The sequence below is a fragment of the Balaenoptera acutorostrata genome, chromosome 10 (assembly GCF_949987535.1).
Source record: "Balaenoptera acutorostrata chromosome 10, mBalAcu1.1, whole genome shotgun sequence".
NCBI classification, from domain to species: domain Eukaryota; kingdom Metazoa; phylum Chordata; class Mammalia; order Artiodactyla; family Balaenopteridae; genus Balaenoptera; species Balaenoptera acutorostrata.
Window position 1 is genome coordinate 78,529,186 of NC_080073.1, and position 144,179 is coordinate 78,673,364.

The following is a 144,179-nucleotide window of genomic DNA, read 5'->3' on the forward strand; positions in this document are numbered from 1 at the left end:
ACCATCCGAATAAAGTACAAATAACATTATTAAAAAGGTCCTTTCAGTTTGCAAAGTAGTGATTCATTTGGATGGGCTCATCATGTTTTTATTTTTATTTATTTATTTATTTAATGATAATAGTGCCTATTTTTTATATTAATTAATTAATTTATTTTTGGCTGCATTGGGTCTTTGTTGCTGTGCATGGGCTTTTTCTAGTTGTGGTGAGCGGGGGCTACTCTTCGTTGCAGGGCGCGGGCTTCTCATTGCGGTGGCTTCTCTTGTTGCAGAGCATGGGCTCTAGGTGCATGGGCTTCAGTAGTTGTGGCAGACGGGCTCAATAGTTGTGGCTCACGGGCTCTAGAGCACGGGCTCAGTAGTTGTGGTGCACGGGCTTAGTTGCTCCGCGGCATGTGAGATCTTCCTGGACCAGGGCTTGAACCCGTGTCCCCTGCACTGGCAGGCGGATTCTTAACCACTGCCACCAGGGAAGTCCCTCATCATGTTTTTAACTAAATTTTTTCTTAATGTGCAATAATGAAAAGTGCTTAGAGAGACCTATGTTTGAGCACATGACCCAAATTGCTAACAGAGTAGCAGGATTTTGTTAGAAGCTCATGGGTCCAGTTTGAGCAGGGACATTTTCTAGCTTCACTAACCTCATAGTATGGGCATTGTGTTTGAGAGTATTATTTCCTTCAATTATTTTCTAAAGATTGATTTTTAAAAATTCAGGTTATACATTGATGTAATTTGTGCTTAAGTATACAACAAACTAGCCAAGGCAAAACAAAATAACAATAAGAATGCTGGCTAGAAAATCTAGCTCTGTGGAACTGAAAATAAAGAAAAGAATTAGTTGCCTCTAAGATTTGAGCTAAATCAGTGTTTTAAAAAATAACACAATCAAGTTAATATTTAATTTTCTTTAGAATAATCTTCCTGGTTAGAATAGTTTTCACCAGAAGGAAAGAAGGTAGATGGTTTTTTCAATATAGATATCTTCTGATAAATTCCTAAGAAAACATTAGGAAGACATGATGGCAATTTAGAATGAATTAGATTGGTGGAAATTATGTCATTCTCACAGAAATTGTAATATTCTCTTTCATACCAGATCAATATTCAGCAGAAAAAAAAAGAAAGTGAGTGATTAGAATGGTACTAGTTCAGGACTTCCCTGGCGGTCCAGTGGTTAGGACTCAGCACTCTCACTGCCAAGGGCCTGGGTTCGATCCCTGGTCAGGGAACTAAGATCCCACAAGCCGCATGGTGTGGCCAAAAAAAAATAAAAGAAAAAAATAATGGTATTAGTTCATTTGTCTTAGAATACAAAGAAGGGTGAGGATAGATGGATAAATAAAACCTAATTCATTATAAGATAAAGGAAATAAAGACTAAAAGAAAAGGTAATTTGTTCTTAGCTGAAAGGAATTTGAGGTTAAATCTAAATATATGATGAGATTATCATCTCACCATATTTTTTTATCATCCAACTAATAGTTACTACTGAGGAAAGCAGTGTTTTGAGCTGAGCAATGTGCTAGTTACATAAAAATGTATAAAACATAGTGCCACACTTTGAAGGCCTCATTGAGGGGGTAAGACTTATAAGATGAAATGAGCTCCATGGAGTATTTAATAGCTAACATTTGCTCAGTACTCACAAATTTAGAACATAGTTTCACATACCATTTTGTAAGTTTAAAAAATACATTTCTAGATTTCATTCTTCCACTGGGATTTCCTTTGTCTTCACCTCTGGAAGACAGCATTAACTCCGGGATTGTGATTACTTCCTAGCTTTAGTTCAGTTTTCTCAACCTTTCTTATTATCCTATTCCCTGATCTTTCCAATTTCTTTTATGATCCAGTATGTCAACGTCACCTCAATGGGGTATCGCCCTCTGAATTTGCAAAGTGATTTTGCTTATTTTAATTTTCAAACTTCTAAAATACATGGTTTATGGTGGAAATAATACAGATCCTGAGATTTCTAGGCTATAACTGATTGTACTGATAGACACTTTATCTTGTCAGATTATGTGACCTGACTTCGGGTTAAAATAATATGTTCACCTTATCTACTTGTGGCCTCACTTCTTTATCGCTCATTTAGTCACTGAAACCTTTAACTAACTTTTAACTTTTCTATTCTATATATTCTGAATATATGCAGCTATATATATTACACATTCTGTCACGTATATTCTGAAATTTTACTTTCAAAGGTAACCTTATTGTCAAATCCAGAGTTCTTTTTTCCCTCCTTCTGTTTGTTTTCCTTACCCTCTCTTCATTTCTATTCATTGGCCTTTCTTCTTAAAATATCTAGGATCCTAGAGACCAAGGTATTTAGTTCTCTTCCAATATCTTATATTTTTCTTTATCTCCTTCCATGAATCCTCTTTTGCCTCCCATCAGCCTCATTCCTTCAAAGTTTAAATCGTTTGCTTTCTTCTGGGTTGCAGGAGCCAGACAGATTTCAGGGATATTCCGTTTGCATTTCCACTTTCACTCCTTACTTCTAGGATTCCTCCAGGTTGAAATTATTGCCTTCCTCCACGCTTTAGTTCAATTTATACCTTCCCCCTGAAGCTTGCCTTGCCCATAGTAATTTTCCTTTAAATTCTCAGGAATTTGACTCTCTCTACCTCATACTGTTAATAAACTATCTGTTCATGTCTCACTTTCTGGTTAGAATTCAAAATCTTTGAGGGTAAGGGTGGGACTTCAGCTTTTTTGGTTTGTTTATTTGTTTGCTTGGAAGGGGACAATTAACATAATACTCAATAAATATTTGTTGACTGAAAAAAGTCACAATATGTTTCATGGTTTCAGTACAACACAGCCAATATGTACATCTTTTTGGGTGTGCATATTAAATTTTTTTCTTTTTTCCTTTTTGGTCTCTGATTGTAACTGACAAGTCTTGTTAAAAAGGTACCCTATGTAATCTTTTTACAAATAAAAGATTAAAGGATGGCAAATGCAGGCCTATAGGAGATAGTGGAAATGGATATTTACAAAGTTGCTACTATGTGCCAGACACTGTGCTTTGCACTATAAAGATTTCTTTCCACAGACTCGAGAAACTGAAATCCAGCGAGGTTAACTTATCCAAAGTCCCACAAGAAATAAATGGCTGTGCTGAGTTTCAGAAACCCGGGTTTGCCTGGATGATTGTGAGAATTAAATGACAAAATTGCTTTAAAAAGCACCAACAAATGTTGCTCTCACACGCATCTGTCCAGGAACTGGGTTTGCTTCAACAGTAGAGGAAAAGAGTTGGCTGAACTTTTTTTTTTTTTCTTCTTTTTGAGCTGTTTGGCATGTGGGTTATTAGTTCCCCCACCGGGGATGGAACCCATGGCCCCTGCAATGGAAGCACAGAGTCTTAACCACTGGACCGCCACGGAAGTCCCTGGCTGAATTAATTATATATATTTCTAACTCTAAGAAAGTGTCATATCTGATTACAATAATCCTATGCTCTTTTTCATATTCAGGCTAGAAAAAAATGCCAGGCAATCTCTCAAATCATGACTATCCCGACCTGCTCTCCCCTCCCCATCAGGTAACAATTTAAACTATACTTTCGAAAGAGGAAAGGGATTTAGAAAGTGCTCTTCGGCGGACAGAGACTAAAGGAACCCAATAATTTAATCCTGTAAAATAGAATTTACTCTGTGCCTAAGATTTTTTTCCGACTAAGAAATGCTTCTGATTCATGCGGAACTTTGCAAGGTAAACCGCGGGTTCTGGTTGCAGCTGGACCTCTAAAGTTCGAAAGCAAGCGGTTTTTCTCTCTACTTCTGTCCTCTTGCATCTCTCTCTCGCGGCGTCTTTTCTTTTAGGTCCCCCAAAGCCTGCTGCAGCAACACTGCAAAGTGGGGCAACCCAAGCTCAATTTGCCTATCAGCAAAAACTCTTTGTATCCATCTGAAGTGACAAACCACGCAACACGCCTGTCCCAGCCGCTTCGAACTTCAGGGCGGAGGACTGGTCGCAGCTGTGCTGCACGGCTCCCCCATCCGCTCCGCGCACCTGGACGCGGGCGGCGAGCGACCCCTGGCCATGACGTCACCGCACCTGGCAGCCGCCGGGGGGCAGGCGGTGAGCCGGAACGCGGCGGGGGCGGGGCAGGGAGGACCGTGGATTCTCGCGAGATTTTCCTGCTCCCGGCCCAGCTCCCGGCACCTTCCCGGCCTCTGTCCCGGTCTCCACCTCAGTCTTTGGCGTCACGTTAAAGGACTGCAGGCGCCGAGGGAGCGGCGGGGGGGCGGGCTCCGGGGCTGGGCTGGCGCTCCGGGTTGGAGCCGGCGGCCACGACGAACCAGCAGGTCCCACCCCGTGGCGGGAGCGACCGGGGGTGGGGAAGCCGCCGGCTGGGCGGGCGGGGGAGGGCGCTCCAGCCGGCGCGGACGGGACTGGCCGGGGAACGCCGCGGGCGGATGGAGGCGCCTTCTTGCCCCGCCTGAGCTCAGCCGGGCTAGAGCCGACCGGAGGGCCCGCCTCCTGCCGCCGGAGCGGCCGCGCGAGCAGCCGGAGGAGGAGCGGCGGGTGCCGGGCTGCTCCCCGCGGGAGCCCCCAGCATGGGTAAGGGACTCGAGGACGCTCCCGAATCGGGGAGGCGGTTCCCCTTCTCGATCTCGGCGGGGAGGGGGCGGGGGTCGGCCCCTGCGCGGCCACACGGCTCGCTCCCCGCCGCCCCTCCTCGCCCTGCCTTCCACCTTGCTCTTCTGGCAGAGAGGTGCTCCATCTCGTGCTTTCCTCTCTGCCTCTTTTCCTGGTCCCGGGAAAGGTGAGGGGATGAGGGGGGGGGGCGCCCGATCACCTCGCCCCGCGCCTAGCTCCGCTCAGCCCCGAACCTCCCTTCTTCCTTAGCCCCTTCTTTCCTCCCCGATCCTGGTGGGATGGGGGAGGGTGATCGAAAAACTTGACAAACTAGCACTTTCAACTTCTTTATCTTCTGCGAACCTTTGTATAGATTGGCCTTTTAAAGCATTTTGTAGTTTGTTCGTTAGAAAAGGCAATTTTTTTTTTTCCCTGCTAAAACTTCCAAGGGGTGCCTCAAGGGCAGGGAAGCTTGAGTATTTACCCCGTTTCTACCTGGGCAAGTGTGTTGGCACTTAAATATTAAATCTCTTCCTGAGAACTGGATTGGCGTTTGGTAGGATTTCTGCGTTGAATCCTTTGAGAAGCAGTTTCCTGTTTGGAGTTAGACTTCCTCGCTAAAAGGGGAGAAAAGTACAAGGCCTTATATGTTATTTACTATGTGCTTTAAAGTTTTTGTTTGGAGCTCTGGCTCCAAAGAAAGAATGTGTTGCAGCCTCGTTTGAAAGGGAGTTTTGTGGAGTGTAACAATTTTTTTGATAACAAAGTTCGGTGTGGGCTAGGCACTATCTCCCTGAATCCTTTAAAAATGAAAAGCAGTTTAAAAGAGAACTTTTTTTTTTTTTTTAAATCAAATGTGTGCCCGCGTAAGGCATATGCATGCTCTGTAAGAGTAATCCCAGTGTTGGTTTTGTAGAGCAATCAGAAGGACGCTATCACTTCTTGCAGTTGAGGAAAGAGTTGGTACTGCTTCATCTCAACAGACTATTAACTGAAATTAATAATTCATGAAACTAACAAATGATTTAGGAGCAGGACAAATACAGAGTACTGCTGATGTGGCACCTACTGCCCACACATTGTTTTGTGGGAAATGCCTTAAAGATAGCGTTTATAGACAGTCGCCTAGCTCTTCTGTGTTTTCTTAGACTTTCTACTTCTGTGCTCTCCTGTCTCCCTTTTGCTTTCAGGTTAACTTTTGTACACATAGTGCTCTTAAACTTAGAAACAGTGAAACCTTTGCTATTTGGAACTTTCCAATTAATTTCTTTCTAATTTATTAGTTGAGCTTACTGGGTAATTGAGGGTTTGTCCTCTAAGCTTCAAATTATAAAACGACTTTGAGTGAAAATCATACTAAAATTAAATATGGTATTCTTTTCTGCTTTAAGTAGGATGCAGAATATAATTAAATCTTTTGATGACCCAGGGTCATCATTTGTGACCATCAGTTAACCGTGGTGCCTTGAGGATCTGTTGGATTGTATATAGGACTGTAGATCAGATTTCTTTGCATTTTGAAGTTATTAAGTAAGCATTTTCCTGCTTCTCTATTGGATGTGCTTGTCACTGTGATCAGTGTCCCCCTTCACCTTCCCACTGGTCATTTTTCTACGCCATTTTTTCCTCCGGAAATCAAATTTGTAATTCTGCCTAAGGGTAAAAATGAGTTGACCCTTATTTAGTTGTGAGATCCTCTTTTGAGAAAAGTGAGTATCAATACATGGACATTGGAGTATTTATTTTGATGGTTCGGAGGCCTTTTCTCAGTGACTTTGCTGTGTTCTAGTTAGATGAGTTGCCGGATTATCTCGGTAAAGCGTGATGTTTGTACACTCTCAACTTGACTACCCAGAAATGTGTTTTAAAGGTTGATTACTTGGGTGCATTTGCAATTAATTTTTGTGAGGTATTTGTCAGATATTGTCATATGAATGTGTACTTTAAATTTATTGGTCATGTATTCATAATAAAATTATCAAAATCATTTAAAGGGAGTTTTTTCTTTAATATTAATCTAACATACTTGGTTTTGCTGTCAGAAGTCTTTATTTCTTATGATTTAAGACGATAGCTTAAAATATTTACATGGTATTTTATCTGGTTCATCACGAAATGAAAAATCTTTAATTTCTTCGTTTCGAAATAACTTGGATACCTATTAAGTGATGGTTCTTAACATTTAGGTGGTACATACAGCTAGAGAGTTAAGAGCGTGCTTGGGCTTTGAACTGGGACAGTTTAAGGTCAGATCCTGGCTCTTCTACCTACTAGCTGTTGTGACTGAGCTTCAGTTTCTTAATCTATAAATGGGATAAAACTATCAACCTTATAGGTTGTTAGGAGGATTGAATGAGTTAATACTTGTAAAGTGCTTAGAACAGTGCCAATGTTGGTTGCTATTATTTTCATTTTCAAATGAATTTCCCTAAATCTTGCACCAACTTGAAAAAAGAATTCTCAATGTTTGACCTTTGTTAGAAGCATGATATTGTCTTTGAGGGACCAGCGGGATGAGATGATTTTGTACCAGTGCAGAAACAGGAAGATAACTTTCAAAATTCGGTATACTGTGTGAGAAAGTTCATTATTGGTAGTGAGTTTAGTAGTTTAGGAAAAACTAAGTGGGATGAGTGTTAGTAGAGACTTATTTGAATTTTATCTTAAACTAAAGCACTGTTTTTAGTTTCTGCATTTATTAAATGTGGAAGAATGCTTATCATAAGGAAATTTGAGGCCTTCCGTGTGGAAGAATTGGGGAGAGCTTGAAAAAGATGGAAAGGCAATACTTATATTTCTTATTCCAAAAGTACAGATCTACATTTTGGAGTGGAATAAGACAGAAAGCAAATGGCACGAAGTGTTACTATATATAAATTTTTATTTCTGAAAAAGTAAGCAGATTTTAAGGATTGAATTTCTCTTAATTTTAGATAAGGTTATGAACTTTTTAGTTTAAATTATTTTTTACCACCTCACATATAATAAGTCAACATGTTTAAATTATGAGGCAGTTAATGGGCAGAAATATATACTTGGTTTAGATATAATATGTGTACTTCTGTAATACAGTGATTTATTTCTTTTCTTTGATTCACTCTTTGGATAAAATTGTGATTCATACAAATAAGTAGTGGCAACTGGAAATTGCCTCCTGGCAGCTTACCTTTCAATTTCAGGATTTACTTCAATTAAACTAATCCTGAGCATGAAAGAGGAATATTAGGAAATTTTTGTTTCAAAGTTGGATTGGACTTCCCTGGTGGTGCAGTGGTTAAGAATCCATCTGCCAATGCAGGGGACACGGGTTTGAGCCCTGGTCCAGGAAGATCCCACATGCCGCGGAGCAACTAAGCCCGTGCGCCACAAGTACTGAGCGTGCGCGCCACAACTACTGAGCCTGCGTGCCACGACGACCGAAGCCCGCGAGCCTAGAGTCCGTGTCTTCACAACAAGAGAAGACACCGCAATGAGAAGCCCCCGCTCACTGCAACTAGAGAAAGTCCATGCACAGCAACGAAGACCCAACGCAGCCAAAAAATAAATTAATTTAAAAAAGAAACAAAGTTGGATCACTAGCAAATCTAATACTCAGTTGTATTCCTTAATTAGTAAGCACTTGTGATCAGATTTTTCTAAGTGTTTCAAATTTTGAATAGTTATAATTCCATAAAATCACATTTAGGGTGAAAATTCACATTCTTAATATTTTATATTTTCCTATAGAAATTAGCCTGAAGTTTGCCATACATCTCTCTTAAATGAGGGGTTAGCAAAGTAAAATGATGTCTTATTCACTTAATAAGATGATCTAAATTTTAAGGCATTTAAGATAAGAAAGTTAAAAAAAGCATGAAGTGCTTTTCATTCCATATTGAATGAATATTCGGTTCATTCCATATTGCCAATTGAAAATACCTTCAAATTTTTATTTATAAGTCATCCAGTCTGTCATTTTTTTTTCCCTCCTCTCCTGTGTCATGGAATATTCTCCTCTATTAAGTGTATTTTAAGTATGATACCGTTTTCTAATGTATTTAAAAAGTGGTGTCATGTCAAGAGGTTGAAGATAGGCAAAGAAAGGTGTAATGATTCTTGATTTGTGTGAGAATAGGACAGCTGCAGAAGCAGTTCCTAGGTAAACTGGTGCAAGTTGTGAAAGATCTGAGAGTTTTCAGAGTTTGTGTTCAGAAAAGAAAGAGGGAATAAAACCTAATATGATGTGATTGAAATTTAGGTAAATTGGTAATCATCATGATGGATCTGTGACTTGGTAGAATTTGATATCCAACTACTAGGCAGGTTTACCTCAAGCAGGATTAGTTCTTTCTAGATGGAGAGGCCAGAACACTGGCCTGGGAAATCTGGATGGAGGTACTATAGTTAGCCTCTCAGCATGAGGGTTAAGAGTAGCAAAAGACAGTGTGCAGACAGGTGGAGTTGGCCAGGTTGGTGTGGGAGTGGGATGGTGGTGGGTAGCAGGTACTAGGTAGAGGTTCAGGCTGGCATCTTGGAAAAGGGAGGAAATGGGTTTTAGCAGTAGGCCTTGAAGACCTAGGAACCGGGAAGCAGAACCGGACAGGGTCCAGATTTCTTATGAGAGATACAAGGTAGCTATTTGTTCCCAGGAACAAAAGTGAGCTTGGTTATTGGAATTGTTTAGGATGTGGCAAGCAGTAATATTGACAAGACACTGAGATCCTAAGCTGTAGATCTTATATATTTTCTGCTTGGCACTGCATCGGTAGCTGGATCTGTATGTGTGTTACAAGTGGTCCTGGGTAACTGGAGTGAAAGGAGATTCTCTGCCTCAATGCTTGAGGATATTTCTTGCTTACAGTCTAGCGCTCCCTCTGTTTATTTGGTCTCAGGGATTTGATACATCTGCTCTTTGCAGCTATTTCTTTTTCACCTGTTCTTCTTTCACACCCAAGGCAAAGCAGATTACAAAGTTTCAGCATACCCTTCTGTTTCAGAAACATTCGCACCATCCTTAACAGTGTTATATAGTCATAACTGCCAATATAATAATAAATGGGCAAGTAAGGCATAAGAAACTTGAAAGTACTACTAATTGTTGATCCCTGAACAATTTCACTGAAGTGGTGTTAGGCTAGTTATTAGGCTGGTTATTAGAGAGAGCTTTCTTAGTTGTTTTTTTGTTTGTTCGTTTTTTGTAGAGTATACCTGCCCTTTTCAGTCCTCCCTCATACTCTCCCCACACCATACTACCCACAGCTTTTAGATTTATGTTAGATAGATGTTCAGACTAGTTGTTCCCTGCCTCCCTGCCTCCCTGCCTCCTTGCCTCCCTGCCTCCTTGCATCTTCGTTGCTGCTCGCTTTGTTTTGGTGCACAGGCTTCTCATTGCGGTGGCTTCTCTTGTTGCGGAGCACGGGCTCTAGAGTACACGGGCTTCAGTAGCTGTAGTGCATGGGTGCACGGGCTTAAGTTGCTCTGTGGCATGTGGGATCTTCCTGGACCAGGGCTCGAACCCCTGTCCCCTGCATTGGCAGGTGGATTCTTAACCACTGCGCCACCAGGGAAGTCCCTGTGCTGTACTTTCACTTTTCAGTTCTAACCTTGGTTTTAGCCCAAGTGAGTTACCAAGTGAGTTCGGTATTTTCTTTCTGGGCTCCTAAATGTTTCCTCCTTTGGACTAAATTTGACTTTACCTCTTTTTTGTTTTTTGGTTTTTGTTTGATAGTTTCTGAAGACCTCAGTTGCCTGGATGTTCTATCCTCATACTTACTCTTTTCTTTCAACTGAAAGTGTATTTATTGGTCGTTTGTACTTAAAGGAGCTTTTATTCTAATAAGAAACTCTGCTTTTTAAAAATTCATTATTCTAAATTGATATCTAGCCTAAAATGTTGACCTAGTGTCACATATGGCCATGTTATGGACTCTTTCTTTCCTAGAACCTCTTTATACCACATCATTCCTTTCAGTGCCTCCGGTAGACTTGCATTTTTTTTTTTTTTAGACTTGCATTTTTAATCTTTAAAATTTTGTATACTTTATTCAACTTTCCATCATGATCACATACTGTTTCTCCACTAATTTGCAAACCAGAGATGACTAACATGGGATCCTGAATTCCCATATCTATTTTAGTGCCACATAGCTCAGGTTCTTTTTTAATTTTATTTATTTTTGGCTGCGTTGGGTCTTCGTTCCTGCGCGTGGGCTTTCTCTAGTTACGGCGAGCAGGGGCTACTCTTTGTTGCTGTGCGCGGGCTTCTCATTGAGGTGGCTTCTCTTGTTACAGAGCACAGGCTCTAGGTGCATGGGCTTCAGTAGTTGTGGCGTGTAGGCTCAGTAGTTGTGGCGCATGGGCTTAGTTGCTCTGCGGCATGTGGGATCTTCCTGGACCAGGGCTCAAACCCGTGTCCCCTGCATTGGCAGGTGTATTATTAACCACTGCGCCATCAGGGAAGGTCCCTCAGGTTCTTTTTAATGATTCAGTGTCCAGGTAATTCTCAGAGGGTGACTGTGTGGCATCTAATCACTAGGAGTTTCTAGGAGAAAAATACTTTAAGTATGGTAACAATAACAGTTACCACCAACATTAAGAGAAAGGTTCTATCACAAGGTCACATTGTCAAGGAAAGGAGCTTCGGATGAGAGATTAATCAAGAAGTATTTGCCTTAATGTGAGGAATGTGATTAATGCCATGCTAGGTGCTAGGAGAATTAGGACAAATATTAGTTTTGGTGCCTCAGGTAGTTTACAACAGTGTTGGGGGTTGGGCATATTATTAGAATCATCTGGATTTTTAAAAATTTCACACAGGAGATTCTGATGTAAATGCTCCCATGTCTCCTTACCTACAGTTGTTGATGAGTGTCATCGGAGTGTTGGGCTGGCTAAGAGTGTTGTGATAGGAATAAGAATTAACATGATAGGAATAAAACTTAACATGTGAGTCATTAGAAATCCAAATAAAAAAGGGACCATAGTACATTAAGAAAATATATTCCAGTGTAAGAAATGTTAAAATGTAATAAGAGAAGTATAAGGAAGATCAGGATATAGATTCCTGCGTTGGAAGGCAAATAGGATTTGTTCATCTCTAAGTTTGACCAATGACATAGTGAGTACTTGGCAGTAGCCAAGATATTTTTTTCTCTACTCCTGGTACTGTCTTTAGAGTAAAGCACACCTTCATTTGAACTGGTATCTTCAAGATCCTTTTACCTGAAATATTAAAAGTGTCCTAACCTTCTTAGTGTCTATCAGTGCCCCAGTACTGAGGAGGCCAGAACTTTACCTAACATCTAGACTGACTTTATTAACTATAAGAGTACCATTCCTAGAGTATATGTATTTATCATGATTATCCTAATAATCAAGTACCAAATTGTTTGTTTTGGATTATAAGTATAGAAGTTCATATATTTGTAAAATTGAGACCATACAGTCTTGGCTAAAGTAGCGTGTAATGTTTTTAGGAAACATATTTAAAGTTGGTCTTTCAAATGTATATTCTTCTGCATGTTTTTTTATTCTAATTCTTTGTTACACTTTAATTAGTTAGAAATGTGTTTTACTATCAAAGTTTTTTATTAGACTTTAATTAAAACTCCTGCTCTGCTGCAGCAGAATGTACCCTGTTGAGTATTTTGCCTTGCTCTTTTGGGGTGTGTGTATGTGTGTGCATATGTACGTGTGTGTGCAAGCTATTTAAGATGAAGACTCTATTTTTACTAACTTACTAATTAGACCATTCTTATCAAACACATTTTATGAAGCAGTTAAAAAAATTACCTTAGTACAGCAGAAACTAACACAACTTTGTAAATCAACTATACTCCAATAAAAATTTTAAAAATTACCTTAAATGATGAAAATAAATCTGTTGAGAGTTCAGAATTTTCAGAATGAATGTCAAATGGAAACGTAAAGGCTATACTTTAAATTTCAAGATAACCTCTTTCCCACAAAAATTTCCTAAATTTCTTGTATTCTTTGTATTCTATACAACCCAACTGAACTTATGATTAAATCTCAGTTTAAAGCCTAAATAAAAATTCCTTTGTTATTCTTTTTTTCCTATGTAATAACCTTACTTGCCCTGAACTTATGGATGTCACAGACCCCATCACTTATTTTATTCTATTAAAAGAATTTAACACTCTTCGTAACTAGCAGAAAATTGGGAGCTTGCTGTGTGTCCACTAAGTCTGTGATTCAGTAATGTTTTAATTTGGAGTAATTCGGGTGGATGAGGTCTAACTTTCTTTTTACAAGTACAGTTGACCATTGGACAACACAGGTTTAAACTTCGCAGGTCCACTTATATGTGGATTTTTTTCAGTAGTAAATACCATAGCACTATAGGATCTGTGGTTGGTTGAATTTGTGAATGCAGAACCGCCCGTCCAAACGGCCGACTGTAAATTATATTTGAATTTTCAACTGTGAGGAGGGTTGGCGCCCCTAACCCCCACGTTGTTCAAGGGTCAACTGTGAACTCTTTAACCCTTTCTGTATGACTCATTGAGACTCTTAAGTCCCTTTAGTAGAGAATCAGTAATCTGGGATATTAAACATCTTGCCAGGTGGATCTGCAGATTGACTACTCTGTGTATGTTACATTGATGTTACATACTTCTAATAAATAAAGGGGAAATTACTTATTTTGCATATGAGACAGATCTTTATGATTCTCCAGTTTATCCTGTTAAATAAATTTAGGCATAAAGACTTAATTTGCTCCAGAAAGTTTGTTTAAAATAACTTGAACAATGTTGTTGAACTGTAAAATTATACGATATTAAATGGGTATCATGAAGCAAGTATACATATGGTCTTTGAGGCATACTAAATTGATAAATTACATATATAGTTAAAATTTTTCTATAGCCATGTTGAAAAATACAGCAAAGGTGAAATTAATTTTAATATTATGGGTATGTTGTTTTAAAGAAAATACATTATTTCAACATGTTCAGTATAAAAACTTATTAATTAGTATACATTTTTTTCTGTTTTTGGAATCTGGTGTGTATTTTACATATATAAAAAACATCTTAGTTTGGACTAGCCATAATTCACATGCTCTGTAGTCACCTGTGGCTGGTGGTTACCAGCTGGGAAATGCAATTTTAGAATGTAAATATTAAGGGTTTTTGTGAATCTGACGAGAGTATATATGAAAATATTTTTAAAGTATTATGCAGTTAAAATTGTTATGTAAGGAATTGAACTATTTTAGGGTTTTTTAATGGTAAATAAACCATTTTTGGCCTTATCTGATTAGTTTTGTATTAGATATTTAATTAGCGATAATTTACTGTAATTAAATGACAAGTATATTTTCTCATGGAAAAAAATGCTCAGTTTAATAGATTGCACGTAATAAGCTTGAAGTTTAGTTCTTCTTCTAAATAAACTGTGATTTTTTGGCAGTCGGCCTGTTGGTGTATTGGAGAATTTGAAACTTTTGAATGACATTTGGTTTGACATTTGAATGACTTGAGTGTATAATTTGGCCTTAGTAATAAGAGACCTGTTCTTTCAGTTTATAATGCTTAACTTCAGAGATAAGTAAGATTTAAGTGTGATATTTCACAAAGACATGAATGCTGTTGGTAAGAGCTCAAAAGAAAAACACAGACATAATTATTGGGGAATAAGTTTTCAGAAATGACATGGGAAAAATATTTCAGAAACCTGTCAGTTTTAAACATGTAAAATTTTGCATGGACCTGTGTGATGACATTGTTCTGGGTAAAGTGTCTATATCTTTTGTTGGATTTTCAGTGAGGTCTGTAATCAGAAAAAAGTTCTGAAGGACTGTTAAATAGCTATTATGTGATTTTTTTTTTACCCCCCTACGTTCTAACGTTTCTAGTTTTTTAATCATATTCCACACTAATTGTTTTTTCCATAATAATAATAATTATAATTCTATCTTGTCAGTAAATACTTTGGTTTAAATTTGACAATGTTTCTTGAGACGTTTGTATCTATCAGCACAGACAGAAGCACTCAATAAGAAGGTGGGCAAGATCCTTGCACTCCTGTTGCTTAATCGTTAGTGGGGAGATTGTAGTATATTATGACAGGTGTTAATATTTAGTGAATATTTATTAGGTACTTCTGTTTAAGGCACAGTTTTAGGCACTTTATAAGCATCGTCTCATTTAATTCTCACAACAAATCTATATACATTTTTGTGTACTGTTATTTTTCTCATTTTACAGATTAGGAAGCAAGCACAGAAGTAGAAAGTAATAAATACTGAATCCAGGTACTCTTAATCACGATAAAATGTAGAATGAATTCCTAACTGCTCCTCTGAGAGATGTCCTTTGGGTTATGGAAAATAGGTATTTCTGATCCTCCTTAACCTGCCCTGCTGTTTTTTTGGTTGTATCCAGGTCCTAGAACAAGTGCCTTTTAGTAGCAGCCACTCCAATATTTGCTGAATGATTTTTTTTTTTTTTTTTTGGCTGCGTTGGATCTTCATTGCTGTGCACAGGCTTTCTCTAGTTGCGGCGAGCGGGGGCTGCTCTTCATTGCGGTGCGTGGGCTTCTCATTGCAGTGGCTTCTCTTGTTGCGGAGCATGGGTGCCAGGCACGCGGGCTTTAGTAGTTACAGCACGTGGGCTCAGTAGTTGTGGCTCGCAGGCTTCAGAGTGCAGGCTCAGTAGTTGTGGCACACGGGCTTAGTTGCTCTGCGGCATGTGGGATCTTCCCAGACCAGGGCTCGAACCCGTGTCCCCTGCATTGGCAGACAGATTCTTAACCACTGCGCCACCAGGGAAGTCCTGAATGAATGTTGAGTATGATTATACTTGTGCCTAAATAAGAGGTTGTTTTTTGAATATTTATTTATTTATTTGGGTGCACCAGGTCTTAGTTGCAGCATGTAGGATCTAGTTCCCTGACCAGGGATCGAACCTGGGCCCCCTGCATTGGAAGTGCAGAGTCTTAACCACTGGACCACCAGGGAAGTCCCTAAATAAGAGTTTAAAATTTTAGACAGTGTAATATCTTTCATTTCAATGCTCCAAATAGCTGTTGAGTACATACTATATGTCAGGCATTGTGATGGGGTTTGGGAATACAAAGATGAGTAAAACATAATCCCCTGCTCTCAGTCCTGGCCAGATAGTGTTGTGGGATCATTTGCATTTAACACTTCTTTGACTCTAAGAATTTAAATTATTGTTTTTTGTATGCATGCATTCATTTTTGGTGAATGCTTAGAAACGTAAGATGCTTAGAGATTTTGGTGGATGCTCAGAGAAATTCAAATAATTACTTCAGATTTTTTCTTGATTCTGATTATTCTTATAGGTTCTTGCAGTTGTCTGTATAACTTCATTATGTTTTTAAAGTCTGCTTAGAAAGTGAGTAAAATTGTCTTTTATAGCAACTTCCCACTTTTTGGTAAGCTTAAAATTTCTTTTTAGCTGATATTTTGCGAATTATTATCATTTAGGAAATGCTTCCAATGCTAGACATTTTATTGAACATTTAATCCCACAAGAGCATTCTGGGTTAAAATATCATTGTTCCCATTCTTCAGATTCAGAAATTAAAGTTAAAGAGATTGTTACTCACCCAAGGTCAGACAGGATATGGAGAAGGCAGAATCAAACTTGCATTGATCAAAGCATTTCCTCTTAATTATTTTTTAAAACATTTTGGGAAGGAGAAAAATGTTGAGCTAGACAGAGCAAGTAACATAAATTGAAATGATTATGTCCTGGTGTGGTTTAAAAATGAACCTTAAATATTTATTACCTGAAAATTGTGAGTTGGTGTTACACATTGTTCATGTATTTGGGTAACTATTTTCTCTTAAAAGACAACAAATTTTAACTGTGTGTTACACATTGGTCTTTTACTCATTTATCTAGTAGGGTATCATAGGATTTTTTCTTTTTTTTTTTGGTGGGTTCTATAAAACTTCATGACAAATATTCATTGGTATTTAAAAAAAATCTGGCTTGAAATGTGATTAAAACTAATTTCTAGTGTCTTTTTAGAGTTAATAGTGGATTAAAAATCTGAGGAATATTTAATTGAGTTTTCCAACTTATTTGCTTTTTAGATAGATTTTGTATATTTGTTGTTTTTAGGATTTATTATTTTGGGAGGAGACATTAATCACATGTATATGGTAATTTCTTTGTTTTGGGCTAATTCTTAATCAGTTTTTTGTGAGATTAAAATCCTTTTTCATTTTTGAACTTTGCTTAAGGTATTTTTGTGGATATCTGTCACCTATTGATCTGATTTAGTAATGTTTAAAGGAATGTAATACTGTGTAAAAACTTCCTCATACCACATTTGCTTTTCTTCTCTTGAATATGTGGTAAGAGTATATGGTACTTTGCAAACTTTCACACTCTATTTGAAACACAGAAAGGAGGGGTGGGTTTTCTATGTGATATCTTAAGAATGACTGGATTTACTTATCTCTGCTGAAAAACATAAGAAATTTTATGCTTATCAGTTCTGTGTTTAACAAGCTTGAGGAAGTAAATGACAAATTATAATATTATACATATAGTTAAAAGAACTTTAGGGATGATACTGTGCTTGTAATTAGCGTTTTGACTAATAGCCCTGGGTAACTGTAGGGGACCTAAATAATGAAATATCATTGGTTAATGGCATTAAGCAATGCTCATCAGTTTTTCATTTCTCCATTTATGGTAAAGATAGTCCTGGAAATAAATTTCTGGTAAAAATTTTTGGTTTATGGTAAAAAAAAATTTAATCCTGAAAATAAAAACTAAAAATATTAAAAAAAAATTTTTTTAAATAAGAAATAAGAGGTGGAAGCATTAAAGTGTTTTTTATCATATAACTACTTCTTTGGCAATAAAGCTTATATTGGAGTATATTTTTGTTAATTTTTGTATAACTTTATATATTTTGACCTTTGCTATAATAAACAACATTTAATTCTCAGTGGTCTAATGTAACCAGTGCTATAATAGAAATAAGGTTAACTTGACACACCCAATTAGATGCCATTGTGCTATTTATCTGTATTGTATTGACCCAAACCAAAGTAAACATTCCCTAGTGACTGCTCATACAACTCAAACCTATTTGGAATTTGTGTAAATTGTTTACATTATTTTTTCATTAGGTGATATTTCATTATCCAAAAAATATGTGTTTATGAGGGCAGAACAGTCAAAACTTTTATAGTACTGCCATTAATATTTTTGTGCATAATCTTTTTAAAAAATTCTGAATTTTAAGATTTTTAAGCCTGGTTTTCAGACATTTTTATTTTTAAAAAGATCACTATTTGTAAATTAAGTGTTGAACCATAATTAAAAAAGAGTCACGTACCACAGTATTTGTTGCAGCACTATTTACAATAGCCAACACATGGAAGCAACCTAAGTGTCTATCAACAGATGAATGGATAAAGAAGATGTGGCACATATATACAATGGAATATTACTCAGCCATAAAAAGAAATGAAATTGAGTTATTTGTAGTGAGGTGGATGGACCTAGAGTCTGTCATACAGAGTGAAGTAAGTCAGAAAGAGAAAAACAAATACCTTATGCTAACACATATATATGGAATTTAAAAAAAAAGGTTCTGATGAACCTAGGGGCAGGACAGGAATAAAGATGCAGACATAGAGAATGGACTTGAGGACACGGGGAGGGGGAAGGGTAAGCTGGGACAAAGTGAGAGAATAGCATTGACATATATACACTACCAAATGTAAAATAGACAGCTAGTGGGAAGCAGCTGCATAGCACAGGGAGATCAGCTTGATGCTTTGTGACCACCTACAGGGGTGGGATAGGGAGGGTGGGAGGGAGACGCAAGAGGGAGGAGATGTGGGGATATATGTATATGTATAGCTGATTCACTTTGTTATAAAGCAGAAACTAACACACCATTGTGAAGCAATTATATTCCAATAAATATGTTAAAGAAAAAATTGTGTTTAAAAAAAATACTCCACCGGCACTACCCCCCATCCCTCCCTGCAGCCAAGTTGTTAAGTAAAAATGTTTTTTTGTTTTTTTTTGTTTTGTTTTAAAGTGAGGGTTAAGTTCTTAGAGTGGCTTAGAGTGGCTTAGTGTACTTTTTAAATACTTCACTTTCTTTTACTTGTTTTTCATTCTAGGTTTTCATATTTTTCTTTTCGGTTCTAACAGATACTCTTAATTCTTTGTCTTGTTTGCTACAAATATTTATTCCCAGTTTTCAACTTGTTTGCTTTAGTTTAGAAATTTCTTTTTTCTCCATAATTTTGATATTCACTTCCCTTTCCTTCCCTCCCTCCCGTCCACTTCCTTCCTTTTGTTTGAAAGTGTGTGTATGCTTGTGTGTGTGTGTGTGTGTGTGTGTACTGTGTTCTTTTTTATTCAATTAGAATTTGTGGGATATGGTATGAGATGAAAATCTGTATGTAGCATGTTCCCCTTTTACACAGCTTTTCAACACTGGCAGTTTTGTGTTGACATTTTGGGCCAGAAATTACTTGTTGCTGAGGGGCTGTCCTGTGTTTTCATCGGTGCTAAGGCAGCATCCCTAGCCTCTACCCAGTAGATGCCAGTAGAATTCCCTGAGTTGTAACAACCAAAAATGTCTCCAGACATTCCAAAGTGTCCCCTATGGGGCAGAATTATCTTGGTTGAGAACCATTACCCTAATATAAATTAGTTCTGAATTTACATGTTCTAAATCTAGATATCCTGAGAGAAACTGAATTGCTATTTTAGCCTCAAAGCTTATGTTTTCTAGGGCAGAGCTTGAGGTTAAGACCTCATGCTGTAGGCTTTTTACTGTGACGAGAGGGATCAGGTTCACACAGACACACACACAAAGGCTAATTTTTATTGAATGCTTATTTTAGAATCTGTGGATCATGTGGTTTTTCATATTACATCTATTTATATGATAAATTAGATTCTCCAAGATTAAATCTATCCCATGATAGACCTTGCTTAGTTGTGGTAGCTAATTATCTAACTATGCATTTGAATTGTTTGTTGACATTTTACTTAGCACCTTATCTATTTGAGAGTACATTTCTGGCTGCAATCTTTGGTCTTGATAACATTCAACTTGTTTCAAATACTGATTATTTTAAAATAGTGAAGGTTTGTGGGCTTGTTTTGTGTTCTGTAGTAGTTTTGAAAGAATTAACCTTTAAAACAAACTATTTTTGGTAACTTTTTTGAGGTCATTTTTTTTTTAGACCACTTTCTGATTTTATTCCTGGATTATTGATCTGTTGATTTTTAAAAAAATCTCTTGAGTAATTAGTTTTTCTTTAAAATAGAAATTTATCCATTTCATTGAGATTTCTAGGCTTGGAACTTTATAGTCTCTCCAAGAACCAGCCTAGTTTCATAAGTTCTCACATGCCTCTGGGCTGCTGAGTCTGACCCAACTCGGCAACATCTCTTTCTAGAATGTTGAATTGGCAGATCTCTTTGTGTATTCTGTAGTCTCTTGCGGTTCCAGTTGATTTTTCATTGCTCATCCTGATGAGGCTTCTTTGAAGTATTAAATCTTTTGAGACACTTTGGAAATGGATTGCTGGATGAGTTAACCATGCAAGTGCTAGTGCCGTTTGAGATGACTTAGTAGAACTGATCAGTTAGATATATGTAATTTCAGTCTTTGGTATTAGGATGGTTATTCATATATTGGCAAAAAATAGCCCCAAATATCTAGGATGAATTTATTTTGAAGTTTACTGACTTCAGAAGGATCTGGTTTATTTAGCTCTAATAAATGAGATGTTAGTGTTTTCTAATATAGTTTGATTATCTGAGAAAAATTAAGAATAGAATGCTACTCTAACATGTATATAAAATTAGCTCTTACAACAAACTGATTTTTAATGAATAAGTTAATTTTACTGGAAAAAACATGGACTGCGTTGAAAGTTGGACTTCCGAATAAAGGTTTTGTTAAAATAAAGTGGATAAAATATATGAAAGTTAACTCAGTATAATTCTGCAAGATGAGCAAAATGAAGAGTAATTTAATGTTATTTAAGGAGGAATTCATTGTACTGAACTGACATTTACTGCTGGAACATATTTTTTGCCAAAACCTTTATAACTCACTCTAATATTTTGAGGAACATTTTGTATAATTTATGTAGTATAGTGTATATTGTATATATGCATATTGTATGTGAAGATATTATAAAATACACTGAAGTACTTAACAATTCTTACATCTGAATATAGACATTATAATTAAATTGATGGCTAGGGGCAGATAGCACTTTTAAGTTGAGCAAATAGTCAGGAACTTGAAAAACAGTGCATTTGTAAGTCAGGATTTCTTGTTCCGTATGACTTGTTTTATGGAATCTGTGGTTTCTAAGATAATAAGGTGATCTTGGAAAATTGGTGTTAACTTTTTTGTATTGAGTTTGGTTTGGTAACAGAATTATAGAATTCTATCAGAGAGTAGGGCGGATGGGATTTATGACTTTTTAATGATTCCTTTATGGTTGAAACATATCCCCACATGGCTCTAACTGGCTCTACAACTAGGTGAAATGTTTTGGTATATATTGTGGGACAAAACATCAGATACCCTCCTGTATCACCTTGGAATGAAACCCTCACTGGGAAAGAGTGACATTACAATAAGGAACACAGTTTTGCATATTTGGGGTTCTGCCACAGTAACATTCTGTATATACAGTCCACTATGGGATACTAACGTTAGTGACATCTTTCTGATTATAAAACTGTTCATCTTAGGAAGTTTAGAAAATACAGGGAGGATAAAGAATGACAAAAATGGCCCATAAACTTCTACAGAGTGAATAGTTATTTTGATGTGTTTTAGGTCTTAAAAAATAAATGTATTTTACAGATTTGGTTCATGCTTCACATATACAGTTGACTCTTGAACAGTGCAGGGGTTAGGGGCGCCGACCCCTTGCAAAGTTGAAAATCTGCATATAACTTTTGACTCCCGCCAAACTTTACTAATAGCCTGCTGTTGACTGGGAGCTCTACAAATAACATAAACAGTTTATTTTCACATATTTTGTATGTTACATGTACTACATACTGCATTTTTATAATAAAGTAAGCTAGGGAAAAGAAAATGTTATTAAGAAAATCATAAAGAAGAGAAAATACATTTATTAGTACTGTACTGTATTTATTGATATAAATTTATGTCATCGGCTTACAAGATGAATTGTCTATCAGTAGCTACATCAATATTGTCTTATATGATACAAAACACCGTAGATGTTATATGTATTACTAACACTAGACATCAAAAATGAAAAGATAATGTGAAAAATGAATTTGCATTTATTTATAGGTATAATGATTCATACATTGATAACAAAGAAGCAGCAATATTAATGCTTTATGGTAGCCTAGTATAATTGATACGGTTGCTTCATGGTAGCCTAGCCTTTACACTAGTGAATAAATTGTTATAAAACTATGGCATACAATATTGCAGTCATATTCACAATACAGTATGTAAATATTGTTACATTAAAAAAAAAACACCTGTGATGATAGGCTAATATACAGTTTCTCCAATTATGAGAGAGATAGGTATACTGTATGGTAATGTAATTCTTTGAAAGCCAAGATATAAAACAGTAAGAAAACTAAGACATTAACTTTATATTAAATATCACCCATGCCTATGTAAGGACTGGCTATCTACTTCAATACAAGTCTTGCACACTATGTTCTACTTGATGAATACTTAGGTGATGGTGATGATGATGACACAGAAACGTCTCATACATTTCTTGCTGTACAGTTATGAGATTTTTCACGTGAAGACACACACAACAGGTAAGTTTATTAACTGTAAGGCATGATGATTATTTACTGTTCCTTAAGTGGAAGTGGATAATCATAAAGGTCTTTATCCTTCTTTTCACATTGGGTAGGCTGTGAGGAGGTGGAGGAAGAAGAGCAGTTGGTCTTGCTGTCTTGGGTGGCAGAGACGGAAGAGTTGGAAGGGGATGCAGGAGAGGCAGGAATGCTTGGTATAACATTACGGAAATATAATTTTTGTGTGACTTTTTTTGCTTTTTCATTTTTCTAAAAATGTTTCTGTAGGTACCAATCCTTCTTCCACAGTTTGCTTTAGTTTCAGTGCCTGTATCCTAGAAGGATCCATCTTGTAAAAGGAGTCAAAAGCATTCTTGAATAATCAGAACTCTTCTGCCAGATTATCAATAAACAAATTTGTCAGTTTGTTTTCTGGCACTGCTGTTTTTATGTCGTCTTTCTCATTGTTTCGTTTGGAAGCATTCATCTCCTTCAAGTCGTCTTCTGTTAATTCCTCTGGTGTGGTGTCTGTTAGCTCTTGAATTTCTCCAAGATCCATACCTTGAAACCCTTCACCCTCCACCTTTTTTTGCTATATCTATACTCTTCCATGATTTCCTTGACTGGATCTGTTGTAAATGCTGTGAAGTCATGTACAACAACTGGACACAGTTTTCTCCAGTGGGAATTTATTGTTTCGGGCTTGATGGCTTTCACGGCTTTTCTTTTTTTTTTTTTTAAATAACAACAATGGCATCTTCATTGGTGCCATTACAGACTTTCATGATCTCTCTATGGAGGTCCTCTTCGATAAATATTGACAGTCTTTTCTGTAGAGTACTATGTGCGATGAGCCTTAAAGGTCCTTTGACCCCCTGATCTAGAGGCTGAATTGGAGCCATTGTGTTCAGGGGCAAGTAGGTAACTCCGATGCCTTCGTTGTTGAACTCATGGGGTTCTGGGTGGCCAGGGGGCATTGTCCAATATCAAAAGAACTTTAAAAAGTAGTCCTTGCTTGGCACAGGGAGATCAGCTCAGTGCTTTGCCACCACCTGGAGGGGTGGGATAAGGAGGGTGGGAGGGAGACGCATGAGGCGGAGGGGATATGGGGATATACTTATGCATATAGCTGATTCACTTTGTTATACAGCAGAAACTAACACAACACTGTAAAGCAATTATACTCCAATAAAGATGTTAAAAAAAAAGTAGTCCTTTACTGGCAAGATTTCTTTCTTGCTTGCTTGCTTTCCTGCTTTCTCGCTTTCTCCCTCCCTCCCTTCCTCCCTCCCTCCCTTCCTTTCTTTCCTCTTTGTTGCTTCCCGCTGGCTTTCTCTATAGTTGCGGTGAGCAGGGGCTACTCTCATTGCGGTGCGCAGGCTTCTCATTGCGGTGGCTTCTCTTGTTGCAGAGCACTGGCTCTAGACACGCAGGCTTCAGTAGTTGTGGCTCGCGGGCTCTAGAGTGCAGGCTCAGTAGTTGTGGCGCACGGGCTTAGTTGCTCCGCGGCATGTGGGATCTTCCCGGACTAGGGCTCGAACCCATGTCCTCTGCATTGGCTGGTGGATTCTTAACCACTGCACCGCCAGGGAAGCCCCCAGTCCTTTTTCTGGATTGCATTCTTATCCAGGCCTTCTTGTTTTATAACCAAAAGATTGGCAGCTTGTGTTTAATCTTTTCCTCAAGGCTTGGGAGTTAGCAGCTTTATAGATGAGAGCAATCCTGACCATAAACCCGACTGCATTTGCACAAAACAGTTGTGTTAGCCTGTCCCTTCCTGCCTTAAATCTTGGTGGTCTCTTCTCTCTCTCTTTCTCTTTTTTTCACTAATAAATGTCCTTTGTGACTTTTTTTCCCCAGAATAGGGCACCTTTGTCTGCATTAAAAACCTTTTCAGACAGATATCCTTTCTCCTAAATTATTTTCTTAATGGCATTTGGGAACTCTTCTGCTTACTCTTGGTCAGCAGAAGCTGTTTCTCCTGTTATCTTGGCATTTTTAAAGCCAGACCTCTTTCTAAAATTAACAAACCATCCTTTGTTGGCATTAAATTCTCCAGCTTTCGATCCTTCGCCTTCCTCTTGCTTTAAGTTGTCATGTAATGACTTTGCTTTTTTTCTTGAATCATATTAGAGTCTATAGGTATGCCTTTCTTATAGCGATCCTGAATTAAAACTTGTATTTTCACTATGAAATAAAAAGTGCATGGTTTTCGCTATGCTGACACAGCTGCAGTGACAGCTTCACAAATTTCCTTTTTTTCTTTCTTTCTTTTTTTTAAAAATTTAACAGTAGTTCTTACCCTGGATTCAATTATCTTGAAATGGCAGTCAACTGCAGCTGCAAACCTCAATCGGTGGTATTGATACCTATCAAGCAATTCAGCCTTTTCTCTGTTTCTTGGGAGCATTTCCAGCATTAACCAGAGGCACTTCGTATGGGTAGTATTGCATTGTATGACTGTACCAGTTTTTTTTTTTTTTTTTTAAGTCCGTTTGTCCATTGAAGGGCATTGGGATTTTTCTAGTTTGTGGCAGTTGAGAACAGAGCTGCTGTAAACATTTGTGCATAGGTTTTTATGTCGGCGTAAGTTTTACTTCTCCAGAGTATGTGTAGCTAGGAGTCATATGGTAAGTGTATGTTTAACTTTATGTGAAACTGCCAAACTCTTTTCCTGAGTGTCTATACCTTTTTTTTTTTTTTTATTGTCACCAGCAATATACTAGAGTGTCAGTTGCTTCACATCTTCGTGGTATTTTATCCATTTTAATAGGTGTATAGTAGTAGCTCACCGTGTAGAATTGGCAGATTTCTTCTTTAAATGTTTGGTAGAATTTGCCAGGGAGAACATCTGGGCCTTGGGATTTCTTTTTTTGGAAGATTTTTTAACTACAGACTCAATTTAAAAAATAGTTATTCAGATTATATCAAACTACCAAAACTTTGAGGTTTTCTTCATGTGTATCTTTTTTTTTTTTTAATATTTATTTACTTGGTTGCACCAGGTCTTAGTTGCAGCACGTGGGCTCCTTAGTTGTGGCATGTGAACTCTTAGTTGCATCATGCACGTGAGATCTAGTTCCCTGACCAGGGATCAAACCCAGACCCGCTGCATTGGGAGCGTGGAGTCTTATCCACTGCGCCACCAGGGAAGTCCCCTTCATGTGTATCTCGTTTATAGTTTTCCCTTATTATTTTTTAAAATTAATGTGAAGTCTCTGGTGATATTCCTTTTTTTATTCTTCATATTGTTAATCTGGGTCTTTTTTTTTTTTCTTTCTTGATCAGTCTTCCTAGAGATTTATAAATTTTATTGATCTTTTCAAATAACCAATTTTGATTTCATTGTTTTTTCCCTATTTTTCTGTTTTCTCTGGTTTCAGTTGAACATTTTATATGATTCCATTTTATGTCCTCTCTTTTTATATTAAAAAAATCTTTTAGTAGTTGCCCTAGAGTTTGCTATATACATTTATTACTAATCTAAGTTCACCTTTAAATAACACTGTCCCACTTCATGTGTAAGGCAGGTACCATAGAGTATTCCCAACTCCCCCTTTGTCCTTTATGATATTGCTGTCATTCATTCACTTATCTATATGCTAAAAATCACCCAATACATTGTGACTATTATTATTTTAAACAGTGATCTTTTCGATCAATTAGGAGTAAGAAAAGTGAAAGATTTTGTTCTATCTTCATTTATTCCTTTGCCTTCACTCTTTATATAGGGTCGAGTTTTTGACCTGTATAAGTTTCCTTCTATTTGAAGAACTTCTGTTATCATTTCTTTCATGGCAGGTCCTTTGGCAATGAATTTTTGTTTTTTGTTTGTGTGAGAAAGTCTTTATCCTTTACTTTTGAAGGATAATTTCACTGAATATAGAACTTTAAGTTGGTAGTATTTTTCTTTCGATACTTTAAGTAGTTTACTCTATTTCCTTCTTGCTTGATTGTTTCTGAAGAGAAGCCTGCTGTAATGCTTATCCCTGTTCCTCTGTTGGTAAGGTGTTTTTTTCTTATGGCTTCATTCAAGATTTTTCTCTGTCTTTGGTTTGAATATGGTATGCATAGGTGTAGACTTTCCCACATTCTTTGTGTTTGAGCTTCCTGGATGTGTGGTTTGGTATATGTTACTAATTTTGGAAAATTCTCCACCATTATTACTTCATTTATGTCTTCTGTCTTGTTTCTTCCTTCTTCCTTATCTGATACTCCAATTATGCATATGTTATATCTTTTTAAAAAATGTCTATTTATTTATGTGGTTGCACTGGGTCTTAGTTGTGGCTCGCTGGCTCCTTAGTTGCAGCATGTGGACTCCTTAGTTGCGGCAGGCGGGCTCCTTAGTTGCGACTTGCGGGATCCTTAGTTGTGGCTTGCCAGCTCTTTAGTTGTGGCACGCAGTCTCCTTAGTTGTGGCATGTGAACTCTTAGTTGTGGCATGTGAACTCTTAGTTGCAGCATGCATGTGGGATCTAGTTCCCTGACCAGGGATTGAGCCTGGACCCCCTGCATTGAGAGCGTAGAGTCTTATCCACTGCACCACCAGGGGAGTCCCTATATCTTTTGAAATTGTTTCACAGTTCTTGGATGTTCTGTTTTGTTTTTTCAAAAATTATTATTTTTTGTATTTTAGTTCGAGAAGTTTCTGTTGACCTATCTTCAAGCTTCTTGAATCTGTCCTTGGTGGTGTCTAGTTGGTAGATGAGCCCACCAATGGCATCCTTTACTTCTGTTACAGTGTTTTTTGATTTCTAGCATTTCCTTTTGATTGTTTATCTTAAGAGTCTCTATCTGCTTACCTTATACATCTGTTCTTGCATGTTATCTGTTTTTTTCCATTATCACCCTTAACATATATTATAGTTATGTACAATTCCCTGTTTGATTTCAAAATGCATGTTATACTTGAGTCTGACTCTGATTCCTGCTTTGTCTTTGTGTTTTTCTTGCCTTCTAAAAGCATGACGTGTAATTTTTTGTTGAAAATTGGACATGATGTATTAGGTAAAAGGAGCTGAGATCAATTGGTCTTTAGTGTGAGGTTTTTTTTTTTAAATTAATTTATTTGGCTGCATTGGGTCTTAGTTGCAGCATGCGGGATCTCTGTGTGGCATGAGGGCTTCTCTGTAGTTGTGGCGCGCGGGCTCAGTAGTTGTGGTGTGCAGGCCCTCTAGTTGTGGCACACGGACTCTAGAGCCTGTGGGCTTTGTTGCCCTGCAACATGTGAGGTCTTAGTTCCCTGACCAGGGATAGAACCTGTGTCCCCTGCATTGGAAGGCAGATTCTTAACCACTGGACCACCAGGGAAGTCCCTAGTATGAGGTTTTATATTAATCTGGCTAGGAGTGTACTGTTTTTAATATTTGTTCTAGCTGTAGGTGCCAGAGGCATCAAATTCCTTTAGTGTCCTTGTTTTTGTCTCCCCTGATGTCTTCGGGTTTACCTAAGAACTCCTTCTCAGATAGAATCTGCATCATGTAACTCTTTCAGTGCTAATTAACTTATTATAATGGAGCCCCATGGGTATGGTTGTAAGGTGCTGGGAAGAGGAAGCATCCTATAATCTTACAATTAAATCTCAAACTACTGGTGGGTCTGTGTCCTGGGACTGTGATGTCTTTCTTATTTCCCCACCCCCCCCACCTCTCCATGTGAGACAGGAAGGTAACAGGGGACTGGAATCAGAGAAATGCCCTTGTACCCTTTCCACAGGTGGGGTCAGGACCTGGTGAAGTCTTTTTCCTGGAGAGTAGGTCTTTGTTTTGGTTACTAGTTATTTCACAGTGATTACTTTCCCTTTCCTCTCTGCCAGAACCACAAGGAGATCTTTATAGGCTCTTCACTGTGAGAACCTGGTGGGGTTCCTGGAAGTAAAACCCACAAAACGGTGGGGGCTCCCCTGAGACTGTGGTCCCCAGAAGTTTTCTACTCTCATGCTATTCCATACTTAGCCTCCAGCAATTCATCAAAGGTTTTCAGTTTTTGTAGTAGATTGACTTTTTGCCCCCAAAATGTTATGTCTAAGTCCGAAGTCCTGGTACGCATGAATGTGACGTTATTTGGAAATAGAGTCTTTGCAGATGTAGCTAAGGATCTTACGATGGTATCCTAGATTTAGGATTGGCCATAAATCCAGTGACTGGTGTACTTATGAAGAGTAAGGAGAAGGAGGTTTGAGACAGAGACACAGAAGGGGAGGGCCATGGAGGCAGAGGTTGGAATTATGCAAGCCAAGGAATGCCAGAGGTTGCTGGCAGCCCCTAGAAGCCAAGATAGAGGTGTGGAGCAATTCTATATCAGTCTTTAGAAAGATCCAACCCTGATGATACCTTGATTTTGTACTCTGGCCACCAAAGCTATAACTATGAGAGAATAAAATAGTTTTATTGTTTTAAGTCACCTAGTTTGTGATACTTTGTTATGACAGCCCTGGGAAACTAGTACAGTGTTCTTACCAGTTTATGACTCCAGTGGTTTCTACTTGAGATGATCTAGTAGATCTTAGCTGTGACTCTCTGGATATGCCTGTCTCTCCGTATCTTGAGGTGGTGGTTTGCCCTGTGGCCTCAATTCTCTGATGCGTCCAAGGAAAGTCAATGATTTTCCGTTTGTTTAACTTTCTTCTTCTAAGGGTGGGAGTGACAGTTTCCAAGCTTTTTCCATGTTGGAGCTGAAACTGCAAGTCAGGTTTGTTTGTTTGTTTGTTTGTTTGGGTCTAGCATTTTTATACTGTATTATTTTAGTGATTACCACATGCCTTTTTCACTTTTAAAAATCTAATATTAATTGCTACCTTTACTCTCCTTCTGTACCATGCAGAGATCTTAGAATACTTTAACTCCTGATTTATATAGCTGTTGTTATTTTAATCTTCCTAATATTTTAAATTTCCACATCCTCCCCCTCCCTCTTCCTCCTCCTCCTTTTTCATCTTCTTATTTATGTTTTTTTGTTGTTGGGGTATAACTGTCATATAACAGTATATTGATTTCAGGTGTACAACATAATGCTTTGATATTTATATGTTCTGAGAAATGATCACCACAGTAAGTCTAGTTAGCAACCGTCACCATACATAGTTACAAATTTTGTTTTCTTGTGATGAGAACTTTTAAAAGATTTACTCTCTCAGCAACTTTGCAGTATGCAATATAATTTTATTAACTATAGTTGCCATGCTGTACATTACATCCCCAGGACTTAGTTATTTTATAGCTGGAAGTTTTGATTTTCATTTCCCTGACGATTAGTGATATTAAGTATCTTTTCATGTACCAGTTGACTATCCGTATGGCTTCTCTGGAAAAATGTTTGTTCTGATTCTCTGTCCATTTTTAAATCAGACTGTTTTTTTTGTTTTTTTCTTTTGCTATTAAGTTGTATGAGTTCTTATTAACCCCTTATAAGATATATGATTTGCAAATATATCCTCCCATTCTGTAGGTCACCTTTTCACTTTGTTGATGGGTTCCTTTCTGTGCAGAAGTTTTAGTTTGATGTAGTTCCACTTGTTTATTTTTCCTTTTGTTGCCTTTCCTTTTGATGTCAAATCCAAAAAATCATCCCCAGACCAGTGACAAGGAGCTTACTTACTGCCTATGTTTTCTTCTAGGAGTTTTGTGGTTTCAAGTTTTAAGTTTAAGTCTTTAATCCATTTTGAGTTAATTTTTTCTTATTTTACTCAGTGTTTATATACCTATGTATTTACCACTCTTTTGCTTTTCTTTCCTCTGTGCATCTCTTTTTCGATATTGGATGTGTTCCCCTTTTCCTGCTGTGCTCAGAAAACACCTTCAGAGTTTCTTTCAGTGTGACAAACTCTGCTTTTTGCTTGTCTTTTTTTTTTGAATTTTTGAATTTTATTTTTTTAATTTATTTTTTATACAGCAGGTTCTTATTAGTTGTCTGTTTTATACATGTTAGTGTATACATGTCAGTCCCAATCTCTCAGTTCATCTTACCACCACCACCCCCCACCCCATCACTTTCCCCAGTTGGTGTCCATATGTTTGTTCTACATCTGTGTCTCTATTTCTGCCTTGCAAACTGGTTCATCTGTACCATTTTTCTAGATTCCACATATATGCGTTAATATACGATATTCGTTTTTCTCTTTCTGACTTACTTCACTCTGTATGACAGTCTCTAGATCCATCCACGTCTCTACAAATGACCCAATTTTGTTCCTTTTTATGGCTGAATAATATTCCATTGTATATATATACCACATCTTCTTTATCCAGTCGTCTGTCGATGGGCATTTAGGTTGCTTCCATGACCTGGCTATTGTAAATAGTGCTGCAATGAACATTGTGGTGCATGTGTCTTTTTGAATTATGGTTTTCTCTGGGTATATGCCCAGTAGTGGGATCGCTGGATCATATGGTAATTCTATTTTTAGTTTTTTAAGGAACTTCCATACTGTTCTCCATAGTGGCTGTATCAATTTACATTCCCACCAACAGTGCAAGAGGGTTCCCTGTTCTCCACACCCTCTCTAGCATTTGTTGTTTGTAGATTTTCTGATGATGCCCATGCTTATCTTTTTGCTTTTGTTTTGAAGGATATTTTCTCTGGTACAGACTTCATGATTTGCAGTTATTTTCTTTCTGCATTTTGAAAATACAAAACTGCTGCTTTCTGGCTCCTGCTGTTGCTGCTGAGAAGCCCATTTAAGTGTTGCTTCTTTGGTAACCTTTTAAAAATTTGTCTCTTCTAAGATATTTTTTTTTCCTCTTTGATATTTTGCAGTTTTACTATGTTGAGTTGCAGATTTCTTTTTATTTATTCCATTTGGAATTGCTTAGACTTCTTGACTCCATGGATTGATGTCTTTTATCAGTTTGGTGAGTTCATAGCTATTAACTTTTCAGATAGTTTTTATTTTCTCCTTTGGGACTCCAATTAAACATGGTAGACTGTTTTAGTATATCTTCTATGTCTGTTACATTCTCATCTATATTGTCTACATTTTTGTCCCTCTTGACAGGCATTTTGGTTAGTTTCTGTTGATATTTACCTGTCTGCCCTTTAGCTAGTTTTCTGAAGCTGTATGTAATATACTTTTAAACTCATCCATTGAGTTTCTATTTTTGGTTATTGTCTTGCTCAGTTCTAGAATACCTATGTGGTTCAAGTTTGTTTTCTCACTATCTGCAGTACTGAGCTTTGTGTCAGTTTTTCAATCTGTAATTTATATCTTTGAACATGGTAAATGTTATTGTTTTAAAGTCTGTGTCTGATAAGTTCAGTATATGGGGTTCATTGAAATGTTTCTGTTGTTTCTTGTTTCTCTAGGTACTTATTTATGATGTTTTTGCATTTTACATGCCTGGTTATGTTTCCTTGTCTCTGGATGTTGTAGACTAAAAATATTTCTTGACATAATTTTACGTCTAGGTTATCTTCTCCCAGAGAGGATTCTGGTTACTTCTCTTTTGTCTTGAACCACTTGAATGGTATGAGGTTTCCTGAGTCATCCACATAACATTAAACTGGGCTACGGTGCTTGGGTGCAGTTATTTAGGGTCATTTCCCAAAGTGTGCATGTAGATTCTCAGAGTTACCACCCTCGATAGTTCCTGAACTCCACTGTCAAATCCTAGAACGGCAAAGCTACTGAAAGTGCCGCTTAGCCTCTGTCATGTCTTTAGAACTGGCCAATACTTTCCAGGGCAAAAGTAGCCCCAGTATCATACTTACTTCTCTGGGTTCCAGTTCTCACTTCAGTTTCACCTGATAACATATATTTTTAGTAATTTAGTCTGTTTAAGAAGGTGATTATTATATTTCATCCAGCTTGTTTAGTTGTCTTCCTGTGAGGGTTGGTCCAGATTATCTAGTGTTCTTTTATTTTGAGTCTTTTTCGATGCCATATTTTAAAATCTTTATTACCCTGCAGATCACATAAATCCTAAAATGTGATAAGTGATTAATTTGGGTTGCTTTCTTCACACTATAAAAATAAACTATTAAGTAGCTAAAGTAATTTAAATTTTACTTTCTCTTTCATTGGTAGTCACATTTGAAATGAAAGATGAATAATCCACAAACAAAATGTGTAATCTTAAATGATCGGTTTCATAGAGAGTAGGTCAGGTAGAAAGAGCCATTAGTGATAGACAAGGGTCTGTATACCTTATACATCCTAGAGTGTTTTTCAGGATGTACACATTATCTTCTTTTTGTTTTTTTTTTCCTCCCAAATGTTTTTCGTCAACATTTATTTCTTCACTTTAAGCAAGCACTTAAAGTGAAGAAAATTAGTCAGTCAAACACAATTGTTTTAAATGGTGGAAGAGTTTTGTTTAGTTTGAAATATAAAAGTTTAATTGGCTTTGCAATGTACCAGTTTTCAATGAAAGAATGAGCTTTTTGATTTTGCACAATATGGAGGGTGCTGATTCTTGGAATGATGGCCTGCATGCTAGTTTGTATAGCAAACTCATGAATTAAATGAGTTTTTATTTAAACAGTTTTAACTTTTCTATAAATACAATTGTTACATACTGTCTAGTGAGCATCAGTGTTTTTAGTAACTTATTTTTACCCAATTATTATATGTTTATTGTAGAAAAATGCCAAGGTGTGGGTTATTGTTTGTAAGAATGCCCTCACTTCTGACAACTGCAGATTTGGGGGGTTCCCACGACTGCCCTCATGTTTGACAATTTGCTGGAAGGGCTTGCAGAACTCACTGAAAGCTGTTATACTCTTGGGCATGGTTTATTATAGTAAAAGGATACAGATTAAAATTGGCCAAGGGGAGAGAAGCATGAGACAGAGTCCAGGAAGGTTCCAGGTGTGATGTCATTCTCTCTCTCTGAAGTCTTGAACAGCATTAACTCCTGGTGATGATGTATGACAACATGCAGAGTATTGCCAACCAGAGAAGCTCACTTGAGTCTTGGTGTCCAGAGTTTTGTAGAGAAGATGTAGTTGACTGCCCATGTGACTGACCTTTAGTGTCTAGCCCTTCCAGAGGTAGAACAGATGCTGCATGGTGTGAAGCCCCCAAGATAATGACCTTGTTTGGTAAAGTCCTCAGGTAAACAGAGGTGCCTAAGGAACTCCAGAGTCCTTAAATAAACAAAAACACTCTTCCTAGAGATCAGGATGAGGCCAATTCCTAACCTCTCTTTTGGCTGGGATTAATTCTTTTTTTTTTTTTAAATATTGGAGTATAGTTGATTAACAGTGTTGTGTTAGTTTCAGGTGTACTGCAAAGTGATTCAGTATCTGTTCTTTTTCAAATTCTTATTTAGGTTATTACAGAATACCGAGCAGAGTTCCCTGCCTCTGTGCAGTAGGTCCTTGTTGGTTATCTATTTTAAATATAGCAGTGTATACGTGTCAATCCCAAACTCCCAGTCTACCCGCCCCTTTTAATTCTTTACTAAAGATGAAAGAAAAGGAGATAACAAACAGCATCTTAGATCCCTTCAGGCATCCATTAACATTTTGGAATGTAACTCTTTATATTTTTCTATACATATTTTTGTTTCTTCCTTTTTTACAAAAATACGTTGTTACTATGCCTATGTTTTATAAACTTTCTTATTTAACATTGTATTGCAAGCCTAATTATGAATGTTTAAAAGGTCAAGAATTTAACCTTATTTACCATATGGTGTTTTCTTTAGGAGAAATAAATTATCTTTGACTCAGTAAACTTTTTAATTAAAACACATAGAATCATGAGTTATAAACATATTTGCAATAATATTGGACAAGCCACTTTAATACTTAGTGCTTTTTTTAAAAAAATAAAATCTTATCCAAATAATATCTGCATATGCTATAAAAATACAAAAGTATTAGAAGACTTATAATGAAAAAAAAGCATTTCCTTGCCTCACTGTTCTCTACTTCTATTCCCATTCTTTAGAGGGAAACAACTTTGAACTAGCTTATCTTTCAGTTTTAATTTTTTTGGCTTTTGTATTTCTAAATAACAAGTTTCCCAAGTTTCTATAGCTGTTCTTTGATTTGATACTTTAATTTTTTAACTTTCTGATAACGATAGGTAACGATTTAGCTTACTTATTGTAATCTCACATCTGTTTTCCATTTATCTCAATGTGGTTTTATTTCTCTCTTGGTTACCTTTCTAAATTCTGAGTATATAGTTATACTCTTATTTTTCTTTTCAGCAAGTAAGATAGTATTTCTGGACTTAGCACTTTGTATGGTGAAGATATTAGTACCTCTACCCTTCTCTTTATCAACCTCCCTAATCTTTACTTTATACTATAACGTGAAGGCTTGTTAACATTTATATTTTCTTCTGTAACCATAATTTAGTCTTTTTGTTTTGTTAGAGATTGATTTTTAGTGTTAACACAGAAACTAGTTATTATTTTTATTATGACCATGTAAATATTTTTTACTGTGCAGCCAAGTAGTATATATGATGATTATATTTTCAACATTGTGTAACTCTTTGCCTTTCCAGGAGTTTGTAATCATCTTTAGTTTTTCCTCTCCTTACCTAGCTGTATTGTCTCTTTGAGTTTCAGATTCTTCAGGATAGTATAAAATTTCACAGGCTGTCTCTCACTTCTTTTTGCCACCAAATACCTCCTAGAACTTTCTGTCTCTTGCTTAATCTAGACTGTTTGTTCCTTAGATTTGTTGCACAATTGCTATCTTAGAACTTTTCTCACTCTAAGCCTGGCTCCACTATTTCTTGAATTTTGTATCCTCCTCTGTTTTGGTTCTTACTAGATAACATCATGTAATTGCATATGTGGGAGTTAATTTTCTTTGTCCTTGTCTGTGTGAAAATGTTATAACCTATACTTGTCTGTTGATTTGACTGAGTATGAAATTCATTTTCCTTCAGTACTTAAGTGGCTTTGCCTTTTTATTTTTCTTCTTCTAGAATCTGGTATTGCCAATGAGAAGTCTCCTAATATGATTCTCATTCTTTTGTAGATGGAACTCTTTATTTCTTCTCAGAGAGCTTTCTAGGATATGTTTATTTTTGTTGTGAAATTTCACCTAGATATGAGTACTTACTTTTTTACTTGTTCATTGTACTGGACTCTCCACAGACCTCTTTCTATTTGAAGATATGTTTCGTATAGCTTTGGAATATTTTCTTGTATATTTCACTGTCTATTCTCTATTTTTCTCTCCCCCCCCCCCCCAGAACTGTTAATTGGATGTTGGATTGTCTGGAATAATCATCTGTGTCATATTTGCTTTCATATTTTCTTTATGTCTCTTTCCTTTACCTTTTTTTGTAAAGGTTTTTTGGTTTGTCTCCACCTCTGCAAAAAAAAAAAAAGACATTTTGGAATATGCATTTCCAAATGCTTTTTATTTTCTCATTTCTTTTTTCACAGCATTCTGTTCTGATTTTATGAACTTTATTACATCTCTTGAAGATAAAAATTTGTACGTGTTTAAATCCTTTTTAATTTTTAAACATTAAGGTGTAGAAATGTTTAAAGTACAGTACAAAGAATTTTTTCCTGACTTATGCCTTTCTCCTGAATATTTTAGTATTTTCTACAAATCAGGATCTTCTCCTACTTAATCATAATTCAGTTATAAAATTTAAGAAGTTAACATTTATTTATGGTTTCTTACTTTATTCAGTGGTGTATATTCTATTACAGTCATTATTTACCTTGATGCTCAGATTGTCCTGATTTGGTGAGTAGGAGCCGTTCTGACATCACTTCTCTGTGTCCTTTGGCATCACCTTATCTTTTTTTGAGAACTTCCTTGCTTTCTGCCACAGCACCATGTTTCAGGCTTATTTTGTACTTTTCCTGCCTTAGCCCTGGAATTGCCTATCTTCCCAAGGATTCCTGGTTCCTTTCAGTAGAAAATGGTTTTTAGAAGATCTCGGCATTAGTTTTGCTCATTGCCATTGGAATGTTGCGGTTTCAGGCCCTTTCAGTGGATAGAGCTTGTGTGTGTGGGGTGTGTATGTGGTGTGTGTGTGTGTTTTATATATACGTGAATGTCTGTGTATTGAAAACCATGAGTTCATGATGATACTTCTCATTCCCGTTTAATATCACAGGATCAAATGAAGCCTTTTCCCTTTATATTTGTAACTCCCTTTCATAGAGAAACTTGGCTTCCATTATCCTTAATATGTTTACTTATTTGATTAATTCCCCTGTATGTAACCAGTCTTCCATCTCTGCTGTCACCCCACCCTTGTATGGACACTCTCTTCTCCTGTGTGGGCTGTTAGTCCCCACTCTAGGTTGCCTCCACCCTCCCACATCTCTGCATGGAAATCTGGCCCTACCCCCAACACCATTTGGCCTCTGATGTTTCTCATTAAGCTGCCCATCAGCTTGGATGCCCTCACCACTGTGATTGGGTGCTGGCACACCTATCATGTTGCCTCTGCATGAATGCCTCCCTCACCCTGCCTTAGAGTTCTGATAGGCTGCACTAGGGGAGCCTCCATAGATGGACACCCTTCTCACCCTACTTTGGCTCTGATAGCATCACTTCCACCCCTCCCCCAGCTTTGGATACCTTCTTTACTCTTTTTGGTCCCTGTCTTCTCACACCTTCTCAGACTCCTTCCCAACCTTGCCCTCCTCTCCCCACACTACGCTTTTCTACACCTAATAACTTTAAGACTGAATAATTCCGGAAGGGGAGAGGTGGGTGTATATTTCATCCAGGAGTAATTTTTCAATTTATCATGGTCTTTCATGATTAACTATTGTGTACCATTCATATTTATGAATAAACAATAAATAAAAAGCCAATTGGGAACTCTGTTTATGTGGGTAGGACTTAAGTGTTATTTTAGAATTAGTAGGTTGGGAGCTGCCCATTGCTCTGGAGACCTCTAAATTCTGGAAATCAGTAGTCATTTTTCTAAGAAACCATCACTCATCCATAGTAGCTATACTAGTTTCCCCAAACTATTTTGTGTGTGTGTGTGCGTGTCTGAGATGAACCCTTTAGTTTTTTACCTTCGAAAAAAATACCTGCCTATATAGCATAATTGTCTCAGAGTTATTGTGGTTGATAATGGGTGTCAGCTCTTCCATACAGATATTAGTTTCCCTGTTTTCAGTTCTACATTTCCTATGAGCACTCCTTTTCTGAATTTCTAGCCTTTCTGGGGTTCTGGAGAGCAGTTTGATGTCTCAGTTATAGTTTCCTTAAGTTCTCTGGGCTTCTGGCTTTATTAGTTATGGATCCATTTTCACAAGTTTAAAAAATTTCTCACTAGTTCCCTTCTCAGGTTGGGATGTTTTCAGCTGCAAATACAATCCCATCTAGAATTTATTTAGAAGTTAAGAAAAAACTATCTCTATAACAAGAAATCTAAAGATATTGGAGATATAGGGTTGGTTAACTTAGCAGTTTAATGAATCTAGCAAAGATCCAGGCCATTTTCATCCTTCTTCTCTTCTAATCAGATCTGCTGTTTTTCTTGTCTCAACCAGTTGTAGCAGTTTTGTCCATTACATTCTCACTGAAGAACATCCAGAGTCTGCAGGAGGACATTTCTTCCTTGTGTTTTGTTTATAAGGTCAAATGAAACCTTCCCAGAACCCCTGCTTACATTGTACTGGTCAGTCGATCCATCACATGTGTATTTGAAAACCAGTCTGTGTGTGTTTGTGTGTGTGTGTGTGTGAGAGAGAGAGAGAGAGAGAGGGAGAGGGAGAGGGAATATGAATGGAATTAACTGTAAATCAACTATCTTTAGACCTTTGCCTCTTTGACCAGCAGCGTTAGTTATCCTGGGACCTACTCAGTCAGTCTGCATTTAAGCAAGATTCCCAAGTCAACAAGGTGACTTGATTGTACATTAGTGTTTGAGAAGTGCTGGTCTAGAATAGTTAAGATTTAACCCCCTAGGACTGAGAGAGAAGCTTCATTTGTAAAAGTACAGGGTCTCCATATACCTGAACAAAATCAAGGTTCAGTGAGAAAGGAAGAAGGAAGAGGAGTCAGTGTGGGAATGGCTGTTGGTTTGGCAGCCAACAGTGTCTGCCCATACTCCCTTTCCTTTTTTTTGGTTGTAGTGTGTGTGTGTGTGAGTGTTCTTTTTTCTTATCATTTTTATAGGAGGAAGAAAAGATGAATGGAGGTATGGCTAGTTAAAATGTTAATGCTATGCGTATATGATGTCCTATAACCTAAAATCGTATACTTAAAAGAGGTGAAATGGATCCTTAAGAGTCTTCATTTCAGGGTGTATTCATTTTCTACTGTTCTGTGAAAAATATTACCACAAACTTAGCAACTTAAAACAATATACATTTATTGTCTCACAGTTTTTGTGATTCACCAGTCTGGGCATGGCTGAGTCCTTCACAAGGCTGCAGTCAGTGTATTGATCAGGGCTGGGTTCTCAACTGGGGAGGGATCTGCTTCCAAGCTTACGTGGTTGTTGGCATCATTCAGTTCCCTGTGGGCTGCTGGACTGAGGGCCTCAGTTTTGTGCTGGCTGTCAGCCAGAGACCTCCTCAGTTGCTTGCATGCGGCCCTCTCCATAGGCCAGCTCAATAAAGCATCTTGCATCTTCAGAGCCCGCAAGTGACAGAGTTCCCTAGCAAGGTGGACATTACAGTCTTATGTAGTCACATACAAATCCATCATCTTTGTCATATTCTGTTGGTTAGAATTCAGTCATAGGTCATGTCCACACGTAAGGAGAGAGAATTACATAATACATAAGGACATGAATATCAAGAGATGGGGATCATGGGAACCACCTTAGAGTTTGTCACAAAGGATCTCTAGCTGACTGGAAAAGTAAGTGATGATGTAAATTGCACGTCGTGTTGAGGTTTCTGCTTAAAACTGCTACTGTGCATTATGCGCAGGCAATCAAGACGTTTGCTGATGTAGCCAAATATTTAAAACTGAGGTAAGCGGTACCTTTGTAATATTAATTATCATTGCTAAACAGTTTCCTTAGTTGTAAGTTTATTAACATGGTGAATAGTATGTCATGAATTAAGCTTTAGATGTTTCTTTCTTTTTTTTTTAGTTGACTATATTGTGGAGTATGACTATGATGCTGTGCACGATGATGAGTTAACTATTCGAGTGGGGGAAATCATCAGGAACGTGAGAAAACTACAGGAGGAAGGATGGCTAGAAGGAGAACTCAATGGGAGAAGAGGAATGTTTCCTGATAATTTTGTTAAGGTAAGCATTCTCAGTTAAATTCCTAGCTGTTGCTTCACAGGATTCAATCAATCATTCATTCATTCATTTATTTATCTATCTATCTATCTACCTATCTATCTATTTATTTATTTATGGCTGTGTTGGGTCGTTGGGTCTTCGTTGCTGCGCACGGGCTTTCTCTAGTTGCGGCAAGTGGGGGCTACTCTTTGTTGCGGTGCGTGGGCTTCTCATTGCGGTGGCTTCTCTTGTTGCGGAGCATGAGCTTTAGGTGTGTGGGCTTCAGTAGTTGTGGCACGTGGGCTCAGTAGTTGTGGCTCGTGGGCTCCAGAGCGCAGGCTCAGTAGTTGTGGCACACGGGCTTAGTTGCTCCGTGGCATGTGGGATCTTCCCGGACCAGGGCTCGAACCCATGTCCCCTGCATTGGCAGGTGGATTCTTAACCACTGTGCCACCAGGGAAGTCCCAGGATTCAGTCTTAAAGAAATATATAATATATATTTTTTAAACTAAAATGTTTTAGATAAATTTCTAGTCTGCAGAATTTAAAAAAACTAGAGACCCAAGTACCACTGTAATGAATGTCATTGTTACCTGGTGTCCTTGTGGATACCAAAACTATGTGTGTGTGTGTGTGTGTGTGTGTGTGTGTGTGTGTGTGTGTGTGTCCGACTACCTGTCTACCTATCATTTGGGTAGCAGTTTATAATTTACAGAGTTTTGCTGTGTACATTCTCATTTAAGCCTACAAATCTTGTGAAGTAAGTGGGGCAGATGACAACCCCATTTTAAATCAGGTGTGACACGTAGATTGAGAGGTTAAATGGTTTAGCCAGTGTTGGATAGCTAATAAAACAGAATCTGAACTGAAATTTGAGAGAGTTGCCTCTTTACTCAAGTCTTATTGTATCTTGTTGCTTTTCCAGCCCCTGTGAGAATCTTAGATCCTATTTTTAAGTTTCAACATTGCAGCAGTTATCTTTCAAAGTAACAGATACTCTTCAACTACCACCAAACATTCCTTTTTCAGTAAATATTCTAGTCACCTCTGCCAGAAAACAATCAAGATTCTTAAATCTATTACAGACTAATAAAGTTCTCAATAGTTTAGAGGAGAAAAAAAAAAAGTAAAGGATATCTGTGTATTTACACTTCATTTGTAATTGTCTTATTTTCTATATTAGTTTTCGTACACTCAGCCACATCCCTCTTCTCATTAATTGTGACTGTGAGTTCTTCTGGGAAGGCTAGAGTGTACCTCTCATTTGTTGTCCAACTTGCAGAGTAGTTGTTAGAATATCTGTACAATGTGGATGTTTAGTAAATATTTGTTCCCTCAATACGTTTGTGTTTATTTCAGTTGTGGTTTTACCTCTAAGTATGAACACACATACTTTATTCTGTTAATTGGATTTAAAGAAGATGAACTAACTACATTTTACTTAATTCCATTTTACCTCTTGAAACAACTGAGAAAAGCTATAGTAGGGAATTGAACTCTTGTTTATTTTTTATTTTATAAATTGACTTCTTTCTTGTAATCTAAAATGGAGTATAATGCAGATGCCATCGAAGTTGGAATAGAATAACTGCATTTAAACACAGTCAAGTTCAGTTTTGCCTTCGCTGGTGGAATGATGTAGGGCAAATCACTTAATTTCTCTGTTTTCTTCTCTTTAAAATGGTCTGTTGTTGGTCTGTATATAGTAAGCCATAACATTGGCCTCTCATATCTCTCTCTCTCTCTCTCTCTTTTTTTTAAGGGAAGGTGACTTTTCAAAGAAAATATATTGAAGTAATAGAACAGTGGTTAAAAAATAAGTTAAAAAGTTCAGTAAAAGTATTAATATAGTTCTCTTAATTGTGTGCTGATGCAGTCCCTCTGCTGATATGTAGTCCCAGTAGTGGAGATGACCTATCATGGGACTCCATTTTAAAATATATTTTACTTCCTTGTTACAGTACAGCTAATACTAGAACTTGAGTTTAACGAACTGCCTGCTAGTAGAGGATGCTGTTTGAGTGTACTGGGAAATGGAGGGAAGCTTAATCTGGGATTAAAATTAACCACAGGGTGGATTAGAGTTGGAGACATCAATATGAACTCATGTTTAGTTTAAAATATAAACAGATACGTACAGAAATAATGTTATATGTGTGTGTTTATACTTTGGTTAGTACACACACACATATATATATATCTCAGTTCTTTCACTGAGGGCCTAGAAGCAGTGACACACCAGTACCAGTGAGTATACCCAGTGCCCAGATCTTGGTTTCAAAATATCATTCTCCAGTAAAAGGAAGCAGGGCTCCTGGGAGGAGTGGCTGATTCTATGGAGGGAACAAGGTATTCACAAGATGAGCCTGGAGCATCTAGTAGTGTCAGAAGTAAGGAAGAGCTCAAAAAAACAAAATGATGGGCCCATGTCACAGCAGCATAGGAGCCAACCTGAATGAGCTTCCAGTGTCCAGAGCGGGAACAATTGGAGCAACAAAATAACCTAGTATTTGAAGAATAAATATACATGAGCTTAAATAAATAAATGCTGATATAAATAGATTGTTGAGTAAATAAACAGGAGAGAAAGGATAAATCTTGCAGAATTATTCCAAGTAATATTTGTAGATACTACCCCCACCCCCAAGCATCCTTCAGGTGTGGGCTGGACTAAAGAATAGATGGAAGAGAAAAATAGTAACTTTACAATGGCAAATATTGGCAAATATTGCCTTAACCAGTCTATTTTCAGTGTCCCTTTGCAATGTTAGTTCATCTTTATTTGACTTAGAAAATATTTTATAAAGAATGTAGAACAAGGATCCATGAACTTAATGTAAGAATGTTATCGTTTTGTTATTTTTGCTTGAGTGTTACTTTATAATGAAGAGATAGAACATTACAGGTAAAATTGAGTTCTTTGTTACCCCCTTCACATTTTCCTCTCTCCCAACCACCTGTATTCTGAAGTTGTATGTATCCTTCTAATACATAGTTTTATATATATTTATCTGTGTGTAAACAAATAATGTTTTGTGTGATTTAGACATTTACATAATTACTATGTCCGACTGCAACTTTTTTTATTTTTTTAAGAAAGGTGAGTAACAGACTTCTGACTTTCTTTTTTTTTTTTAATAATTATTTATTTATTTATTTTTATTTATTTATGGCTGTGTTGGGTCTTCGTTTCTGTGCGAGGGCTTTCTCTAGTTGCGGAAAGTGGGGGCCACTCTTCATCGCGGTGCGCGGGCCTCTCACTGTCGCGGCCTCTCTTGTTGCGGAGCACAGGCTCCAGACGCGCAGGCTCAGTAGTTGTGGTTCACGGGCCTAGTTGCTCCGCGGCATGTGGGATCTTCCCAGACCAGGGCCCGAACCCGTGTCCCCTGCATTGGCAGGCAGATTCTCAACCACTGTGCCACCAGGGAAGCCCCCGACTGCAACTTTTTAAATAAACATGAGATTATGCTGTGGATACATAACATAGTCACTTCTTCTAAAGTGTGTTTTATGATGCTAGTTAGCTCACAAGTGGTTGGTAAATAGAGGAACAATGTCAGGACAATGGGAAAGTTGTATTTGTTTATTTTCTAGGCAAGGTGAGCTGTGATAGAGTGTAGAGTTTTAATTTCAGCAAGAAAGGGATAGGCGCTCAACTTGGCTGCTTGCATACTTGCATAGACAGGAATTCTTTTGGCTCTTAAAACCTTTTTTTTTTTTAATTGATCATCTGTACCTGGATATTTTCCTCAAAGTTACACAGTCCTAGCATGATAGTACTTTTAACTTCTGGTGCTTACCTCTGCTTCTATCTGCATTATCTTAGTATCCACAAGCCAGCATTTCTCTTTTATTGTTTTTAGGCGTTTTTAATAACTCCTGAGGAATCCATTCATCAGAACTCCTTGGGTAATCTTAAGTTATTGCTCGTCTTCTGAGATTCCAATTATTGTTATTTATTCATTTATTTTCACTTTTAGTGTTCGGTTCCCAAAGTTGCATAGGTTTAGAGTAGTCTATCCCAAATTCTACTTTTTGCATAATTATTGGTATTTTCAGTATTTGATTTAGAAGTTTTCACATAATGAGTGGTATTTTTTTGTGTGTGTATGTGGTTTTTTTCCAGAACTTCAGGTGTTTAGGAATAGACATATAGTGCACATATAGTAGAAATTCCTTTAGCACTAGTTAATTTTTTTTAATAGCCATATAGTATTCCATTCTATGTCTTTACCATATTTTATGGTATATTTAGCTATTTTCTAATTTTTAGTTATTAAAAACAGTGCTTCAGTGAACATCCTTTTGTAGGTTATGTGCATAGCTGAGAATTGGCTGCATCCTTGTGTATGCCCATATTCAGCTGTACTAGATATTGTCAGGTTCCTCACTAAATAAATATGCCAGTTTAAACTCCTACCAGTAGTGTAAAGAGTATCTTTCTTTAATGTTCTCGTTTGATACCATCAAATTTTCTTTTTTATTCTGTATTCTGTATCTATATAATGTCCAGAATTTAAACAGTGCTTAGTGGGAGAAGTAGGGAAAAGTATATCTATTCCGTCTTTCCACAAGATAATCTAGATGGTGATGCATTTTAATAGAGATTGCAATGCACTTTTTTTTTTTTAAGTCTGTATTTTTTTAATAAATTTATTTATTTTATTTATTTACTTTTGGCTGTGTTGGGTCTTCGTTGTTGCACCCGGGCTTTCTCTAGTTGTGGCGAGCGGGGGCTACTCTTCGTTGCGGTGCGCAGGCTTCTCATTGCGGTGGCTTCTCTTGTTGCGGAGCATGGGTTCTAGGCATGCGGGCTTCAGTAGTTGTGGCTCGCAGGCTCTAGAGAGCAGGCTCAGTAGTTGTGGCACACGGGCTTAGTTGCTCCACAGCATGTGGGATCTTCCCGGACCAGGGCTCGAACCCATGTCCCCTGCATTGGCAGACGGGTTCTTAACCACTGCACCACCAGGGAAGCCCGTAATGCACGTTTTTAACAGTCTAAAAACTCACAGTAAAGAAGTTTCTCCTTTTAGAAGTGGTGTAGGAATAGCTGTTTTTTTCTTAAGCTGTGGTTATAAAGCTGCTGTTCAGAAAAATGTAATATTAGTTACCTTTAACACAAGAATAGCTTAGTGTTCAGTAAAAAGGTAATTCGCATATTTGATACCCTTTATTTTCTTTTAAGTTATGCCTTGCTTCTGAAGATTAAAATAACCATGAAAGTAGCTGACAGTGCAGTTGACTAGTTGCAGTCATTTAATAAATGTTAGTGGACTCTTCACTGATGAGTGTCGTTATGTGGTAAAGGGCATAGTCTGATCCACCTGAGAGTGAGTCAGAGGAGTTTGGGGAGGAGAATGGGAGGAACGTTAACTACTGAAGGTACATTTGACAGTTTTACAACTATTGAAGCACAGGGAGTATGGAGAAAGCAAGAGAAATACCAGTGAAATTGGATATAAAAGAGGTTAAAAGAAATATTTTTATTAGTTGTACTTAAAGAGTATTAGCAGGACAGTATTTGTGGTAGGGGATGCTAATGTTCGAGCTTTCTATTTATTTATTTTTTATTTATTTATTTTTGGCTGCGTTGGGTCTTCGTTGCTGCGTGCAGGCCCTCTAGTTGCGGTGAGCGGGGGCTGCTCTTCATTGCGGTGCGCAGGCTTCTCATTGTGGTGGCTTCTCTTGTTGCAGAGCACGGGCTCTAGGCACAGGGGCTTCAGTAGTTGCAGTATGCGGGCTCAGTAGTTGTGGCTTGCAGGCTGTAGAGCACAGGCTCAGTAGTTGTGGTGCACGGGCTTAGTTATTCCACGGCATGTGGGATCTTACTGGACTAGGGCTCGAACCTGTGTCTCCCACATTGGCAGGCAGATTCTTAATCACTGTGCCACCAGGGAAGCCCAATGTTTGAGCTTTGAAGCTTTTTTATGAGCTTTATACTGATTCTGGAGGTGCTACAGGTTATTATATGATCTGTTATTGTTACAGTGTTTTTACTTTAGTGCTTTAAAAAATAAGTGAATATGTTTACAGAAGCTGTCTCAGATGCTGGTAAGTGAATTGCTGTTCCTTATATTTTTAAACTTAAAGTGGAATTTTGGTCCCTTTTGAAGAGTTCTTATAGCTTGATAATGTGTTGTAGGCTTTTTGATATAATAAGGAACAAGGAAACAAAAGTTATTCACACTTAATCTGATAAGTGAATAAAAATCATTCGGTTGTTTTTTCTTTGTTTTGACTTAAATTTCTAGCAATTTTTTTACTCGTTTAGAAAAAAAGATTTAAATCATTGTACCTCCTTTTTTCTTAAATATTACACAGTTTGACAACTTATCTTGCATTCAAAAATGTTTGTTTTCATTTTATTTCTAGATTTCATAGGTTAAATGGCTAAGTAGACATTAAATCTTTAAACTTATTTAACATCTTTTTAAAAGGTACTTTTAAAGAAAATTTAAGTAGTAATACGGGGAATAAGATGATGATAAGATGGCTACTTTGGAAGGGTCTCAGTGATTCTTTTTTGTTTGTTTGTTTGTTTGTTTAAATTTATTTATTTATTTATTTATTTATTTTTGGCTGTGTTGGGTCTTCGTTTCTGTGCGAGGGCTTTCTCTAGTTGCGGCAAGCGGGCGCCACTCTTCATCGCGGTGCGCGGGCCTCTCACTATCGCGGCCTCTCTTGTTGCGGAGCACAGGCTCCAGACGCGCAGGCTCAGTAGTTGTGGCGCACGGGCTTAGTTGCTCTGCGGCATGTGGGATCTTCCCAGACCAGGGCTCGAACCCGTGTCCCCTGCATTGGCAGGCAGATTCTCAACCACTGCGCCACCAGGGAAGCCCTTTTGTTTGTTTTTTAAATATCACATTCTGATTAGTTTTAAAATCTTATTCCAGTATCTCCATAGAAAGAATATTATTTGAATGAAGGAAATGACAATTTGATTTTATGTGACCTTTATTTTTTTTAATTCCTTACTTTATGAAAACTGTTAGTTTGCTTAGATAAACCTCAGTGATGTTTTCAAGTATTAGGGGATGTATTGGTGACTCTAGTAGAACAGTTCAGGAAGCTAGCTTTATATCAGAAGAACGTTTGGTGCTTGATTTACTTTCATTAATTGGAAGCACATTAGAGGAGAAACAACTCTTGTTGACATCAGAATACTAAATGGAAGATAACTTATTGGGAGTTACAACAAAAACAATATATGAAACGTCAAAGTTGTCTATAGTTATGTATGATACATCTTAGTCCCTTTTTTGTTACATACTGTCAGACATTAACTATACACACTGATTAACAGCAATTCGTTCTGAGGTTTGGGTTATTTTTGATAATATTTTGAATCCCATGTAGACTATACTGATTGAGTTAGAGAAATAGTTCAATACAGGTAATGCTAGAAAAGACGTGTAAGGATTTAGATTTAGTGTGTACTCACACAACTAACACCTTTCTCTAAATGCCCTAGGACAATTTGTGGGCACATCAAATTCTTTATTAAAAAAAAAAAATCAGTGAAGTAATACAGGTTGAAACAAAGTTCAAACAGTATAGAAAGTATCTACTGTGAAAAGTACATTTCTTTCCTATAACTCTTTCCTAACTGCCTTCCACTTTTAGGGATTTGGTAGATATTTTAAAGACTGTTTTCTATAGAAAATGTTTTAAACCGAATTATTTGTACCCCCTCCTCCCTTTACATCCTGTTTTTCATACCACAAATTTACATTTGAGGCATTACTATATACATCATGTTAATGTTTACCTTGGACTTACCTGGAAAGTTAAATTTTAATTTTTGCCCTTAAAGAGTTAATAAATTTCTTTCTGCTAAGATATTTTAAGTTGTAGAAATAATTTAAACCAGGAAAGCTTGAGTGTCAGAAACTTGACTTCTGGGGTATCTCCTGGTTTTGCTTTGTGGATCAGTACTCATTACCTGCTTGTCAGTGTCATCTGTGACCTCAAGGAGTCCAGCAGCTTTGAGAGAAGGGTCGCCATGTAGGCCTGATGTCTTTTGAGTCATACATACTCTAGCCCTCATTCCCTGCAGTACTTATGCTAAAACTCTTTCATCCTAGGGCTGAAAGCTCAAATAACATTCTTGAATTACCAAAACTAGTATGAAAAGTATGACCATCATAAACTTTGGGGGCATTTTCAGTCCACTTCAGTAAGTGTTGTGTGTCTGAAAGAATATGGTTAAGAGAAGGGTTCTTTATTTAGTGTTTTTCCCACCCTGCTTCACTTGGCTCTCATTAACATTCTTGTGACAGAAAAAGGAAAGGAGTAGGATGCCATTGACAATGAATGTGCATAACTCCCCCCCTCCTTTCCTATTTTTGCCTTTTCCAAATTGGGGAGGGGCTGTTGAAATAGGGAGGCCCTTTGTTAAAATTAGAGAGACAGCAATTATGTGGAGAATAGCATATTTGAGGGAGAGAGAGAATAAGTTGAGAAACTTGCAGAATAGCCCTGGTATATTATATCTGTCATTGTTTTCCTTGCTAATTTTGATATGTTGGCACTCAGAAGGTATATACTGATTTCATATTATGGAGATTTTCTCCTGTTGGTCATTTTTCTTTAGACTTAAGGGTTTTTTGTGGATATCTATTTAATTTAATTGTAATAAAAACAAAAATCTAATGACTCAAGGTAGTTCCTCTGGATCATACCTTATATACTATCACTTATATTCCGAAAAACAAAATGAAAATTTTAGGAATGAGGTAAACCACTTTGTTATGTTGGAAACCTAATTTTTCAATTGTGGGTCTAATATTGACTCAGTCAAAGCTAAAACAGTGGACATATATCAAATAAATATTTAATCCTGCTTATTTTTCTTTTCTTTAGTAATATCACTCTTCCGTATCTTCTGATTTACGCTTCTGTAAAATGGAAGCACTAGTTTTATATAGCACTTCTGGAAGTCCTGAATGTTAAATTAAAAATAAGTGTAGTCCCCCCCCCACCCATCCATGGTTTTGCTTTCTGAAGCCTCAGTTACCCACAGTCAACTGTGGCCCGAAAATATTAAAACAGAAAATTCCAGAAATAAACAATTCATAAGTTTTAAATTGCGTGCCCTTCTGCCTAGGATGTGAATCATCCCTTTGTCCAGCATATCCTACCCATCACTTAGTAGTAGCCCTCTTGATTATCAGATCAACTGTCACAGTATTGCAGTGCTTACATTCAGGTAACCCTTATTTTACTTAATAATGGCCCCAAAGCGTTAAGAGTAGTGATGCTGCCCTTTCAGATATGTGAACGGAAGCCGTAAAGTGCTTCCTTTAAGTGAAAAGATGAAAGCTTCATAAGGAAAGAAAAAAAAAATCATATGCTGAGGTTGCTAAGATCTATGGTAAGAATGAATCTTCTATCTGTGAAATTGTGAAGAAGAAAAAAGGAATTCATACTAGTTTTGCTGTCTCACCTCAAACTGGAAAAGTTATGGTCACGGTGTGTGATAAATCCTTCGTTAAGATGGAAAAGGCATTATATTTGTAAGATTTTTCGAAAGAGAGACAGAAATGTCATTCACATAACTTTTATTAGAGTATATTGTTATGATTGTTCTATTTTATTATCAGTTGTTAATCTCTTACTGTGTCTAATTTATAAATTAAACTTTATCTTAGGTATGTATATATAGGAAAAACCATAGTATATGTAAGACTCAGTACTGTCTGCATTTCCAGGCATCCACTGGGGGTCTTGGGACCCTGTGGATAAGGAGGGACTACTGTATCCCTCAGATTTTAATTAGCATAAGCAGGACTGTACCTCTGTTGAGGGATTTGGTGATTAAGATATCTGTCTATTCCATTTGAGAAGGAAAAGGAAGCTCTTGCCATCTAATCTGGTTTTTATTATTCTTTGTGACCTTTGCTTCTATGTTGTAGAGGGTAATTGCTTTCTATTTTCAGATCATGGTCATGTACTGGCCATGATCAGATAACCAAATTGTAAAATAGATGTATTTCAACATGAAGGAGTGGTTTGTGAATCTTGTTGATTAACCTTTTATCTGTTTTTGGTTAGTGTAATCAGAATTAAGTATATTTGATTACCTTAGTAGATGGAGAGTAACTATATCTTCTCCGGCCTTTTTAAAGCTCCCCCTCATTTGCTTATATTTCTCGTCTTTTCCTTTAATTTGCTACTTCATACTCCTTATCCTACTTTCTTATCCTTATGAAACCAAGCAAATCAATATAGTACATTCTTATCTATATGGAGATTATCCACATTTTATTTTTTTCTTGGCCAATTTTGTATTGACATTACCTGTTGCGTAGGAGGCTTCCCTCATTTGTAGAATGAGATTTAGTTTTTTTGAGTCTGCTTTCTCAATACATGATACTTTCTCAAGTGAAGACACCTCTTTTACTGCATCTCCTGGAGTCATTTTCAAAGTCAGTAAAGGAAGCAAAGTTTGTAGGAAAGAGATGCTATAATGTTAATATGTGTTTTATTTACTGGCTGATTAGGTAAAAGGAAACAAAGGGCAGAAGAAGGAAGAAACACTGGAAGCCTTAAACACTTCATAGGTACTCAATATAATTGCTATTTAAGATGATAGCCAGAGAGTAATGTGGAGGTACTATGTGTCCAGGAATGAGGGAAGAGAATAGGTTGATGAGACAGAGAGAGAGAGAGAAAGAGAGAGGGAGTTTGTGTGTGTGTGTGTGTGTGTGTGTGTGTATCTGGTGGTAGTAGACTGTATCAGGGAGAAGTTCCAGAGGTGGAGGGGGTGGAGCCTAAAGCAGACTTTACCTTATTTGTAATTTTGCTTAGAGCTGAAAGTCGCTTGATACTTTTGGTAACATCTTAGTTGGCACTATGTATTTGGAAGGCTGTAAACCTGAGTTTTCCCTATTCAGTGTAGACTGTATGTATTTTTATTTTGTTTTCCTTCCCCTTGTGTGTTTTTTGTCCTCAGAAGATTTATTATACCTAATATTCATGGATTTGATTATGTCTCAGTGAATATTGAAGGTCCTCAAAATGTTTCTAGAGCTTGAGCAATATGTTGTAAATTAATATTTTTAGAAGCGGGAGACATTGTCATTGTCTTAATATATCATACTTGTTTATGTGGTTAATTTTTATTAAAAGATAACACAAATATCTAGTTATTTAGCTAGCGAACAGGATAGAACCAAGATTTATACCCAGGTCGTCTGTCTCTTGAACCTGTCTGCTGTCTCACATTTGCTCAGATTGGAATTCTTTTCCTAGAGGAATAAGATTTGAATATCAAGCCAAGTTCTTGGTCTCCTGTACCAACAATAGCTTTCAGCTTTTTTAGTTTTTATTTTATCTTTTTAAAATGTAGGTAGCCCAGTAGTGGGATTGCTGGGCCTTATGGTAGTTCTATTTTTAGTTTTTTAAGGAACCTCCATACTGTTCTCCATGGTGGTTGTATCACTTTACATTCCCACCAACAGGGCAAGAGGGCATATACCCTGAGAAAACCATAATTCAAAAAGAGTCAAGTACCACAATGTTCATTGCAGCTCTATTTACAATAGCCAGGACATGGAAGCAACCTAAGTGTCCATCGACAGATGAATGGATAAAGAAGATGTGGCACATATATACAATGGAATATTACTCAGCCATAAAAAGAAATGGAATTGAGTCATTTGTAGTGAGGTGGATGGACCTAGAGTCTGTCATCAGAGTGAAGTAAGTCAGAAAGAGAAAAACAAATACTGTATTCTAACACATTTATATGGAATCTAAAAAAAAGAAAAAGTTTCTGAAGAACCTAGGGGCAGGACAGGAATAAAGACGCAGACATAGAGAATGGACTTGAGGACATGGGGAGGGGGAAGGGTAAGCTGGGACGAAGTGAGAGAGTGGCATGGTCATATATACACTACCAAATGTAAAACAGATAGCTAGTGGGAAGCAGCCACATAGCACAGGGAGATCAGCTCGGTGCTTTGTGACCACCTAGAGGGGTGGGATAGGGAGGGTGGGAGACACAAGAGGGAAGGGATTTGGGGATATATGTGTACATATAGCTGATTCACTTTGCTGTACGGCAGAAACTAACACAACATTGTAAAGCAATTATACTCCAATAAAGATGTTTAAAAAAATAAATAAATAAAACGTAGGTGGCTCATGAGATGTTCAGGAGAATCCAAAATGAATACTCCTTGGCATGTTGAGGTTGTAACTACCAGTTTTTACATAGATTTCATATTTTCATTAGATTGAAAAATATTTAGTACAGTCTGAAAACCATGAGGTTTTCATATGGTGTGTCATGTATTAATAGCAAATTGAAGTGTTCTTCCTTAAGTACATTACCAATAAAAATGAAGCAGTCACTATAGTGTGAAATGTTTTGTGTGTCTTCTATGATTTGTACTTTAATAATTTTCACAGTTTTTCATCAACTTAACAGTTTTCCCAAAATGGAAAACTTTTTTTCTGTTTGCAAAATGATATGCCTTGTTAAAAAACACAAACAAAGCAAACATCAAACACTTCTGAACAGTATAAAGAAGTCAAAGTAATCTGAAATCCTACCAGCGGGAGAGTAACAACTAGTTAACATTGCAGTAGACATAAACACCTGGAGATTCAGATTCTTTGTTAACTTTATATGTGAAAAATACCTGCTGGTTAGTGATTTACTTTCTTTTCAGTGGTTACTTTTAATGAACAGAAACTGTTAATTTTAGTATCAAATGTGTGCAGTAGGAATCCAGTTTCATCCCCTGCTCCCTAAATGTGGAGCATTATAAGCACCATGTATTTTAAGATTCAGTTTTTTCCCCTCGCTTTTTGCCTGTTGTAAATCAAGTTTGTCTGTTTATGGACTCCTTATTTTGTTTCATTATCAGTATGTCTGTTTTTATGCCAGTACACACTAATTTATAGTATCATATAGTTTTTCTTTATATCTTAGTTAAAAAAAAAAAGTCCCCTCACTTTCTTTTCACTGAAGTATTTTGGCTGTTCTTGGTCTTTTGTTCTTCTCTACAAATTTAGAACCAGTTTATTTAATTGCTCTCCCAAATCTGTGATATATTTATTTAGTTGCATTGCATCAGTTTTAGGGGAAAATGCTATCTTTATGATAATGAGTTTTCAATTACTGAACATGGCATGATTTCTCTTTCATATGTCTTCTTTTATGTCTTCCAATAAAACTTCATACTTCTTTTCATGAAGATTCACCTATCTTCTGTTAGACCTATGACTTAGGGTTTATCAAACTACAGCCCATGGGCCAAATCTAACCACCACCTGTTTTTATAGTGTCCATGAGCTGAGAATGCTAGCTAAGAATTATACAAATAGTTGGAAAAATTCGAATGAAGAACAGTATTTAATGACATGTAAAAAATCATATGAAATTGAAATTTTAGTGTTCATAAATAAAATTTTGTTGGAGCATAGCTCTGTTCATTCATTTAAGTATATGACTGCTTTTGCACTACAAATGGCAGAGTTCATTGTTGCAACAGAGATTGTATGGCTTGCAAATCCTAAAATATTTTACTATCTGGCCCATTATAGAAAAAGTTTGCCCACCCTGACTTAGAATTATTGTTTGTCTTATTGTTTGTTTATGATTGCAGGATTTCTTTGTGTGTTGGGATAGAGGTGGTGTTTCAGCCTCACTTTCTTTACCTCTATCTCTAGTTCTGATGAGACTTAAACTCCTAATAAGTCATTGTTACCAAAGTGTGTGATATTCTTTAGATATGTGTGGGCAGAGAAAAAGGTTGAAAACTGTTGATATTATGTTTTATATAATAATCACTGTACCTGGTTTTGGTATTTTACATTTGAGAATTTAATAAAATACAACTTAATTTGCCTATTTGCTGATTTCCCCTTTTGTAGGAAATAAAGAGAGAGACAGAATCCAAGGATGACAATTTGCCCATCAAACGGGAAAGGCAAGGGAATGTAGCAAGTCTTGTACAACGAATAAGCACCTATGGACTTCTAGCCGGAGGAATTCAGCCACATCCACAAACCAAAAACATTAAGAAGAGTATGTAAATAATTTTTTTCCTATTTATTTAAATCAAAATAGAATGTTGTTTTGTAACAGTCCATAAGTTATAGTAAGAAAAATTAGCTCAACCTTTTGTAGCAGACTACAAAAACTTCCTGCTTATTCTCATGTTACTAGTTATTGGCCCATGTATTCAGTCTTCATCTGGTAATCCAGCATGAGCTGCTGACAGCCGTCTGTAGGGATTGTAAATTAAGATATAAGGCATTGTTTTCTTATTAGTCTTAACACACTCTATTAAATAGTTAACACTTTGCCTTAAATTTACTTCAATACCATTTATTTAATGGGATGCTAAGATGTCTGCTCATCCTTAAGCAGTATAGAGGCAAGCATTTGATAAAACGTTTTCTTTAGTGGTTAGCCATCTGAACATGTACATTCAGTTTTCCAAGGTGGCTGGCCCAGCAGAGTGCTTTTTAAGTATTCAGTGTAAGTATGTTAAGAGAACAGTTTAGCATAGAGAGAGAACACCATGTTTGAAATCAGACATGAGTTTGATCTGTCTTACAACCTTAGATCACTTAAACTCTTGAGTTTTATTTTACTGCTGGTGAGAAAGTTGTAAGAAAAAAAGACTGGTAATATTGCTGTTCTCAAAAACTTAGTCTTGGAAAGACTGTTACTCAAAAAAGCATTAAACATATACAAAGAAGTACTACATTTATGGGAGCGGATAGTGTTTTAACATAGTAAACCTGAAGCCCCTTGAGAGACTGAAGTCTGACTACTATGTTCAATTTGATTTAATAAGTTATAAATGAGTATTTAACCACATTTATCTTCGATCAGTGTCTTTGATGTTGTGGTCCCTTGTGCTTGATGTTGGTACTAAAATGCCTTATGTACCAAGTACTCTATAATATAAAGAAATTTTGTTTACATACATTTCACAAATGTAAGACTATTTATGATTTTTATAGTCTCCTCATATCTCAACCTGTTACTTTCTATGCTACTGTCTATGAATTTGGGGAAACGTCCACTTTCTGGGTTATATCACCCTTTGATTATTTTCATAAAATGAAAACAGATTTTCATAAAAAACAGGTTTCATGACACTGAGACAGACCAATAAAGGGTTATACGTGTTCTTTGTTTCACAGTAAATGCAATGTACAAACAATATTTAGATATTACCCATACTGCTTTCAGCCTACTGCCTGAAGGTGGACAGTTTACTAGTTCTAGTTGTCTTCGATTCTTTAACTCTGTTTGGAGATTGGGGGATAGATAACAGAGTATTTCCACATCCTACAGGTGAATCTCTATATAGAATTTCTATGCACAAGGAGAATTTTAGACCCACAAAAGGGTTATTTATGACCTCTGTTATAAAACTTATTTACTACTTTCTTTAGCTTTACTGAGCTATAAAGGGACAAATTTCATCTTAAGTAGAGGCTGGACAAAGGACGTCAAGGTTATTTTGTCTCCTAATGGGAAAGGACTCTAAATTTTACCTTCCTTGAGAACCCTGGTCATAATTCATTTTCCTGTAAGAAGGAGAAACCATTATATAGTTGGTGCCAGGAGGCTTAGGCTTTTTCCTAAGGATCCTCCATAATTTGTTTTTAAGTACATGTGCTGCAAAGACTAAATTGGTCATTTGGTGCTAGCTAGCATTTAAAACAGGATGCAGGTTGTTTTTGCTTTCAGATTACTTTTCCAGGAAAAGCAGCTAATGTTTTTTTTTTTTATCAGATTTTTTTTTGTCGTTGTTACTGTTAGTTTGAATCATATCCTTAATTTATGGAATAGATCAGTTATTCAGAAGCTGTTCATTGTAATGTTAAATAGTAGTATATACCCTTTTAATCAATACCATTAATATTAAAAAAAAAAAACCAAACCATTTTAAAGGTTGGTAATGATAAAGCCTGCATTGTGAAGGTTCAGTTCAAATCTTTGTGTGCCAAGACAGGTGCATCTGCATGTGTGTTGAATTTTGTCTAAGCAACTAAAAGGAGAAGTTCAAATAGATAGTATGATAGATATCTGGAGACTGGAATTGTTAGCTATTTTTCTCTAGTCTCCAAAGCCAAAAAGTGTTGGCCTTTTTGCAAAGTCTAGTCACAAAACCATTGAAACTTTTGCTATTGTGTGTAAGTTAAGCATGTGTCTAGTTAAGCTAGAGTGAGCACAGAATATTTTCCAGGACAAAGTTGATTGCAATAAGTTGCTAAAGTTACAGAAAAGAACCAATTTACGCTTCTCATAGCAAAAACATGTACAAATGACATTACTGTTGAGACCCTTGTAAAATCAGGCACAAAAATAATGGTGTAGAGTAGTTTACTTGCACTAAAGAAATGACATCTTTCAACATCACAATTCTATATAACATACAGTGTGGAATATTAGTAGATATTTCACTTTACATTTGGAAAAAAATTGATGCCAGTTATGAATCTACTCATGGCATGTGTGAGGGAAGACATCAGTGCTTGTAACTTTGTATTCCTTATTAGTGGGAACTCATGCTACAGAAGTGATTTTTCATCTAGTTAATAATTATTTTGAATGTAAAAGATACATTTAGATTGATACTGATAGATCACTAGTAGTTATACAGAAAGAAATGATACATGAAAAATTAGTTGACTAAAATGCTAATCTACACAGTGTTTCATTCTCAGAGAACAGTTGATAGCATGCCTCCCAATTTTGAGTCATTTTTGAAGAAGATAATGAAAGTTCTGAATATCATCAAAATATGGTCACTGACTATACATCTTTACAGCAGACATTAAAAAGGGGGGGGGACATATTATTTCAGGCTCTGCTCTTTGACATTAAAATATTCTGACTTATAAGGGGAAACGACTCACTCAACTGACTCCTCCCCAGCTGTGGCCTCTCAAATGAATGGGGTAGGGTGTTTTGATTTTATTTTGAAAAACTTAAAATCTTACAGAAAAGTTGAAATAATAATTGTACACTAAACATGGTATATTCTTCACCTAAGCTGGCTGTTAACATTTCGTTATATTGGCTTTATCTCTATATACATGTATAAATAGATTTTTAAACTAAATCAGTTGAAGGTATGTTGTAGACATGATACCTCATCGCTAAGCACATGAGTATTTTTTATTCGTGATGGTGACGATAATGTTTTCTAAGATTTTGATTATCTTAAGTGGTATATCTCAGCAGTATAGCTAGAATCTTGAATAGCTTGAATTTTTCACTTAATAGCCTAAGTAATATGATTTTTTTATTGCTGAGGATAAGAAAAAAATTTTAAAGAAGATTCAACCATGTAGCAAATGGCTCAGTCTTAATGTTTCTTAACTCTTGATGATTATCTTTGCTTACTGGAGAACAAAATTGATTAAAAAATTTTTTTTTGTATTAGAAAATTTTAAATGCTATAATAAAATCTGAAGATATACTTTCCAGAACCAAATGGAACCAAAAATGGATCAGAAATCTTTTTGTTGCTATCTCTGAAATTTCAGCATTCAACCTCCCAGCTTCTGAGTGTGGTATGCTTTTTATTTTAGCATTTGCTGGAAAAATTAAAACAATATTCTTCAATAAGAAATAGTTCCACAATTTAAGAACTCTGTTTGATCTGAATATTTAGATCTATTTTTTAGAACCATGAAATACTTGCCATTTTTGATGACCTACATTTGAAAATACAGGATTTTCTGTTTTAATAGAAACAACAAGGAAGGTCACTTTAGTGTGTAATTTCACACAATTTGGTTTTGTTTTTCAAAAAATATAAAATATTTCTAAAAGGTTTTTCTGAAGTTATTTGACATTTATGTGTTGAATACCATAATACCTGTGGGTATGAAGACCATAAGAGCAATGTTAGTGTGGACAGTCAAATCTGCCAAATAAAGCTAGGTATGGATAATTATTCAAAACTCACAGTTTAACAGAGGAAAACATCAAGTTACTGTAACACAGGGGTGATAGTAATGATTATACCTCATAGAGTTTTAGAGGTATTAACACGTTAAGTAAATATTATAAGGAGTGCTCAATAAATGTTTGTAATTATTATTACAGTGCTTTATACTATTAAGAACCATACTAGAGATATATATATATAATGTGCAGTTAAGATTCAAATGAAAGGGCAGTTCTATACTGGAGTCATTGAGCAAGGTGTATTTAAGCTCTTCTTTAGGTAGGACATATCATTTACGTAAAGATTGGGGAGTATGGCATTCTATTCTAGTTAGAATTGCAGCCCTTGGAAGACCCATGGAGATAAGTAAGTCCATGGTATTTTCAGGGAGTAAGGATCCAATGTGACTAGAGTGCATGAGCTTTGTTAAAGCACTCTAATCTGTATCAGACAGCCTGATACAGTGGGAAGATAAAAGGCTTAGGAGTCAGAAGTGGGTGTCTTCTAGTTTTGCCTCTTTCTTGCAGTCTTGGACAATTACTGCTGAGTTCCTGTTTCTCACTGGTAAAATGATATGTATAACAAGTTTTTATGACCTTTTGTGTGGGAGATGTTTGCGAAGGACTTGGAGTGGTACTGGTACATAAAAGACGAAAATATGTCCCTGTCTTTGTTGTACTTTCTTATCCTCTTCCTTGTTAATGGCTTTACTCATAAAATACTGATTTAAAAAAAAACTTTATCATTAATTTCTTTGTAGATCCGAAAAGCTATATGGAGGTTACTTAAGAAAATACTCGTTATAGTTATTTTTAAAAATTGAATTTCGCGTATCCTTTTATTGACAGTTCTACTCTTACATGCATTTTCTTTTCTGCTTAGTAAAGGTTCTGATACATTTTAGAAATTCAGTAATAATTTATTGACCAATATGTATGGGTAGACATTGTATGTGCCATTTGAAATGTGAAGAATCTCCAAATTCCTTTAATTGTGCTGCCAATTAATAGATAAGTTTAATACAGGCACTCACCTTAACTTATGAGTGAACCATACAAAAATATGGAATCATATGAAAACTTTTTCTTTTTTAAATAAATGACTCACATTTTGTAGCAATAGTAGGGGCTGTTTAGATGTTTTCATCCAATGTGGATTTTCCTTTGAAAAATGAAAAATTCCTTTGCAGATAATTTTGCACACTATTTTGGAAGAAGACACTCTGGAGAATTATGCTAGTGTGAAAGGAAAAACAACAAAAACAAAGCTTTTGATTAAACTATAACTAGGTTAAGTGGAAAAGAGCATTGGTAGGACATGACTGTCAGGACTGCCCCCAAGATCTTTATTCTTTTTATACATCAGAAAGCACAGGTGCCCAAGTTTGTGTATGTCCCAGGTGTAAACTGCCACCTAAATGAGAGGTAAACTGTTGTCAACTGTCGTGTCCCGTGAGCAGGCGTGGATCACCCTCTGGCTCTCAGTTTCCTCATCTGTAAAATAAGACGTTCAGCTCCTTGTGGGGCCTCACCTGGCCTCAGGGGCCCCGAGCGCTGCTGGGCGGGGTCAGGCCGCTGTCCTCTGTGGGAGGTCGCGGCATCCAGCCTGGACAGCTGCCAGGAGCGCATCCTTGCCGCTGCCGTGACTCCCGTGGGTTAACTGGCAGGTGTCCGATTGGCACATGAAGTGTACGGGGAGTGATTTTCCTTTTTCTTGGCTAAATAGGGCAGGCTCTTTGGGAAGTGTGAAGTTCTGGTGTCTTTGCTGGCAAAGGTTCTGATTCTGCAAAGCTCTTTTAATGTCCTCATCCGGTGTCCATTTCTGTAGATACAGCTTTTGCTTCCACTGTGGAGGGCTTTGGCTCGGCGGCCAGGCCTCCTGAGCTGCACTGGCTTTCCCTGAGATTGTTGGCCACCTGCAGTGTGTGCTCGGTTGTATTGTCTCTTTCGTAAAACATAGCACATAATAATAGCAAGCAAAAGAGCTGCACAAATGTGTGTTGCCCACGTACAAATGGTGGGGGACCTGCTCTCAGAGAAGATATGATACTGATTCTCTCGTGTGGTTCACTAACAGCTTAAATGAAAGTATTGGGCAGAGGAGGGTGCATGTTTAAATTTCAATTTCTTTTTTCAGACATTTACATTTACTATTATTTGAAGTTCTGAATAGCATTTTGTAAGACATAGGACACTGGCTTGTGAAATGTAAACAATTACGAATTACTTTTTTTGTTCTGTACTATTAATATGTACTGATTTCACGTTTTGGGGAAATTTCTGAAATGCATGGTAAAAGTACTTTCGTCTCTATGCTTCTAAAATTGCTCACATACTTAGTAAATTTTGGTGTGAATGTCTTTTGCAGTATATCAATAAAATTTCAGTGTTTTCACAGAAAAAAAATATAACTAGGTTGCTCAAAGCTAATTGATATATATGCTTGGGGGCGGGAGGGCTAATTAATACTCTTTCTTCACTTTAAATCATTTAAAAAGAGACTCATACTCATTAAAAAGAATTGTTACATTTTTTAAAGGCCTACATTTCCTAAACATTACTTGTCTGAATAAATAAAGCTTGTTTGAAAAGCTAAAGTAAAATTATTTTTACCTTCACCTGAGTTTGATTTTTATGTCAGAAAATAGAGCTTAAAGAAGATAAAATACATTTTAGATTTGTGCATTTTGTCTTTTTTTTTTTTTTTTTGACACAGCTACTCTTAAATTAGTGCATTTAAAGTATCCGTAGCTTTGATCAGGAAGTAGTCTGAAAATCGCTGGCTTGGAGGATTTGGCTGTGATAAATTTGTTGTGCCAACAGTGTCTTTTATTGTCTCTGTTTTCAGTCTCAAAATTAGCAGTGGATATTTTACCTTTGTATAATCAGTGGGATCAGATACATAAATAGATTTCACTGCTGGGAGCCCACCTTATTTGTAGTTGGTGTGAATTTATTTTAGGATGAAGAGATTGTAGCGTGGGGACAAGGTGGAAAGCCAGCCAGAGTAGATTGTGGTTAGCTGTTGAGAGTGTTTCCACGTACTGTTTTTATTCATACATGCAAATCCTATGACGATAAGCATAGTATGTAAATAAATGTGCTACTGTTTGTTTTCATGATTTTTCTTAATTTTTGTATGTTACCTCCTTTAGAGACCAAGAAGCGTCAGTGTAAAGTTCTCTTTGAATACATTCCACAAAATGAGGATGAACTGGAGCTCAAAGTGGGAGATACTATTGATATTAGCGAAGAGGTAAGGCAAAAACGTGTTTTAGAGATAAAGCAGCAATTGGAATTGATGCTCTGGGGATTAGAAAAATGCTTTGTAAGAATACTAATTTGTTAAATTTATTTTTCCAGTTTCATTTTTTTTTAAATTTTAAGATACAGACTTTAAAATGGATCTTTATTGACTTAAAGTAAGGCTGTCTTATCTGTAGAAATAAAGCTTTATTCATCCTTGCTATGCCTCATATTTGTGTACTGAATTTGTATCTGTTGACTTTAAGAATAAAATAAGTTTTTTTTAGCTAAAATTAATATAATCTAAGTAGCTAAGAATATAAACCTTTTCTTTGATTCTTAATTCACTTTAGGCACAAGCCATAAAAATAGAAGGATTTTTACCTTTTGCACAGCAAAGGTATACAAAAGCAGAATGTTTTAAAAAGCTTTGTCTTGATTGAGTTATCACATTCAAATATTAACCCAAAAGCACTTTCCATCATCTTAATATCTTAGAATGAGATTTTAAAATATTTTAAAAAATAACTTTTCATGTCTCTGCTTTAACCATTAAAGAAATATTAAAGTTTTATTTAGCAGCTAAAGATGCCATTTTCAAAGTATATGTTTTGATATCATGTGTTGCCACTGAGATTGATTTTGTGTGCTAATATGTAATTTATCTCTTGTTTATGTTAAACTCCAATGTGTTTAGACAAAAGGCAGTTCTGGTTTATTTCTACCAGGTGGAAATAATAATAGTGTTTATCAAGCCTATATTATGTCTGAAGCACCATTCTAAGTGTTTCACACTTATTATTTCCTATAAGTTTCTAAACAACCTAAGGAGATAGGAATTTTTACTCCTATTTTACAAACAAGAGATTGAATCGCAGAGATAAGTGATTGGCTTATCTACTGTTGCTGCATGACATGCCATTCTAAATTTTGTGGCAAAGAACAACTGTTTCATTAGGTTTGTTAGTGGTGTGGGTCCAGAATTCAGATAGGGCACAGAGGGATGGCTTATCTCTGTTATGTGATGTCTGGGGGCCTCAACTGGAAAGGTTCAAAGTTGGGTACTGGTAGAATCATAGGAAGGCTCCTTCACTGACATGTCTAGTGTCTAGAAGCCTCAAAGACCAGGACTCCCTATGGAAAGCCATTATGTAGCCTCTCCATTTGGCTTAGCTTTCTCACTGTATTGGGCTCTAAGGTGTCTCAGGATAGTAGGACTTTTGACATGGCAGTTCAGGGCTCTAAGTGTAAGCATTTCAGTGAACACAGTGATAGCCTTTTATAATCCAACCTTGGAAGTGATAGTATCACTTTCACCACATTCTGTTGGTTACAAGAAAAGTCATAAGCCAGCAAGATTGAAGGGGGTGGGGACAAAGCCTGCCACTTAATCGGTGGGAGGACTGTCAAGATTACATGTAGATGAGCATGTGGGTTAGGTGATCTTGTTTCAGGTATTTTTGCGCAAGTTCATATGCCTGGCGTGCAGAGCACCAGAATCCGAACCCACACAATTTGTTTTTGAGTCGGTGCTCTCTACCACTATACTACCCTGCCTTTTAAGAATTCCTTAATTAATAGGAATTTTATAGAGTTATTTACCCTAACTACCCAATTGCTGTCAATTTGGGATTCCAGGTGTAGTTAACAGTTTGACATTCTCTTTGTTGTACCTGTTCCAGTTTGGTCTACGTATTTCCATCACACCTGGTTTGAAGAACTCTCAATCCTTTGGTGCCTCCTTAAGTCTGCTAAAAATTCTAAACTCTTCATATTTACTGCCTTCTATTTCTCTCTTAAATAGCATGTATTCTAGGCACCTCGCATTTCAGCTATATATTCCGTTAATAAGTCCTTCATTTTTATGGTACCACATTTTTCACATGCTTTGTGTCTGGTAAACTCTCATTTAGCCTTAACTGTCCAGCTCTTTTGTTATTTCCTTTTAGGGGAGCATTTTTTGATTCGTATATGCCTTTCCTTTGTGCTCCTACAGCATTTTGTTCACACTTTTGTTATAATACCTCTCACATTGTATTGTAACTATCTGCTTATTGTTTGTTTTCTTCTTCAGATTGTTTTATTCAAAGACAGAGATGTCTCATGTGCAAATTTGAATATTTTCCTATCAGTTAACACCATGACTTGTACATAGTGCCTGTTGGATGAATAACTTATTAAAGTTTCCTTTGTAACTGTGATGAGATGAAAAAATTTTTTTTAATATTTTAAACAGAAAAAAGAGCTTTTTCTAGCTATGATATTGCATGTACTGCTGTCAAGTGAATTTTGATAGTAAATAGTTTACTCTTTAAAAAATTATTTTTACTTATTAAGACCTCTTAGCATCCTTAGAAGAAATTATACATTTTTAAAGTTATTAATATTATTAAATAACTTCATAAATAACTTATTATTAAATAATAATAAGCCTCATTATTTGTGAATGTAAACATTTTTCTGAGGAGTTTGGTTCCTGAGAAGTATTTCTGGTTGGGGTTGGGAGGGAGTGTTCAGTAGAGCCTGACATCTGGACTTTTAAAAATAAGTGATTCTTTTTCATACTTGGGTTAAGATTCACTGTTCAGGTAAAATAGATAAATTACTTAGTAATTTTTTATGCCATTTAGGAAGTTATATTCTTATATTCATAAAACTTTTTCCAAATCAGAAGTTTCCAAATGCTTAAATGATGTTTGTCATAACTACAGACAGAGGCTCCACAGTGTTTAAAGCAGCGACATTCCAGAAGAGAGCTCTCTCCTTGTTGCTGTTGATACATTATTCTTGGTTATCTGATACTTTCATGAAAATTACTTGCTTCACGGATTACAGTTGATCATAAATTCTCGTTGTTAAGTGTTGCAAAGTGCTATTGATATATGACTAATCCCATATATGATTAATCCAATCCACACAGATTTAATCTACTCAAAATATATTTTTTCCCTTTGTGTTTTCTTGTAGATTTAAAGGGGTTATTTTGCATCACTAACTTTGTGCTCATTTACTTCTATAGCTCAGTTTTTCTGTGGGAGAAGTGAAAACTTCAGAGAAATTTTTATTATCTTTGAGTTGTGAACTCTTTCAGGTAGAAGAAGGCTGGTGGAGTGGAACCCTGAACAACAAGTTGGGACTGTTTCCCTCAAATTTTGTGAAAGAATTAGAGGTAACAGATGATGGTGAAACTCATGAAGCCCAGGATGATTCAGGTAGACTATTTTAAAAATTTGAATAGATTTAAATAAACTTTATATTTGATCTAGTGTTTATTTTGTATTTTTTAAAACTCTAGTCTTACTTTTGAACTAAGAGCTTTTTTTTAATCTACCTTAAAGAAAAGCACTTTATGGCAGGGACTTAAAGTGAATATTTGCCTGAATATCTAGGCAAATAATTTAGTATTTTTCCTTCCGATGTCTGCTTCAACCTGAAGTAAATGTATAGTCGTTGTTGAGATAATTCCCGCCTCCCTCCCTCCCTGCCTCCCTCCCTCCCTCCCTTATTATGAAATAATACTACTTATGTTATCTGATTTCTTTCCACTTAAGACCTACTTGTATACAATTTTGCCCAGAGTTTGTAAATGGCCGAACTACTTCAGAAATAGAAGTTTAAAAAAAAAATCTTCCTTTGGTTGTTTTCTATATTCACATAATAGATTTTGTTTTCCATGTGCAGCCAGAATGTCATTTAATTATTTTGTGATCTCTGTCATTTAGAGACTCACCTATAAATTAATCTTAAATTTGTTCACTATTCAAAAGTACAATTGAAAAAGATTTTATCCCAAAGCTAGATGTAATTTTTTTTACGTCTGTGAATTGCTGTGGGATTTAGGAGAATTTTTTTTTTTTTTTAAGAGAAACTAAATTCATAAGTGGTAGTGTAGGGATAAGTAGATCTTTTTCTTTATGGAAAAGTATGTGTAGTGAGAATGTTCAGGGTTTTGTGCTTGCATTAACTAGTATTATTTGGCAGTTGTGTAACGGTTAGATAGACTCAGATATTGAGGTGTAGACATACAACCTTAAGGTTGCCAGTGTCGCCGTTTTTTTCAAAGGCAGTGTAATGTCAAGACACGAAGACTATTGTTTTAGTCCATTAGGGCTGCTATAACAAAACACCACAGACTGGGTAGCATAAACAACAGAAATTTATTTCTCACAGTTCTGGAGGCTGGGAAGTCCAAGATCAAGGCGAGCCAGCATAGTTGAGTTCTAGTGAGGCCCTCTTCCTGTTGCATGGTTGGTGACTTCTCACTTTGTCCTCACATGGTGGAAGAGGCAAGGGATCTCTCTGGAGCCTCTTTTGTAAGGCACTAATCCCATTCCTGAGGGTTCTGCCCCTCATGACCTAATCACCTCTCAAAAGCCCCACCTCTTAATTTGTGGGGTTAGGATTTCAACATAGGAATTTTGCAGGGACACAAATTTGCAGACCATAGCAACTATATAGCATTCAAAACAATGAGATGAAGTCTTAAGGTTGTCCAGACTGCTTCTGTACCTAGTACTTCATATTGCATTCCAGTGGACACTTCTGTTTTTTAATCTATCTAGGATGTTGGGCTCCATGATGGCAGGGACTGTGGTTTGGTCATCTTTGCTTAACTGTAGTTACTTAGCGTGCAAAATGGGAATAATAATTTTTTACCTAAGAGGACTGTTCTGTGAACTAGCAAGATAGTTTCTAAGCATAACGCTTGCAACATTGCAGATTGTCTTGAACCTAGTTTCTTTTGCTTCTTTTTGTCAGTACCTTCAATATTTTGAAATTAAGTAGGAAAGCATTATAAGGTTGTTATGTGTAGCAAATGCATTTGTAAGCCTCACTGTCCTCAATGGTGAGGGGATAAATTTTAGAGAAAAAAATTAAATAATTTTACATTTAATAGATGGTAATATTAAACATAATTTATAAAAGGTATCTAGAAATCATTGTTGAGATAATTCCTAAAGTTTTTGTGATGCATTTTTAGTTCTACCATTTTAAACCTTATTAAGAAAGTTCTCTGAAACTTTTATCCTCATCCATAATTATGGTTTGTTTGCACATGAAAGATTTATGCAGTTTTTTCTCCTTCTTCTCCAGAAAGTGTTGAGCTTTGAAAAAAGTCAAGTAATGAAATGGTAGAATAGGGCATGAAATGATAGAACAAGCTCACAGACATCTAGGTTTAGAGCTACGAAGTCCTAGTACCACCCCCTCATTCTGTAACAGAGAAACCTAAAACTTTTAGAAATTACCACTTAATATTATTCTACATACATATTCTTAGAAGACTCAAGACTTCTAAGAATTTTCTGTTTCTGATCTCATTCCTGTGTACTTTTGCTCACTACCTCTCACTTTATGGGTCCATCCTTTAAACTGCAGTACAGTGATTTTTTTTTCTTCTTGAAACTTTTTTTTAACTTGGAGCAACATTGCAAAAATAGAGAGGTCCCATATACACTTTATCCAGATTCACCACCAATTGTTAACATTTTGCCTCATTTGCTAATTTATTACTCAATTTCTATTTAAAAATCTGGGGGTCTTTTTTTCCTTTACCTTTAAGTACTTCAGTGTGTATTTCCTAAGAACAAGGACAGTCTCTTATAACTACAGTATAGTTATCAAAATCAAGATATTTAATATTACCAATACTGTTTAATTCACAGTCCATATACAGAATTCTTAATTGTTCTAGTATACTTTACATAGCTATTTTTTTCTCCTAGACAAGACCATGCAGAGAATTTAAGTTTCTTTTGTTTAGAATAGATCCCCAACCTTTCTCTGTTTTTCTTGACCTTGACATTTTTAATTTTTATTTATTTATTTATTTATTTATGGCTGTGTTGGGTCTTCGTTTCTGTGCGAGGGCTTTCTCTAGTTGTGGCAAGCGGGGGCCACTCTTCATCGCTGTGCGCGGGCCTCTCACTATGGCAGCCTGTCTTGTTGCGGAGCGCAGGCTCCAGACGCGCAGGCTCAGTAATTGTGGCTCATGGGCCTAGCTGCTCTGCGGCACGTGGGATCTTCCCAGACCAGGGCTCGAACCCGTGTCCCCTGCATTAGCAGGCAGACTCTCAACCACTGCGCCACCAGGGAAGCCCAACCTTGATATTTTTAAAGAGTTTAGGCTGGTTATTTTGTATAATGGATCCCAGTTTAGATTTTTCTTCTGATTCTTCATGTTTAGCTTCAGGTTATATTTTACTGATAGGGCTACAGAATGATGATGTCTCATTGTATTGTATGGAGGACACATGTACTTTGTGTCTTTTATTATTGGTGATGTTAAATTTGATTACTTGGTTAAAGCTGTGCTGCTACTGTAAGTTTACTGTTTTTTTCCTTCTAATTGATAAGTGTCTTGTGGGGAGGTACTTTGAGACTATGTAAATATCTCATTCCTCATCAAACTTTCACTCAGCAGTTAAAGCATCCACAGATAAATTTTGCCTGAATCAGTTATTACTGTGATAGTTGCAAAATGATGATTTTCTAATTCCATCATCCCATCTGTTTATTATTTGACATTCTTCTATAGAGAAGTATTTTGCTTTCTCCCCAGTTGTTTTTTTTTTTTTTTAAATCAGCGTGGACTCATCAGTTGTTTCTTTTTTATTCACTAGGTATTAATCTATTATTGCCATTATTATTTATTTTGATACTGCCAGGTTTGGCCAGTGAGAGAGCCTTCCAACTAGTTTCTGTGACATTTAAAAAAATTAACCTTATTGGAAATATAATTTACATACAGTAAACTTGTGTATATGTAAAATATACAATTTGATGATTTTGACAACTGTATATACATCCATGAAAACCACTACCACAGTAAATGTGCAGGACATTTCCATCATCTTTATGATGCCTTGTAAACTGAGCCCTTAAAATATGTACAAAATTTAAAGTCCACGTGGAACCAGTAGCAAAAGACAAATTTAAATTTGGATGTAGTTCATTACTTTCATAATTATAAATACTTTGGGCATTCCTTGCAGTATTCAGCCTTCTTAGAATTTTAGTAACCTTGCAGAATCATATCTGTTAAAAATGTACTTCCTTGCTTGCTTAACCCCTTGCCAATAGCAGTGCCTTCTAAATGTGGAGCTTTGTGATTACGGGGTGGGAAGTCAGTGGTTGAAGTACACTGTAATTCCTTTTTGTTTTTAACTCTAATTTTTAGGCAGAAAGTTTTTGCATATTGATGTAAGTGCCAGGAAGTGAGTGCTTTGTAAGGTCTTTAGAACTTTAGTGATAAAGGCATAGAGTCCTTTAAGTTTTAATTTAAGAGTTTGATATCTTATGCATTATGACTTAGAGAATTCATGTCCACTATTCCTGTATCCTAACAAAATATAACATCTTCTATGTATAACTGGTGTTTTGATAGTCTTTTTTAGTCAGTAAAGTGGTGTATGTTTCTGGTAACTGTTACAAGAATTACCAACTGTACATTATAAATTTTTAAATTTGTTTTTTGCTTACAGTATTGGAATGCCATATCCACTGCATTTGTTTATTTTACACAGTTTCTTCTTACACTCCTTTACATTTAGTAGAGCTCTTCTCTTCTCCTCTTTTAATAAATAAACTGAAGTATATGGGATGATGTTCATGGTTTGACCAGTTAAATTCTAGCTATTACTGCTAAGAAGATAATTCTGACTCTAGACAGTAGGTAGACAGTATTACCTGAGCCTTAGGGTAATTTATTTTTATGCCCTCAGTTTTCATTGAAGAACCGTGGTATAAAAGCTATAAAAAAAAGCCCCTATTATATTTAGGAATGTGGTAAACTTATAATCTATTCTATTACTCAGTGGTTTCTATATAAAATCTCAAGATTAGTATCTTTTTAGTAGTCAATTTCAGGAAAAGCTTTGCTTCTCTAGGGAAGTGTCATGTTTCAGTTTTTATAATGAAATGACTGCCCTTTCATTTTGTCAAATATTCTTAGCCTTGCTTGTTTAGAGTGCCTTTTTGTCGCCTTTCAGATTCCACTTATTTCCTAAGTAGGACTTGCTTTCAATTTTCCTTCTTTTTAATAAAGCCAGTGACTATATCTACTGGTATTTTATCCCTTGTTAAGTCTTCTCCCCACATCAAGCCTATAAAAATCTCCATTTTGGGACTTACCTGGTGGTACAGTGGTTAAGAATCCACCTGCCAATGCAGGGGACATGGGTTCGAGCCCTGGTCTGGGAAGATCCCACATGCCACGGAGCAACTAAGCCGGTGCGCCACAACTACTGAGCCCTCGTGCCACAACTACTAAAGCCTGTGCGCCTAGAGCCTGTGCTCCGCAACAAAGAGAAACCACCACAATGAGAAGCCTGCGCACAACATCGAAGAGTAGCCCCCGCTCACCGCAAACAGAGAAACCTGCTTGCAGCAACGAAGACCCAACGCGGCCAAAAATAAATAAATAAATTTATTTAAAAAAAAATCTCCATTTTGATGTCTAAATAGGCATCTTGAACTAAGATGGTCAAAACTGATCTTCTTTTCTCTGTACCCAAATTTGGTCTGTACAGTCTTCTTCATCTGCGCTAATGGCAACTCCATCCTTCTTTTACTTAGACCAAAGAATTGGATTCACCTTTACTCTTCTTTATAATACCACACTCTATACTTGATTCAGTAACAGACTTTGTCACCTACTAAATAAATGTACAGAATCTGTTTTCTTTTACCACCTCAACAGCTGCTACCCTGGTGTAAGTTATCTTTTCCTGTATAATTGCAATAGTCTGTTATTTGCCGTTACCTCCCTACTGAATGTTAAAGTGCTTACCCTCCAGTAGCTGTCCATTTTACTTAGAGTAAAAGCCAAAGTCTTCTTAAATTGGCTATAGAACCCTCCAAGATCTGGCACCCCCAAATGTCTCCCCCCGCCTCTCTGACTTTATTTCCTACTTAACCATCCCCTTTGTTCTCATTAGTCTTCTTACTGTTTTTAAAGATGTCAGGAACATTTCTGTCTCACAGCCTTTGTACTTGCTGTATACATTTGCCCAGAATGTCCTTTGAGAAATCCTTAATGGCTTTCAGTTTGATTTCAGGATTCTCCTCAGAAATCACCTTTTCAGTGAGGCCTTTCCTAATAGCTCTGTATAAAACAGCAAAAAGCTTCTATCTTCCATTCTTTAATTCCCTTATCTTCTTTGATACATTTGTTATTATTTCTTATTTACTTTCTTATTGTCTGTCTGCCCCCACATTAGGTTGTATATTTTGTTTTGCTCACTGCTGCACACCTAGTTTCTAAAGCAGTGTCACAGTGTTGCTCAGTGGATGCATGAATGCATAGTGGGTTTTGGTGTACAGAGAACTTTTCAAATACTTTGCCATGTTAAATCCTCATAATTTTTGAAGTTAGTGTCACCTCCACTTTAAAGGTAAAGAAATTATAACTCAGATTATTTAACCACTGAGTGGTAAAATCACAACTGGAATTCTCTTCTGATCTTTTTACTTTACTATTTTATTTAACATATGGGGGTGAGGCTGTTAGGTAATTCTCACTGTTTTAGCTCATTTGTTTGCATGTCAGTCATGTACTTTCACCCTTGTGAGAAATATGAGCAGTAATATGTGGGTTCGATGGCATTTCCCATGGACTCAGTGCATTCCCGAATCTGAAATTTAAAAGTTGAAGTGAGTGAAGGGAAATTCTAAATATAAATGCTGTTATTTAGTTAATTCAACATTCATATGTTTGTTCATTCAGTATATTGAGTGCTTATTGTTGAGCATAGTGTGCATGTTGATGGGAATACAGTGATGAGCAACATAGTCATGATTATTCCCCATATTTGAAGCTTTTGGTCTGTGGAGAAAGAAAAGAATATTAGACAAGTGATTATAATTCAGCATGAGAAATATTTGTGGCAGGAAGATTCAGGGTGCTATAGATGTGTAAAGAACTAACTCAGACTGGGAAGGATGTAAGGGAATGTGCCCTATAGGAAGTTAAAGATTGAGATCTCAGAATGGGTAGGAGATCCCTAGGCAGGTTTGTGGCAGAGGGTAAAGAATGAGCAGAGCAGTTTCAAGATCCTGAAAGAGATTCAATTCAGAGGGATTATAGAGTGTATGGTTGGATGTGGTAAGTTTTGAGGCTAGAGAAATTGTTGGGTCAGGCTTAAGAAGGCATTACAAAACTGGTAGTCAAGTCACAGAGAAGCCTTAGAGGGGAGAGAAATGATCAGATTACTTTATTTATTTATATAAATTTATTTTATTTATTTATTTTTGACTGCTTTGGGTCTTTGTTGCTGCACATGGGCTTTTCTCTAGTTGTGGCGAGCGGGGGCTACTCTTCGTTGCAGTGCGCAGGCTTCTCGTTGCAGTGGCTTCTCTTTTTGTGGAACATGGGCTCTAGGCATGTGGGCTCAGTAGTTGTGGCTCATGGGCTCTGGAGCGCAGGCTCAGTAGTTGTGGCACACAGGCTTAATTGCTCTGCGGCATGTGGCATCTTCTCGGACCAGGGCTTGAACCCATGTCCTCTGCATTGGCAGGCGGATTCTCAACCACTGTGCCACCAGGGAAGCCTCAGATTACCTTTTAGATAGAGTGGTTTGGTTGCAGTGTCAAGAGTGGATTGGAGGAGAATAAGATTGGGTAGCGAGACCAGTTGAGAATGTTTTGATAATTTAGGTAGAAATAGTATTAACCTAAACTAGGGGAGTGATCATGGGAATGGAGAAACATGGGTAGCATTCCTGTGCTAAATAGGCGGTATAAAGAACTGCACCTTGTGATGATGGGATGATGGGGAATGACTGAGAAAGAAGAGTCAATGGCTACCAGATCTTTGGTCAGTAAGCTGGGTAGATGATGTCATTTGCAGAGAAAGGATAAGTTTTGGGAGAAGATGATGAATTCACTTTTGGAGATGTTGACTTTGAGTCCTGTGGGGGTGTCAGGGCATCCAAGTGAAGATATTTGGTAGTCAGCTGTATGTGTGTGTCTGAAACCTTGAAAAGAAATTTGGGGTGGATGTCCAAAATTGAGGCTTGAAAGTATGTTAGGTGGTACAAGAAACCATGGAGTTGGATGAGATTACCTAGGGAGAATGTCTAGGATGGAAAAGGAATACAGCCTAAGATAGAATCCTATGTAGCAACATTTATGGTCTAGGCTAAGACAGAGTAACTAAAAAGAAGACCAAGAAGGCACAGAGAGAGAGCCAGGAGGCAACCTGTGAGTGAGTGGTCATCATGGGAAGGGAGTATTTCAGGGAGGACATGGACAGTAGTGTCAGATGCTGCTGCAAGGTTAAATAAGATAAGTAAGGTAAGAAATAAAATGTAATCCTGATTTAGGGTTGAAGAAATCATTAGTGACCTGGACAAAAGCAGTGAAGAGAGGTGATTGGTAAGTGTAAAGCAGTGTAGCAACTTATACTCCAGAATGTTTTCCTTCTTTTCTTAAGAAGGGAAAGTCTTGATCATTTTCAAATGCTAATGGCAGAGGACAAGTAGAGAGGGAGAAGCTGAAGATGCAAATTCAGAAGAATGGGATTTATCAGCAGAACAGGATTTACCCAGGAGGTGGGAGGAAATGAGATTTACATTATAGGTATCATGATTAGTTTCAATTTATTGGAGGTACTTCAGAGTTGGTGCCCAGAAGCTGAGGGCGAGATAATCTGACTTTTAATTTCTTCTACAAGAAAGGAGAGAAGCAAAGAATGAGGTGCAGAGTGAAGAGGTCAGAATTTTGAGGAGAGTAAAAAGGTCCCAACAGGGATTGTTAAATGTTTTGAGCCATGTATCCCTCTGGGCTTTACCGGGCTACTAGAGGGATGCATTGCACAAAATGTTTAAGAAACTCTGATAGATTGTTCTTCAGGAGTTCTCGTGTCTTATGTTCATTCTCTTCGGAGGAGTCAATCTGAGGTTTCATTTTATTATTCAGGCTCTGAAAAGGAAGATGATGCTTATTGCTAGTGGGGCACAGGATCCTTGTAGAATGATGATGCACCCTGGGTGTGCCAAAGGTGGTGGATAGAAATTTGGTGATCTGCAGCCTAGTCTCCAGGAGTTAAGATGGTGCACAATTTACTTTGGTGTCTAATCTCACATTAGCTTTCACCTTGAACTCTTTCTCCTGGTGAGCAGCTTTGTAAGGAAGAATGTTTTGGGGCTTCAGTGCTTTTACTGGTAATATGTTATATGAGTCTTTACAAGTTGTTGTTAGAGCCAGATGCTCTTTCTAAATGATTCTTTTTAGGAACTAAGGAATACAGATTTTAAGTCCATAACACACAAACACAACATTTTCTTAGGAAATGTAGGAGTATCATAAAAATCTTTGAATGATGGTGAAAGATGTTCTTCTTGGAGTAAAAAGAGGGAGAATTTATGCCAGCAACTAAAGTAGTTTCCAAGTTCTTCTACTTGGTTTACATGTTTTACCTTAATGTAAGACCCATTCACTTTAACAGTGAACTTGGATTGCTTCCATTAAGTGCTTTGTATTTTCATCAGGTTTCTTACTTTATATTATTTTTCTTTAGCACTCAGTGCAGTTCACATAATGAATCTTGTTTGTTTTTCAAAAAGTAGTTGTATTTTGGGGCTCTTGGTGGTTTTAAGTCATTTTATATGGGGGTGCAAGTCATCAAGTAGTTTTTGCTGTAGAGATTTCATGAGAAAGGGAGGAAGGGAGAGTTTTAGGTTTAATAGGAAGATTTGCTGTTAGGTTTTATGACTGACAGTGCCATACATAAAATGGAAATTTAATTTTTTTTAAAGCTTAGCAATGCAAGGACAGTCTCTGATGGATAAAACATAGACATAAAAATATTAGAAATACCATATAGGGTAAGATTTCTGTTTTGTCTGATTATGAGACCTTCTGTTTACCCTTTCTCTCCATTCTTTTGCTCTTTTCTCCTCCTTTGTCCCTGCCTTCTCCCCCGACCCGCTGCTTTCTTCCTTCTAGTGTCTACGTTGCCCTTTTATTTTTTGCTCCTTCTATGTGATCATGCTCTTTCCTACTTGAATAGTTTTCAGTAATACATCTTTAAACTTGTTAAAAGTAATAGACCCTGAGCCAGGCACTGTTTTAAGCGCTTTACAGGAATCAACTGATTTAATTCTCATACCAATCCTATGAAGTATCCCATTTTGCAGGTGAAGAAACTGGGCATATACAGTGGAAGAGGTGAGATATGGATCAAGAAGGTTTAACTCTAGAGTTCAAAAGCACTTAGCCTATCCATTAGTACTAGATAATTGAAATATCTATGCATTTATTTTAATGATATATGCTTTAATGACTGTAGTAAAGTTTAGAATCACTAAATCTAAAAGAAACTGTTTATTTTATGGCTTATAATCAAATACTCAAACTGATAATTGCACCTTAGAATCATCTACTGATTCATAATTGAATTCATTATCAAAAATCTTCACACAGGAGGTGTAGTCAAGATGGCATACTAGGAGGATGCGGAATTCGCATCTCCTCACAACTAAGGCACCTAGCAGGCACCCATGGGAGACCACAGACACCTAAGGGGATGGGAGGAAACCCTAGCGACTGGTGATCTCTCCTTTTGGCTTGTTCTCCCCTCCCCCCCCTTTTTTTCTTTTTTCTGCTGTGGTTTTATTTTACCTTTTTGCAGTTGTTTCATCTTATTTACCTTTTGCAGTTGTTTCTATTATAGTTTTATTTTTCCTAATATATTTTTTATCTTTCTAATTTTATTTTGTTTTTTATTCTTTGATATTGTACTGCTCCTTTTTTTCTTTCTTCCTTTTTTTTTTTTTTTTTTTAACGGCACAACGAAGCTTGCAGGATCTTGGTTCCCAGGCCAGAGGTCGGGCCCGAGCTCCTGTGGTGGGAGCTCCGAGTCCAAACCACTGGACTAACAGAGAACCTCAGATCCCAGGGAATACCAATTGGAGTGAGGTCTCCCAGAGGTCCTCATCTCACCACCAAGACCCAGCTCTGTCTAACTGCCTGCAAACTCCAGTGCTGGACGTCTCAGGCCAAACAACCAGTAAGACAGGAATACAGCACCACCCATCAAAAAAAAAAAAAAATGACAAAAAAATATGTTACAGACGAAGGAGCAAGGTAAAAACCTACAAGACCAAATAAATGAAGAAGAAATAGGCAACCTACCTGAAAAAGAATTCAGAGTAATGATAGTAAAGATGATCCAAAATCTCAGAAAGAGAATGGAAAAAATACAAGAAACATTTAACAAGGATCTAGAAGAACTAAAGAGCAAACAAACAGTGGTGAACAACACAATTACTGAAATTAAAAATACTCTAGAAGGAATCAATAACAGAATAACTGAAGCAGAAGAAAGGATAAGTGAGTTGGAAGATAAAATGATAGAAATAACTACCAGGGAGCAGAATAAAGAAAAAAAGAATGAAAAGAATTGAGGACAGTTTCAGAGACCTCTGGGAAAACATTAAACGCACCAACATTCGAATTATAGGGGTCCCAGAAGAATAAGACAAAAAAAAGGGTCTGAGAAAATATTTGAAGGGATTATAGTCGAAAACTTCCCTAACATGGGAAGGGAAATAATCAAGTCCAGGAAGCACAAAGAGTACCATAAAGGATAAACCCAAAGAGAAACATGTCGAGACACATAGTAATCAAACTACCAAAAATTAAATACAAAGAAAAAATATTAAAAGCAGCAACAAATAGCATACAAGGGAATCCCCATAAGGTTAACAGCTGATTTTTCAGCAGAAACTCTGCAAGCCAGAAGGGAGTGGCAGGACATATTTAAAGTGATGAAATGGAAAAACCTACAACCAAGATTACTCTACCCAGCAAGGATCTTGTTCAGATTCAATGGAGAAATTTACAGATAAGCAAAAGTTAAGAGAATTCAGTACCACCAAACCAGCTTTACAGCAAATAGTAAAGGAACTTCTTTAGGCAGGAAACACAAGAGAAGGAAAAGACCTACAAAAACAAACCCAAAACAATTAAGAAAATGGTCATAGGAACATACATATTGATAATTACCTTAAATGTAAATGGATCAAGTGCTCCAACCAAGGGAAATAGACTGGCTGAATGGATACAAAAACAAGACCCATACAAATGCTGTCTACAAGAGACCCACTTCAGACCTAGGGACACATACAGACTGAAAGTGAGGGGATGGAAAAAGATATTCCATGCAAATGGAAATCAAAAGAAAGCTGGAGTAGCAATTCTCATATCAGACAAAATAGACTTTAAAATAAAGAATATTACAAGAGACAAAGAAGGACACTACATAATGATCAAGGGGTCAATCCAAGAAGAAGATATAACAATTGTAAATACTTATGCACCCAACATAGGAGCACCTCCATACATAAGGCAAATGCTAACAGCCATAAAAGGGGAAATCGACAGTAACACAATCATAGTAGGGGACTTTAACACCCCACTTTCACCAATGGACAGATCATCCAAAATGAAAATAAATAAGGAAACACAAGCTTTAAAAGACACATTAAACAAATGGACTTAATTTATATTTATAGGACATTCCATCCAAAAACAACAGAATACACTTTCTTCTCAAGTGCTCATGGAACATTCTCCAGGATAGATCATATCTTAGGTCACAAATTAAGCCTTGGTAAATTTAAGAAAATTGAAATCGTATCAAGTATCTTTTCCGACCACAATGCTATGAGACTAGATATCAATTACAGGAAAAAATCTGTAAAAAATACACATGGAGGCTAAACAATACACTACTAAATAACCAAGAGATCACTGAAGAAATCAAAGAAGAAATCAAAAAATACCTAGAAACAAATGACAATGAAAACACGATGACTCAAAACCTGTGGGATGCAGCAAAAGCAGTTCTAAGAGGGAAGTTTACAGCAATACAATCCTACCTCAAGAAACAAGAAACATCTCAAATAAATAACCTAACCTTACAGCTAAAGCAATTAGAGAAAGAAGAACAAAAAAACCCCAAAGTTAGCAGAAGGGAAGAAATCATAAAGATCAGATCAGAAATAAATGAAAAAGAAATGAAGGAAACAGTAGCAAAGATCAATAAAACTAAAAGCTGGTTCTTTGAGAAGATAAACAAAATTGATAAACCATTAGCCAGACTCACCAAGAAAAAAAGCGAGAAGAGTCAAATCAATAGAATTAGAAATGAAAAAGGAGAAGTAACAACTGACACTGAAGAAATACAAAGGATAATGAGAGATTACTACAAGCAATTATATGCTAATAAAATGGACAACCTGGTATAAATGGACAAATTCTTAGAAAAGCACAACCTTCTGAGACTGAACCAGGAAGAAATAGAAAATATAAACAGACCAATCACAAGCACTGAAATTGAAACTGTGATTAAAAATCTTCCAACAAACCAAAGCCCAGGACCAGATGGCTTCACAGGCGAATTCTATCAAACGTTTAGAGAAGAGCTAACACCTATCCTTCTCAAACTCTTCCAAAATATAGCAGAGGGAGGAACACTCCCAAACTCATTCTACGAGGCCACCATCACCCTGATACCAAAACCAGACAAAGATGTCACAAAAAAAGAAGACTACAGGCCAATATCTCTGATGAACATAGATGAAAAATCCTCAACAGAATACTAGCAAACAGAATCCAACAGCACATTAAAAGGATCATACACCATGATCAAGTTGGGTTTATCCCAGGAATGCAAGGATTCTTCAATATACATAAATCAATCAATGTGATACACCATATTAACAAATTGAAGGAGAAAAACCATACGATCATCTCAACAGATGCAGAAAAGCTTTTGACAAAATTCAACACTCATTTATGGTAAAAACCCTCCAGAAAGTAGGCATAGAGGGAACTTATCTCAACATAATAAAGGTCATTATGAGAAACCGACAGCCAACATCATTCTCAATGGTGAAAAACTGAAACCTTTTCCACTAAGATCAGGAACAAGACAAGGTTGCCCACTCTCACCACTATTATTCATCATAGTTTTGGAAGTTTTAGCCGCAGCAATCAGAGAAGAAAAAGAAATAAAAGGAATCCAAATCGGAAAAAAAGTAAAGCTGTCATTGTTTGCAGATGACATGATACTATACATAGAGAATCCTGTCGATGCCACCAGAAAACTACTAGAGCTAATCAATGAATTTGGTAGAGTAGCAGGATACAAAATTAATGCACAGAAATCTATTGCATTCCTATACACTAATGATGAAAAATCTGAAAGAGAAATTAAGGAAACACTCCCATTTACCATTGCAACAAAAAGAATAAAATACCTAGGAATAAACCTACCTAAGGAGACAAAAGACCTGTATGCAGAAAACTATAAGACACTGATGAAAGAAATTGAAGATGATAGAAACAGATGGAGAGATATACCTTGTTCTTCGATTGGAAGAATCAACATTGTAAAAATGACTATACTAACCAAAGCAATCTACAGATTCAATGCAATCCCTATCAAATTACCAATGGCATTTTTCACAGAACTAGAACAAAAATTTTTGCAATTTGTATGGAAACACAAAAGACACCTAATAGCCAAAACAATCTTGAGAAAGAAAAACGGAACTGAAGGAATCAGGCTCCTGGACTTCAGACTATACTACAAAGCTACAGTAATCAAGACACAGAAACAGAAATATAGATCAGTGGAACAGGATAGAAAGCCCAGAGATAACCCCATGCACATATGGTCACCTTATTTTTGATAAAGGAGGCAAGAATATACAATGGAGAAAAGGCAGCCTCTTCAGTAAGTGCTGCTGGGAAAACTGGACAGCTACATGTAAAAGAATGAAATTACAACACTCCATAACACCATACACAAAAATAAACTCAAAATAGATTAAAGACCTAAATGTACAGCGAGACACTATAAAACTCTTAGGGGAAAGCATAGGCAGAACACTCTATGACATAAATCACAGCAAGATCCTTTTTGACCCACCTCCTAGAGAAATGGAAATAAAAACAAAAATAAGCAAATGGGACCTAATGAAACTTAAAAGCTTTTGCACAGCAAAGGGCACCATAAAAAGACAAAAAAAACCCTCAGAATGGGAGAAAATGTTTGCAAACAAAGCAACTGACAAAGGATTAATCTCCAAAATAAACAAGCAGCTCATGCAGCTCAATATCAAAAAGACAATACAATGCAAAAATAGGCAGAAGACCTAAATAGACATTTCTCTAAAGAAGATATACAGATTGCCAATAAACACATGGAAAGATGCTCAGTATCACTAATCATAAGAGAAATGCAAATCAAAACTACAATGAGGCATCACCTCACAGTGGTCAGAATGGCCATCATCAAAAAATCTACAAACAGTAAATGTTGGAGAGGGTGTGGAGAAAAGGGAACCCTCTTGCACTGTTGGTGGGAATGTAAATTGATACAGCCACTATGGAGAACAGCATGGAGGTTCCTTAAAAAACTAAAAATAGAATTACCATATGACCCAGCAATCCCACTACTGGGCATATACCCAGAGAAAACCGTAATTCAAAACGACACATGCACCCGAATGTTCATTGCAGCACTATTTACAATAGCCAGGTCATGGAAGCAACCTAAATGCCCATCAACAGACGAATGGATAAAGAAGTTGTGGTACATATATACAATGGACTATTACTCAGCCATAAAAAGAAACGAAATTTAGTTATTTGTAGTGAGGTGGATGGACCTAGAGTCTGTCATATAGAGCGTAGTAAGTTCAGAAAGAGAAAAACAAATAACCGTATGCTAACATACATATGGAATCTTAAAAAAATAAATGGTTCTGATGAATCTAGGGGCAGGATAGGAATAAAGACACAGACGTAGAGAATGAACTTGAGGACACAGGGAGGCGGAAGGGTAAGCTGTGACGAAGTGAGAGAGTAGCACTGACACATATACACTACCAAATGTAAAATAGATAGCTAGTGGGAAGCAGCTGCATGGCACAGGGAGATAAGCTCGTTGCCTTGGGACCACCTAGAGGGATGGGATAAGGAGGATTTGAGGTTGGGGATATGGGGATATACGTATGCATATGGCTGATTCACTTTGTTATACAGCAGAAACACAACACTGTAAAGCAATTATACTCCAATAAAGATGTTAAAAAGAGAAAAAAACCTTCACACAAAGAAAATTCCCTATGTGGTTTCACTCGTGAATTCTGTCAAGCATTTAATCTTCCACAAATTCTTTCAGATTTCTTAGGTCTGTATGACTTTAGGAATTATAACACTTTATGAAGATAAACACAGAAATCCTCAACAAAATATTAGCACATCAAATCTAGCAAAATGTGTAAATGTTAATACATTATGACTAATGCGGTTTATTCTATGCATTCAAAAGTTGATATAATCTAACATATTAAAAAGTTTAAAGGAGAAAAACCATATGGTCATCTCAGTAGATGCAGAAAGATTTTTACGTATTCAACACTTATGATAAAAACTCTTCATGACAGCAAGAGAAGGGAACTTTCTAAATTGGATAAAGTTCATCTATGAAGAACCAGCTAACGTTCTTAATGGTAGGTAAATAGTGATATACCTGTCTGATGGAATACCTGTTAGTGAGAAAAGGAATGAAGTGTGGATGCATGGAACACACATTACACTTAGCAAAAGAAGGAGACACAAAAGACTTACGTGCTGTATGTTTAATTTATACGAAACTTTTAAAAAGGACATACCTATACTGACAGAATGAAGATCGGAAGTTTCTTGCGACTTGAGGGTAGGAAGAATTGACTGGGACCGTGTGTAAGTGTCGTTTTCAGGGTGACAGGGATATTCTGTATCTGGATTATTGTGGTTACATGGTGCATACATTTGTCAAAAATTATTGTAATATCCATTTAAAATGGGTTCATTTTATTGTATGTAAGCTTTCTTTGAGTAAAATTTATTTTAAACTATATCACCAAAAATACATGTGGCTTGGGCTAACGTTGCAAGTGGTTAGGGTAGATCACTGTACTTGTTAGCATTACATTTCTTAAGTTCATAAAAGTTGTTTCTGTTAACTTCTTCTCAGATAGTTTCAAATGTGTGATTAGAGGCTTTTGTTGTCTGAGTCATTATGTTAAAATATTTAGGACTGGTTTTGGGGTCATCTGGAATTCAGTTCAAATGTTGGCTTTGTTACTACTTGTATGGCCTTGGGAAAGTTCTGAATAACTGCCCATTTTACTTATTTTGAAAATGAGGAATAATAGTGCTTAATGTTAAGCCTGTGGGTGATTATGTAAATTAGATATAATTCATGTATAGTGCTCAACAAATAGCTGGCACAGATTAAGCCCTGAATAAGTGGTAACTACCATTTTTATTATTACCTCTGTTGTTCTTAACCATTAAACTTCAACAGACTGCTTAATTAAATGAACTGAAATCATGTATTTTTCCCTACCCCTCAGCCCTTATTCTGAAATGTTTCTGGAATCTTCTTGGATGATTACTGTAGAACTTTTTTCTTAGATTATTAATTACTTCATCCCTGAGTTAAAATGACAGGCCTTGAACTGTGGACTTTTTAAAATAAAAACTTGCTAATATTTCCAGTTTTTATATTCAGAAAATCACCCTAATTTTGATCAGTTTGGGTCATGTAACTTTTTTAAATGATTAACTTTATCTCTTTAATGTTTCTGTCTTACATTATTTCATCTTTGTGCAAGAGCTGTAAATTTTGATATGCTCTTCTTAAGGACCTGGTATACCATGCTTTCCTGGATTTCCGATTAGCATTTTACTAATTAGGAATACCTAAAATTGTTTTAAACAACATTTTAAAAAAAATCAGTATAAAGTACATCTTATTCTTTGGGATATTTTAATACTCATTTTATTATATTTATACCATTTTATACCATATTATTTTATACCATTTTTTATTAGGAGGTATAGAATATAAATACTGTGGAAGGGGAATGTCAAGGTTTTTGTGATTTTAGGTGTCATTCTTTAAAAACAAATTATCCTTTCAGAAACTGTTTTGACTGGGTCTACCTCACCTTTACCTTCTCCGGGAAATGGGAACGAAACTGCACCTGGATCAGTTACCCAGCCAAAGAAAATCCGAGGAGTTGGATTTGGAGATATATTTAAAGAAGGCTCTGTGAAACTTAGGACAAGAACATCCAGTAGTGAAACAGAAGAGAAAAAACCAGAGAAGGTAGTAATGATGAGCTTTCCTTAGATTAACCCCATTCATTCTCTCATTAAGCTTTTTTTAAAAAAGTTAGTTTGCAACTGTGTTACCTTTTCTTTTTTGAGATTGCCAATAATAGATTATGAATGAGAAGACTGTGAGAAACTGTTTTCAAGTTTAAGTGACTTACTTTAATGATTATGTTTGATTCTTATAAAATTGGATTTTGGGGGGGTAAATTTAACACAAACTTTTCTTAGTGGAAACTTTAGAGTTTTTAGTTATCAGAGTGTAAAAATAGAAAAGGCAAGTTTTTGTTTTCCTTTTAAAGCTAAAATTATATGTTTTTCTTTCAATTTGAAGTAGGCTTAAAATGGGCCATTTTAAAGTGAATTCTCAGTGAGATATTAAGTTAATTAGGCACTGCTTAACTTTACTGTGGATTGTCAGCAATGGTGAAATCTAATTGCTAGCCCTAGTTGTATGGAGAACTTCATTTTTTGTTAGCGTTTCACTGGCATTGTGAAGTAAATCAAAGTGAATGTACCATACTAATAAGAGATTTTAAAATAAGCTGTTAAGTTTCTATTTTGTGGGGGAAATAGCTATAATCCTTAGAATATAGTCTTCCCTGGTGTTAACACCTTGGAGATGAGATTGAGTACTTCACATAAGTGGCTTGTCCCTTGACTTTTAAAGCATTGTTTCCCTTGTAGTGCTCATTTGTATGTCTTATTTAACTCTGTAAGATTTTAAAATATTTTAGTATTTACTTGCCTTTTTTAGTTACATTTCACTTAGAAGACTGTTTTGGTTGGTGAAATATATTCTGATGTTTTCTCCTAAAATAGTTAGTTTCAACATTTTTTTTTCCTTTCCCAGCTTGTTACATATTTTCTCATGTAATAATAATTTGGGTTCAGGAAAGAGAACTTGTACTTTCTGTCCTGCCCTCTCCTAGCTCTGTGACTGTCTGGCATTAAGATTATGGGCCTAATTAATTCTTGGTTTTAAAGGTAAAGATTAGAGTTCTTGTTGTTGGAATAGTGCTGTATAGTCATGTAATAATAGCTAGGAATGTCTAGAAGCAATGTCTGCATTATGAGGGACATTAAGCTAGATGATCTGGGGTCGCTTTCTAACTCTGAAGCTTATGATTATATTGAATAACTTTATTTGATTAATGATTACACCGGTTATCTTTCATTTGCCATTTTTAATGTCCACTAAAGAGTTGTTGTTAATGAGAGTAGTCTCAGGGTTACCGTATAGGATGGCCTTGGAAGGCTTTCTTTGATCACTGATCTAGGAATTGATAAAGTAGGGAGCACATTTGCTATGTTTGTAAGACCAGATTGGAAGATATGATGGTTAAAATTAGGAGAAATTAAAGTGAGCATCTTAAAAGATAACTAGAACACACAACGATAGGTAAATTAGCAGTATGTTCAGATTTTTAACTAATGAAATCCAGGGTCAAATGTAGTGTTACTTCTGAGGACAGAACTCAAGGAAACACTAGTACAAGATGAAGGACTTACTGTAGTCAATTACAGTGGAAAATTGCCTCCTAGACTATATACTGTTACGAAGGGTTGTAACATTACCTAAATGTTTTCATTCTCATAGCAGCAGTAAGTATAAAGACTTCATTTTATACTCTGTCTCATTGTAAGGAAGTTTAATGCAGTTGTTTAAGAGCCCACCTTCTGGAGTCAGACTTTCTAGGTTCAAGTCTGAGCTCCACTACTAAATTATTTTTATTGTGGGCAAATTACTTAACTGCCTCCTGACCCATGAAAGGAGTGGATGATAGTGCCTACTTTATGCAGATTGTTCTAAGGATTAAGTTACAATGTATGTAAAGTGCTTATTAGCTCAGAGATTGATACGTGGTAAATTTTCAAATGCTATTTTTATTTATTTTAGAGGTTCTAAAATAAATCGCAGTATTAAGGGTATCAGAGTATGTTTATTATCCTTAAGATAGGGAGTTTTAAAAACTAGACGTTCTGGGCTATCATTTAAGTAGCTTTTCAATTATTTATCTTTTTCATGGCAGTTTTCAGTCACATTACTAACCTGGCTATAAGTACCATTAGGGAGAGCTAGATAACTGTTAATGGAAATTTTGTTTAACATTATTAGCTTTGTTCTAACTTAAAATAATTGACACCATCCTTTCTATTCTAGCCCTTAATCACACAGTCACTAGGATCCAAAACTCAGAGTGTGGAGATAACAAAAACAGACACTGAAAGTAAAATTAAAGGTAAGTGTTTGAATGAAATTTTCATATTAGGAATGAAGCATGCTCAAATATATTATTAGATTTGTTGAAGACGTTTGTTACATTGTACTACTTCATTGGAGTGTTAAATCGTCCTAGATGTAAGCACCATGAGGTCAAGGATTTTTGTATGTTTTGTACACTGATGTATCTGATACAGTTAGAACTGTGCCTAGAACATAGTAGGCATGTAGTAACTATTTGAATGAATGATTAATGAAATTGTTACTTAATTCAACATGTAGTATTGGCCAAAATTATTGAAATCATTTCTAGAAGCTTCTAGTGTACATTTCTTTAGACAAAATAGAGGCTTAAGTATTTGTTGAAAGAACCAATTTATAGAAACTTCATTATTTACATTTTTCATTTTAGCTAAAGAATATTGTAGAACGTTGTTTGCCTATGAAGGTACTAATGAAGATGAACTTACTTTTAAAGAAGGGGAGATAATACAGTTGATAAGTAAGGTAAGACTTTTCTCAGTTTTCAGTGAATCACTTAATTTATTCATAGAAATATTTTTCAGTAGTCTTGCATTCCCACTAGAATGTAAGTTCTAGAAGGGCTGTGACTTTGTCTTGTTTATTTCTGTGACCTGAGAACCTGGCACGTAGTAAGTGGTCAGAAAGGTTTTTTAAGCAAATGTTTATTGTCTGTCTTTGTTATAATTGATGTATTGGAAATTATTTTTACCATCAAGTTGTGTTTTTTCTCTAACCACACCCCCCCACCCCCCCCAGGGTTCTGTTCTCATTTCCTATTTTACCTCATTGCATTTTTTGCCCCACCTAATGTTTGTTGTAGTGTTTGTAATATAAAAAGAAAAAGAAGAAAAATAGGGAAACAACTTAAATGTCCATCAATATGTAAATGGTTATGAAATGTCATACTATGGAAAATGATGCAGCTATTTCAAAGAATGAGGTAGTTTTATAACTTGGAATGAATTAAGGAAAAAGAAAACCCAACAGTATTGGGGTGTGGGCAGAGTCCTGTAATAACTGTAATAGAGAAATATTAAAGTATTTGTTTTTGCTATATCCCTTTAAATTAATTTTTGAAATTTCTCCCGTTTTAAATTGACTTAACAGATTGTTTAGTGTATGTAATTAAAAGAAGTTTTTTCATTGAAGTATAATTGACTTACCACACTATGTTAGTTCCAAGAGTACAACATAGTGGTTTGATATTTCTATACATCTGTTATTTCTAGTTACCATCTGTCACCAGACAAAGTTATTGCAATATTATTGACTATGCTCCCAATGTTGTACATTTCATCCCTGTGACTCATTTACTTTGTAACTGGAAATTTGTACCTCTTAAGCTCCCTCACCTCTTTTACTCATCCCTCCCAACCTCTTCCCCTCTGCCAACCACCGGTATGTTTTCTGTATCTGTGAGCCTGTTTCTGTTTTATTATGTTTGTTCATTCCTTGTGTTTTATAGATTCCACGTATAAGTGAGATGGTATTTGTCTTTCTTATTTCACTTAGCATAATACCCTTGATGTCCATGCATGTTGTCACAAATGGCAACATTTTATTCTTTTTTGTGGCAGTCATATTACATTGTAATATACATTATATAAAACATATATATGCATATATACATATATATATATACATGGTAATGTACATTATATATATATATGAAACACATCTTTATTTAAGATGCTTACTGATGGATATTTAAGTTGCTTACATATCTGGGCTATTGTAAAGAATGCTGCCGTGAACATAAAGGTGCGTATCTTTTTGAATTAGTGTTTTTGTTTTTGGAAAAATACCAAGAATTAGAGTTGCTGGATCATATGATAGTTCTATTTTTAATTTTTGAGAGGTCTCCATTCTGTTTTACATAGCAGCTGTACAAATTTACATTCCTACCAAAAGTGCACTAGGGTTCTCTTTTCTCCACATCTTCCCCAACACTTGTTATGTGTTGCAGTTGTGATTATCCTGACCTTTGTGCGTGACCTCCCCAGGGGTGTGGGTCTTGATTATACTGTGTCTCTGCCCCTCCAACCTGTTTCATTGTGGTTCCTTCTTTATGTCTTTAATTGTGGAAATTCTCTTCTGCTAGTCATTTGCATTGATAGTTGCTCTACTGTAAAGTTTTAATTTTGGAGAGGGTGAGCTCAGGGTCTGCTTACTCTGTCATCTTGTCCAGTCCCCCCCCAGTGCATGTAATTTTTAATACACATGGAGATTGGATTGATAACAACTAATTTCTCATGGAAGGGTATTTGGAAGGAATTGTAGAAGATTCTGTTAATTTCTAAAGCAAATGAATAATGTGATTAATTTTTGGTGTGTAAAGTGTTGAAAAGAATGTTAAGATACAGTTTGGAAATTTATATTCTCTCACCACTCTCCTCTTCTACTTCCTTTCCTTTTTCCTTTCTCCTTCCTCTCTTTTTTATCCTTGTAAACTGAATTTTTTTTAAAATTATTTTTTTGTTTGTTTATTTATTTATGGCTGCCCTGGGTCTTAGTTGTGGCACACGGGATCTTTGTTGCAGCATGCAGGATCTTCATTGCGGCATGTGGGATCTTTAGTTGTGGCATGCAGGCTTCTTAGTTGCGACATGAGGATTTCTTAGTTGAGGCATGCAGACTCTTAGTTGCAGCATGCTTGCGGGATCTAGTTCCCTGACCAGGGATCGAACCCAGGCCCCCTGCATTGGGAGCGCGGAGTCTTACCGACTGAACCACTGGGGAAGTCCCCTGAATTTTTAAATTATTTGACTAATTAAGAAATTAAATTTAATTTTATAACTGCTGCTTGAAGTAATGTGTGGGCAATATATTTTTTTAGGAGGACCTCAATGTCTGTTAGGTTTTTATTTTTCCTTGTAGAAACAATGGAATTCAGTATTTTCCTATTTTGTTGCTAACTTTTTTCTTATTTAGAGATAACCCCTATTATCTTTATTCTTCATTTTGCGGTTTAGGAGACTGGAGAAGCTGGCTGGTGGAAGGGTGAACTTAATGGTAAAGAAGGAGTATTTCCAGACAATTTTGCTGTTCAGATAAATGAACTGGATAAGGACTTTCCTGTAAGCTTTTCTTTTTCAGTGATGATAATAATTTTAAAAACCTTGTGCCAATATTTCTTAAAAAACAAGTTTTTTACATAGTAACTGAATAATTTTCTGAGGGGATTTCAGATTTATATAATCAGGTAAAATTTATCTGAATTATGGTAAAACAAAACAGTGTATCAGTTCTGTGCTTTATTCCTGTTTTTCTTTCCCCCTAACTAAAAATTAACTTAGACTTTATTACTTTATTATAATTAGAAGAAAAAAGGCTGCCCATACTATTTAGACAAATTAGCACTTGACTGTACGAAAAATTATATTTTTATTTAATTTTGTTGAAAGTTTTTATTTTAAGGTACTATTGATTACTATTACTCTGTCACTGCATTTTTGGGAGAGTGAGAAAAAGGCTATGCCTCCTTACAGGATTTAATGTATCTATCTCACATCTCACAGTGAATAAAGTGAGACTGAGTCATTCATCAGTGATCTTTTGCTTTTCTACAGCTTGATCACCTATGGAGGGATGAATCTAATTGAGTTTTTAAATTAGAGGGAAAGAGTTTTACAGAGAACAGACACACCCCAGCAAGACAGTCTACTGTATTTGATTTAAGTCAATGCAGAAATCTCTAACCTTTGCAGTCTTTCATTTAAAGTAAATTACAAGAGGATAATGTATGAAGGCTTACACTGTCTGAGATTCTTCCTTTGCTAGATTTCATTCAGTATTAATTCAACAGCCTTCAGGTTTGCTTTATTTTTATACTCTTGTTAATGAACACATTTTCTTTTTTTGGCTTTTATTAGGTGTTTATGCAATATTGATTATCAGTTATTTTTTAATTTGGAAAAACCAAATTCACATACTTAGAAATGTCTCAAGTTTTTTAAGGCAAAAATGAGTGCATGTTTATAAACCCAAGAGAATTTTAATAAACTGAAAAACAGACCTTTGCCTTTAATCTTCTTTTTTAGAGTTCTGAATGAATAACCAAGAGTGAAAACTAGATATATTTATTAGCTACTCCTATTCTTTTTTTTTTTTTTTTTTTTTTTTTTAAACATTTTTTTTTTTTTTTTTAATTTTTATAGCTACTTTATTTATTTATTTATTTTATTTTTGGCTGTGTTGGGTCTTCGGTTCGTGCGAGGGCTTTCTCCAGTTGCGGCAAGCGGGGGCCACTCTTCATTGCGGTGCGGGGACCGCTCTTCATCGCGGTGCGCGGGCCTTTCACTTATCGCGGCCCCTCCCGTTGCGGGGCACAGGCTCCAGACGCGCAAGCTCAGTAGCTGTGGCTCACGGGCCCAGCTGCTCCGTGGCATGTGGGATCTTCCCAGACCAGGGCTCGAACCCGTGTCCCCTGCATTAGCAGGCAGATTCTCAACCACTGCGCCACCAGGGAAGCCCACTCCTATTCTTTTTAAACAAAGTCTCTTTCTCTCTCACTTTCCCTGCCACCCCTCCTTCCCCCACAAAAAAAACTCAGCTGTTAAAGAGTGGTAAAATGGTGCATAGGAATCTTAAAATAGGGGAGGCAGGAGAGAATACTTTTGCTCATCATTAAGATTTTTTAAAATTTATCTAACTCAGTGATATTTTTGAAATATTTGAATTTTGATCAAAGAGGCATTTGTTCTAATAGAGTATATTTTTCATCTGTGACCTTTTGTGGAGTTGTTTGAATCTTATGATTTTATAATTTTTGACAGGGATGGGATGAGGAGAGATGTTTATGTAACTTAGATCATTTATGATCAGAGTTTACTTTAACTATAAATATTTAATATGTAAGTGTTTTATTGTTTTCACAATTATTATTTTAATAGAAACCAAAGAAACCACCACCACCTGCGAAGGGTCCAGGTAAGTACGAAACAGATTATTCAGATGGCTATTTTTCATATTTTTAAGTTCTAAAATGGTGAAATTGCATCTCCTCTAAATCATTTATTTTCTTTTAGCAAAAATTAAATATTATGGTGCTATATATAATTTTTTAAAATATATAAAAATTGAATGTTCACGTGTATTAATATCTGTCAGTATTTTTTTTTAAGTACAAACTGTATAAAATAGGAATCTTGAAAATAATTTGGATATTTTTGTTATATGGCATTTTGAGTTAAGCAAATTGACTAAGCTTAAATCTATAGAAAACAATATATTAAAAAAGAAGACAATATATTTACCTAGTTAATAAGTTATTCTACCTTTTCAGATGCAATCCAGTTTTTAATGCTGCAAACAAATACTGATTTTTTATATACTCTTCCTTCAGAGAGTGTGATAAGGCTTAAGCAAACTAGAAGAGTTTAGTTTTTCCTTTTTAAACAGTGGAATAAATGATGGAGTACCTAGAAGAGTTTTCCAGAGTTAGAGTTTTGTAATCTGACTCTATTTCTATAAGTTCTAGCCCTTAATTTCTGATTTTTAAATGTGCTGTCCAATTTTTTTTCTTTGAAAGATTTGCTCATTTTTGAATAATGCAAGTCCTTCCCTCCTCCATAGTTTCAGCTTTGTGTTTGCTAACCTTATCTGAGAGCAAGGATAAGTTAAAAGTAATTTTTATGGAAGTTGGTATTGGAGCCTTTTTAGCCACTAGTCATACTGGGCTCTTAAAATTAATTAAAATTAAATAAAATAAAAAAGTTAATTCTGTAGTTGCAGTAGCAGCATTTCAAGTCTCAATGGACAGTATTGAACCACACAAAAACAGAATATTTCCATCATCCCAGAAAGTTCGACTGGACAGCGGTATTGTAGAGGACGTGAACTCCTTCATTGATAAGGAAGGAACTGAGACCACAGAGCTATCACTTACTCAAGGTGATCATGGCAGGTGCAGGATTATATATTGAGCTCAGTGATTCTGGTATATTGTTCATTCTTTTAAACCATATTTTCATCTGATGTTATTTTTTAAACCTTTGCTTTTTAGGAGTATATCTTTGTGCTCTAAAACTTTTTTTTTTTTAATGTATTAACTTTTTTTTCCCCTCAGCTCCAAAGCCTGAGCTGACAGGTGCAGAGAAGAAGTATTTTCCTACAAAGTCTGAAGAAAAAGGTGAGGCGAATTCTTCTACTTTCAGAAAAATAATTCCTTTCATTGTCAGCGTAAAGAAAAACATACCTCCACACTGAGTCATTCACACTGACTTTTAACAAGTGTTCATTATTTACTATGTAATGCTTGGGGATTTCGAAGAGGGAGTTTGTCAAGATCAATAGGAAATTAAGATTTTTACTCAAACTGATACCAGTTTAGATTCATGAAAAAGTTACACCATCACCTCAGTAAGGATGTAGTATTTAATGTTATTTCAAATAATGTGTAAGAAAACTAAGCATTAAACAGTTATACTCTTAATATTTTCATAGTGTCCCAGTTGAAATACATTTAAAATTTTTTTCTTAGGTATAAGAGTGAGTTCTTACTTAAAACATGTAAGTGATTTATTATGTATTATTTAATTTTCACTGCATATATTTGTCATATAAACTTGGAAAGGTATTCCAACATACCATATGTATTTTGTTTAAAAACATTACTTGTTATTGTTAACACCTCTTTGTACACAAAGATCTGCAGTGGCTGTATCTAGTAGATTAGGTTATATACTCTTGCAAAAACTTGAATACTGTTGCAGAATACTTTTGTTTCTACTGCCTGTGTTGTTTCTACTTCCTATCCTTGTCTCTTGCTTAAAGTGTTACTGTATTCTCTTAACTGATTTCTCTCATTTTAGTTCCTTGTCTGGCTTCTATTTCAGATTCATTTTTTAAAGACTATTTTTCAGAAGTTTCAGATTCACAGCAAAACTGAGCAGAAAGTACAGAGTTCCCGTATTCTCGCTGCCCCCACACATGCACAGCCTCCCCCACCATCAGCATCCTGCATGATAGTAGTGCACTTGTTACAGTCAGCGCACCTCCATTGACACATCATTACCATTCAGAGTCCATAGTGTACATTAGGGGTCACTTCTGGGGTTGTACATTTCATGAGTTTGGACAAATGTATAATTGTAATATCATACAGAATAGTCTCATCTCTTTAAAATTCCTCTGTGTTCTGTGCTTTCATCCCTCTCTTCCCCCAACCCCTGACAGCCACTGATCTTTTTATTTTCTCCATAGTTTTGCTTTTTCAGAATGTCATAGAGTTGGAGTCATACACTATGTAGCTTTTTCACATTGTCTTCTTTCACTTTGTAATACGCATTTAAGGTTTATCCATGTATTTTCATGGCTTAATAGCTCATTTCTTTTCAGTGTTGATTAATATTCCAGTGTCCGGGTGTATCACAGTTTATCCATTCACTTACTGAAGGACATCTTGGTTGCTTTCAGGCTTTGGCAGTTATGAATAATGCTGCTATAAACCTTGCATACTTTTTGTGTGTACATAAGTTTTCAGTTCACTTGGGTAAATACCAAGGAATGTAATTGCTTGTTCATATGGTAAGAGTGTGTTTAGTTTTGTGAGAAATTGCTACATTGTCTTCCAAAGTGTCTGCGCCATTTTGCATTCCCACCAGCAATGAATGAGAGTTCCTGTTGCTCCACGTCCTGGTCAGCATTTGGTGTTGTTAGGAACTGATCCCAAATTATTCAGTACATTTTTGGTATCATCTTCGACTCTTTTCATTCTCTAAATGTAGCAACCACACTCTTGACTCTGAATATCATAAACCTTCATAGCTTTATCTCTTTCTCATGATCTGTGCTCAGCATGGAAAGTTTTTATATCCCCAACTCCCCTTGTTTTTGCATTTGAGATTTTTAAATTTAGATGCAAAAACAATTTATATTTAATAAAGGTATTTTTTAATCTCAGATTAGTCCTTTGTGATATAGCTGTTGTTAGGTCCAAGTCTTGGATCAGTTTATTTTGGTACTTGGTTATAATATCTCCTACATGAAAAACTCATCATACAAAGATACATAGAACCAAATGTAAGAAGTATGTTACTAGCTTTATTATCTTCATTATGATATTTCTTTTATAGTCCCCTTCATCAAGTAGGTAAGGGTTTTGTTAAAATTAAGAATATGACTTCTTATATTCCCTGAAATCAGTCAGTTGATCTTATAAATAAAATGGAAGGTAATGCATTTGTATTACATTTATTTGCTCAAAATTCTGGCCATGATGAAGTGTCAGGGACTGAATTTGTCCCCCTGAGTTAGACAGCTAGAAAACTGGACAAAATACTTACAACAGTGGTTTTAGACATCGGACAACAGGTAGCATAAGACTGTTATCACTGAAACCAATGAGGCAAACCCTAAAATTACCCCTAGCTTTTTGTCTAGAAGCAGTTTTCAGACAGCAGAAAGGAGAAAGCCAAACAGAGCCCAGTATTCATAGAGAGTTGAGGTAATAGGAGTTTAGGGAGGCTGAGGCAGCTATAGTTTGTGGGACAGAGTGCCAGAATGGAAGGAACTGCATAGAGTACTGAGAGAGCTCTACAGGGCTTACCATGAGGCTTTGGCCGAGTACTGAATTACATACATGTGAAAGGAAAACTTCCATAGCTGGAGAAATAACTACTGGAAGACATTTGATGAAACAGTTTCTGGAACTCACAAATAGTTCATGTTCCCATGAGCCACAAGACCTCATAAGGCATTGAAGTCCATAAAAGGGTATATCAGCTGACTAAAGGCCTACCTTGGAAAAAGATCAATCTAATTCCAGAATGCTTTACATTATAATATAACAAAATCTAGCACCCAAGAGGATAGAATTCACAATGCCCATTATCTGATCAAAAATTATCAGACATGGAAAGAAGCAAGAAAATAGCAACCAAAAGAGAAGTCAGTCAATTTAAACAGACCCAGAAATATCAAGAGATGATGGAAATAGCAGCAAGAACATTAAAATAGCTATTATAAATGTAGCCCATGTGTTCAGTAAAGTAGAAGAAAACACAAACATGATGGTGAGAGAAATGGAAAATATAAAGAAGACCCAAATTGAAATTTTGCAGACGAAGAATACAGCATCTGAAATGAAAGACACTGGATGGAATTACCAGCAGTTTGGAGACTATAGAAGGAAATATTAGTGAACTGGAAGACATAGCAGTAGAAGCTATCTAAAATATACAGAAAAAAGACTAGAAGAAAATGAACAACGCATCAGTGACCTCAGTGACAATATCAAGCGGTTTTACTTATGTGTAAATGGAGTCCCTGAGGAAATGAAGAGAGGGGACAGAAAAAATATGTGAAGAAATAATGGTTGAAAAATCTTTAGGTTTGGTGCAAATTTTAAGCCCACAGATCCAAGGAGCTCAGTGAACTCCAAGTAGAAAAAACGTAAAGGAAATCACCTTAAGGCACATCATAAATTCTATGAAAAGCAGTGATAAAGAGAAAAACATAAAGTCTGCAAGAAAATAATTGTCAACCTTGAATTCTCTACCTGGCAAAAATACTTTTCAGGCAATGGAGGCAAAACTAAAACTTTCAGATAAAATCTGAGAGAATTCTTTGCTAGTAGACCTGTATGTACTACACAGGGAATGTTAACAGAGGTTCTTTTTGGCAGAAGGAAAATGATGCTGTATTGGCATTTGGATGTACACAAAGTAATGAAGAATGCCAGAAGTGATAAATATGTGAGTAAATAGAAAAGACCTTTTTCCCCTTATTTCTAAATCTTAACACCACCACCAAAACTCTTCACTGGAAAGATTTTAAAACTTACTATAAAGTGTTGATTTCGAAGTTTAGGTGTGCAAATGTAAGCATTTTTTAAATAAGTGAAACAAGACAAATATAACAAGGGGAACAATTCTTAATATTGTCAAAATGTTCTCATTAACCTGACATGGCTGTAGTAGATCTGGTGCAAGAAATAAGAAAAGTGTCAGGCATTGCCTATTAACGGGCATTGGGGGAGAGAGCCACTGTCAGTTCAGAGGGTCTGAATATTATTGACATAGATTAAATTATTTCTTTAAAAATAAACATAAGTTTATCTCTCTCTTGTTCCAGAGTCAACAGAGAGAGCTTTTTCAAACCATGGCTAGGGCCACTTTGAGGAGCCTTAAGCCTTCTTACAGGAGAAACGGTGTATGCCACCAGTGTGTGCGTTCATTACTTTTATCTCTCTTTTGATCTCAGTTTCACAGAGTATGTCCTTTGAAATGCCCTGCCATATTGAGGAGGATTAAAAAAGAGCTAGTAGAAAACATGAAACGAATCACCCTATTGCCCTTGATTCTTAGGTGACACCCCATTATTTCATGGGATACTTTCCCAAATCATAAGAATGGAGTGTAAATCCTCACTGTCTACTCCCTGCCCAAGCCACCACATGGGTTTTCTCAAATCTGCTTAGCAGAGGTACCTCGAGTGCTTGCCATGCATGTTGCCCCTCAGGAGAGTAATGATAGCAACAGTTTGGAGCACAAGTTTTTCTCCTGCTTTTGGGGAAGACTTTCTTGGACATACCTTTCAGTAGCCTGCTTCATTCTTATCAATGTATGAAAAAGTTATTCAGATTCATTACTCAGCAAGGGAATATAATTTTAAACCAAAGGAAGATTCTCACCAAAATGGGTGAAATTTTTAAAAAGACTAACAATACTAAATGTTGGTGAGGATACAGATTCTCAGAACTCTTATACACTGTAGGTGGGAATGTAAACTGTTATATCTACTCTTGAGAACTAAAGTTGAATAAATCTATATACCCTGTTACCCACTTTTACTCCTTATTATATACTCACAAGAAATGTGTGCTCCAAATGTACACCAAATGACTCAAATAACAAAGTTTATCATAGCATTATTTACACTGACCATCAGTTGGAAACAACACAAACGTCCATCAGTAGTTGAATGGATAAAAAAATTGAAGTATATTTATATGCCAGGATACTATATATATAGCATAGCAACAAATGAATGAGATAGAGTTTCACACAGCAGCATATTATGATTTCAGTGGTGTAAAATTAAAATATTCAAAAGTGATCTATGGTGTTAGAAGATAACTTTGGATGGGAGCATTGAGGTAGTGATTGGGAAGAGGCATGAGGGGAAGGAACTTAATGTGGCTAAGGTAATCTGAATATCTGAAGTATGAAAAGGGTCCAGTATCTGGAATATATAAAGAACTATTATAGCTCACCAACAGAAAGATGAACAGTCCAATCAAAAAATGTGCAAAGAACTGAAATGGAATTTTTCTAAATGAGATATACAAATGACTAACAAGCATATGGCAAGATGTTCATCATTAGTCATTAGAAATGCAAACCAGGACAACGTTGAGCTACCACTTCACACCCAGTAGGATGTCTGTAATAATAATAAAAACTGAAAATAACAAGTATTGGCAAGGATGTGGAGAAATAGGACCCCTTGTGGCCCTGGTAGAGGAGGGAATGGGGAGTAGCTGATTAATGGGAACAGAATTTTCTTTCGGGGTCATGAAAGGGTTTTGGAACTAGATAGAGGTGGTGGTTGCATAGCATTGTGAATGTACTAAATGGCACTGAGTTGTTCACTTTAAAATGGTTAATTTTATGTTAGGTAAATGTAACCTCAATAAAAATAAATAAATCTAGTACTCAAACACATTGCCATCATATATTAGTTATATAATAAATCAACATATAGTAGTAGTTGGTTTAGTTATGGATATACCTGGAATGGTGAATCTTATTTTTGTCACCTTTGATTTCCAGCAATATTGAATGTGTTCTTTTGTTTTAGACTAACCTTTAGGAATTGAATTGATTTCAAGCTGTTATTTATTGATTTATTTGGCTGCGACTCACAATATGCCAGATCTTAGTTCCCAGACCAGGGATCGAACCTTTGCCCTCTGCAGTGGAAAACAGAGTCCTAACCATTGGCCCACCAGGGAATTCCACAAGCTGTTATTTACATATGTGTTCAAAGAAGTTATTCATTTAATCAGTGAACTTCTATTTAATTTATCATTTAACATTTTCCCTGATGTTTTATCTAAAATATCTTTCTTTTAATATTTTCTAAAAATAAGTTTGGCTGACTGTTATAACTCTGATAATGATGGCTCTATCAGCTATAGTTAGAATTGGGGAGTTGGCTTTCACTTCTGGTGGTGTAATTACATGATGTGCTTGTACAGCTTGAAGCCATATAGAGATGGATTTTTGTACCAAATGATGACGAGGGTTTAAAAGACTAAGCTATATTTTCAAACGATCCAAGGAAGCTATACATAAATGATAAAACTGAAACAACAGCATTTTGTATTTTCATTGTTGTTAGATGAAATCAGATATTTTTAACAAGGGGTTTACCCCTGGCCTTCAGTGGGGTTTTTTTTGTTGTTGTTGTTGTTTTTAAATTTGGCCTTTATCAGTTTTGACTGCTGTTTGGTTTTTGCCAACTACTTTCTTTTTTTAAAATTTATTTTATTTATTTATTTATTTGGCTGCCGTTGGGTCTTCGTTGGCTGCGCACGGGCTTTCTCTAGTTGCAGCAAGCAGGGGCTACTGTTTGTTGCGATTCTCGGTCTTCTCATTCTGGTGGCTTCTCTTGTTGTGGAGCATGGGCTCTAGACTCGTGGGCTTCATTAGTTGCAGCACGCAAGCTCAGTAGTTGTGGCTCACGGGCTCTAGAGCCCAGGCTCAGTAGTTGTGGCGCATGGGCTTAGTTGCTCCGTGGCATGTGAGATCTTCCCAGACCAGGGCTCGAGCCCATGTCCCCTGCATTGGCAGGCGGATTCTTAACCACTGTGCCACCAGGGAAGCCCCCAGCCTTCAGTGATTGTTCAAGATTCATAATTACTGGTTTCTGATTGATAAGAAATCTCATGAAATTGTGTGTGGTCCTGTGATAGACATTCTTTTCAAAGACCTAGTAAATCTTGAAAAATACTCAGTATTGCTCTTGGGAGCTTTCTTATTTTTGCATATATGCCTTATAATATATTTATGCTGACTGCTGTATCATGAATATCTCATATGTGTGCACACGTGTCAAATTTAATACCCATTCTTAGTACCTGAAAGATCAGAAACTAAGTATGTCATTATGTATAGAACTATGCCTTTTTGGTGATAAAATTGTTTCTATTAACATGGCATGACATTGTCCTTAATGTTTTTTTCCCAGCATATTTTCTTATTTATTTCATAGAATTATTAAATGAAATGATACTAATAAAATTCCTAATACAATGATAAGAGTTATAAATATAAGCCTGTACTTTTCTCATCTGTGACTAATCAATCTAGCCTCAGTTTCTCTTAAAATTTTTTTTTTCATCATGATTAAATATGTACATTAAATGGCACTAGAGTTCCCACTCATTTTTAGTTCTCTATACTTCAGTTTCAGAAAGTGATCTAGATATAAGTCTAGATAATATTGTTCTCTGCTTAGAGTAAAATCATACATGATTATATTTGAGTAGAATACCAGCCCTAAAAGCAAAGGGTGGTGAGAAGACAGTAAGAAGCAGGCATTATTTGTTGATCAGAAGCTTATTAGTGGTCCTCCTTCCCACCAAAGTAGAGTTTTTTTTAAAGGATAGTTAGGATTATTAAGTTATAATTTTAAAACAGATAAAACAGTGCACACATACACGAATAGTGTCTCTTTCTGTTTCACACCTTTCCAGCCTGACATTAGCTTTAAGAAATAGGAAAACCTAAATAGTTCTGGTTGTTAGTAACCTACTGAATATTTTTAAATAATCAGATGAGAAGTCAGTGCCGGAACAGAAGCCTTGTAAACCAGCTGCCCCACAAGTCCCACCCAAGAAGCCTGCTCCGCCCGCCAAAGCCAATAATTTACTGAGATCTCCCGGAACAGTGTACCCAAAGCGACCTGAAAAACCGGTTCCTCCGCCACCTCCTGCAGCCAAGTAAGTGTTATCTAATTTGGAGTTAGCTTATTGATTTACCTGCCTTTGACATAATTGGCTCTACTGCCTTTCTAAATGTCAAAGTAATTTTTAAAGTATTTGCTTTTCATATTTTTTGTAGAGACTGTAATCTGTGTTAAATGTTAATCTTATATTCATACTAGGTGAATATACTCATGTTGAGCCGTTTTACATTTCTCATTTTATTATGATTGGTCTTAGGGTAGAGGTTTATGTTTATGGAAATAATTTTATAGACAAGAAAGAAAATCAGCATTATGGTATAACATCTTTAGTGTCATTATTATTATTTTTTTAATTATTTAATTATTTATTTATTTGGCCATGCCAGGTCTTAGTTGCGGCATGTGGGATCTTTTAGTGGCGGCATGCGGGCTCTTAGTTGCAGCATGCGGGATCTAGTTCCCTGACCAGGGATCGAACCCGGGCCCCCTGCATTGGGAGTGTGGAGTCTTAACCACTGGACCACCAGGGAAGTCCCTCTTTAGTGTCATTAAATCACAGTGTTAAAAGATGGTCATGCTTTACATACAAATGATTTTTGCATGTGTCTGATTTTTCTCATTTTAGGATTAATGGAGACGTTTCTACCATTTTATCAAAATTTGAAACTGAGCCAGTATCAAAACCAAAGCTAGATTCTGAACAGTTACCACTTAGACCAAAATCAGTAGACCTAGATACATTTACAGTTAGAAGCCCTAAAGAAACAGGTAAGTTAACATGTGGAAAGGTGGTGCATAAAAAGAAGTTGCAAATGTAGTTTTCAGAAACTATTTAAAATAAGAAATTTGTGTATGTAATTTGTGTGTGGATAGATAACAGTGGAAATTTATTAAACATTTTAAAAATCTCTGAAGTCAAAATAGAAAAATGAAGCTGAAAGAATATAAATGGGCAAGGTATTTATGGTTCACATAAGCTTTCTCACTGGTCAGAGAACTGAGATGGATATTAAAAGATCACTCATTTATCATTCTATCCCTTTATAATGGAATGACCATACCATCTAACTTAAGCAGATGTGAGTGACATAGACTTCCAGTGCCCACACTAGATTATATTTAAGAAGACTATTTTTATTTTTCCACTTAAATCTCAAGATACTTTTGTTTCCAATTCTGGAAAATAGGCTTTCTTAAGTCTCTCTCTCTCACCCTCTCTCTCTCTCTCTATATATATATATCTATCTATCTCAGCAGGCTTTACTTCTTTAGCTAAATATTATTCCTTAAGTTTTAGGACTGATTTTTCAGCCCATTAATCATCTTTGTCTCCTGGTTTTTTATACTTCTCAGTTGTAAAATGGAATACTTGAAACAGAAAAGTCTTTTTTTTTTTTTTTTCGCTTCAGAGAAGTCTTGATACAAGGTCTCACTGTTAAAGGCACTGCACCATCATTACTTTGTGGTAATGGTTACTTTATAGCACTTTGCATTCGTTTTTAGTTTTTTAACATTTTAAAAGCATTTTCTCATATATATTCTTATTTTATCTTAACACTGACTCTAAGAGGTAGATGCCATTTTCCCCTATTTTGCATCTAAACAAAGTAAGCTAAGGACACAGCAAGTGTTCAAGATCATGTAAACCAGAAGAGAACTCTTTAAATCCCCTTTATATAAAGTTCTCTGTGATTTTCTTTAAAAAAAATTAATGTCAACGTATTTTTTAGCTTCAAGTTAACATTTCTTTACATTTAAACTTGAAGACCAGTTACACTAAGATTTTTTTTGTCACTCTATTGGAAAATGCGCTACATATTACCTTTCAAATTTTTTAGGTGATTTTATTTTTCTTCATTCTCTTTAGTTTGTCAGTACAAAAGCTCTAACCTAAGCATAGTCTCCTTCAGATTTTTAATTGGAATGTCTTATAGAGCTTTCATCATGTATTTGGAGCCTACCTGATCTGGATGAAGCCATATTCATCAATAATTTCTGGAAATTGAGACATTGATTGTATTTTAGAGACAGTCACTCAAATATATTCAGTATGTTTTTGGTGAAAATTGTTCTAATTTACTGTTAGTTAAATAAAAAACAAAAAAAACTTCGTGTTTTTTAAAAATATCCTTTAATTTTTTTAAAATTGAGGTTAGTGGTAAAAAATGTAATTCTATTAGTTCTTACTGTTTTCTGTTAATTTAAAATGTAGCTAGAAATGTGTTTTCAAAAGTAATAGAGAAAAAAAATTTAAGCACACACTTTTAACTCTGGATATCAAAAATCCATAGGTATTATCTTTTGAATTTCCACAATTTTCTGCAGTCTTTCTTTATCAGAAGTCTAAAATTTTCATGAGTCTCTTTGGGAGCTGAAAGAGTAATATTTAGAGGTTTTTTTTTTTTTCTGTGTTTTTGGTTACTTTGTATCATTCTTCAACATTTGCTTTATTTAGTTTTCTCAAAGTCGTGGAAATTACCAAAAAAATTTAAGTCAGTTAAAACAAATCTTCACTTTTTTTCCAAGCTTTATCTATATATGATTACCAGCAAGCTTTATTTCCTTTGGTACATTTCTAAATACCATGTAACAATGTCAGGCTATTGGTGGTTGAAAAGTTCTATTTTTTCCTTTGTTTTTTAGTCCCATTTCTTGTCTTATATCCATAGCTATTATTTATTCTTCATTAAAAATGAGAGGCTTTGTGGAACAGAGTTTGAAAATTTCTAACTTCTAGTTTGCTTTTTTGTTGAAATAAATAAGGAAGTAATTTAGAGGTGCCAAGACACATATACGGTCAAAAAACTAACAGCTGACTTGCAAGCTGCAGTCTTTATATCTTCCACTATCACACTGCCTTTGGTGTACTGCACTTACACCCTATAAAGTTCAGAAAATATAAATTTTGGAAATTGAGTTCATATTAAGTAACAAATATTTACTGAGCAGCTGTGTATTTGCAGTAGTGTTTTGGGCACAAATAGTATGCTAAGATAAAAGGCATAGCTGCTGACAGCAAGTAGCTTATGTCTCCAACCTCAACTCAGACTATTCCTTATTTCCTTTTTTTAAAATTAGAATATCATGTCCTTAGTACTTGTAGTATAAAAGTGTTTTACCTCTTCTTTGAGTTGTTGGCACCTTATAAAAAAAACTGTGTTCTGTATTAGATACAGCCTCAAATTTGGCATTAGATTGAGGCAGGTTTTAATTTACATATATGGCTCAGTTTGAGGTTTTAATTTTCTTAAATGACATGAAACTAGCCCTTTAACATAAGTTTCAGAAAGTTTAAAACATACATGAAAATCCCCTTAGAGTTTAATTATTTTGTAAAAGAATAATTTGAAGCAAAATGATATAGTAGAATCTGCTGTTAAAAAAAATGTGAGTTTTAAATTATTAGGTAATTGGTCATTGGCATGTTTCTTCTCTTATTTTCTCACTTAACTAACAATTGAATGATCCATTATATCTATGATACCTATTAGAAAACCTGACATGGAAGTTGTTATAAAATGTAATTTCCCTTCTTCTTCCCCTCCTCCACTGTTAATCACTTCTTATTCTGTTTCTGCTCTTATCTATTAAGGATGTAAATTCCTTTCGTTACTTTCTGATATGGCTGTAGACAAACCCATATATAAACATATATATTTATGTATATAAATACAGTCTTTTTGTTCATATAAGAAAAACATTCCTAGAATACTCAATGTTTCATTTTTTTTAAGATTTTTCATAAATATTCTCATATATGATACAAGATAGTACTACAAATTGCAGAGCTATCAGACCATGTTTTAATTTTTTTCTCTTTTTCCAACACTTCATCAAAAATTGGTTTAGGATAGTCTCATTGCTACTACAAGTTAATTGTAAAGTTCACATAGTCTAAGTATTTCTAAAATAGTAAATTTTCCAGGAAGTAAAATTGGTTTACAGTTAGTTTTAAACTACAAGATAGAAAACTTAGTGGAAACATAGCTATTTCATTAAGAAAGCACAGTTGATGATGTATTCTTAGAGTGTAGTATTTTATCCTTTTTCATTATCTTTTGTGATAAATTCTTCTTGGATTAAAGGAAATTTTAGAGATACATACATTATTTGATCTGAAAACCTTCATTGTTAAATAGGGCAACATTCTTTCTCTTCAGTTCTATTTAATAATTGATCTATTTCGTTTGAATTAATTTCCCAATATTTATTCACTTATTTCTTCCAGAAAGAATTTATGGTGAGATTTTTTTAATACAATGTTTACCTGTTGAGTGGTAGACACTATAAAAAGCGAGCCTGTATCTAAACTAGTATTAAAACAAAACAAAACACCATACCCCAAAATGTAGAATTTACCTGGGAAATAAGAGCAGTAATTAAAATTTTTATTTTCTAATAATAATTTCCTTGATAATATCATTATAGAGAGTATCACTTAAGGCACTACTGTATTTTTATAGTAGGATATTTAAAAATAATATTTGGCATATTTTTTTCCTATTATACCATTACCAGAATTAAAATTGCCTCTTTTATTGTAACTACTATCATGTGCTGAGGACCAAAACTTTGACTAAAAGGTGGTTTAATTTCAGTTATAACTATATCAATGAGTTGTTAATATGTTGATTTATTACTCTGACCTCTAATTTTAGTACTAAAACATTCTTTTAGAAGTTGTCTTGGTGTTCAGTGAGTAATTTAAAAAAGACTTCTTTCTAGTTTAATGTATATTGAAATTAATACTAATCATAGTTTTTCCTTTTGAAAGACAAAAGAATAAATCTAAAATCTAATACACATCTTAATGTAAGTTTAGATAAACTGCAATATCTGCTAAACAATAAAATGGTTCTATTCATTCTACAACTGTTCCTTTTTCCTGCTTTGTAAAATAATTTTTTTGGTTTAGTCTTTTTTCTAGACATTCCTATCCTTGACTTTTCTTTCCAGATTTTGTTTCCTAGCCTGTTTGCCATGTTTCCCTTCTTACGTGTCAGGAAATTATCCTACCTTTCTCCATTTTGGTAAGATGACAATTTATAAAAGAAAAATAATATAGTCAATATGAATAGGTGGTGCACATTGATTTTTCTTTGTAATTTTACTAAAGTGTACGTGTTTGTCTGTCTATTCTAACCCTTTTGGTTTTCCATTTTAAAATAAAATGAAATTCGTGTTGGAAATTTTTTCTTGGTAGTTTAAAATTTTCTTTTGATAAAAGTTTTTTTTAGTTGACAACCATAAAAGTCTTTTTTCCTCCCAAAATTTTATATTTATTTTGATATTTTAAAATTCCATGTCTTAGGCTGTGTAGACATGTAAATGGCTGGCAGAGTGACAATGTGATGGCAAGACTTAAGTAATTGTCATGCTTTTTATGCCTTGTGTAAAATATAAATCCACTGATACCACTCTTAGGTAAATTTAAAAGCATTCAAGTATATCATGAGTCAGAAATGTGCACTATTTCATTTTACTAACCGAATGACTTAAATGGAGGACCTGAGAGAGTTTTAGAATAGTAAAATTACTTGTCTTGGTGTTGTGGCCCAAAACTGGACATATAGAAGACATTTTTACATGAGCATGGTGTATAATTTTGTAAATCTTCCTTTTATTTACCCTTTTAATTTATCTTTATCTCTTCCTTTGTTTTTGTTTGTTCCTTTTTCTTTTTAAAAGTTGCTTAAATATGCATTTGAAAATAATCTCCACAGGCCAAAATGGATTGTACTTTTCAAGGTTTTTTTTGTAGGTTGTCAATACATATTTATCGATGTAAAAACAATTTTTAACCCTTCAAACTACAGCATATTTTTAACATCTTTTAAAATATTGTTTTCTTTGTTTATGAAATTAACAAATGAGATATTTAAATATATGTTTAAGCTCAAGGTCTTTCACATTATATAATGCATTCTCCATTAAAGCCACTGTGTTTCTTATTGTGGTTTGTTGTATATTATAATTATTTATAGACAATTATTGAACAACTCAACACAAAAATTAATCCAAGCCCATTAGATTGCCTGTTGTGATATATTAGCCTAGTGACTAGATCCAAGATAGAACATACAAAAGTAATCCCAGAATGTGAAGATGGAAAAGAATTAACAGAGGTCAACAAATACTTACAGTTGTTACAAAATGTATATTGCCAATTAGTGGTAACCTCTTCCTGTTTTACCTTTGTGTCCTCCATCCCTTTAAAAAAAATTCTCTAAATAAATTACTTTGAATATGAAATTTGATGAGTAAGCTTTAAGGGCAGTAATGATAGGTATCTTTAGATTTCTTTTAAGAAATAACAATTCTCTGAGTTTGGACATCTAAGTATTTGACAGAAAGCATTATAAACTTCCAGGCAATGGCAACGTGAAGACTGATTCCATACCTGGAAGACAAGGCAAAAGATACCTGCTGCCATAATGAGTGACGGCATATTGACTGTGATTAATATTCTTAGTTTGGAATCTGGGCCAAAGGAAAATTATAATGATAGTGGAAGTGCCAGGAATTAACCTTAGGGTTCTTATTATCACTTATAGATATCTGGGCTTCAAAATTAAAGATCAACTCCTTCAGCAAGGTTTTCTGGACCACCTAGAAAAAGGGAAGGTATTATATACCATTGTTTCAGAGATACAAATTACCTAGATTTGTCCTTAAACTCAAGTTATTGGATCAGAGGTCAACCAGCCTTTGGTGGTAGGGAAGCAAATGGATGATTTATGTAGCATTTTCTCTTGGTATCTGATTTGCCTTAGATTTATAACTATCGTCTGATTCCTACACATGATAATGTCTAAGCAGAAGTACAGTGAACTATAAACAGATCGAGTCCCAGCTACAGTATACTATGCACAGACATATATGAAGACATTAAATTACACTTTCAGTTTACATTAAGAAATGCAATTGGAAAGCAGCAGGGTCCCAGATAAAATTGAGTATAAAAAATTTTAATATTAGGATATTACTTGAACTTTAAAGCACATTTCATAAGTAAGTTTTTTGATATGTTGTAATTAATTCTGAGCTGAAGAAGTAGATCGTGTTTTTTTTTATAAGCAAGAACTTAAGATGACTGCTTTTTCATACTACTACAACTTGTGGTACAGATTTATATCTTTCAGTAAGAACTTTTGTTGAGGTCTAAGTCTCTATTAGAAACATGAACTTTATATTGTTAATATATAAAATGTATCAGGTAAAGAGGATGTTAGTTTTTGAGGGTGAATGTTGTTTTCCAAATGCATATGAAAAGCACAGGTCAACTTGTGAGTCTTGGTGGTATTCTTTTTAATTTTATAGTTTGTTAAAAATCCAGAGACGTTCTTTTTTGCCTTTTAAAATGTGCAGTTATCTCTTAATAAATATGTTTACTTTTATTCTCCAGATCTTGTAAATTTTGATGACATAGCTTCCTCAGAAAACTTGCTACATCTCACTGCAAATAGACCGAAGATGCCTGGAAGAAGATTGCCTGGCCGCTTCAATGGTGGACATTCTGTGAGTTACACTTAGTATTATAAAGCACAGAGAATTTAGTAAATCCAGAGTCCTTCAGAAGATAAGAACGAGGGAGGATTTATAGCTCCACTGAAGTTTAAAAATCAGGAAGGTAGCTATACTCAAGTGGCCAAGGGTTGTATTTAAGAGATATGGGGGAAGAGACCTGTTCATTTCCACAGGACGTGGAATGGAAGGTTACAGAATCAGAAGCAGAGTTGTCCTAAGACCATAACCACAGAGCACAGTGTCGAGAGGGGACAGGGGACCTGTGCAATATACTTGTCCAAAAGCAGTAATTAGATTTGAGTGGTACATATTCACTTCAGGAAGGAATGAGAACATTTTTTTCCCCCTGAAATAGTCAGTGTTTTTTGTAGTACTAATCCTGGTCTCTAAATGTGTAACTTCTTTTTATGCTCTCAGTATATTGCCTGGGATACTGGTAGTACTTTCGTGTTAATACATTAGCTCTTAAGTACTATTGTGCTTTTTAATTACCTAAGTAGGGAAAATTTTTGTTGCTAATAGGCAAGCTGTTTTTCCACCCTCAAGATACGCAAGTGTGTTATTCAGCATGAAATTATGTAAAATCCTGTTAACAATAATGGAATATCTGGAACAGTATCTGCTGAAAACAGTGATAAAAGTTACTTACTTTATTATCCAGATGCTTACTGCCTTTTCTTTCTTTGGTGTTTTCTGTTTCTTGATTAAAAAAAAAAATCATTCAGCCAACTCAAAGCCCAGAAAAAATCCTGAAGTTACCAAAAGAAGATGATAGTGCCAAGCTAAAGCCATCTGAATTTAAGAAGGATTCATGCTACTCTCCAAAGGTAAGGTGCCTTGTGGTCTAAGATTTGTATAATTTGTAGGGTTTTTTGTGAACATCAAAATTGTGGAATTTAAAGTGTCCTTCAGGAAGAATTATTTCTTCTGCCAGGAAATAAAATAATTCCTACTAAAACTAAATAAAATAAAATAATTACTGTTAAACTTAAGTTACATTATTCTCTGTAGATCTTTTTTAGGAGAGTCACATTATTTTAAATGAGTAATACAAATGTTACATTTCATATTTTTTTAAGGCATAGATCTATATACATTTGTTTCATTTCCCATTAAACATGCACTCCTTAGGCAGAAGCCATCACTCTTTTACTCCTTATGTAACTTGGTGCTTGGCACCATAATAAGCCCTGAATACACACTGGAATGAATGGTAGAATACATGGATTCTTCCATCTATTACGTGGTGGTAAGAGTCTTTGCTAAACCCTTGCCATTTTAATTTAAGATAGTATTACCACAAATGACACACATCTTATATTTGAGAAGATCATGCCTGTTCCTCAAATTCATTTCAACGCATTTGACTGCTATTCACTTTATCAGATACACTTAATCTGAATTCTCTCAGCTGTTAGCAGTCTATTGAAATTTTACTTGCTGTTACCTAAGTGAAATGGTAAAAGAATGTCAGGCCATGGATCCATTTTAATGCCTCTTCTATGGACTTACTAAATCCTTCATAATTGCTTTTAATTGGAGCTCTCTGGATATTCTAAATAATAACTATTTAATATGAAGGATCAAAGCAGTACCTTAATAATGCTTTTATATTCTTGCTTCTAGATGTTCCACTAGGTAAACCATAAGATAAATCTAACAGATCTTCTTTTCTCTTTTTTTTTTTTTTAAATAAAGCCCTTGACATTTCTCACAAAAACCCTTAGTAATTACAAGTTTATTCTTTGGTCGTTCAGTGGTTTTTCCAGTTATGAACATCAGACTGCTTTTTGGATTTTCAAGTTTTTTATTTATCTTGGAAGTATTACTTCAGTTATTTATCTCCCTGCAGTAAAAAATCTTTTGAATTTATAACGTAATATTAAATGTAAGTACAAATAAAAATTTTCTGTTTATTATATGTTTTCAGCCATCTGTTTACCTTTCAACACCTTCAAGTGCTTCTAAACCAAATACAGCTGCTTTTCTAACTCCGTTAGAAATCAAAGCTAAGCTAGAAACAGAAAATTCCTTGGATGAACTTAAAGCTCAGATTGTTGAATTGCTGTGTGTTGTGGAAGCACTAAGAAAGGATCATGGGTAAGTAGCCCTTATTTTCTTCTTTGAGCACTACTTAACACATGTATAAAGAATTCTTTCAAATTATATCAAGTAAAGAAGTAATCTGCCAAGTTTCTAGTATGAGCAAGTTTGTTTTCAGAGAAATTTTTATTGATAGTGTCTCTAGGCAAAAAAGCTTGAATTAGAAAACATAATAATTAGAAACTCTATTAATTCTAGTTATTCTAATTAGGAATTGGAAAGCTTGAGTAAGAAAACCTAGCCCAATTATGAACAAGGCAAACCAGTTAAAACAGAAAGTAGTAGCTCGATTATAGAATTGGTTCTAGTAGCTTGATTATAGAAAAATGGCCAATAGGCACATGAAAAGATGTTCAACATCATTAGTCATTAGCACATGCAAATCAAAACCACAATGAAATACTACTTCGCACCCACTAAGATGGCTATAATAAAAAATATGAACAATACAAGTGTTGGCAAGGATGTGAGAAATTGGAACCTCATGTAAAATGGTACAGCTACTCTGGAAAACAGTCTGGCAGTTACTCCAAAAGTTAAATTTCATGTTCCCATATGACCCAGCAATTCCTCACCAAGGTATAGTATTGTCCAAGAGAATTGAAAACAAGTGTTCAAACAAAACTTGTACACAGATGTTTATAGTATTATTCATAATAGCCAAAAAGTGCAAACAACCCAACTGTCCATCAGCTGATGAATAGATAAACAAGATGTGGTACATCCATACAATGGAATGTTATTCAGCCGTAAAAAGAGATGAAGTACTAATACATGTTATATCATAGATGAACCTTAAACACATAATTTGAGGCGAGAAATGTCAAACACGGGTTAATTAGTCTTAAAAGTATTAGGAAAAGCCATTTTATTTTGGATCTGTGGTGTATCTGTATATACATTTGGTTTTCTTCTCAGAGGACTTTGATCACTGTTTCTGCTGGGGTTGAGTTGGATATTTATAAAACAAATGGGTTGGGATAGGTGATCTGTAAGGCCTTTCTCTTAACTCTGAAAGTTTTTGATAATGGTATATGGTGAGGCATGCCTAAGTAAAAGTTAGGGACTTTTTAGAGCTAAAATAAATTTAAAAGATCACCTGCTATAGTCCCCTCCCTTCTTTTAAATGAAGAAATAAAGGTTTAGAGAGGTAAAGCTAATTATGTAAGATCACACAGCTCTTAAGTGGCAGAGCTAGAACTCAAACTTGGATCTTCTATTGATTTAGAGATCTTTTCTTATAAACATTATTATTTGAATTTTAAAATGTGTTAACATTTTAAACATACTTCTGCAAAAGCCCAGTAGGTAAAATAGATCAAAGATCAGCTAATCTAACTGAACTGAGGGTGAGGGTTCAGGTGCTCCTCCCCTATTCCAGCTTCTTCTCTGGCCTCTAAGAGTATCTCATGGAATCTGGAATCTGGTATAATAGTCATCGCCAGAGACCGTGTTACCACTGATTTTGAACTCACTGTTTCTCCTCCATTTCTTTGTTGACATTGGATTATTTATTTAAAAAAATATTGAGATTAACAACATGATGTATTTGTAGTTGGCAAGCACTTCTACAAACATCTCTTAGATAGAAACAAAGTTATCTTGAATGCCTACTTAAAAAAATATATTGTGCACATTTATATCATATATAGAGAGAAAATTTGATACATGATATTTCTTGAATTCTTCAGTTTATCTTGGTTTAAGTTTGGCAAGTTTATCCACAGTTTCTGCAATAAGCACATTATAAACTGTAAGTTCATTTATCTAGTAAATATTTATTGAGCACCTCTCAGGTACCAATTAGAGAACAATCTGATTTGTTAATTTTGACATTTTACATTTTTGATACCAAGTGTGCTATAATGAAATAATAAATCCACGTACAAATTGCCCATAGGTGCTCCTAAATAAGCTGTAGAATGAAAAAAAATATTAATGAATTACATATATTATTTATCAGATATTTTAGAAGTCTTTCCAAAGAGTATTTTAAAAGTCTTGAGTTCCTCTTGGAAAATGAAATGGAGGGGAAAATGACTATATAAAAGTATACAAGGGAACCTAGAAAAATGAAAACATGAGTTACAGAAGAGGGATTGTTGGCTGCATTTTTTTGTTTATTGGTTTGGATTTTGGATTTTAATGTAATAGTTAATTTAAAAAAAATTAAAGAAAAAGATATGTAAAGTACAGGTTATTGTATTAAAAATTATAATTTGCCTTGCACTGTGACGTATTTTCACATTCATTTTCCCAAATTATTTGGACTGTGTGTCCTGCCTTGGAAATGGATGATAAGTGAATATGGAAAATTACCTGTATTCACTTAAAAATTTCTTTATCTCAGGTTTGCCATGATTTTGCTGTGTTTTTAACTGTTGTATTGAATCATTTCAACTAGAGAATTTGAATTTTTTCTCAGTCAATATGGCTGTTTCCTTTAAAAGTTTTCCCTTCTGGGAAACAGATGTTCTGGGATATCAGGCAACAGAGATCCTATTAACTTTAGTCAAATATATATTGTTTAATCAAAAGACTTAACAGTAATAAATACTTTGTTTTTAGGAAAGAACTGGAAAAACTACGAAAAGATTTGGAAGAAGAGAAGGCAATGAGAAGTAATCTAGAGGTAATTCATTTCTTCCAGCATTGAGATTGTAGTCAGCATAAACTAGACATGTTTTTTCCAACCCAACTGGGTGATTGGTTCCGCCACAAATTATGCTATCCTGCTTTAGTTGGACACTCCCTACAGCTTGGTCGCCATTTAATTAATCTCTTGTTGACTCCCTGCCACATTCCATTCATTCATTCGGCAAATGTTTTTTGAGTACTCACTCTCATAGACACGAGGCACAAGGTATACACTCATGAATAAAGCAAACATGGTTCTTGCCTCTTAAAAGTGTCTAGTTCTAGATCTCTTGCACTCAACACTCCTTCTTTCTTGAGCTGTAGTTCTCTTTTCTTCACAGTTAAACTTTTTTTTTCTTTTTTTTTGCCTGGGGGCAGGGGTGGTGATGGTAACGGGATGGCTATAGATTTGCTGACTTTAATTTCTCACTGAATTGAGTTTACTTTGTAGTTAATGTCATCATCTTCACTCTCTGCTGATGACAGACAGTTTCACTTATTTTCTTTATCTGCCTTTTTTCCATCCTCACTGACGTTGGTCTTCATTTGTATTTTTTTTTTTTTTCAATATTTTTGTTTTTTGTTTTTTTAAATTATTTATTTATTTATTTATTTATTTATGGCTGTGCTGGGTCTTCGTTTCCGTGTGAGGGCTTTCTCTAGTTGTGGCAAGTGGGGGCCACTCTTCATCGCGGTGCGCGGGCCTCTCATCATCGCAGCCTCTCTTGTTGCGGAGCACAGGCTCCAGGCGCGCAGGCTCAGTAGTTGTGGCTCACGGGCCTAGTTGCTCCGCGGCATGTGGGATCTTCCCAGACCAGGGCCCGAACCTGTGTCCCCTGCATTGGCAGGCAGCTTCTCAACCACTGCGCCACCCGGGAAGCCCTGTATTTTTTTTTATTTGTACTTTTTTCTGCATACCTCAGAGAAAGTGTTTCCTGCCTTTTTTAAGAGGCTCTTCCCATTCTGTGTTTAAGTATTGCATACTCCTCCCTATTTTTACCTTGCTTCAGTACTTAACCTGTTTCTTTTGTTAGCACTGTGAAACAGAGAACGTAGGACTTGCCGTTAAAAAACTTGAGCTCCTCTTCTGACTTACCCTCCTGACTTTCAGTTCAGAACTACATATTTGTCAGGCTTAGCACTTTCTGAACATTGTCTCATTGGATACATAACAACTTGTAAGCATTATTGTTCCTATTTTAAGAGTGAGGAAACCAGGGTTTAGAATGATTAAGTTAGCAGTGGAGCTAACATTTTTAATAGAAGCAGCCAGACTCCAGAACCTTTGCTCTCAGGGATTAAGTTACGCCATTTGAACGAAGAGGTCACTTACCTCGTTCAGCTTTTGTTGTTGAGATAATATATGTGAAGGTATTTGGCAGATTATCAAAACTCCATTTTTACTCTTATATCTGACACATAACCTTTATTGGCAGTCTCCTTTCTTTCCCTGAAAATACTCAATTTTCCTCTTTATTCAAAAAATTAAAAGCCCCCTTTTAGGTCTAGCTGCCCTCTTGATCTGTATTCTCTTTTCATTTGCAGTTCATTTGTTGCAAAAAAGAAAACAAAACAAAACAAAAAACAAGAAAAGCATACATTTGCAGTCACTAATTCTTCACTTTTAGTTCAGTCCTTAACCCCTTGCATTTTGGGTTTACTGATGGCAACTCCTATGTCTCTTCGGTTTCTACAGCACTTCACATTTTTACCATCACCCCCTTTTCAAAGTATGTCTTGGTTTGTGTGACCCTGCATTCTTCTGTCTGACTTCTCCATCTCTCCTCACCTAAGTGAGGTGTTCCTTCAGTGTTGTGCTTAGCCCTCTTCTCTATGCATCCACTCTTTGCTCGCCTGTGTCCAGGAGTATCATAATTAGCTCTGGTGCATCTGCCATTGAAATCTAGTTCTTCTTTTCCCAGCTTCTATCCTGAGTTTCCAGCTATTAGACTCCCTGGATGTTCCACTGTGAACTTAGACTTAGCATGTCCCCTGTCACACGTAGCACCTTCTTTTCAGATTCTGATTTTCTGTGTGTTTAAAGTTTGTTGCGCTTCTAGTCACGCAGATGTGGGACTTCTGTCTCTTCTAATTCCACTAACTTTTAGGCCTACTGGCTGTACTCCCTAACCTTTTTCTCTTTATTCCCACTGTTTCTGTCCTTTTCTCATGCTGTTATCTTCTGTTTAGCTTGTTTGTTTCTCTCATTCTTATCTTCTCTTCCCTTGCTCAGTATTTTCGAAAACTGTCTATTACTTGCTGAATGAAGTTCAAACTTCTTGACTTGGCAAATGAGGTCTCTTATGTCCTGGTCCTAGTTTATCTTTCTTTCCTCACTTGCTAATCCTCAATTGTCCCTTACAGTTAATTTGTCTGAATTTTTACTCTTACTGTATTTTCATGGATTTTCCTTTTGTCTCACTTATCATGCCCAAGTTCTGTAGATTCTTAAGGCCCTGCTCAATCACATTCACTGAGTTGGCCACCAGTCTTCTGATTAAAAGCAGTTTTTCTTATTTCAAATTCATGTTGTTTAGTTTTGTAAGAGATGAATAAGTAATAATTTTCTGTCTTATCACTATTCACATTATATACTTATTTTGCCCATCTTCTGTACTGTTGGAGGTGGGATCTTTTTCTGTTTCATCTTTGCCCATAGCTCCTAGAACAGTGCTATATACATATTAGATTGCTAGCAAATTTTTGTCAAACTAATAAATGTTAGAAGATAGATATTAAAAAATATATCTTCTAAATATATGTTAAATTCCCAGTGTGCAACATGGTAGAAATTGAAAAATTAAAAACAAATGTTTCTTGACTTTCATTCCTTATATTTTATACGTAACACATATTCATATATGAAAATAAAGTAGTAAGGTTAGCAAGAGGAACTGATACAATACTAAATTTGTATATATGACTTAATTTGTCATAAAAATCATGGAAAGAGTCAAATGAATTATTTGTTTCTTTTTTGAAGAATTTCATTTGATTATATTTTCCCAGCAAAATCAGCTGTTACTTAGCCTCTCACTGACCTGTATTATAAATTTGTTTTTTTTGGTGGGAAAAGTTTGATACTTAATACACTTAATAAGGCATTAGAGTCTTAGGATCATATGTTTAAAAGAGAAATTATATTTCCCCCCAAATTAAAAGTAATACTTTGAACTACTGTAACATTAACATTATATAGTATTAAATTATACTGAGGAGTGGTACAAAGGACTAATGATGAGCAATGAACATAAACATGCTAGAAGAGAAACTCCAGCAATGCAAGTATTTGCCGGATACCTAAATGTATGTGACCGGCAGCAGTCTGTGAGGAGTATTACTGACTGCGTGCAGGGCTCTTCTCCACCCTGACCCTCACCCCACCCGCACTCCCTCTTCTACCAATTTTTTTTTCTTTCTGTTTTCTATACATCCTCGCGCATTAAAATTCATACAGTGGTTAATGTATCTTTGGAATAGAGATGATAATAGCGCATCAGGCTGAAGATTGAAGGTATTTTGTCTCAATCCAATGCTACTAACATGTTTGGCTAATAATCATATTAGTCAAAGAATAACATCAGGAAAGATCCTGGAATTAGCAAACCATTCTTGAATGGTTAGGATCCCTTAGGAGATTGTGAGCTTATTGAAATTATACTTTTTGACTGTAGCAGAATGCTCATCATTTAGTAATGATCGATTTGTCAGAAGTTAGCCATAACATGTATTATTTGTATGCATTGTTGGGGAGAGGGATGATGCTATCAGGAGAAGGTAAGGCCTAAATGTTTCTACATGTAATGCAAGGTCAGAGATGATCAAAATACCATATGATTGGGAAGAGAGTACACAAACTGTGGCCTTTAAAGCCTTAGACCTTACCAGTACAGGTTCTGCATGGGACCACTGGCATGGTGTTTAATCTCTTTGATCCTCAACTTAGTTCTTTGTAATATGTCAAAATTAAATAACTCTCTGTAGTTACTGTGAAAATTTAATGAATTTTTCTAATTTTCTTCTAACGTTTCTTAAATTGTGAACTTCTGTCAAGTGAAGAATGTCTTCTACCTAACAGTGGAACTATTTTTAACACATTGACTGCATTTTATATATATTCCTGGGCTTTAAAGGCAATTTAATCCAGAACATACTGTTTACAGTTGAGGAAGTTGAGACCAAGTGAGGTGAAGTGGTTTACCGATATCACCTAAGGAGTAAGTGAAAAACAGAGAACTAAACTGGTCCTTTTAAAAAAAAAAAAAAAAATTCTATATTGCCCTCTTTGTTTAATTATAGGTACGGGTATGTTTCTTAGTTTGGTTTCAAGGATACTCTTGTTTTTTGTAGGGCTGATTTTCTTACAGATCTTTCAAATGCTCACATTATTTAACATTGTTCTGGGTGAAACAGCTGTAGCTGCTTTTTTGTTGTTGTCACCTGTCATTTAGGAACTTGCATTGTGATATTTTCATCTGTTGAACTTTTTAAATATTTATTACACCATTGGAAATTGGATTTTAGAATGGAAATCAAAATCTGGAGGCTTGAAATTATGATCAGATCTTCATGACATAGGATAAAATAAATAAACTTTTTTTAAAGTAAAGATATTTTATCTGTTGCCATTTAGGTGGAAATAGAGAAGCTGAAAAAAGCAATCATGTCTTCTTGAAGTGACGTGCACCCAGTGTTCTCAGCGTTCCAGGGATTCAGAAGCAACACTATGAACTTCAACTGACTTGTTACTTAAAAATAACAAATGCTGATGTCGTGATAAAGAAATATGCGTATATGAACTATTATATCTATAGAAAAATGTAGGGGGAGGGTGAATTGTTTTTATATATTTTGTTTTGCCAATATGAAAAAAAAGAGGCCTTATTTCTTATGTGCTGGGATTGCAAACTCTTTTGTTTAGTTTGCTTGAAAATACTACTGAATCTGTATAAAAAGGAAAGAAAATTCACAATAGTTTTTTTTTATTGAAACTTGTAGTATTATTTTTAAAGAGATCTATACTATAAATATGGTGATATCTTTACGAATAATCTGTAAAATATACCATTTGAGAGGGACAGTTTAGCTTTATAGTAACTATAGTCACTACTTTTCCCATAAAACATAAGGGATATAAACTTTGTATATATATATTTTTTATGTTTAGCTTCTTACCCAGGATTACACTGTTGTGCCTGTTTGTTTGCAGTTTGTGATACTCTGGGTGATGAAATAGGAGTTTCCTAGCTACAAACCAGATTACTCACCCATGCATATAGTAATAACTGTAATGAACTAATCAAAATAATTTCTTCAACTTTTGGAATATTTTTTTATTGCTTGCACTATAGGATTCATAAAGGAATTTAGTTAAAATGTATTGGATTGTTAAATATATTGGGGAAAATATGAGCTATATTTTAAATTCATTAGGTCTAAGGAACTAAAAATGTCAATTTAACCCTTAACTTGTTGTGCCTAGAAACTACAGCACATATAATATGCAAACACCAGCCTTATTGCCGTACTTTTCTGCTTATTTTACAGGCTCAAATATTACTCATTTCATAATCTTGTGATTTAATTCTTCATGCCCCTCCATTTGATTTTTAATAACGGTAATGTTAGAAAAACAAAACTCCAGAACTTTCAGAACTTCAGTGTGCAGTTTCATACTTTGACAAGTTATCATTATGTAAATACTCAGGTTTTACATTGTGTAATTTACCTACTAGACTAAACTAACTGGTGGAGATATTTGGGGCTGTCATTTAGGTAACCAACTTTATAAAGAGTGTTTAGTAGGTCATAAAACGTAACATCACAGCTTATTTAAAACCAAATAGTTGGCCATATTCAAAATGCATTTTCACCAAGTGGGTGAATAGCAGTTTCTTCACAGTCACTTATGAACACTTGAACTTTTAAAAATGTTATCTACAGATAATATGTCTCAAAATATGTGGGTTTGTATGGAAAGTAGAAAATTTGATTTTTTTTTTTGCAAAAAAAATTAGATTTTAAGCTTTATTATAGCAAATGACTTTCAGATTTTGAGTACCATCTATCATGCTTCTATTTTGTGTTCTTTAAACCCCCAAACCAATATTTTTCCTTTAAGTTTTAGTTTTATAATACTGAAATCTTGTGTTAATGAAATTTTGTCATATTGTTTCAAATAAAAGTGAAATAGAAAATAATAGAAACTCCAATACATAATTACTTAAATTCACAACTTAAATTAGTGCTTTTGGGGAAATCTGTGTGTTAAGTATGTACATTGTAACTTCTTAAAGTCCTTGGGGCTCTTCTGATGAGGTCACTGCTGAACAAAATTGTTTATTCCTGTTCTAGTGTTTTTAAATGACTTGTCAAATGAATGATTTCCTTCTTCTTAAATAAATTAGGTCTTATTTTCTTTTAATATGAAAGTCTTCAGGCAGAAATAAAAACAATGTACCCTGGAAATCACCCTCCAGCTTTATGACTGGAAGATCTGATTACGTGCTCCCTCCCTCCCCACCCTAATAATGGGGTAGGGGAAGTTACCAGCAGATTTCAGGCTGTTCTTAAAGTTTTTGTTGGTCATTTTCTCACCAGTGCATAAAATCAAGATGGTCATGAGTACTGAGAGACATTTAAAGTGTTTGCTTGTATACTCCTCAGTCAGAATTGAAAAGTAATTCAAGTACTGTGTCTCTATTTTCTTGCCCTTGACCAAATAGTAAAGAAAAGAAAACCAAAATCAAAGGGAAAAACGATTACTTTAATCTAGCAATTTACCAGTATTTGCTCTTGATATAGGAATTTTATTAATTCCTGTTTATAAAGTTAATATCATAAAATGCTATGTAATAATATAGCTTTTACTTGGGGGTAAATCTTTTTTTTTTTTTTTTTAATGAGTGAGTATAAATTATAGAGTAGAGGTGAACAGCATGGCATCTGTCATTGCCAAATTGGTAGTGAATGTTTGCTATTCTTTGAAAAACATAATATTACTAATTTTCCTAATTATATTTCAATATTAGGAGTATTGTGTGTGTGTGCGACCACCAAGCTTTGGTCATACTATAAAGCTGTTACCTCTTTACAAAATCTAAGTCTGAAGATAGGAAGAGAGAATGGGCCTGGTGTAACAGAGGATTCTCTTTTTATGCTTCTTACTGTGATCACAGAAAAAAACAAACCCAAGTGCTCTCTAGATGTGTTGGTAAACATTTTATGCTTGCATTTAAACTTGAAATGTGTGAACAGAATGAGACAATCAGTTCAAATCAGAAATGAGAAATGTTAAAATTTAATGGCCTTGTTTTGCTGTAGCAATAAAATGACCAAGTGCAATGACTTGATTTAATAAAATCATCTTTTAAAAGTTGCTGCTATGAATATTTTTAGCCATAAAATTTTATCCTTGTTGTAGCCTGACTTGCCTTCAGTAACTGTTATGTAATGCAGTTGGTGTTGTGGTATTCTAACATTCCAAAAAAATAATAATATATATTTATGGAGAAACTCAAAACAGTATATACTTCACTGACTTGTTTACAGGTGCTGTAAAGCATGCTTCTCCCTCAAAAAGAAAATAAAGAATAGTATTGCCAGTTGTGTCAGTCTTTATTGGTTATTTTTCATTAACTTCAGCATATACTGATTGCAGAGTATGATGAAAATTATTTTATATTACTTTGAGTTTTCCAAATCAAAGAAACAATATAAATAGTAAAATAAAAGCATTCAAAGTTCTAGACCTATGTGACATTTACTGAACCTTTGTGAGTCTTTTCTTTCTACCTGGAACTGTGAGATGATAATTCCTACCTCACAGGATTATTGGGAGAATTTGAAATGATTTATATAAAGTACCTTATGAAGTGCTTGCCATAGAGTAGATTTTTTAAAATGGAAGCTGCTGATTTACTCTTCTCAAAAGCATCTTGCAGTGATGGATATGATGTAAATTAGGCAGATAAGATTAAGAGAAAAGGCATAGTATGTCCTCTCCCCTTGTTTTTGAATACAGCATCCCTTTCTTTGGAGGAGATACAGCTTTCATTTGTATGATACTCGAAATGGAGCTGAGAGTACTTTGCCCAAATTGAATTATTGACTCAGAGACTGAGATTTTAAACATTTGAAACAAAGAGCTAGTCTCAGCATGGGAGCTCTCCACAGTTACATTTTTCTGTCATCTGGAAAAAGCTGATTTGGAAGAACTAAATAGAGTATAAAGATATGGAGACAGAATCCAGAAGGATTTTAAGACTGATTACAGTCATTCCTGAAGCCCCACTACCCACCCATTGCTTGGTTCCTTAAGCATAAACTTGCACATAAACTTTTTGGTTTCTGAACTCGCGACTGGATGTCCTGGTAAATATAATACAAAAAACAAGATACAGTCATCCCCCCCTTATCCACGGCAGGTACATTCCAAGACCCCCAGAGGATGCCCGGAACCGCAGACAGTACTGAACCTCACGTAATACTATGTTTTCTCCTATACATACCTGTGATAAAGTTTATAAATAAGACACAGAGATTAACAACTAATAATAAAATAGAACAATTATAACAATATACTCTAATAAAAGTTATGTGAATGTGGTTTCTCTCAAAGTATTTTACAAATATAATGCCTTTTCCATCCTAACTAAGCAGTTACCACACACCGTGGCCCTAACTTTTGCAGCTTGAGGTGCGACAGCACAACTAGCCCAAATTTGTTTTCTTCCCAATTTCGTGGATAGAAGATTCTTGCCATAGGTCTTAGCAACCTCAGCATGGGATTTTTTTTCTTATTGTCGAGAGCTTTCACTTTTTCACTTAAAGGAAGCACTGTTTGTCATACCTGAATTGCCAGCATCACTACTCTTGTGCTCTGGGACCATTATTAAGAAAAACAAGTGTTACTTAACACAAGCACTGTGATTCTGCTAGTCTCCTAAGTGACTAGTGGGTGGGACGCGCTGGACAAAGGGGTGATTCACGTCCAGAGCTGGACGGCGTGGGATCATCATGCTACTCCAAACGGCGTGCATTTTAAAGGTTATGAGTTGTTTATTTCTGGAAAATTTCATTTAATACTTTTGGACGGCAATTGACTGTGCGTAACTGAAACTGCAGAAAGCAAAACCGCGCATAAGGGGGCACCACTGTAGAGTCTGGAAGACATCAAGGCCCGTGTACTCTTGCTGAGCACATACATGACTCCAGGCTTTCTAGAAATCTGGAAGATTTGAATCATGGAAAGGAATAAGACACCACTATGAAGCAATATGGAAAATAAGTGTGGCAAGTCGTTTAAGTTAAAAAAAAATGGAGTTTGAAAATTTCTACTTGCTTTTTATTGGCTTTTACAAACACTGGGCATAAATTAAGCCTTGCAGGCAAATGGTGGTAAAGTTTTGGATTGTAGAGTTTTACTGTTTGAAGGGACATCATTAGAGATTGTCTAATGCTTGTGCAGATGGTTTTGTCTGAAGGAACAATTTTAGGATTTAGCCCCATTGTAGGAAGTAAAAGCTGAACTCACATGGGTCTATTCGACTTTATTACTTGCCAATCAAGGTTCAAGAGACTAGACTGTTGGGGTGTGAAAATTTTTTTCTGAATCCTAACAATTATTGCTTTTATTTTTACGACTAACACCTTTATTGTGAATATGCTTGTATAAAAGGAAAATAAATTTAGAAATAGGCAACAATATTTTTTGTATAGAGCCAATAATTTTTTTTAATCACAGAAGGTGTTGTGGTTTTCATTTTGCAACTATTGGGTGGTATTCTTTCCTATCAGCTTATAAGTGGTCTTTATTAGCTACATTTCAGTTCCTAGAAAATTGTGAATAAAGTTATGAAAAGTAAAACTATATTTTAAGTGCACTGAGTAACTTAATTCTTTAATAAGGGCAATTGTTAACATTTCATGGTATAGTGCATTTTTAGAAATATTACTAAACATTAACAGAATGCAAATACAATCTGACATGACAGTAATGACATTTTTACTCTTATCCTCTCCCTTGAAACTGACTAAAGACAATAAATAGAATGAAAAATCGACTTGATAGCTTGAAAGATTTAAGGAAATCTGTTTCTCAAATAAGGAAACAACAACAACAATTTATAATAAAAATACCTCCCAAATGCTTTGAGATTTGGAACAAAATGAGGACAGCCTGAAGTCTTGACATAAGGCTCCCCAGACCTCATTCCAGATGCTGATCACCACAGACCAATCTCACTTGTAAAGATTTGGTGTGAGGAGATTTATCAACCTTAATGCATTACATGAAATGATGAGTTAAAAATAGTCATACTGGGACTTCCCTGGTGGCACAGCGGTTGGGACTCCGTGCTGCCAATGCAGGGGGTCCTGGTCAGGGAAGATCCCACATGCATGCCACAGCTAGGGAGCCGACGCAACAAAATAAAATTAATTAATTAAAAAAAAAATGGTCATACTGACAGAGCAGGGCGGGGTAGGGCCAAGCATGTCCTTTGCTGGGAGTGCGGTGCAGGGAATACAAAGATAGTTTGGTACCACTGCCTTGATCCATGGGACACACCAACAGTTCTACTCACTTACACCATCAGTACAAATGTCAACAGTGAAGAAAAGTAGCTGACATCTTAGTAGTATTATGACAGTGGTTTTGACCCTGTGGAACACTAAGAACCACTGACCTGAAATAACCCGGTATGGTCCCTAGGATATAGTAGACAGTGAATACTGAGTGGATGAATCAATAAATGAATGACAAAGAGGATGTGGTCCCTCTTCATTACCCCTTGTCTTTACCCTCTCCTCCTGCCTTTTCTTTCTTCTTCAACTATTTAAGGATTCAAGTTGAAATAGCTTCCCAGGGCTAACCACTATCATGTCAATTATTATAAAATAGCCATGCTTCCAGAGGCTCTGTATTATGCTCTTAAAATGCTTTTAACACATTTGTTATACTGGGCTTTAAGTAGTCAGTTTAATTACCCTAAGGTTTATAATAAACTTATCTTTAGTCTAAAAATAGGCATGTTTGCATTGTGTTTACCATGTACCAAGCACTGTTGCAAGTAATCTCCATCTAAATCTATCTGTGTATCTATATATCTAACTATCTCAACAATTTGCTATCATAGATACTATTATTATCTTTTGTTACTGAGTCCAAGCTTGTACTGCTCCCCACAAAACAGGCCAATAAATCAGGAGAGATGACGTGTTGGGACAAGGAATAGAGACTTTATTCAGAAAGCCAGCAGACAGAGAAGATGGAGGACTAGTGTCCCAAAGAACCATATTACCTGAGTTAGAATTCAGGCTTCTTTTATACTAAAAGGGGAGGGGGTGTGGCTGGTAGCTGCAAACTTCTTGGTGCTGGAATCCTTTGTTCTTGCAGCTGATCACATACGTCTGGTCACAATGTTCCTATAAACCTCCAACAAGACAAATATTATTCTCTGTTCTGCAAATGTTTAATGGAAAAGTGTTATACCTTTAAAGGTCAGAGCCCCGAGACTAGGCTATCCTGTATATTTCAGGCTATAGGCAACATTCTTTTACAAAAGGTGCAAAGCCAACATGAGTAAGCACAGGCTACGGAGCACAAGGGTTAGAGCTAAAGGAATAGATCCAGTATGGAGTCAGGTTTGTTCTTCTCTGTTACCCTTTCACATATGAGGAAACAGGCTCAGAGAGGTTAAGCAACTTGGCCAAGGCCACCCAGCTAATAAGGGATGGAACTAAACCTAGGCAGGCCAATTCTGAAGCCTGTGCTCTTGATCATATGCTCTCTTTACATAGATAATGTGTAGAGAACATTCTTTGTAATCCTTTATATTTCTCTTGAGTATCAAATTTTCCTATCAGTAAAAGAGTTAGACTAAATAATTTACAAAGTTCATTTTCAGTGATCACATAGTCTGTTTAGATTTCTCTGTGTGACATAAGTTAAGATTTGGGGGAATATTCTTTGTTTCTTGATGTACATCTTTGCAAATTTAGATGATTTTCATGGCTCTTCAGCAAAGACATGAGAAACAAAAACTCTACTTAGCTTCCCTACAGAGATTAAATGACCACTAGATGGCAGTCAAATGAAGCTCAGCTTCTCATGGGCAGCTTGAGTAAACCTCAAATACAGGTAGAAGCTGCAAATAACAATTGCAGAAGGTTCCAACCCACTGAATTCACCCAGAACTGGGACACAGCCACTGCACTCCCCTAGCTCCCTCCCCGCTAAGTTCCACATGACAGACTGAAAAGAGTTGATGCTTTGGAATCCGACAGATCTGGCTTTGAAAACTGGCTCTTAAAGTTAGTAGCCAAGTGAACTTGGCAAGTCACTCAAATCCTGTCACTTCCCTTATCTATAAGAGATCTAAAAAAAAAAAATCATTGCTACTATTTAAAGCCTTTCCTGGGACTTCCCTGGTGGCGCAGTGGGTAAGACTCCACGCTCCCAACACAGGGGACCCAGGTTCGATCCCTGGTCAGGGAACTAGATCCCACATGCATACCGCAACTAAGAGTTTGCACGCCATGACTAAGGAGCCCACGTGCTGCAACTAAGGAGCCCGCCTGCCACAACTAAGCCCCGGCACAACCAAATAAATAAATAAATAAAGCCTTTCCCTCTGATCATGTCCTCAGAGAAGGAAGAGGAAGGGGGAACCAGGTGCTTCACATTTTTTTCCAAGAGAATAATCACATCACAACAGCAGCAACAAAACCATCCTGCTCTGTTTGTCATTCCTTGCTGGATGTCGTGATGCTCCTTTGACCCCAGGTTGCTGCCGTATCCTCGGCCCTTCCTCAAACCTGATTTGCCATTTCTTGCCCTTGGTTCTCTGGGAACTGCTCCTGTTTCTCCATTTTTTTCCTGCAATGTGTTCTGATATCTACCAGATCAACTTCCCTCCAGGGTCACTTATGTAACAAGCTCACAAAATAGTGAGCTTGTGCTGTGGGCTTCTTAAAGACATTATGGTGCAATCTCTCTCATTTTGCCACCTGTCTTCTCCCCAAGGGCCTCGTACAACTCACATAGAGCTGGGGTCCGACACGGCAGCCCAGAGCGGGTGGTCAGTGGGCAGTCCATAGTGCCACGACCCTGACTGCAAAAGCAAATCCAGATTCAGCTCGAATTCTAAGCAGAAAATGACTTTCCTCTCCAAAAGGGGGCCAAAATGTCCATCTTGTGGTTGATGACATGACTACAGGGTCACAGAAGCAGGGAACAGTACTACCCCAGAAAGGGCACAGTCATCGGAAGGACCTGAAGATGTAGAGCGTGCGGTGTAGGAGGCCAGCGTGGGACAGCATCACCCAGCTCTTCCCGCCAACTAGTCACAGATCAGCCAGGCCCCTGCAGTGCGCTTTCGGGAGAAGCAAAGCGTTCCACGTCGGCTGGTATCCGCTGGGAAAGGCTCAGGGCTTATTTTGAGCAGGTGAGAACTAGTGATTATCTATGATGCTTAATGGCAGCAAAGGTCCTGGATTATGAGAAAAACAACCCCCCGGGGGCCTGAATGGCACTAAATTGAATTAATAAGAATTAAGTCTTTTTTTCTTATAAAATAAATTTTTGTAAGAGAGGGTCTATAGACAATGCAAAGGGCAAAGGAAAGTTGCATTTCAGTATTTTTATTCACTATTGAGTAGTTTTTTCCACTCTTGAACTAGGGGAAAGGAGTTGAGATTTGGATTCTAACCTGGGCTTGCATTCCCCCTCTCAGGAAACTTGGGTAAATTTCATCACATCTTTGGGTCTGTTTTTTCAATTGAAAAATTAGGATCTTCAATTTTAATAGCAGTTCTAACGTTCTAGATACAGATTACAAAAGCAGTGTGTTTAGTGTTACACCTTCTTGTCCTTGCTGCCACGTGCATGAACAGTTGGTAGTTTCTCCTCTTTAGGGGGTTACTATTGTCTAAGCTTGGAGAAGGTTTCCACAGTCAGTGATGTCTACCTACGAGGCCACCAGCTCTTGCAAAGGCAGGGAAGTAGTTGCATCTAGAGCCCTTCTTCACCTGAGACCAAAAACCACAGGGCTCCAGGAGAACAACAGCATCCACACTGAATAAAGGTGCTGGACATACATCTGGAAGTGAAATAGAATTGGAGCAGCCAGTAAATTTCTTAAAATTAATTTTATTGGAGTATAGTTGATTTTCAATGTTGTGTTAGTTTCTGGTGTACAGCAAAGTGGATCAGTCATACATATACATATATCCACTCTTTTTTAGATTCTTTTCCCATATAGGTCATTACAGAGTATTGAGTAGAGTTCCCTGGGCTACACAGTAGGTTCTTATTAGTTACCTATTTTATATACAGTAGTGTATATATGTCAATCCCAATCTCCCAATTTATCCCTCCCCCCTCACCCCGCTGATAACCATAAGTTTGTTGTCTACATCTGTGACTCTATTTCTGTTTTGTAAATAAGTTCTTTTGTACCATTTTTTAGATTCCACATATAAACGATATCATATGATATTTGTCTTTGTCTGACTTACTTCACTCAGTATGACAATCTCCAGGTCCATCCATGTTGCTGCAAATGGCATTATTTCATTCTTTTTTATGGTCAAGTAATATTCCATTGTATATATGTACCACATCTTCCTTACCCATTCCTCTGTTGATGGACATTTAGGTTGTTTCCATGACCTGGCTACTGTAAATAGTGCTGAAATGAACATTGGGGTGCATGTATTTTTTCAAATTATGGTTTTCTTCCAGATACATGCCCAGGAGTGGGATTGCTGAGTTATGTGGTAGTTCTTTTTTTATTTTTTTAAGGAACCTCCATACTGTTCTCCATAGTGGCTGTACCAATTTACATTCCCACCAACAGTGTAGGAGCATTCCCTTTTCTCCACAGGAGCGGCCAATAAATATTAAACCACACAGTGATGGAAGAAATGTTCACATATTGAGATATGGAGAAGTCGTTCTGGCTTACACAGGATTTGACTTGAATTTTATGCAAATTAGAACAGCCTCTCTTATGGCCTGTTAAACCATATGCATTGTACATCTGCTTTCACCATTCAAGAAGAGAATACATTGAAATATCAAAATGGACTAACTATGGTTCAGGCATTCAAAATGGAGCCGGATGGCCTTTGTGGATGTGATTTCAGACACATTCCTGCATCACTGAGAACTTGAATTTTCTGAACTGTTTCAGAATCAAGGACACCACCAGCCATTCTGGAAACAATGTCTGCTAGCAGCTGCCAGCTACAATCTTATGGTCTCAAGGTCTCCCCTTGTAACTACGCAACCATTTTGGACTCCAACCAATCCTTACTCAACAAGCATCTTGCCAGTTTCAGTCCTAATTCTTGACAAACAATTTATGTAACTTCGTGGTTTTTGCTTATATACGCCTCCCCTGTTTTGTAGTCCAGAGGAACACAATTCAAGTGCTTCTTGAATCTGTGTCTCCTGGGCTATAGTCCTCAGTTTGGCTTGAATAAAATTCTTTTCTATTCCTATTAGAGATTGTTTATTGATTATTTCCCGTCAACCACAGGAACTGAGCTGAAAGGACTAGTCCTTTAAAAAAGAAAGCAGGAAGTGGCTTGAGGTAAATTGATGAATACAATGAAAAGGAAATACTTTGCTCCTGGGAGTAATTCACCATCACAGTCTGTTCCAGCAATCAGACTCTTAGAGTTAGCCAGCTGGCTTATTCTGGGATGGAGAATAACACTGGAAGAGAAAGATAACAAGATCGCCTGCAGATCAAATTTGAGCCTAAAAGCCTATTTAGTGATTAAGATGGGAAATGAAGTTGTTGACTACTTAAATGACGGAATTGAGCAAAGGTGAGGGGTGGGCAAAGAAGAGGGGGTGTAAGTGAAAACTGGGAGGGTGAGTTTTAGAACTTTACAAGTAAGTTTTTTGTTGTTGTTTTTGGTTTTGGCCACACTGTGCGGCTTGTGGGACTTTTAGTTCCCCGACCGGGGATTGAACCTGGTCCACTGCAATGAAAACGTGGAATCCTAACCACTGGACCGCCAGGGAATTCCCAGAGGGCTGAGAATTCAAAGCAAGGTACTTGCCCATGTTAAACAATACTGGAACTGAGCATTCTTTCCTGTCCTGATGTGAAATAACTCAGAAAGTACACAAAAATAGATTAAGACCTTGCTCTCCAGGAAATATTTATTCCTGGAAGATAAGCCCTGAACCATGTAAAAGAGCTTATTATCAAGAGTAACCTCTTGCTCTTCAAGACTTGCTGAAGACTTTGGTCTTGTCCACCTAGCCAAACCATTAGACTACAAACTCTGCCCACTCTCAACCAGTTCCTAAATTTTTTAAAGACCTAACAACCCTATAAATGTCCTCCCCTGACTTCCTTCTTTTGACACCTACGAAGGCCATCAAAGTGGTGTTCTCTTACTATGTATAATGGGTGTAATTGTCTTAGCATTGCTTGATCAGTGGAGTTTTCTGGTGGTCTTCTGAGCAGTTGTCAAAAGTGAAATGTTGCTCTAAGCTATGAAACCAAAGTTTTATTGTAACTTGTCAGAAATGAGGCCACTATATCATACCAAATTGCCTTTACATTTTGAATCTTGTGTTAATTGTCAAGATTTCTTTGGATCCTTCCAAGAATTTTGGATCTAGTAATACTTGAATTCTTTTCACCCTTGAAAATTCAAAAAGCTCAGAAGCTTTATTTCCCATATCAGTCCTGTGGCAACTCTTACCCTCCTTCCTTCTTCCCTCTCCTCCCACCCGCAGAAGGCGGAAGAAGGTGACCAGGGACCGATTTGAATTTGAGGCCATGCACCATCAAGGATGGTTGAAGTACCTATGGCTATTAAATGCATTCAAAACCAAACATTTACTACGTATTGTTGTTGAAAACAAGCACAGCACTTGTTTTCCTGGAGGAGGAGGAACAGACAACCTCCAAATCAATGAATATGTAGATAATTATAAATTGGAAAAAATGAACTGAGAGATACAAAAAAGGGGCAATAATTTAAGATGATGGGGTTGGTAGGTAGAAGGATGAAGGGACTTATTTAGAGAGGATGGTCAAAGAAGCCCTCCCTGAAAGGTTTACTGGAGCTAAGACCTCAGAGAGGGCAAGGCTGGACAAAGGTGAAGCAGAAGAGTGGTCTAGGACACAAAATTTAAGGAGACCCTCCCTCTCAGGTTTATGTAAGTGTAGGTTCGACACTTTCATGGCCCTGAGATCCAGGGCCTCCTTAAGATTTGCTCCCAGGTGCCTCTCTTTCCTCACCTTAGGGGAGGAGAAATAGCCAGTCTCATAGGGACCGGTGTGTGTGTGTGTGTGTATGTGTGTGTTGAAGAAGGCAGTGGGGTGAGGGGCTGGGGAGAAACCAACAGAAGAGTGAGCCTAGGCAGAAGAAACAGGATACACAGTGGCCCAGAGGTGGAAAAGAGGTTGGTCTGATTCTGGAGCTGAAAGGGTGCCCTTACATCTGGATCAGAGTGGACAGAGGGAGGAGAGACCCAAGGTGAGGCTGGAGAGGCAGGCAGGTCCCAGCTGAGCTGGGCCTTGTAGGCCCCTTGAGGTACATAGCCCTTATTCTCAGTGCAATGAAACTAGGTTTGAATCTGGGAAATGATACGAATGAACATACGTTTGAGCAGATTTCTGCAAAACTGATTGGAAGGGAGCGAGGGTGAAATCAGGGAGACATTAAGAAAGTGTTTGTATTCCTGAAGGCAAGAGAAGATGACCTGGACCAGATGGAGGTAGAAAGAAATGGACAGAGTTGAGATCTCTTTTGAGGAAGAAGTCATAGGACTTGCTGACATGTGAATGTGGAGCTTAGAAAAGAAACGTGGCTGGAGATCTAAGCTGTGGAACTGGATGAGCTCCTCTAGGGAAAGAGAAAGAGGAAGGGAGGGAGGAGAGGAAGTGAAGCAGAGAGACGAGGAGCTGGCTTGTGAAACTCCACACTCAGAAGTTGCTAGAGAAGAGACCAGAGAGGAAATCAGAAGGTGAGGACACACAGCCCACTGTCCGTTGACAGATGAATGGACAGACATGTGGTAATATAGACACAGTGGAATATTATTCAGTGACAACATGGATGAACCATGAGGACATTATGCTAAGTGAAATAAGCCAGTCACACAAAGACAAATATTGTATGATTCCACATATACGAGATATCTAAAGAGGTCAAACTCATAGAAACAGAAAGTAGAAGGTTGGTTACCAGGGGAGGGGGTGCAAATAATGGAGTGTAATTGTTCAATGGGTATAGAGTTTTGGGGGTTTTTTTGTTTTTTTTTTTTTATTTTTATAGCTACTTTATTTATTTATTTATTTATTTTTGGCTGTGTTGGGTCTTCGGTTCGTGCGAGGGCTTTCTCTGGTTACGGCAAGTGGGGGCCACTCTTCATCGCGGTGCGCGGGCCTTTCACTATCGCGGCCCCTCCCGTTGCGGGGCACAGGCTCCAGACGCGCAGGCTCAGTAGTTGTGGCTCACGGGCCCAGCTGCTCCGTGGCATGTGGGATCTTCCCAGACCAGGGCTCGAACCCGTGTCCCCTGCATTAGCAGGCAGACTCTCAACCACTGCGCCACCAGGGAAGCCCGAGTTTTGGTTTTGCAGGGTGAAAAAGTTCTAGAGATCTATTGAATAAAAATGTGAATATACTTAACACTACCAATTTTTTTAAATGGTTACAATGGTAAATTTTATGTTATATATTTCTTTATTGAAATTAAAGAAAAGCAATTTTAAAAAAGAATGGTGTTTCTATAAACAGCCTCACAGACATAGATAACAGACTTGTGGTTGCCAAGAAGGAGGGGAGTTGGGGAGGGATGGAGTGGGAGTTTGGGATTAGCAGATGCAAACTATATATAGAATGGATAAACAAAAAGGTCCTATTGTATAGCACAGGGAACTATATTCAATATCCTGTAATAAACCATAATGGAAAAGAATATGAAAAAGAATATATATGTGTCTAACTGAATTACTTTTCTGTACAGCAGAAATTAACACAACATTGCAAATCAACTACACTTTAATTAAAAAAAATTTTTTTAAAAAGGGTCAGCTACAAAACAAAACAAAAAGAATGGTGTTTCTATAAAGGGAGAAGTGGTCAACTGAGTTGAAGGCTGCCAAGAGAGCAAGCAAGAAGAGAACACAGAGTTAATACATAGGTTCACTAAGATGGAGAACAAACGCCAGCGACCTTTGTACAGATGGCTGCAGTGGCGTGAAAGAGGAAGCAAAATTAAGAGAGAACTGAAGGTTAGGAAGTGGACACAGTCCGTGTGGACAGTTCTCAGGAGAAGGTTAGCTAAGAAGAAAGTCTTGGGGCAGAGTGAGTAGGAGGAGGGGGAGCTAGTCTTTTGGTTTTTTAGGAAAGAAGAGACCTGAGTATATGTGAAGGTTAATGGGATGATCCATTGTAGAGGGAGAGACTGATGAGGCAGGAAATAGGAAATCTAATGGAATGTCACCCTAGAGAAGATCTGAGGAGATGGGGACAGAGCTCCCGGGAAGAGACAAGTGTTGACAGGAAGACAGATGCTTCTTCTAACATGACAGGAGGGAAGGAGGAGAAGATGGGGCTGAGTGAAGGTGGGTTTGCGGGTTTGGAGATGAGAAGTGGATAGAGTTCTCACCTCGTTTCTATTTTCTTTGTAAAACGTGAGATGAGATTGATAGTGTGAGGACTGGGGGGAAGTTAACATCAGCGGTTTGAAGAGAGCGAATGTATCTCATCAGTCATCCTGGATCATGGCAGAATGAGCCTGCCAGAGAATCACAGCAAGACTGACCAACCCCTGAAGGGGCTCTGGAATTCTGCATTCATTATTTTAAAGTGATAAATATAAATATATTTTCTATTTTATCAATTGTAAGTCACACCTCTGAAATTGAGATACACTCTGGTATTGTTCCATGGTTTTCTAGCATTGATTCAGAGTTTAATTACCTGCATTGTTGTTTCTGAGAGGTCCACAAAGCAATGGGCATCTTTTAATCAATGGCATCTTAGAGGCAGTGAAATACGGTAATTTTATTCCTGCCAGGTTCAGCTGCTAGTGTGCAGATGTGGAGAAGACCTTTCTTTCAGGGTTTCAAAGACAAGACAATAGCTGTCAGTCACAAAGAGACCTATTTGAGTCCACTCAAGGAATAATATAATTGCAATGTGATTGTGAGCACTGACTTCTGAGGAGATCAGCTCTTCATTACTGCAAGTGTTTCATCGGAAGTTTGGTCTATGAGGCCAATCTTTAAAATCTTTTGCCAGGTTAAGACTCTCATCAAATTCTCTTGTAAGCTTAACTGCCATGAGATGACAGTTCAAAATCCCTTCACCAAGGTGTCCTATATTGGATGATCAGGAGCTGTGTCCTACATGGAGGTATGGTTATTGAAGAAAAGGTCCAAAATCACATCTCCATTCTCAAATATTTATTAATTACCTACCGTATGCCAAGCAGTCTGTTACTTTGTAAGGAAATAAAAATAAATAAAAATCTAGGTCTCTGATCTAAAGGAGTTTATAATCTGCTATAAGAGACAGTTAACAAACAAAGAATTGTCACCAGAGGTGTACATTCATCCAATCACTTGTGTAACACGTATTTACTGAGCTCCTACAAAGCACCAGGCACAGTGCTAGGTGTGGAAATACAGCAGTGATAAAATTCACCAGGTTTCTGCCCCCCATGGTCTTTACCTTCTAGTGGAGGAAGACAACTAACCAAAATATTCCAATAAGCATGATCATTTGCACTAGTGATATGTATGAAGAAAATATTGGAATATGATAGAGAATGACTGGGGTGCTACAATCAGAGTGTCAGTTTGGCTACAAGTAATAGAAAACCTAATGGTCACAGCAGTCCTAGGAGCATTAATTATTTATCTAAAAAGTCCAGAGGTTATTGATCCCAGAGTGGGTTCAGTAATTTAGTGGTGTCATTAAGGACCAAGGCTTTTTCCATCCTTCTATTCCCCCATCCTCAACATATTGACATTTTCCTCAGGCTTGTTTCCTCATGGTTGCAAGATAGCTGCCATAGCTGCAGTAGCTGCCATAGCCTACATCCTCCTACAGTTTCCAAAGCCAGAAGGGAGAAAGGGGTAGGTGAAGAGGGGCAAGATAACTATTTTTTTCCTAGTGTAGCTCCCTTATTTTATCAGGAAAAATCCTTCCTAGAAGCTCTCTTTTCTCCCAATAGACTTCCCCTAAGGCTCATTGAACACAAATGGTCATCTGCCTACAGTAACCAGCAAAGAGGACCTGTTATTGCCACAGTTGGTTCAAAATAATGATAAGTTAACAAATCTAGATTTTTGGCAAGAAAGAAGACAGAATGACTTTGGGTAAGTAAATAATGACTACCAAATCATGGGATGCTTCTCTGAGGAGATGACATTTGAACCGAAACCTCAATGATGAGGTGGTGTCAGTCTTGTGTACCACGTACCATGGTGGTGTGGAGGCGGGACCTGGGCCAGGCTAGTTGGTCACGGAAGTTTCAACAGCAGAGGAGACACCTGAGGACAAGAATGAGTCACCAGGTGAAGCTCTGGGTGGAGATGAGTGGAGGCCTTTCAGGCTGCTGGAGAGGCTAATGGAAAGGAGAAGGAATGTGACCCAATTTGTAAGCGAGAGAAAGACGAACAAGACGGGTTAGGTCGCAACCCTGGTGAAGATGACTTCAGATGGGAACATTCTGATCGCAACATTACAAAAGTAGTGATAAGGTAACGGTATGCAAAAGGAGGATACTCAGCTTCACTTCAGGCTGTGGAGGAGACTTCCTCAAGAAAGAGACAGTTGATTTGGAGTTTCAGAGACTTGAAACAACACGATGAAAAAGCTTCAACAAGGCATTACCAGTGTGTAATGTGTGAGTCAGGGAGCGACTGGTGATGAGATTGGAGCCACGCTGGGGAGCTCTGCTTTATTTAATTTGGGCCAGCACTTCTCTTTTCAAAAGTTGAGAGTCCCTGGTAAAAATAAATGAGCTGGTTTTCTCCTTTGTGCAGTGTGAAGTTGGGTTTGGATGATCTCCAAGAACACCTCCATCATTTATATTCCGGGTCTCTAGTAGATGCTCAAGAAAAGTTTACTGAGCAAATGAACTATGAACAAACCTCAGTCTTTCCTGTTGGCAAAACTCTGCCCATCAGTGTAAATTGGACGTGTCCTTCCAGGCCTGACCTGGCCCTGCAGCCTCCATGAAATGGCCCTGGGCCAGCCTCCATCAACCCTTCCCTGCTTTGGACTTACTGCTTCCACTCTTAGCTGAGAAGGCCTTGTACATTCCCCACATTTATGTTTCTTTTCTTCCCAACTAGACTGTGAGCTCTGAGAAGTCAGGAGTGATATTTACATAAATCAATATATCCACAAACATATGGGACACTGGGTATACGGTATATACACAATGAAAATTTTGAATTTTCCCATCTGATGAATGGACTTGAGTGGATTTCAACCCCAAAGGGGATTCTCAAATCTCTGGTTGTTCCCTAGACGATCCAGAGCAATCCAGGAAGCAAAATGAGGATGAGGGAGCTCAGCGATTGAAAATGAGGAGCGCCTCTCACTGTGTTACAAGAACTCCTTAATGTGGGTTTTGAAAATTACCACTCCTTAGTTAAATGTGAGTGTGGTTTTTGAAACATGGCCTTCAGAGAGCTAGAAAGTCCATGAATGCTAAAAAAATTTGGAAAAGATCTGTGAGTGTTTCAAAGTTAGAAAGACACATCACTCTGCATGTTGTCTTCCAAGAACCTCGGTCCTTGCGTCTGTCAGTAGAGGCTAGGTTATGCTGAAGTAACAAATAGCCCCCAAATTTCAACAACTAGAAACAATCAAGGGTCACATTTTGCTCATGCCCATCACAGGTCAGCAGGGCCCATGCTTATTCCTCAGGAACCCAGGATGGAGTGGCTACCATTTTGAATTGCTGGTCACCACGGCAGAACAACTTGCTTGACCCCTCCAACCACAAGGAGGTTAGGAATGGCAATGCCACCTGGTATCTGAACTAGGGACATCCAGAAACAATTAGAGAACCATGCTACCATAATCCTAGTTACCAGAAAGCCAGCCAAAGACAGAGCTCCAAGCACAGACACTTGAGTTTTCTATATCCCATTTTCAGGCTTAGGCAGATGCATGAGGACGTTAGTAGTTATGGCCAAGTACCACAGATCTTGTGCCACCTCTATAGTCCTGGATCCCTTGCCAGAAAGGGAAGCCTTGGCTATTTGTGAGAGTCTGCGTGTGTCACCCAGTGTGTGACTCATCCATTCTCCAGTACTCTGCCCCTCCCACCTCAGGAGCTACTCCCAAGCAGGATTTGCCTGTCAGGCTGCAGGTCCCCTGCATATGGGGCTGGCTGCCTGTGCCAGAGCAGGGCCAGCCTGAATGCCTCAGCCTGGGGAGCCACCATTCAGGGCTAAACTGACAGCTCAGAGACACAGGAGTTCAGCCTGCTAATTTGCTGCAAGGTATGGCAAAGGATACCTGCGTCTCCAGCTGCCAGGGAGTGGGGTGAATTTGCCAGTGACTTTGTCGTTGGCTAGCCACAGTGAGTAGTCCCATGCTCCTCTCCCTCCAAGGACTTCCTTGGGAGAATTTCAGAGTTGAGCAGCCAATTATGATTCTACACTTTCGAGGCTTTGTAATTTGGGCTTTCGTTAATAACATAGACAGGGAATAAGTATTCAAAAGGAATTTGGTAACCTGGGGGCACTTGACATAATTCAATAAGAGCACTAGTCTGGTATGAAAATATTTTTGCTTTTACTGATTACTCTCTGCTTCTCTGATCCCATGCAAATATCAGAGTCCAGGAAACTGGAATCTTTAAAGGAATTATTTGCTTCTTCTCATGACCTGAAAGTGATTAAGTACAACTACAGAAGCTAATTCACTCTTCTAACCATTATTTTCCCTCATCACACTTTGTAATGTTTTATCTATAATTTTGACTTATTATCAAGTCATCACCAGCTTTAAAGTCTCCTTGAATACAGAGGAATATTTTTACACCTTCACATGCACAGATACACACACACACACACACACAAATCCTGCACTTCCAATACTAACCTATGGCATTAAGAATTCCTGATCTTGGACATTATTTTCCTCAGATCAGACTTTCTCAGGAGGAATATAAACTTTGGAGAGATTTTTCTTGGCTCATAAGCTTGTCTGCCTTGCATTGTTCTTTGCACGGGGAGGGTGGGGGAGGACATATAGACGTCTCCCTGTCGATTTCCTTTCATGTCCTTCCTTAAAATATTGTTGGAATTGATGCTTATCTCGATTCCTTCCTTTTTCTGAAGGATTCTTTGTCTGTATTTGTTGAGCGTGAATTTTGAAAGTTTAGTTCTGCTAAGAAATTTTTATCCTTTGAATTTTGAGTTTTTCCCCTCTAAAGTAAACTTGCAGATTAAAGAGTGAGGCTTGAATGGACCTCACCTTATTTGGGTTTATTAAATTTTCCCTACAAAGTTCATGCATATTCTTACAGTTTGGAAAAATCAGCTTATTTGTAGCTCGCAGAAATGATTTCAGGTACGTTTCTGGGCAAATGTTTAGCCTTAAAAATTGCAAAACTTAAAAGACAGCAAAAACTATTTTCTGTCTTTAGGGATTGTATCCTAAGATCATACAGACCCAAATCCCTTTCCAAAAGTATTTGCATGATATAGAGTTACGGCATCATTGTCTTTTTACCCAATAAATGAAATTTTGTAAACAGAAACCGAGAGTCTTATTCAAATATGATGAGATCAGGGGACAGCTCTAAGCCTGGTGACTGCCTGGTGTTTCTAGAATTGGACATGGAGCAGAGGCACAGGGGTTGGGAGTGGAAGTGTTTTGCCTGGGTCCAGGCAATAACCAATAACGCAGAGTAGTGTCTATAGACAATCATATTTCTAAATATGTCTAAAAAAATAGAACTAACTTATAGTCAGTCTACTTTTTTTTTTTAAGAATTCTATTTCTTTTCTTTTTTTAAATTAATTAATTAATTAATTTATTTATTTTTGGCTGTGTTGGGTCTTCGTTTCTGCGCGAGGGCTTTCTCTAGTTGCGGCGAGCGGGGGCCACTCTTCATCGTGGTGCGCGGGCCTCTCACTGCCGTGGCCTCTCTTGTTGCGGAGCACAGGCTCCAGATGCGCAGGCTCAGTAGTTGTGGCTCACGGGCCCAGTTGCTCCGCGGCATGTGGGATCCTCCCAGACCAGGGCTTGAACCTGTGTCCCCTTCATTGGCAGGCAGATTCTCAACCACTGCGCCACCAGGGAAGCCCAGTCAGTCTACTTCTATTGTTAGCAGGTTCTGGTGATTCTAAACCACATGAGTAATAAAATACTTCTCCCCACTGGGGCAAACTACTCCCATCCCTCCCCACCCCAATCCCTTGGTATGGTACCTGCTTTGTGCAAGATTTGACTTAATTCACCAGTGGCAAAATAATCTACGTTAGAACACAATGGCTACTTCCACAAAGCCACAGTTTAACATATGGTCTAATTTCTTGAATCCCACTCTCTTGGGAATGCACGGCTTCTGTTTTTTTAAAAATATATTCCTCTTAATGTAATCTTCATCTCTCAAGTCAATAAACACTTTATTGTTGTTTTTAATTTAAGGATGAGGTTATAGAATTTTATCACCTCTGCATATTATTCCTGAATCTTTTGACTGTAGTAAACAAACTCCTAAGTCACACTACTTTAAGCCCCAAAGGTGATTTTATGATGATGATACTGGGGTATCTCATAGAACCCAGGGCATGAAATACAGGATCTTAGAAATACAGGATTATAAAGAGTGTCACCAGGATGGTCTTTATAATCTTTGTTTTCCTTGGTGTATCTACTTCATTTTGCACTATTTTTCCTTCTGTAGTTGGGTTGTTCTCAATTCCATTATAGTAATATCACTTGGGAGTTTAAAAAAAAAAAACCCACTCATCCCCAAATGTTAACAAATAGTGCAATCTAGGTGAAGGGTATGTAGGTTTCACTGTACTATTCTTTCAACTTTTCAGTAGTAATGAAATTATTCAAAATTAAAAGTTTGGGGAAAATATTAGTGTCTGAGCCTTACTGCCAGAAATTCTGATTCAGTGGCTCTGGACATTGGCAACCAGACATTGGTAATTAAAAAAAAAAAAGCTCCTCTGGGAACCCCAATGTGTAAAGTTGGAAATTACTGCTGTGGGCTGCTGTCTTTTTCAGCTTCTCTAGAAGAGAGTGAGTCCCATTTCTTTCCTGAAAATTCCTGGGGTGAGGACTGGTCAACCCAGCTTGGGTCAGCTGCCTCCCCCTAACCCAGTCTGCTCTGGCCAGGCCCATCGTTCAACATCGCTGCATGCATGGTAAACCCAGAAGATGTAGGCAGTTTCCAGAGAAGCATGGGCGGGTTAAGGGGTCAGCTAGGCAAAATGATTAATGATAGTAATAGTAATAGTAGTAGTAGTAATAGGTGTCCAGTGTATTCCTCCAATAGAAATGCAAATTGAGTCCTTAACCGCTACATTTGAGAATATCTGACTGTTGATAAGCCAAAGCCATTATTTCTTGTTTTAGCTATTTTTCAAATTATGTCATTGTTTTCAAAGAATGGAATGATGGAGTATTATTCTTTGTTAGTGTGAAGGTTTTGTATAGCAAAATACAAATTAAATATATTTGATAACAAAACCCAAAACTTTGTCCATATTGAAATAGCCCTTACAAGTTGCTATGCATTAAATCACGTATAGGAATAAATACCATTCATGACGGTCACGTCTAGACATAATGTTCCGGTTGTAGCAGGTATACATTTTCCACCATCATACACATCTGGTCTTTAAAATTTCACATTTCCATAAAGAAATTCTCTAAATCAGCGAGTAGGCTCTGAGTCATACCTCTGCCCACAATTGTCTTGTAGGAAATTCTATCTCAGTCTTCTGTTTGAAGGGACTGCTTCTTGCCAAGGATCTGGCAAGAATTCTGAGAGTCTTACGCAGTCACAAATTGTCTTATAGCTGGAAGAGAGTGGCATCATCACTGCTGCACCAGCTCGGGCATGGTCACCTTTAGTGATGGTCCCTCATGCTGTGGACCTCCTATTTCAGCCTTCCTTGCACCCTGAGTCACCCACAGGAGGTCCTGTCCCCTCTACGGGCATTGGGTCACCAATGACCAGACAGTCTGTGCTCCGGAGGGGATGGTATTGGTGAGCGGAAGCAGGGATGCGAGATGCTGACGCAAAACAGCTGAATGATGACATGTTCCCACTGGTTCCAAGAAGAGAGCTGGGCTTCCCCGAGCCAGAACTGGACCTTAAGACAGAGGAAGACTCTGTCATTCCTGAAGGACTCAGAGCAGGAAGAGAGAGGAGGAAGAACACGTGGAGAAGGAGGGGCAGTTTCCGATGCCCCTGGGAAGTTGCAGGCATGGGGCATGATCTGGACAGTCTTTGGTCCTTGAGAAAAGAGTCAGTGTGATCTCTGTGGACCTGGCTACTGGAGACGAGAGTGGGACACAGATGTTTCAGTGTGGGCCAAGCGGGGCTGAGCACAGACGTCCAAAGACGTGGTTGTGCGTCTCTGGCGTGGCTGGTGTCACATCCTTGCATGCCTCTCTCCTGATGCCAGGATATCGTCCCTGAGGCGGAAGGAAGAGGAGAAGAAGGAGCAAGTGACGAATTGATTGAAAGAGACCTAGCGTAAACTGAAAGTCAATGAGTTTACCTCGTGGGGGCAAATTTTCCATCACTGGTGCTAATTAAATTCAGCTAGAGTGCAAAAAACAGTTCCATCTTTTCCTGCCTAGTTTGATGACTGCTAGCTGTGTACCTCTACATAGAGGATCATGGTCTCTGTGGACTCGTCCTAAAGGTAGACTTTAAGTACCGATTCTTCCTCCATTGATTCATCCAGAGGGCCTTGCTTCCCTCCAAAATGCTGGTTGTGCCTCTGAGATGCTCCAACTCATTCACCTGAGCCCTCTGTGCCTTAGTTCTCCTTGGTTGCTTCCTCTGTCTAGGATCTCATCCCACAAAAGCCATCTTGAAACTTATTTGGTACCAAAGTCTCTTCCTGCCCAAGGACCAATTTGTAAACAAATTACCCTTTGAATAGAAACATCGATGCTTTGACTATTTACTCCCTCATTTCATCACCCAGAATGAGAGGAAAATAACAGTATTTTCAGACATTCAAAGATTAAGAGAGTTTACCACTCTGAGATCTTCATTAAGAAAGTTTGAGAAGATACATTCCAGCAAGAAGTAAAGTGAATATAGAGAAAAGGCATGTAGTACAAGAAAGAATGTGAAACATAAGGGACCACTGGAGGAAAGGTGTCTTTTTTCCAGAACTCAGAACTGAAGGGGAGGGACATATTCTTTCAGGTTTAAGAGTTAGATGGCTCCCTGTTTCCATATTGATTTTTTTAATTCCTGAAGATCTATTTGGAGACATTTTCCTCTTTCTATTTATATTAGAAAATAATTATTCATGACTCTTCCATATGTATGAGTTATGAACAGTTATCTTCATATATATATGATATAAATGGGAGAATACCAAATGTCAAATAAGATGGTGCTAAAGTTCACCAAAATATCATGAAACTATTGCATCTTATTGAATGATGTTCCCATGACTATAATAAAATTGTAATATTATATATATATAATATTGCTCCCTCATACTATTATATTATCAAAGCTCTCGAGAAACGTTTTTAATGTTTGTGTAATATTCCTTTATATAGATTTATCAGATCTACTGTGCACTTTATTATTATTAGACATTTATACTGTTTTCATAGTCTTTTTTTTGCTAATATATATCCAAGTGCCCTCAGCAAAGTTGCATATCATGCTTTTTTCTGTACTTGAAGTTATTTCTATAGCATAGAGTCCGAGAAGTGCTGCAATGCCACAATAATTTGGGTTTACCTAGTTAATTAACCTTCCTTTCCAAATTTTGTATGTTTGTAGTCCCTTGAATTTATCTTGGCTGCCCCTGTCAGATTAAATTCCCTCTTTGGTTTTGTGGTGACTCACGGGGTAGGCGGTTCTCAGGGTACACCTTTACCAAGTGCTTGACATAGATGCCACCTGTCTATGTTCCTCCCAGTTTACTATTTACCTTTCAGGTGTGAGTAATCATTCATTACTCAGCACTGCTTGAAATCTGCATGCATGAAGAGGAAAACATCCAATTCAAAAGAGGTTGGCTAGCGAAGCTGGCCAAGGCTCAGGGGAACCAATGAAAATGATTTAAAGTTTAAAAAGCTGAGCATCTTATACTCCAATAAAGATGTAAAAATAAATAAATAAATAAATATACAACTGGAAAAAAAAAGGATAAATGGAAAATTAGATTCCATAAATAAAGCATGAAGACTGGATACCAGAATAACAAAAACAAAACAAAACAAAAAAACTGAGCATCTGGAGAAAACAGAGGACTTACCTAAACATATGGGTGGGTAGCTCTGTGGGTGGGGCTGGGATCGTGGTGAGCCATTCTTGCTCCCTAGAATTTGGCCCACTGACCTGGGTCAGTGTCTTTACTTCCTACTGTTGGAGAGGTTACCTCTTGGATGTTAGAATGTACACTTACCTGGGATGGTTAAATCACAAACCATTAGTATCCATTTTCACATGACTGGTGGTCAGCTTATCTGATTAGTTAACTGTTCCTTCTTGGCAGTCAGAGGAATTCCAAAAGGCTAAGACCCAAGAAAGGAGGTCCTCGATGTGGGAAAATTTGCCTCAGAGTAAAAGGAGCTCTGCCCAAGGAGGGACATTCTAGACTGGAGCCAAAAGTGAGACCCTGAGCATCAGGGTGCAGCATGGAGATGAGTCAGGGTGAAGACTGGAGGAGTTCTGAAGGCAATTCTACTCAGTTTGTACATTTTTAAAGGTTATTTAAACCTAGATCTACCTCTCTCTCTCTATCATCTATCTACCTCTATCTATCTATATATCTATCTATCTACCTATCTATATCTCTGTCATCACTATATCCATCTATCTCTATCTCTATCTCTATCTATCTCTATTTCTATCTCTATCTCTAAATTTAGTGGGGGATGGAGATGGTGATCAGCCTTTTTACATCTCCAATGAGGACAGGAAGGAAGACAGGGACAGAGTGATGTAATTAAAAGTGCCCTGGATCAGGAGTCAAAAGAGTGGTTCTTCCAATAACTTGGGGTGTGACCTTTGAAAAGCCACTTCCTATCTGGACAATTTCCTCTTTGATAAAAAAAAGGGAAAATGATAACTTCTCTGCCTACCACATAAAATTTTATGATGTCAAGGTGAAAGTTATATGTGAAATGTTCTGAAAGAATTAACCCCATACAAAGATAAGCTCTTTCTTATAGTAAGAAAGCTACATGACATACTGAAAAAAATCACAGACCTGGGTTCAAATCCCAACTATGCCACTTAGTACCTGTGAGGTTAGCCAGGGTCAACTTTAAGCCCCTTAATTTTGGAAAATTGTGGAGGTCACTTCAGTCACTCAGAACTACCCGATGGTATTAAAAGAGCCAATGTAGATATAGCGCTGGACACAGAGTAAATAGACAGTATCTATTTGTTTTACCCTCCTCTTGCCTTCCATAATGTCTGCATTCAGGCAGGAGGATGGGATTGGTCATTGACTAGAGGTGAGACAGCGGGATGTCTACATGACAGATGCAATGGAATCTTCTGAGATCATCTGAAGTGTATTCCCACAGTCTGGGAACTTCCATAGTGTTTTGTGGATGTCACTGGAAGCCTCAGCAATTCACCACAAAACCTAATTATGCAACCAGGAGCCGCAGACTGTCAGCTGATGAAGCTGGTGATTGAAATACTCCTGGGTGTCTGGTCAAGTTCTGTCTGGAGTTTTGTTGACTCTTGTTTGTGATTGCCGTGATTGCTATTCCAATACTTTCCTTTTTCCTAATCAAGATTTAAGGGTTAAAGTTGTAGAGTTTTGTTCTTCCCAAAATCACCCTATACAATTGCTCTGGTCTCTATCACTTGTGTGTGCAAGTGTGTTTAAATTAAGCAAATGTTTGTTTCCAATGAGGCCATACTCAGAACACGTCTCAGCATGCAGCTCACGTGTTTTCTTTCTGCCTGTTTTGTCTTTGCCAGGCAACCATTTGGCTTTGGGGTGGAGGAATTCGACATAGAGATAGGAAGAGATATTTCAAAATTAAATTGCTAACAAAGATGGGAATCGTTTTGTGGAATCTGGAACTTGGGGACACTTCCTGTCATGTCTGTTTGTCTAGCTTTGACTCTGAGTGTCCGGATGTCTCTAGGGAGCAAACCCCAGCCAAGTTCCCACCCCCCAGGGTGGTGCTTCAGAAGGCCATTAGACCATGACTTCCCTAGATGCCGAGGGCACACGGAAAGAAGTCATCCTTGCTGGCACTGTTTAATTTCTATTTAGGACATCGTTGTTTAATTTTTGTTAGGACATTGCTTAGAAATGAGAAGCTTATTTTACGTCTGTTGAAAAAAGACATAAATTAACATTTTAAGCACCTTTTTCAGATTTGGAAAGCAATCAACAGAGAATGAGAAAATATTTTAGGTTAGAAGTTTGGAAATGTTATCTCTGCAGATCTAGCTTTGTAATCATACACTGTGCTGAGTTTTGTTTTTGTTTCTGTTTTGTTGATTTTTTTTTTTAATAAGGTAGAGGGAAACAGTTTCTTAATAAAAAACATGCCAGCACTTTGTATTTGGCACGTTTTATTGTGTGAAATTTCAGTGCTGAGGTGATTGCTTCATGAGTTTTTTGCTTGTTTGTTTTTGGTGAGAATCACATGAAGAGACTGTATCTTTTCAGGTTGTACGTTCTTGAGAGATAACCCTTTTCTGAAATAAATGTTTGTAGTGAATTTTTTTTGGCTTGGGCTACACGGAAACAACATTTTCAAGCATCTGTCTGAGAGGGAAGAGTTCTACTCCAGCTTCCCCTGCGTTTCAGAACGAGGTAGGGCTGACCTGGGGAAGGAGGTCTGGACCATTAGAGACCTTCTCAAAAGAAAATGGGGAAGGAGGCCAGGTGGGGGGAGTGGGTGGTCAAAGATTGGATTCCTGGGGCTTCCCTGGTGGCGCAGTGGTTGAGAATCTGCCTGCCAATGCAGGGGACACGGGTTCGAGCCCTAGTCTGGGAGGATCCCACATGCCGCGGAGCAACTGGGCCCGTGAGCCACAACTACTGAGCCTGCGCGTCTGGAGCCTGTGCTCCGCAACAGGAGAGACCACGATAATGAGAGGCCCGCACACTGCGATGAAGAGTGGCCCCCGCTTGCCACAACTAGAGAAAGCCCTCGCACAGAAACGAAGACCCAACACAGCCCCCCAAAATAAATAAATAAATAAATAATAATTGAAGGTGCTAAGAAATTAAAATTAAAAAAAAAAGATTGGATTCCTGTTACTGTCCTGCCGCTGACTCTTTTGCTTCTTCTAAACTTTCTGCTTTCACTAAACTAGAGAAAGAGCTCATGACTGTCGCTAAATGTCAACAAATCTGGAAGAAAAATGATTTTCCTGAAGTCCAGATTAAAACACATCACTTTTAGTAAGTCAGACAGTAAAAGACAAATATCGTATGATATCGCTTATCTGCGGAATCTTAAACAAATGATGCAAGTGAACTTATTTACAAAACAGAACAGATTCACAGACTTAGAGAACAAACTTATGGCTACCAGGGGGGAAGGGTCGGGGGATGGGATAGTCAGGGAGTTTGGGATTGACATGTACACACTGCTATACTTAAAATGGATAACCAACGAGGACCTACTACTGTACAGTACAGGGAACTCTGCTCAATATTATGTAACAACCTAAATGGGAAAAGCATTTTTAAAAGAATAAATACATGTACATGTATAACTGAGTCACTTTGCTGTACACCTGAAACTAACACAACATTGTTAATCAACTATACTCCAATATAAAATTAAAAAGTTGAAATAAATTAAATAAATAAAATATGTCACTTTATTCAGAGAGCAATCTGTCTTATAAGTGAAATACACAAAAACGTCAACTTTAGAAAATGTTCAGTTTGGTGAAAAGAATTGAGAAAAGGCTAAAAATGCACTAAAAATTTATCACTCTGTTGCTGAAACTTGGGGAAAGATAGCATTCCAGAGTTGTGGTCCCCAGTGCTATAATAAGGTAGTGCTGGATAGTAAGGAAGATGTCAGAAAATTCTGGGCCCCAGGTAGCAGCATAACTATCAAAAAAGGCCATACTGCAAAGTATAGTAAAGGTCATTACCACATAAAACACAAAGTACTCATTTTGCTGCACAGAGAAACATAATTTTAGTAATAAACAAAAATAAATGTTATTAATTTTGATAAAAATGAAAACAACTATATTTAAAATTTAAAACAAAATGACAGTATTTTTTCAATATGGCTTAAAAATGTTAAACAAACAGAATACTTTTCATCTTGATTTGTTGACCTTAACTAACCATTCAACTCCTCCCCCTATTCCATTTTTTAGAATCCATTGGAATGCCTGGGCTGGGTCGTGCTAACTCTATGAAAATTTGTTGTCTTGTATCATCCCTTAAATGTTTTATTTGATTAATTTTAGGTACGAGGAAGAACATGATGAGACTCTTAATAAACATTAATGTGATTCAGAAAAACATGGACTCATGCTCAGATTTTGAGAATTTTGTCAACAAATTTATCAGTAGTTGTAATTTTTTCCAATTTTGATGAGTTTACCCAAAGCAGTAACTGCATTGGTGATGATTCTGATAAGTCCCTTTGATGATTTTCATCCTGAAATTTTC

The 144,179-nt window shown here is 36.6% G+C and overlaps 1 protein-coding gene and 1 non-coding gene across 4 annotated transcripts; one reads left to right on the forward strand and one right to left on the reverse strand.

Annotated features, from left to right (window-relative positions):
* The first annotated feature begins 4,230 nt into the window (after positions 1-4,230).
* On the forward strand, positions 4,231-117,922 carry CD2AP (CD2 associated protein). 3 transcript variants are annotated; one of them, XM_057555134.1, is made up of 19 exons: positions 4,233-4,581; positions 39,388-39,548; positions 53,412-53,565; positions 60,615-60,715; positions 63,797-63,917; positions 81,693-81,880; positions 84,050-84,128; positions 84,522-84,616; positions 87,106-87,210; positions 89,026-89,062; positions 89,861-90,025; positions 90,201-90,263; positions 97,916-98,081; positions 98,673-98,815; positions 105,453-105,565; positions 106,300-106,401; positions 107,505-107,674; positions 110,246-110,309; positions 114,948-117,922. In XM_057555134.1, exons 1-19 carry the CDS (start codon positions 4,578-4,580, stop codon positions 114,987-114,989), a joined length of 2,073 nt encoding a protein of 690 aa, XP_057411117.1. In that variant the 5' UTR covers positions 4,233-4,577; the 3' UTR covers positions 114,990-117,922. The 3 variants fall into 3 exon arrangements, with proteins under 3 accessions (XP_057411119.1, XP_057411117.1, XP_057411118.1); XM_057555135.1 differs by lacking the exon at positions 89,861-90,025 and having other exon boundaries at positions 4,239-4,581; XM_057555136.1 differs by lacking the exons at positions 105,453-105,565; positions 106,300-106,401; positions 107,505-107,674; positions 110,246-110,309; positions 114,948-117,922 and adding an exon at positions 103,004-103,079 and having other exon boundaries at positions 4,231-4,581.
* TRNAG-UCC (transfer RNA glycine (anticodon UCC)) lies at positions 15,490-15,562 on the reverse strand. The gene has a single exon. It is a non-coding gene; the product is annotated as a tRNA-Gly (tRNA).
* Positions 117,923-144,179: the final 26,257 nt, after the last annotated feature.

Excerpts from the sequence above, each read along its gene's own strand:
- CD2AP (XM_057555134.1), top strand. Across the intron at positions 87,211-89,025 it reads AACTGGATAAGGACTTTCCT|AAACCAAAGAAACCACCACC; the intron begins GTAAGCTTTTCT and ends TTATTTTAATAG. Across the intron at positions 90,026-90,200 it reads AGAGCTATCACTTACTCAAG|CTCCAAAGCCTGAGCTGACA; the intron begins GTGATCATGGCA and ends TTTTCCCCTCAG.